At 42.4% G+C, this 144,179-nt stretch overlaps 1 protein-coding gene and 1 non-coding gene across 2 annotated transcripts; both read right to left on the bottom strand.

Annotated features, from left to right (window-relative positions):
- Positions 1-2,929: 2,929 nt before the first annotated feature.
- Positions 2,930-3,004, bottom strand: Trnat-ugu (transfer RNA threonine (anticodon UGU)). Its single transcript has one exon. It is a non-coding gene; the product is annotated as a tRNA-Thr (tRNA).
- A 47,177-nt stretch (positions 3,005-50,181) lies between these two features.
- LOC126210338 (uncharacterized) lies at positions 50,182-108,995 on the bottom strand. The gene is made up of 7 exons (XM_049939554.1): positions 108,851-108,995; positions 100,186-100,450; positions 93,323-93,498; positions 83,132-83,259; positions 77,550-77,725; positions 73,575-73,786; positions 50,182-51,684 (listed from the first exon to the last, which is right to left on the bottom strand). The coding sequence occupies exons 1-7, from the start codon at positions 108,984-108,986 to the stop codon at positions 50,201-50,203; spliced, it is 2,577 nt and encodes an 858-aa protein (XP_049795511.1). The 5' UTR covers positions 108,987-108,995; the 3' UTR covers positions 50,182-50,200.
- Between the last annotated feature and the right edge of the window lie 35,184 nt (positions 108,996-144,179).

Here is a 144,179-nt window from a genome sequence, read left to right on the forward strand (position 1 = left end):
TCCTCCCACCCTGCTTCCACCTATGTAGCCGCTGGCACAATGTCGCCGACCTGTACCTGTGACGTCATTGTTCCGTGTAAGTAGATTGACAATGACGTCTCCGGGGACGCCAGTGTCTATGTACTACCAGCCTGCCAGGGAGCTGCATCCAGCGCTCTCCCTTTCATCGTGGAAGCAATCGCGGTAAGAGTGTCTCGGCCCAGCCCGTAATGTATGCTCCATTGTCCGGACCGGACATATTGTTACGGAGAGAGCAGTGGGCTCCCCGGGGAAATATGTCGGCTCCTCATGTCGTCTGCTCACAGACACTGCCGAAGGAGCCGCCATTGTCGCAGATAACGAGGCCATTTTCCGGCGAGGCACTCACTGTGTGGTTGCATCAAGAGAAATCGCACAATGAAGCTTCACAGAGATCAATTTCGGGAACAAGTTTCCTTACCGTAATCTAACGATTCGTTGAGCACACCTTTCGTGTATCTGTGAAGAGGCACTTCGGCTTTTTTTTACAACTGGTGCAACTACATCGCCATTATCATTAAAAAATATTTTATATTACAAATAATTGACATATACAGGGGATAGGCAAAATAATGTGGACAACGGCGCTCAGGCTGATGCTGTATTCCTTCAGTTCAGTAAGGCATTTGACACCGTCCCGCATTGCCGTTAAATGAAAAAACTACGGAGTATCGGAGCGGACCTGCGATTGGGTTCAAGACTTTCTTGCAGATACAGCTCAACACGTCGCTCTTAAGGGGGGGTAGGACGTGAAACGAGCCGACTTGGAGCAGGAGAGACACCACAGGACATTTTAATTTGCACTGTCTATACTTTTACAAATAAATCCATAAAACTTTGTTAGCCTGACCAGGAAGGATTTAGGATTCCACTCATAGCAGTGGAAGTTCAAAAACATAATAAAACAAATTTTTTTACATGGAAATTTCATCATTTTTTTCACTTAGTATTGGCTGCATTTGTTGCTGTAGGTACACTTTTCTTCATAAGTGAGAGATATTCTTAGTTGAATTTTGCACAGCATACAAACCATACTTACAGGTGTATGAAACTCTAGAATTCCCCAAATCTGTTAAAAACTGTGATAAAAATTTAGATAATTAACTATAAAATTCGACTTTTCTCTAAACACGAAGTTTAAAATGTAACAACCCATTCATTTTTTCATAGATTAAATAAATTCCAGAGTTTCATACACCTATAAGCATGGTTTGTAAGCTGTGCAAAATTCATCGAAGAATCTCTTACTTATAAAGAAAAGTGTACCTATAGCAACAAATGCAGCCAACAGTAGGCCTAAGCGAAAAAAATCATGAAATTTCACTTTTAAAAAATATTATTTTTTGTGTTTTTGAACTTCTACTGCTATGAGTGTGAATCCTGAATCCTTCCTGGTCATGCTGACAAAGTTGTATGAATTTATTTGTAAAATTATAGACAGTGCAAATTAAAATGTCCTGTGGTGCCTCTCATTCTTGAAGACCCCCCCCTTTCCGGAGCTAAATCGACAGATGTGAAGATAACATCCGTAGTACCACAGGGAAGTGTGATAGGACCGTTGCTGTTTACAATATATATAAACGATTTAGTAGAAATCGTCGGATGCTCTTTAGGCTATTCGCAGCCAAAGTAGCAACGCCAGAAGATAGTAAGAATTTTCAGAAGACGTACAGAGAACTGATGAATGGTGCAGAGTCTGGCAGTTGGCCCTGAACATGAATAAATGCAGTGTATTGCGCATACATAGGAAAAGAAATCCACTACTGTACAGCTACAATATTGATGACAAACAGCTGGATACAGCGTCTGCCGTAAAATATCTGCGCGTAACTATGCAGAGCGCCCTTAAGTCGAAAGACCATGTAAGACAGATAGCAGGAAAAGCAGACACAAGACTCAGATTCATCGGAAGAATATTAAGGAAATGTAACTCATACACGAAAGACGTGTCTTATAAGGCGCTTTTCGCCCGATTCTTGAATATTGTTCACCTATCTGGGATCCTTATCAGGTAGGACTGATAGAGGGGATAGAGAAGATCCAACGAAGAGCGGCGCGTTTCGTCACGGGATCTTTTAGCTGGCGAGACAGCGTTACAGAGGTGGTAAACAAACTCCACTGGCAGACGTTACAAGAGAGATGTCGTGCATGTCGGATAGACTTAGTACTGAAATTTCGGGATAGCACTTTTCAGGAGGAGTCAGACAACATATTACTTCCCCCCCTCCGACCAACATCTCGCAAATTGACTACGAGGAGACAATTAATTAGAGCCAATACAGAGGCTTACCGATAATCATTCTTCCCACGTACTATTAGCGTATGGAACAGAGTTGGAGGGATCAGACAGTGGTACCGAAAGTACCCTGCACCACACACTATTAGGTGACTTGCGAAGTACGACGTAGATGTAGATGTAGACCCGTACTTACTTTGGAATGGTTTATTAATAAGGCGTTAGACCCCCATTTTCCCGTTATACGGCTGCGATTCTTCTTGGAATAGTGGCATATAATGAGTGTACTGTCTCCAGTGGAATGTTATGCCACTCTTCGAACAGAACCTCTCCTAACTTCTGTAGTGACGAGGGGGGAGGAAATCTGCTCCGGACTCTCGCTCCAGTACCACCGACAAGGGTAGATACTGATACTGTTGAACTCCAGGGGCTTTGCGGGCCATGGAAGACGCTGCAGTTCAATTACATGCTCCTCATACCGCGATTGTACTGCTCTGGCCGTGTGAATGGGTGCATTATCGTCCTAAAATATGGTATCATTGTTGGGAACAACATGCAAATCATGGGGTGCACATGATTACCTAAAACGTTCACATAATTGAAATGATAATTAAATGGACACCCTAGCTGCAAACAGGCGTTGATGTACTTCATTGGGGACATGTTGAAAATGTGTGCCCCGACCGGGACTCGAACCCGGGATCTCCTGCTTACATGGCAGACGCTCTATCCATCTGAGCCACCGCGGGCACAGAGGGTAGTGCGTCTGCAGGGACTTATCCCTTGCACGCTCCCCGTGACATCCACATTCCCAAATTGTCCACACCACTACATTCGTAGTGCGCCTAATAGATGTTTGCCCATCATACTCATTACTCGTGGCAGATTAATCTACCAAGTCCCGTACGAGTTCGGGCATAGCGTGTGCGTTCGCACAAGAAGGTCAATGGCCAGGAAGCCATATTTTAACTATATATGACGGTAGTATCTGTTCCCGTCATATATAGTTCACATAATTATTCGCTGTAAAATGGCCTTTCAGAGTAATGATGGGACCAGCAGAATACCATGATATGGCTGCCCACACCATCACACTTCCACCTCCATCCTTAACTGTTGGAATCAAGCAATCAGGATTGTAGGCTTCTTTTCGCGTTCTCCAGACGTAAACCTGGCCCGATGATGGAAATAACGAAAACGTTGAATCGTCGGACCATATGACGTGTTTCCACTGATACGCCGTCCAGGATTTATGCTTCTGACACAATGTTTTACGCTTTTTTCCTTTGGTTGTCGTCACTAATAGTTTCGGTATAGCAGCTCGTCCAAGAATATACCGCTCTCGGCGGACAGTGTCGATAGATACGGTGTCTCGAAGATGGCTATTGAGCTCAGCAGTCACTTTAGCCGCCGTAGATTTGTGTTGTTTTGACACAATTCGTGTTAGCGTCGTTTAGTTTTGATTTGCTCCCGTTATTACGTTTACACGATACTGTCTTTCCATGTTTTGTGTTGGCTGTCATGACTGTTGAAACAGTTGCTCTCGAGTAAGTTGGCTGTCTGGGTTACTGATGCTCCAGCTGACTGGGCCCCCACAACCTGCCCTCTTTGGACCTCTGTTACGTCTTTCACCGTACGTGGCCCTCGGTCTCTGAATGCAAATACGAAGTCTGTGCACTACTCGTAAGCAGCCTGCACTGCTGCCCAGTCCGTACTGAACAAGCACATTCCAGTGCGACAAGCGCCTTACTTGCGTTGTTAACCATCAAACAGAACCGTCCCATTACTACCACTATTCCACGGCCGATCGTTCCTTACATTCCGAATAACCCCCATACTTATCTTTTACGCACGTTCTCCTCGACGACAGCAAGTAACACAAGCTGTATCAGAGTTTTGGTTTATGCTCTGTCGATATACAACGTTTGGTACCGACCTAGCTGTCTGACATTTGGGTGTTAGCACAGTGCGGTCCTGAGTCAACTTCGTCAACACTCGTTCTGCAGTCTTTTCATTCCAGCCAGTTGCCTGTGTGATCTCATCTCCTATGATGCTCCCATGTGTCTCATTCCATTAACGAGATGTTTCTTATTGTCCGAAAGACGGCAACACATTCCACCCACATCGTCTGTGTGTGCTGATGAAAATTTCCAATAACGTTGGACTCACTCACCAGCCATCATGTGCTCACTTCATTCTTACTCTCGTAACGGAACAGGTCAACATGTCATCTTTATTTCAACCTAAAAATTTGTTTTATGCTACATTCTCCATGGCCGATGAAATATATCATTTGTGCTGAAGTCGTATTTTTACAATTTCTGAGTCCTGAGAAATTCTTTACTTACATTTGCTTACGATTATTTAGAAGTAGGTAGTTCTTGTAGGACACAAAACAATCAAAATAAGTTTTCAGTTTAAGTATTTTAATGAAAATTGTTTTGTACGTAATGCTGTAATTTCACAGCGTCTGTAACATTTCACATCCATTTAAGACATTTCCAAAGATTTATCGGGGATTGAAACCGAACTGTAGTAGTAATTGTTACAGTTTCCATCTGCATTTTTCAATATCTCTTAATTAAAAATTAGGGTTATGTGAAAATTAGTTTACCATTGCCATTTTATCATAATTATTCAAATCTCATAGTCTGGCAAATTCACGTAAAATATGTTCAAAGAGATGTAAAGACTAATTATAGCCAGTGAAACAGAAAGATTAAAATTTGGTTGTTTCATTATTTTCACATTGGCATCTGTGTGACTATTGTCAAATCATCAGACCTTTCTGTAAATTACTGTGTGTTAAAATTATTACCTACATAAGAATACCTAATTTCAGCAGCACACTTGAGATCTTAAAAAGTTTGGGTATGAAAGCAAAAACCGGGTGACACTGATGAATTCAAAAGCGCTATATTTTAAGATCGCACCATGTGCAAATTTAAATAAATGCTAGGTTCATAGTCTCACAATGGGAAAAAAGTGTACACCTCCGACAAAGCAAAAATCAAGAACGAGAGAAGTCAAATTTCAATCAACTACAAGCACGTCAACAGTATATTTACCTGTATTGTTGAAGAATATGAATGCATGCTCTTTTTAGGAAATCGTCATAGCGCTGTCCTCACAATTCTCAATTAATATGAGATAAGTATATACAGTTTTGGTTATTCATTTCATTTATACGTTTATTCAGGCTTCGCACAGTCACGAGAAGAACACCGCACAATGTGAAGAAGCATAATTTTTGTTCTGGTATGTAAAATTATTATTCCATTCGAACAGATTTCCAAATTAAAAATAGAAGTTTTGGTGGGAGTAGCAAGGGACCTGTTAGACATCTTTAATCTTCTTGAAACTGAAGTAAAGTATTAAATCTTGAAAGCAGTCTGTCACTTTCATATTTTTTCAGTTCCGAAAGTTTCCTTATAGAGGTGTTAGATTCGAGCAAAATTGAAGTCATAGTCTCTTGTTCATCCGGAGATGTTTGCCCTATTGATATATCGGTATTTTTGATTCTTATTACAAGGCTTGAAGAGGTAATATTCACTGGATTATCAGTACTTTTGTGAGATGTTACTTTTATATCTTTGCAGAGTGCGTGATATTCGAAGCACGGAGCAAAATCGCGTTTCCATTAATCGACCTAGATATTAGGGTACTTAAACTCGTCACACTCCTTTTACATGAGCTTCTCTCAAAATTTACTGGGACTGATAGGTTTTCTTTTCTTTCAACATTTCACTTATTGTGGTCTTTTGTACCACGTGCTGTATGCAGTATGCTGTGAGTGCTGTTATGGTTTAATTATATTTTGAAAGCAGTTACAAATTTTGGCTTCTTAAACATTCTAAAATTATCCGAGATTCCATACCAATATCTTCAAATTGTCATGTATTTACAATCGAGAGCCACTATGTTATCGGTGTGTCATTTCTACGCAACATATATTTTGTCTTCAGCACAGACAGTAATTATCCTGAATTTTCGCTGTCATCAGTATTATGCATTTCAGTAATAATGATGAGCAATAAGTTCCTTTGCATAATTTTACAGCGCTGAAGGTATGTTACTTGCGCCATCTGCTGAAGGGAAATCCGAAATTTGTGGTAAGGTCTTATGGGACCAAACGCCAGAGGTCGTCGGTCCCTAAGTTTACGCACTACTTATCTAACTCAATCTAACTTACACTAAGGAGAACACGCATACCAATGCCCGAGGGAGGACTCGAACCTCCGACGGGGGGAGCCGCGCGGACCGTAACAAGACGCCTCAGACCGCACGGCTACTCCGCGTGGCTGTGCTGTAGGAGCTGGCAGTCCATCACTTATATAAAGCGGGACTATTTTACGTCTTCCATGAATTACTTGGAGACGACATCTGATATCACAGAAAACTACACTTGAAGAAATTACCTATTAAATACAACGATTATAAGTTTTAATTTAAGTTGGTGGCAAAGTATTCATGACATTTCACTGGCTGCTCAGCATCAAAAGTGTCTCTATCTCTTATACAGAACTAAATGTTAGTCGTAAGTTTCTAGGGAAGTTCCCCAGCAGCCATCACCTGGGGTGTTTTTCGGGAGTGGAACAGTATACAAACAATCTTTTCCACACATAACCGGTGTAATACTACACTGTGAATGAAATGTTGTTAAGTATTTAATTTATTATTGTTACCATACCTTCCTTCGTATTCTGTTATTTCGTGTAAATGGTACTTAAATCTTTCAAAGCAAGTGAAGCGTTATACTTCATTACTATGTGACTGTAGAAATATTTCCAGACTAGGGTTGGTGCCATTCTGCTGTACAACGTTTGCCCAGCGACAGCGGCGAGAAACTACCGTGTAGACCAGGAGGGGGCAAGTCTTGCATACTGCACACACACCCAACCTTAAGCCCCGACATACGGCATCAAGGGCGTTATTGACTCAGCAATGCTGTAGCAACCCTCATGCCAATGTGTTTGTTGCTCATTCCTGTCGACATCGTAATTAACGTACCATTGATCGCTTTTCACACTTTCTATAGTAACGCAATATTTCAAACCAATGCAAGTTGAGAATAAAAACTACTCCTTCTCTTTGAAAAAGGTTTACGTAGAGACGAAAAATTTCGCACTGTTGCGATGGCTAATCGATATTTCGAATTTTTTCTCGAGTATTACTAAAACATAAAAACACCTGCTATAATCGAGACCAAACAAATACCGAGAAATGCCGATTATTAAGAACTGAGCTGAATGACCGAACATTACCCACTATAATATTTTGTGATCTCTCAAAGTCTTTTGATTGTGTGAATCATGAAATTCTTCTAGATAAGCTTAAGTATTGTGGTATGAGTGGGACAGTGCACTAATGGTTTAATTCACACTTAATTGGAGGAATGCAGATGGTTGAAATTAACGGTAGAGATAGTCTGCAAAAACCAGCAGAGTCCTCTAACTAGGGAGGTATCAAGAATGGTGACCCACAGGGTTCAGCCTTGGGTCACTTATTGTTCTTAATATATATTAACCACTTGTCAGTCTATATTGATGAAGATGCAAAGCTAGTTCCGTTTGCTGATGATACAAGTACAGTAATCACACCCAACAAGCAAGAATCAGCTGAGGAAACTGCAGATAACGTCTTTCAGAAATTTATTACGTGGTTCTCTGCAAATGGACTCCACTAAATTTGAGAAAACATAGTTTTTACAATTCTGTAAGATAAATTGCACGACACTGTTGATAAATATAGACTATGAACAGATGTCAGTTTCTAAGGCAGAATACTCAAAATTTCTGGGTGTGTGCATTGATGAGAAACTGAAACGGTTACGGTCAGCTACTTATGCTATTAGGGTTTTTCAAAATTTTTGTGATAAACATATCAGTAAATTAGCCTACTATGCCTGTTTTCATTCACTGCTTTCATATGGCATCATATTTTGGGACAATTCGTCATTAAGAGAGAAAGTATCCATCGCACAAAAGCGTGTAATCAGAATAGCAGCTGGAGCCCACCCAAGATCACCTTGCAGACATTTAATTAAGGAACTCGGGATATTCACGGTACCTTCGAAATACATATGTTCACTTATGAAATTTGTCATTAATAACCCATCCCAATTCAAAAATAACAGCGAAATGCATAGCTACAACACTAGAAGAAAGGATGATCTTCACTATTCTGGACTAAATCTCACTTTGGCGCAGAAAGGGGTGAATTACGCTGCTACAAAAATCTTTGGTCATTTGCCTAATAGTATTAAGAGTCCGACAGATAGCCAACCAACATTTAAAAGCAAATTAAAAGAATTTCTGAACAACAACGCCTTCTACTCAATATTTCAATTCTTAAATATAATGTAGTAACTGTAAAAAATTAATTATTATTTTGTGTAAAGAAAACTTACGTTGAAGTGACGCTACGGTCGCAGGTGCGAGTTCTGCCTCGGACATGGATGTGTGTGATGTCCTCAGGTTAGTTAGCTTTAAGTAGTTCTAAGTTTTAGGGGACTGATGACCTCAGATGGTAAGTCCCATAGTGCTCAGAGCCATTTGAACCGTTTTTGTGTGACGGAAGCCAGCGCAACCTGGAGCCGTGAGCGAAGGGTCGCCAATTCAGCTCGCATATGTACACAGCAATCACAGTTCCCATGCATTACTGCAGTCGCCCCTGCTCGTAGAAATATATAACGAACGAATGTTGTACTCACCTTATTAGCAGCGGGAACGCGAGGTGCTGTCTCTGACGGTCTATCCGACGCTCCACGACATATGGCAACAGGGACGCCAATGTCTCAGCACTGCTGTACCAATCGTTATGCTGGTTTTTACTGGCTTTCTTATCAAAAAGCACTGGTCACTTTTTCCGTTGTCTATAATAACGCAAAATTTCAATGCAAATTTTGTGAATAAAAGTTACTCCTGTTTAAAGAAATGCTTATGTAAAAGCGAATTATTTTAGCACTGTTAAATAAAAACTAAACATTTTAGAGAGACATGCCGCCGGTTAGAAAACTAAACCTTTCTTTCAGATTCTACGAGCCTGGCAGCCGCTGCAAATAATTTAAGGGGCTCCGGAACGCCCTATACTTGCAATGTTAAAATAACGCTTATAAATTACATCTTTCCTCACAAAGTATTTGAGGTAAGAAGTTGAACTTTTTACAGATTATTTATTGGAATATGGGCTACAACTTAACACAGCGATTTTACAAAATTTTTGTTCAGTTATTAAAGATGATTTTTTTTCAATTGTAATGAAAATTCACAACATTTTTTTGCAATTTTCTATTTATATATTCAAAAATATACAGTTTTTTGGAAAAAGGCTGTGTTAAATTATGCAGAAGGTACTGTATAACATTTACTGAAAGTTTGAAACAAATATGTTTGGAAGATCCTTAGAAAACATGTAATTAGTATGAGAAAATAAAAGTTTTGGGAATCGAGCGACAAAGATTGGATTAACTTTTTAGTGCACTCCAGGTCCATAGGATGGATTATCTTCATCCTCTGCAAACTCCTCCTCCAGCTTCCTCTTGTTCCTCCTCCTGTTTACTCTTGTTTGTATTTCTAGACTCTTTACAGCCCTATCTGCAGCCCGAAGGCGTTCCTTGTCTAAAGCAAGCATCGCTCGTACCATGTTAGAACCTATCTTCATTGCCATATTTCTAAATACCTTGCACCTTACAATGTTGCCATCATTTAAAGTCGCAACAGCATCATACACACCAAAGTGAAGTGTTTCTATTCCAACAAATACAGTCTTGGGGATTCTCGACCATATAACACTATTTACACTTTCATTGGGGTTTTTGAGTTTTTCCGTGAATACACTTTTTCAACAGTTCAGGTGCTGCTAAGTCTCTGAAAATAGGTTTTATCACCTCCATTATTGCAAGAGGCAGACTATGCTTATGAGTGTACACTTCACCAGTTAGCAATCCTTTGTTATATTTACACCGTCTTTTTCTTTGGGACACAAGCTATGTTGGGGATTTTCATCCGTTGAAGAAGTATGAAAAAAAAAGAGCCCAAACAGCCTTCTTCATTTCGTCGACACTTTGTGTATTTTGCCTAATAGCCATTCCATAATAGTTCTGTATTTTGTCAATTACACTGTCAGTTAACCTTCCCTTCCCATCCAACCCTTTACCATCACTGAGTTTTTGTTTTTTGTACGAAGCTTTCAGTCGACGAAGTCTTGTTCCCATTCGCTTCTGTACGTGTCCAATACAGTCAAATTTCTGCACTACAACATCATCACCATAGGGCTTCAGTACCTAATGAACACGGACGTTAATAATAACACCATTTGACATCGTTTTAACAGCGCCACAGTGGGTCACGCCCATGTAGAACACATTTCAAAAAAAAATTAAAAATAGTTGTAGTCTTCGGAATTGAATAAATTATATATCTATTAAAAGGTAATAGTCTGCAGATTCAGGAAACGCAAAAAAGTAAAAATTGAACTTTTCATGATTTTGAGCCTTTCCGGAGCCCCTTAATAAGATTCACATTCAGATTTTCTCAAAGTTGCGAGATAACATCCCAGGCAGGAAGACCTGGTCACAGGATTCTAGTTCTGGTATAAGATTTTATTTGCAAAAGCTATGCTTGTTATACTGGGAATCAAGACGAAACCACGATTTTGAGTTACGGAATTTATTGCTGTACAGTGAACGGACTGGTGAAATACTCTCTGGTGGTATAAGCACAGGACTTTCAACTTGACGTCGGATAGGCATATATAGAGGAATATCTGTAGTGTTTTAATTGCTAAACAAATGGGTATTTACAATTCCATAACCCCTGACAACCGAGCTAGTTTACTGAGTGCTTATACGCGTCTGCCTAAATTAAACAACTTATTACACTGTTAATAATATTCCTACATTAGTTATTCTCTTTTATGCTGAGCCGTTGCATTAATGTATGTTTCTTTTTTATATAAATCACAGCTCATATTCATTCTATTACATTACACTGATAGTAAAGAAAAAGAGTCACAACTATTTTTATTTTATTACATTACAACACTTAAAAATAATGTAGTAGTTCTGTTAAGACGGCTAGGACAGCTAAGGTTCCAAGTTCACGAAGTTTGTTACTGAAAAAATTACACAGGGTACCCGAGCAGGAATGATCAAGAACAACTGTCAACATGAGTAACTTGGTAGTAGATATCATCGGTGTAGCGAAGCAGTTTAAATCACTTAAAAGCGCAAACCTTCCGTGCCAGTAAGGTTGCTTTCAGGGTATGCTGATACAATAATTCCATACCGTACGCAAAGACTGGAAAGTTGTACAAGTCCGACAATACTCAAGACAGGAAATAGAAGTAATCCACTGAATTACAGACTAGTATCACTAAGAGCGATGTACAGTAGCTCGTGATCTCGCGGTTGCGTTCTCGCTTCCCGAGCACGGGGTCCCGGGTTCGATTCCCGGCGGGGTCACGGATTTTCCCTACGTCGAGATGCCTGGGTGTTATTGTGTCCTCTTCATCATCGTCATTCATCTCCATTACGGTCGGAGGAAGGCAACGGCAAACCACCTCCAAAAATGGTTCAAATAGCTCTGAGCACTATGGGACTTAACATTGGTGGTCATCAGTCCCCTAGAACTTAGAACTACTTAAACCTAACTAACCTAAGGACATCACACACATCCATGCCCGAGGCAGGATTCGAACCTGCGACCGTAGCAGTCGCGCGGCTCCAAAACCACCTCCATTAGGACCTTGTCTAGTATATATATATTCTTTCCTGACCGACGAACTTACTAGAAGATAGTTACACTCTTCGTTGTCCTGGAGTGATGCTGAAGGAATGCAGCTCGAACTGCGCTTCCACCAAACTGAAATGCGACGTTATCGGGCAGCTACATGCTGTAATTCCTTCCAATTCGTGTTTGTGGACTGCGCCTTAGTGCGAAAGGAGTTTTGCCCCGTGGAGCCTGTGGAGTCCCTCTTAGCGCTTTACGCTTGGTTACATAATCTCCAAGGGCGCCACGCGCCAGCAGCGGAACTGGCGAGGAGACAGGCGAAGAAGATTAAAATTTTAATTACTTCGCCAACGCGGAGTGTTTGCACTCACTTAGGGGGAAGGAAGGCGCGGCCGCGAAGGGAAGCGAAGAACGCGGCCGAGGAAACGGCGGTCGCCCTTCTGGCGGCCCTTAAGGGTCTGTGGCTTGCGAGGGCAGGTAGACTCAAAGGCCAGAGCTGATCTCACAGTCTGACCTGGTATCCGCTTTATCTTGCGCCAGCTTAAAGATGCGTTGCACACGAAGTTCTGGCGCTAACTGAACTGGTCTTACGCGGCTGCCGTGTGGTGGTAGAACAAGGGCACCTGAGGGAATTAGGAGAGACACATAGTCTCGCAGAAATTATACTTCTAATCAGCCATGAATCCATGCATAAACGGTATACGTAAGGGGATAATCCTGCAGAACAGTCGGCGAAGAAGAATCCTATATAATCCCTTCCTTTCTGTGGTTGTTGCTGCTGTTGTGGTCTTCAGTCCTGAGACTGGTTTGATGCTGCTCTCCATGCTACTCTATCCTGTGCAAGCTTCTTCATCTCCTAGTACCTACTGCAACCTACATCCTTCTGAATCCGCTTAGTGTATTCATATCTTGGTCTCCCTCTACGATTTTTACCCTCCACACTACCCTCCAATACTAAATTGGTGATCCCCTGATGCCTCAGAACATGTCCTACCAACCGATCCCTTCTTCTAGTCAAGTTGTACCACCAACTCCTCTTCTCCCCAATTCTATTCAATACCTCCTCATTAGTTATGTGATCTACCCATCTAATCTTCAGCATTCTTGTGTAGCACCACATTTCGAAATCTTATATTCTCTTGTTCTCTAAACTATTTACCGTCCGCGTTTCACTTCCATACATGGCTTCACTCCATACAAATACTTTCAGAAACGACTTCCTGACACTTAAATCTATACTCGATGTTAACAAATTTCTCTTCTTCAGAAACGCTTTCCTTGCCATTGTCAGTATACATTTTATATTCTCTCTACTTCGACCATCATAAGTTATTTTGTTCCCCAAATAGCAAAACTCCTTTACTACTTTAAGTGTCTCGTTCCCTAATCTAATTCTCTCAGCATCACCCGAGTTAACTCGACTACGTACCATTATCTTCGTTTTGCTTTTGTTGATGTTCATCTTATACCCTCCTTTCAAGACATTGTCCATTCCGTTCAGCTGCTCTTCCAAGTACTTTGCTGTCTCTGACAGAATTACAATGTCATCGACGAACATCAAAGTTTTTATTTCTTCTCCATGGATTTTAATACCTACTCCTTGTTGGCATATCCTTAGGAGGACGTTTTTTGTGTCTTCTTGCATAGTCACGAGAACCTTTCACGGTTTGTCTGTTGTTAAAAAGGCTCATCTACAATAGAATCTGCCAGAAAATACTCAATGCTATACCAATCGAACAAGCAGGTTTCAGACCAAACCGCAGCTGTGTCGATCAAGTTCTCTCACTCACGACGTACATTGAAGCTGGGTTCCAAAGAAAGCTTAAAACCTCTGCAGCATTCATAGACCTGTCAGCTGCCTACGACACAGTCTGGAGAGAAGGCATGATTTATAAGTTCCTCCGCATAATCCCATGTAAACTAACAGCTCGCCTACTAAACAACATGCTGAATGACAGAACGACCCAAGTCACCATGGGTTCAGATATTAGTTCACCGAGGAAATTAAAAAATGGCCTACCTCAAGTATCGGTGCTTGCACCACTCCTCTTCAATCTCTACATTGCAGGCATACCGGAAACAAGATCAAAGAAGTTTGGCTACGCCGATGACTGGGTCCTTGCTCACACTGTACGTGCTTGAGCATTGTCCTGCAAAATGAAGGTCAGCTCCTGCAAAAAGTGTCACCACTTCTGTCTCTATGCTGTTCATTTTTGGAACACAACCTACGACCAGCTTAGAGACAGAAGTGATAACACTTTCTGCAGGACTTGACCATCATTTTGCAGGACAATGCTCAAGGACGTACATTGTAAGCTGTTACTGATTTGTTTGACTGATGGGGCTGCTAAGTGCTATACCACATACTGCACTTCCCTGACTTAAGCCCTTGTGAGTTCAACTCGATTTCTAAACTGAAGGAAACACTTCATGGTATTCGCTTCAGAACTGCTACAAATTCATCAAGCAATAGACGGCGCCGCTCGAACTGTCAACACAACTGGCATTGCTAAGGGTGTCCTACGACTTCCACATCGCTGGCAACGGATTATACACAATGCTGGTGACTACGTCGAAGGTCAGTAAAACTTTGAAACACATATCTATTTCGTACAAGCTGTAAATGAATAGTTGACACTATTAAAGTTCCAACCCTCGTATTTATCTAATCCCGCGCCCACATTTGAATTAAAATTAAAGGTAATATTATAAATGTAATATGAAAATAAGGCGTATCTTTCAAACACTGGTATTGCCAAGGAGCATTTAAGGAAATACTAAATATGTATTTTTCAGTTTTTGAGTCCGTTGGGTAGTTTTTCAGATATTTCGTGAACAAAGTGTAGGCCCATACATTCATACAGTAATCTATGTGACTGCACCATTAACTAAATATGACGTGGAAGTCGGTTAGCTTGCTTTGCATAACGTATTTATAATGGGCATAAGTAAATAGTTAATTGAATTTCTTGAACCTATTAGACTGTAAGAAACATCTAAAGTAACATGAATAACGAGTATATAACTGTGTTGTAACCAAGCAGTGTGCACAGAGGATACTGAATCAGTTTTATAGCTTGAACTTATGACAGCGAAGTCTATAAATGAAAGATGTGAAATAGTCACGCTTTATATAAGTGATGAACTGCCAGGTCCTTCAGCAGATGGACCAACTGACTTACTTTCAGCGCTGTAAAATTATGCAAAGGAATAGATTAAACTTATTGTTCACCATTATTACGGAAATGCATAACACTGATGACAACAAAAATTCAGGGAAATTACTGTCTCTGCTGAAGACAAAATGAATGTTGCGCAGAACTGACTGATAGCGATGACATAGTGGCTCTCGATTGTAAAGTCATGAGAATTTGAAAATATTTGTATGGAATCTGGGATAATTTTAGAAAGTTTAAGCAGACAAAACTTGTAATTGCTTTCAAAATACACTCCTGGAAATGGAAAAAAGAACACATTGACACCGGTGTGTCTGACCCATCATACTTGCTCCGGACACTGCGAGAGGGCTGTACAAGCAATGATCACACGCACGGCACAGCGGACACACCAGGAACCGCGGTGTTGGCCGTCGAATGGCGCTAGCTGCGCAGCATTTGTGCACCGCCGCCGTCAGTGTCAGCCAGTTTGCCGTGGCATACGGACCTCCATCGCAGTCTTTAACACTGGTAGCATGCCGCGACAGCGTGGACGTGAACCGTATGTGCAGTTGACGGACTTTGAGCGAGGGCGTATAGTGGGCATGCGGGAGGCCGGGTGGACGTACCGCCGAATTGCTCAACACGTCGGGCGTGAGGTCTCCACAGTACATCGATGTTGTCGCCAGTGGTCGGCGGAAGGTGCACGTGCCCGTCGACCTGGGACCGGACCGCAGCGACGCACGGATGCACGCCAAGACTGTAGGATCCTACGCAGTGCCGTAGGGGACCGCACCGCCACTTCCCAGCAAATTAGGGACACTGTTGCTCCTGGGGTATCGGCGAGGACCATCCGCAACCGTCTCCATGAAGCTGGGCTACGGTCCCGCACACCGTTAGGCCGTCTTCCGCTCACGCCCCAACATCGTGCAGCCCGCCTCCAGTGGTGTCGCGACAGGCGTGAATGGAGGGACGAATGGAGACGTGTCGTCTTCAGCGATGAGAGTCGCTTCTGCCTTGGTGCCAATGATGGTCGTATGCGTTTTTGGCGCCGTGCAGGTGAGCGCCACAATCAGGACTGCATACGACAGAGGCACACAGGGCCAACACCCGGCATCATGGTGTGGGGAGCGATCTCCTACACTGGCCGTACACCACTGGTGATCGTCGAGGGGACACTGAATAGTGCACGGTACATCCAAACCGTCATCGAACCCATCGTTCTACCATTCCTAGACCGGCAAGGGAACTTGCTGTTCCAACAGGACAATGCACGTCCGCATGTATCCCGTGCCACCCAACATGCTCTAGAAGGTGTAAGTCAACTACCCTGGCCAGCAAGATCTCCGGATCTGTCCCCCATTGAGCATGTTTGGGACTGGATGAAGCGTCGTCTCACGTGGTCTGCACGTCCAGCACGAACGCTGGTCCAACTGAGGCGCCAGGTGGAAATGGCATGGCAAGCCGTTCCACAGGACTACATCCAGCATCTCTACGATCGTCTCCATGGGAGAATAGCAGCCTGCATTGCTGCGAAAGGTGGATATACACTGTACTAGTGCCGACATTGTGCATGCTCTGTTGCCTATGTCTATGTGCCTGTGGTTCTGTCAGTGTGATCATGTGATGTATCTGACCCCAGGAATGTGTCAATAAAGTTTCCCCTTCCTGGGACAATGAATTCACGGTGTTCTTATTTCAATTTCCAGGAGTGTATAATTAAACCATAATAGCACTCACAGCATATCTGCGTATAGCACGTGGTACAGAAGACCACAAGAAGTGAGACGTTGAGAGAAAAGAAAATCTATCGATTCTAGTAAATTTTGAGAGAAGTTCATGTAATAGGAGTGTAACGAGTTTAAGTACCCTAATATTTAGATCGATTAATGGAAACGCGATTTAGTTCCGTGCTTCGAACATCACGCACTCTACAAAGATATAAACGTAAAATCTCAACATGGGAACTACTCACAAAAGTTCCGATAATCCAGTGAATATTACCTCTTCAAGCCTCTTAATAAGAATACAAAATAGCCATATATTAATAGGGAAAGCATCTGGGAATGAACAAGAGACTGTGACTTCAATTTTACTCAAATCTTACACCACTACAAGCGAACAACAAATAATTCCGGAACTGAAAATTATGAAAGTGACAGTCTACTTTCAAGATTTAATTCTTTACTTCAGTTTCAAGAAGATTAAAGATGACTAACAGGTCCCTTGCTGCTCCCTCCAAAATTTCTGTTTTTAATTTGGAGTCGTACTGGACTGGAATAATAATTTTACATACCAGAACCACAATTATGATTCTTCACATTGTGCATTGTTCTGCTTGTGACTGTGCGAAGCCTGAATAAACGTATAAATGACATAAATAACCAAATATGTCTCTACTTATCTCAAATTAGTTGAGAGTTATGGGAACAGCGTTATGACCATTTCCTATGAAAGAGTATAGATTCATATTCTTCAACAATATAGGTGAATAAATTATTGACGTCCTTGCAGTTGATTCAGATTTGGCTTTTCTCATTCTTGATATTTGCTTTGTCCATACTGACAAGTAATATGAATCGAAGGTGTAGATTTTTTTCCTATTGTGAGACTATGAACCTAGCACTTGTTTGAATTTGCACATGGTGCGAGCTTAAAATATGGGGCTCCTTCAATGTTACCCGGTTTTTGCTTTCATACCCAAACTTTTTACGATTTCAAGTGTCCTGCTGAAATTAGGTGTTCTTATTTAAGTAATTTTATCACACACTTAATTTACAGAAAGGTCAGATGATCTGACAATAGACAGATGCAAACGTGAAAATAATGAAATTAACAACTTTTTAATAAATTTGTTTTACTGCATATAATTAGTCTTTGTATGCCTCAGATTACATTTTATGTGTTTTACATTTTTGAACCACGATTCGCATATTTCACAAATTATTCTCAGTTATGAAAAACATGTCTTACTTCAATGAAATATAAAGATCTGTAACTTCAGTTTCCACCCTTTAGCACTGACTATTTGTAATACCCAAATAGTCGTATGATCCCCGATTATGACATGATTTTTTAACAGAGTTTCTAAAAATTGGAATCAAAAGAATACTGGTGAATAAAAATACTGGTGATTTTTTTGTAGTATTGAACCGTTTTATCACTTTCCCAGAAAAGCAGCGAACGGTGCAGGGACTAAATTTTCTTTTATTGCGTATAATATTTTTCAGTGTTTGTTCGATTTCTATATTTGTTACAAGCAATAATACGATCAAAAATTGCAATCAGCTATTTCAGAAGTCGTTTATTTTGAAATATTTGAACAGCCAGGTTAAAATGTCGTGGAAAAAACTATATAACCGAAAACAGGTTGTTTCAACGATAACCGCCATCCCTAGAGATCGGCCGAGTATTGCGTGCGTACCACAAAACAGATTTCACATGTACGTTCCTGAGAAGAGGGAATGCATGAAAGTTATGTTGGCTGCATAGCATCAGGCGAAATCTCTCGCTATGTCCTCATACTTGGCAGGAGACACGATTTTCTTGGCGTCTTTACATGTTCAATGTGCGCTCAGAACTGAAAAGATCGACGTCTCGCGATTGATCGGAATATTAGAGGCACTCCTCAACACGTCTGTAAAAAATTTCATCCGATTTTCACTGTGGTTTCTAGTTCGCACCAAATTGTACCATATTTTTCGAATAGTTCTCGATTTCAACCATTTTCTTGACCAGCGTTTTGTTTTATTATTATCCTTTATACACAATGCTAAAGTCGTTACAAGAAGTACTTTGTCTGCATTGGTAGACTTTCCCACTACAGTTAAAATGCAGGGTGAGGCAAAAGTCTGGATACATCCCTACACAAGTTGAACGCTGTGAGGAATCATAGTGTCATCTGATGTGGGGTGTCTCTAGGTGAGTGTGCACCTTTTGGGAGCTATGGCGATGTCGGTGGTCATCTCTTGAAATCCGCTATATTGGATGCGTTACACGTTTCAAATGGGAAGGGGGTGACGTGGCATATCATTTTGAACTGAATCGTTCTCAGCAACGCACACGTAAATCTGTCTTAAGGTATCTTTATTTGTGTAGGAGCTATGACCTGTTGAAGTCTGAAAATGCAAGGAGATGATCAATTCTGTTTGTTGTTGCAGGTGATCCACAATGGCACCCACACAGCAGGAAAGCATTGGAATTCTGTTAATGGATGGTGGAAGGAGTACCAGAGTGATTGCTGCTGACTTCAATTTCTGGCATCCTTTTAGAGGCTCTGAGCTCTATGCGACTTAACTTCCGAGGTCATCAGTCGCCTAGAACTTAGAACTAATTAAACCTAACTAACCTATCACACACATCCATGCCCGAGGCAGGATTCGAACCTGCGACTGTAGCGGTCGCTCGGCTCCAGACTGTAGCGCCTAGAACCGCACGGCCACTCCGGCCGGCCCCTTTTAGAGAAATGACATTTCGCACATGACAGTATTCAGATATTTTGACGAATTTCGTGCAACAGGTTCTGTGGTGGACAAACCACGCAGTGGACGTCCAAGAACAGCCACCGACAAGGAGACTGCTACAGCAGTTGTGGCATCGTTTGTGAAAAGTCCACATCGCCGCAGACGGTGGTCATCACCAGTACCCGGTGTCAGTCAGTGTTCAGTCCTGTGGGTGTTACATACACACACACACACACACACACACACACACACACACACACACACACACACACACACACCAATGGCACCAGTACAAGTTAAAGTCGCAACATCCCCTCTCGGAGGACGACACTGACAGGTGAGTGGAGTTTGTAGAATGGACTCTGGATCAGTGTAACAGGAATCCAAACTACATACGACAGATGTTGTTCAGTGACGAGGCTAACTTTTGTCTGCAAGGAAAAGTAAATGAACAGAATCATCGTTACTGGTTACATACAAACCCGTCGTGGGTGGATCCCCGTAAAGATGGTGGTGGTGAAAAAGTGCTGGTTTGGCGTGGAATTTCAACACAAGAATCATGGGTCTGGTGTTTAATGATGGAACCTTGAATTGGTTCAAAAATGGTTCAAATGGCTCTGAGCACTATGTGACTTAACTTCTGAGGTCATCAGTCGCCTAGAACTTACACCTAATTAAACCTAACCTAAGGACATCACACACATCCATGCCCGAGGCAGGTTTCGAACCTGCGACCGTAGAGGTCGCTCGGCTCCAGACTGTACCGCCTAGAACCGCACGGCCACTCCGGCCGGCGAACCTTGAATGGGGAGAGGTATCAATGCTGTTGAATCCGCAGGGTGACTCCCCATCCTTCTTCCAACAACACGGTGAACCTCCCCACTATGCTACTGAAGTCAGTTTCTGCATGACCAGTCTGGAGGTAGCTGGATAGGTAGGTGTCCTGTCGAGTGCCACCACGGCCCCACGATCTTACACCTCTTGACTTTTATCTGTGGGGGCACTTGAAATCAGTTGTGTATGAGGTAAAAATCAACACTGTAACCAACCTTTGCCGGTGTACTAGCCGGCCGGGGTGCCGTTCTAGGCGCTACAGTCTGGAACCGTGCGACCGCTACGGTCGCAGGCTCGAATGCTGCCTCGGGCATGGATGTGTGTGATGTCCTTAGGTTAGTTAGGTTTAAGTAGTTCTAAGTTCTAGGGGACTGATGAAGTTAAGTCCCATAGTGCACAGAGCCATTTGAACCGGCGTACTAAGCAGGCGGAAACTTCTTTTGACCCACAGATCTTGCGACATGTGCAGCAGGACTGGCGAAAAAGGCTCCCTTTGTATGTCCAGCGCAGTTGAGATCATATTTAGTAAATGCTGTAATGCCGTCTCTTACAAGTGTTCTATTCATTAACAGGTCAGACCTCCTACAGAAATAAAGATGTCTTAAAACGTATTTCACATGTGTATTACTGACAAACAGGCAGTTCAAAATAATGTGCCACATGACCCTTTTCCCATTTGAAACATGTATCTCAAACCCAAGATGGCGAATTTCAGAATGGCAGCCTCTGTCACCATAGTTGCTCACTCACCTACAGACATCACATTCCTGACGCCATTGTGGTTCCTCAGACCGTTCGATTTATTTAGGAGTGTAGCCAGACTATTACCAACTGGCGACACGAACAGCGTCTGCTTCAAAAGTGAGGTTGAATAATCAAATTTCCCTGGCGCGTCTGACAACTTAATTCACAAACCCGTGGATAGAAAAGAGCGAAATTGTCAAATAAGATTGACCATGTACAGGAACCATAAAATATCACACTGCAGTCAGCGAGAGATCCCCGTCAATTGCAGTGGTCTGATTTGCGTGTCTGCTGCAGCCTATCGCGTAACGAGATATTGCATACGTCTCTACGGCAAAGCCTCAGCGTTGCCACAGACCTATAGACAGCCACTGTTATGTTCCGCAGCGGCATGCGCTTCGCAGCTGAAACCTGGCAACAGTGCTGACAAGCTGTCAGGGATTTCCTTTCGCCAACTGTATTATAGGAGACTTCTTTCAGCCTGGGATGTCGTTGTTGCCTGGTCTGGTCTAATTTTTAATACCTTCTGTCATGCGTTATGTCCTCCTTCACGCGTTATTTTGCTTTCTACGTAGCAGAAATCCTCCTACTCCATATTCACCACTTTTCATAGTTTCTCACTAACCTCATTCCGGCTACTCCTCATAGATTTCGTCCTCCCTACGTTTACGCTCAACCCATAGCGTCTACTGAGTAGAATGTTCATTTCATTCCATAAGTTCTGTAATTTTCACCCGCTGTCAACGAAGATAGCTATGCCTCAGCGAATAGCATCACTGCTACTCTATCACAATGAATTTCAAAGCACTCGTGAACCTCTCTTTTATGTTTGTTATTGTGAATTCGATACAAAGATTAAACAGTACACGAGAAAAAATGCATACTTGTCTCACACCCTCTCTAACCTGAGAACTTAGTTATTGATTTTCCGCTCCTGATATCCTTTTCTCGCACTTATATGTATCGCATATTATCTTTCCCTATGTGTTACACCTCAATCGACAAAAACGGAACCTTGCAGAATCATTCTTTGGTCCGTCTGTCTGACTGTTTAGACGATTTTTTTTTCTCAGAAACGGGTATGGGTATCAACTGGAGATTTATGTCACGCACTAAAGCCTTTGCTCCCTTGGTGTGGTAAAAAATTTAAGTTTCCAAGTCAATGCAATCATTATAATTAAATGTTTCCCTGAGATATTTAAGTCTCTTTATCATCTACGATAATGACCGAAGCTGAAGAAATGAATTAAAATTTCTGCGGTGGCGGGGACTCGAACCCGGATCTTCTTGCTTGCTACCACAGGACAATGGTCAACATTGCTGTACGAACTACCTAAGTGGAGTGCCCTCCGCACCACCAACTTCAATTTATATCTCCTGCTTATTTTCCCTTACATTGTCATTACTGCCAGGGCGCTCCGACATTGGAATATCAGTCCAGCGTTGGACTCAATGTCTCAGGGAAACATTAAATTATAAGATCTGTAAGATCACCTATGGTATAGGACTTTCCCATTACGTCCAACGCTGGATTGCTATTCCAATATCGGAGCGCCCTGGCAGTAGTGACAATGTAAGGGAAAATAACAGAAGATATCAAGTTTGAGAGATGAAGTAGTGAAGGCAGCAGAGGATCTAGTAGGTAAAAAGACGAGAACTAGTACAAATCCTTGGGTAACAGAATAAATATTGAATTTAATTGATGAAAGGAGAAATTATAAAAATTCAGTAAATGAAGCAAGCAAAAAGGAATACGAAAGTCTGAAATCAGATCGACAGGAAGTGCAAAAGAAAAATTCGAAGTAGGTATTAAAATCCACGGAGAAGAAATGAAAACTTTGATGTTCGCCGATGACATCGTAATTCTGTCAGAGATAGCGAAGGACTTGGAAGAGCAGTTGAACGGAATCGACAGTGTCATGAAAGGAGGGTATAAGATGAACATCAACAAAAGCAAAACGAGGATAATGGAATGTAGTCGAATTTAGTTGGGTGATTCTGGCGGAATTAGAATAGGAAATGAGACACTTAAAGTAGTAAATGAGTTTTGCTATTTGGGGAGCAAAATAACTGATGATGGTCAAAGTAGAGAGGATATCAAATGTAGACTGGCAATGGCAAGGAAAGCGTTTCTGAAGAAGAGAAATATGTTAACATCGAGTATAGATTTAAGTGACAGGAAGTCGTTTCTGAAAGTATTTGTATAGAGTGTAGCCATGTATGGAAGTGAAACGTGGACGATAACTAGTTTGGACAAGAAGAGAATAGAAGGTTTCGAAATGTGGTGCTACAGAAGAATGCTGAAGATTAGATGGGTAGATCACATAACTAATGAGGAGGTACTGAATAGAATTGGGGAGAAGAGGAGTTTCTGGCACAACTTGACTAGAAGAGGGGATCGGTTGGTAGGACATGTTCTGAGGCATCAAGGGATCACCAATTTAGTACTGAAGGGCAGCGTGGAGGGTAAAAATCGTAGAGGGAGACCAAGAGATGAATACACTAAGCAGATTCAGAAGGATGTAGGCTGCAGTACGTACTGGGAGATGAAGAAGCTTGCACAGGATAGAGTAGCATGGAGAACTGCATCAAACCAGTGTCAGGACTGAAGACCACAACAACAACATGAAGTTTCTGTTGGGGAGGGCACTAGACTTAGGTAGTTGTGCAGCAATGTTGACAATTGTCCTGTGGTGGTGTAGTGGTTAGCATTTCTGCCTAGCTAGCAAGAGAACCCGCGTTCGACTTCCGGCCACAGTACACATTTTAATTAATTTCTTCTGCTTCGCTCAATGCAATCAGTCATTTGTGTCACATATTTTGGCACTCGCAAACTCACTCATTAAAACCTATGTGGTACGTCTTGTTTACCTAGAATCATGAAATTTGGGAAGACGTAAGGTTCGGTAGTAGAAATGAACGAAAAAATATGAAAATCGCGAAATTTATTTACATCAGATGAAAAAATATTTTTCTGCCTCATTTGTTATCCGTCTGAATGTCTGTCCGTCTATTAAGACCCGTTTTTCTCAGAAAAAGGTAGCGATATAAACTTGATACTTGCATCACATACTAAGGTCTTTGCTCCCTTGGCTCTGTAAAAATCGTGAGTTCCTAACTCAACGCAGTCAAAAGATACGACAGTTACATCACACATTTAATTATTGTAGTTATTAGTGTCAGTTATTGGTATTATTATCGGAAGATTTAGTCATATCTTTGGTATGTGTTACTCCTGGACAGATGTTAGAGAGGGCCTAATGCTGTAAACTGATCAGGTTAAATAAGCAATAAATAAGAAAGTAAATATTTTGATGCTCACGAACTCACACATCAAACCCTACCCATGACCTGGAATGATGCGATTTGACAGTAAGCAAGGTTTCCCACTATAAGTCAAGGAAATTCCGAAAATCGTTTATTCGTAATTATATCACACGTAACAAACGTCTTTTTGTCATGGCAAATGCGAAATTACCTAAAAAGATTAACCTGAAAACATTTCAAAATCCTTAGAATTCTGGGGACCAATATATTGCCGTTACTGATATGGATAACTGGCAAAAATCGTTGAGATTCAGAATTCCCGGGTTGGATGAACTGTCTGCATCCATAATTATGTTTGTACGGAAACCTCAGAACGCGATTCCTACTTCTATTTGGCCATCTATTTTTTACGATAATTTGAAACATTTCGCACAATTTTACACTATCGAACTCTCTTTCTAGGTTGACAGATCATATAATACCTCTCGATTTTTTCAATTCTTGTCTCCATCGTCCAACGCTACTTCAGGACTGCCTCTCTGGTGCCGTTATCTTTCCTAATGTCAAACTGATGGTTGCCTCAGAGATCTTCTGTTTCTCATATTAACAGAATCTTCCCATCGGTTCTTGGTAGAACAACGTTATAATAAATGAAAAGCACCAGTTTGCTTTTGTTCTACAATATTACTTTTATTGTAAACCGGTTTTCGGCTTACAAGGCCATCTTCAGACATTTATGTCTTCTGTTTCTTTTTCCGTTTTCATGTACATTATTCCTACCTACAACTTGGATGCATGATATGTTAAGCTGATTGTGCAATAGTTCCCGCTCTTATCCGCTTTTGCTATCTTCTAAATTGTGTGGATGATATTCTTCCCGAAAGTATAATGGTATGCTATCAGCCTCATAGATTCTACACAACAGCTTGAATAGACGTTTGATTGCCGCTTCCCTCGATTATTTTAAAATTTTCGTAGGAACTTAATCTGCACTTTCTGCCTTACTTGATCTTGAAACTTTCAAATCTCTCTCAGACGAACTGTAGTGGTGGGTATCCTACACCTTCCACATCCATTTACATTCCTTCTTCTGACACGCCAGTAGGCAGTTCGTTCCCCTGGAATTGGGTATTACCAAGCAGAATTTACTCATATATACCTACTGCAAGATCTGCGAACATCTTAATATTTGAACTAATACTATCTCTTTAGACATTAAACCTTTCGTGGGCAAAATTATTGAGCAGTTTTTTTTAATGAATGGCGAGCAGATAGTAGTTAACAGATAGGTATATTTATCATACAGAATATCAAATTTGCTCCAACTGTGAAAGTAGGGTCACACAACAAGGGGGAAGTATTCTTCCCACTGCCCTTCCTTGGAGTTAAATGACAAAAACAACTTTTTCAATGTATGTCATATTTATCTTGTTACAATGATTGTTCACAATTATTTGCCATGAAATTTTCTGAAACATGGGTCTATGCAAAGTGGTATTTGACAATATGTACAAACACAGCGAGTGCTCTTTTCCGCAGCTTTGGTACTATAATGACGGCACGTGCAGTAGGCTTCTCCTAAAATGGGTTGATGCTCCCCTACAGCCACATGACGAAAATCTTCGGGTACTTCACCTCTTTTTGCCAGAAAGACAGGTTTTTGTCCACGCCTTTTTTGGGATGAGAAGTCAGCGATCAATTGTCTGTCTAGATGGATCCTGTATGTGAGCTGATAATGCTGTCCCCTTTCTCTTTTACTTATTTTCCACAGGATAAAAATGTTCACTGCAGCAACGTCCATAAGGAAACAAAATATTCTGTGCCACCATTTTACAGAACGTCTGCCAATAGCATACCTTTCTCGTAATTGATCAAACTTATCGACACCGCCCATTATTTTGTTGTAATCTGCCACAACTTCAGGACAAGAAATCTTTGTACTAGTACCATCCTTGTTTTTTCCTTTTCACAGTGGCTGTTTCTCATGGGTCATGAATTGAGGACAGGAAAGTGACTGGACGGTTATCCATCTATTTTACTACGGAAATGGCTCCTTTTGTTTCAAACTGGAATTCTCCTCGTTCCAATTTTACGATTTCCTTCATAAATTTGGGTAAATCAAAAGTATTTACATTATACTATAGCTTTGAGGAAAAAAAATCACAAAATGTGACGGAAACAGCACTGAAAGGCTCCTCTACAGAGCAATACTCAGCTATACAATGCCTCTGCGCGGAGGTACAGCAAAAAAACGGCGGAAACTTCCGATTGGAAGTAGTACCCTATACTGTTCACTAGGTGGTAGCACCGTACAGAGGTGGGAACTGTGAATCCCACGGGACTAGGAGCGAGCCCATTGTAGTGGGAAGCATGTTTCCCACGGCTCACGAAAGGGTTAAAGCACATCACATGCATCAGACATTACTATAGTATCCAAGGGGCACAGAGGCCCCACGCAGTACAGATAAGTTAGCAGGGTTGTGTGAACAGCAGTCGTTAAGCGGTAAGACGATATACACTCCTGGAAATTGAAATAAGAACACCGTGAATTCATTGTCCCAGGAAGGGGAAACTTTATTGACACATTCCTGGGGTCAGATACATCACATGATCACACTGACAGAACCACAGGCACATAGACACAGGCAACAGAGCATGCACAATGTCGGCACCAGTACAGTGTATATCCACCTTTCGCAGCAATGCAGGCTGCTATTCTCCCATGGAGACGATCGTAGAGATGCTGGATGTAGTCCTGTGGCACGGCTTGCCATGCCATTTCCACCTGGCGCCTCAGTTGGACCAGCGTTCGTGCTGGACGTGCAGACCGCGTGAGACGACGCTTCATCCAGTCCCAAACATGCTCAATGGGGGACAGATCCGGAGATCTTGCTGGCCAGGGTAGTTGACTTACACCTTCTACAGCACGTTGGGTGGCACGGGATACATGCGGACGTGCATTGTCCTGTTGGAACAGCTAGTTCCCTTGCCGGTCTAGGAATGGTAGAACGATGGGTTCGATGACGGTTTGGATGTACCGTGCACTATTCAGTGTCCCCTCGACGATCACCAGTGGTGTACGGCCAGTGTAGGAGATCGCTCCCCACACCATGATGCCGGGTGTTGGCCCTGTGTGCCTCGGTCGTATGCAGTCCTGATTGTGGCGCTCACCTGCACGGCGCCAAACACGCATACGACCAACATTGGCACCAAGGCAGAAGCGACTCTCATCGCTGAAGACGACACGTCTCCATTCGTCCCTCCATTCACGCCTTTCGCGACACCACTGAGGCGGGCTGCACGATGTTGGGGCGTGAGCGGAAGACGGCCTAACGGTGTGCGGGACCGTAGCCCAGCTTCATGGAGACGGTTGCGAATGGTCCTCGCCGATACCCCAGGAGCAACAGTGTCCCTAATTTGCTGGGAAGTGGCGGTGCGGTCCCCTACGGCACTGCGTAGGATCCTACGGTCTTGGCGTGCATCCGTGCGTCGCTGCGGTCCGGTCCCAGGTCGACGGGCACGTGCACCTTCCGCCGACCACTGGCGACAACATCGATGTACTGTGGAGACCTCACGCCCCACGTGTTGAGCAATTCGGCGGTACGTCCACCCGGCCTCCCGCATGCCCACTATACGCCCTCGCTCAAAGTCCGTCAACTGCACATACGGTTCACGTCCACGCTGTCGCGGCATGCTACCAGTGTTAAAGACTGCGATGGAGCTCCGTATGCCACGGCAAACTGGCTGACACTGACGGCGGCGGTGCACAAATGCTGCGCAGCTAGCGCCATTCGACGGCCAACACCGCGGTTCCTGGTGTGTCCGCTGTGCCGTGCGTGTGATCATTGCTTGTACAGCCCTCTCGCAGTGTCCGGAGCAAGTATGGTGGGTCTGACACACCGGTGTCAATGTGTTCTTTTTTCCATTTCCAGGAGTGTAGCAATTCCTGTCATAGAGAGGATCGCTGCCTTTACCGCACTATTTTGCAGCGCCTGTCACGTGGAAGGATGCAGAGAATGGCTCAAAAGGGGGCCTTACGAGTCTTTCCATACATATGTGATCGATACTGACGAGTAGGACTTCAACATATGTAAACTGGAAGACCCAACTGTCAATACTTTTCGAGAAAATCGTGTTTGAAATTATTAGACGTGCTAGTGTACTCGTTTAGATAAAAACTAAAACTAAACTCCACCAGGACAGATCATGAAGGGCCAACTGTACCGAGCGGCATTCAGAAGCACTGATGACGTGCGACTGTACAAAGCTCAGGCACCAGAAGGAAAATTGCAAAAATTAATTTCAAAGCAACTATGGCATTAAATAAAAATCTGTGCCTCGCGCTTTATTAGCCTCTTACGCAGACGTAAACAATGGTAATCAAACTTTCAAATAATTTCCGGGAATTCAGCCAGGTAACACTTTCAGCGACCGCCGATATTTCGGCGGGAGTACACCCCGCCATTTTCAAGGGCAAACTGCAACGGACAAGCGACGTACATGCAAATTTAAAACTTCGGTTCTCGGACGGAAGCAGGAAAAATAACACACACACTGAACACTAGTGCCACCAAAGATGACCACAGTCAGAGCTATAGATAGTGAGACTACGAATTCGCAGGCGAGGTAGCATTGACTCTGTCCCTCTGTTTTTTGACAAGGGAGAGAGCCGGATTCGAAACAGAATTTAAACAAAAAAACCCATCCCTGTTAACGAGGTTGCTCGCTAATTTAACCTCAACTGCCTCCTTAATAACACTGTCCCAATAGCTGGACGTACATGCCAATATCTCGGTGTTATTATATAACATGGGGTGACCAGTATCCAAGCAATGTTCGGCAATATCGGATCTACTTGGCTGCTGTAATCGTGTTTGCCGTTTATGCTCAGTACATCTGTCCTCCACGGTCCTGATAGTTTGACCAATATATGCCATGCCGCAGCTACAAGGAATACGATATACACCCTCCGTTCGCAGACCAAGATCATCCTTAACAGAACTCAAAAGCGCTCTAATTTTAGATGGAGGTCAGCAACCTAGTAGATCTGCTATTGCCGAACATTGCTTTGATACTGGTCACTCCATGTTACATAATAACACCGAGATATTGGCATGCACGTCCAGCTGTTGGGACAGTGTTATTAAGGAGGCAGTTGATATTAAATTAGCGAGCAACCTCGTTAACAGGGATGGAGGTTTCTGTTTAAACTCTGTTGGAATCCGGCTCTCTCCATTGTCAAGAAACAGAGGGACAGAGTCAATGCTACTCTTCGACCATAAATATAATAGACTGGCCCTGACGTCATTTTCGTGGCTCCAACATCTCTGAGCTAAAGTCACGTGAATGTTGGCAAAACATGGTTGTTTCGTGTTGCGCTTATGGCTGTACTCAGCGTTTTGTCGGGGCAAATGGCATTACATTTCACGTGTGTTTCTATGATAGTGCAGATGCGTTTATAGAAATCTGCTGAAGTGACTTTTATATGTTTTTTTTTTTTTACACTTGAAATAGGGTATCACGTAAATTAAAGTGTTGAAAGTGATGCCTGTAAAGTCAGTTGGAAAGTATCTGTGATAGTTCGGTTGCAGAAGTAAGTATAACTGTTTCTCGTTCCTACTCATAGGTTCCCTAAGGATGAAAATCGAAGGCAGCTTTGGATACAGGTCCTGAAACGGAAAAACTTTATGCCATCTGCACATACGCGCCTTTTTGTATATACAAGTGAGATTATAATAAGGTAAGAGCACCTATAGTCGACACATGAAGAGACTCTTTTTTTACTTTCTAATACTATTAAATAAATGTAGGCTCCAAAATTATTTTCTGAAACTTCAAAGTCTCACCTTTCATCTAAAATACCATTTTTTTTAACTGATAGTTTAAACTGTTGTAAAAATAGTAGGAACTGAACCTTTTAAGTGCACGTAAAATCGCTACTCTAAAATGGACCTGCTCCTAAAGTCGACAATTTTGGCACCTATAGTTGACATAATTCCCATATCCCATTTTCTTTTATAAGTGAATAGAGCTCAAAACGCGGCGAATCCAATATTTAATGTTTTGACACGAGCCCACTCTTACTGTTCAAAAGAATTTTAACGATATTTTACTTTAATTGATAGTTCATAGTAATTTCGTCCCGCTGCCCACCAGAGGGGCGTTCGATGTATTTATTAGATTTTATAAATGGTACTGTGAACAAATCCAGGTCAAATGTAGTTCTGACATAATTTTTCGCAAATAAGAAAGTAAGTTTTGTTGGAAGCGTTTGGCAGTCAATTGAGAAATGTGGGTAAAATACGATACAAACACAGGATGGCAGACCGCTGATTTGAAATCCCGCCACATTTTGCCAGCAGTCTCGTTCGTGGTTTATGTTGGAGCCACACCAGCCCTATAGCTTCTGCACAGCAAGGCCAGTCTACTAGTATCCATGGTGGAAGATGCTACCTCACCTGCGAATTCGTACTCTCACTTTCTATAGCTCTGACTGTGGTAATCTTTGGTGGCACGAGTGTTCAGTGTGTGTGTGTTATCTTTCCTGCTTCACTCCGAGAACCGAGGTTTTAAATTCGCATGTACGCCGCCTGTCCGTTGCAGTTTGCCTTGAAAATGGCGGGGTGTTCTGCCGCCGAAATATAGGCGGTCGCTGAAAGTGTTACCTGGCTGAATTACCGGAAGTTATTTGAAAGTAGTATACGCCAGGAGAAACTCAGGCCTCACAATGGTGATTAGAAGTTCAAATCCATATAAAATGTGTGTCGATGGGCATTTTCAAACGAAAATTGCACAGAATATCAAGTATTATGTTGTACATAACAGCCTCAAGTTTTACAATTTTAGCTGTAATATTTTTGGATATGCATGTGTTTGAGTACAAGAATGCAATTTGTCCTATTTCTGTCCTTAAAAAAGCGTGTCTTCTGTAGCCGAACGATGTTGGTAAACAAGACGACAGCAGCGCCGCGAGTGGGGAACAGTTGGAGATACTTCTGCACCGGAGGCGACGGCTCGGAGCAAGTAGTGTCAGCAGCAGCCGGTAGACGGCAGGAGCTGCTGGCAATGGCTGCGGCCAGTCTGCTTTAGCGCAAACGATGGTCAACAGATGGCAGGAGCAGGGTAGCAAACAGCCGTCATCCACGAGCAGACGGCATTCCTTATACAAAACTTTTATTCACATCCATATGAATTACGTTGTAGATGAATTTGACTAGTAACTCTCAGTAGGAAGGAGCGGATTATGTCAACTTGCCGAACAGGATTCGCGTATCGAAACCTAGTATCCAAAATATTTCTCAACAAAATCAAAATCTACAACATATTCTCCTCCTTAAATTGTACAATGCTCCTGCTACTGCTGCTCACTTAATAAGTTTGTGAGTATATTGGATAACGTTCCATAAAATTAACAATATTGCCGTCTGTCCGGAAGTTGCTAGAATAATCATTTTTACAGCACCATGTTGCAGGGCCTTTGTTATTCCGAATTACGATGCAATGTTCCTCCCGACGTCCATGTCTGTGGGCGTTGCTGCAGCGTATACCCAAGACAGCACTCTCCGATCCAGGTACATAGTCATCGAGGTGTAGAAAGGGATTATTGTAGCATTCGCGTCTTTCCGACGTGCTTGTGATCAACGCGGCAACGTGAACTATGGTACTAAAATGCGTCCAAACGGGACCAGAGTGCTGTCATATTTTCTTTGCTACCGAATGATAACGAACATGGATAGTACAATCGCTCTTTCCGTTTGGTAGTAGATATTACAAGCAAAAGACAGAAAGGGCGACTGTAATATATAGCAACAGAAATGGGCGGAGCCTATGTTGTAGGTGTTACGTCTGCCACAGACGGCCCCTGCCAGGCAGACTACAGTCAAGACACCCCTGTGTACCATATAACATACACAAGCACATGCAGGCGCAACCAAGAGAAAAACAATTCTTCAAAATAAACAGAACTTGCTAGAGACTAATGCGAACCTTTTTCTGCAGAGGTCGCCTCACAGACACAGGGAAAGTCGGAGTACTCCGCCGACCTCCGCTGGCTTTATAAGGCCATCGCAGCAGCAGTACAGCCAGTTCCTCGACGAGCTAGGACCAGCTCCGCCGGACCTCACCAATGCTCTTAATGAATAGTCGTCTACATGTTATTTGTTTTCTTTGTGTGTGTATAGTGATATTTCGAGAAGTGTAGTTCAGTTTCAATAATCGACATTATACTGAGTGTTCTACAATACTGAGTATTCTTCAGTAGGCCTATTTTAACGCAAAGATGGATGTATGTGGGAAGAGGTTTAATCAGTTTTGTGTATCAGAATTAACTTTGCAAAAAAATGACACTCATAAATCGGTATTGGAATTCGTTATCGTGCAACCGAATGGAGGTTGGTTTGTTTTCTGATCAGTGCATTGCATCATCGTATTAAGACGACTAACAATGAATATTCGCTGGAAAACGTTAAAAATTATCAGACGAGAACAATGAGAAAATTAAATAATACAAATGAATACAGTAGATATTCATATTAATATTCATATTAGTGTAATTCAGCTTATTTAAAATAACGTTGTAAGACACCACTTTTTATTCCATCCGTTCACCAAGACAGCTACGAGGCAAGAGAGTGTAAGACAGTACTTCATAGGGAAAAAAAGATGATGGGGCATATCTCAGACGTTCGGAAACTGTAATGAGATAATATGTGAGCTATCTGGAAAGTAAGAAATGGATACCACAGCGAAAATCAATTTATTCTTATTTTGCGATAGTTAGCTACATATTCCAGCTACTTCGCTACATAACTGCTGCTACGACTTTTTTCGTAGTGATGTACCAAAGTTCCAACACCCTCGTCATAGAACGCAGCCGCCTGTGCTTTCCGTCACTTCTCTACGCTGGTCCACAGCTCGTTCTCTGTCAGACAGTATTATCTTCATAGTCAGCGGTTCATGTAAGGAGAGACGAACATCAGTGGGAGCCAAATCCAGGGTGTATGGTGGATGATCAAACACTTCCCATCGGAAACGCCACAGAGGCGTCCTCATTTGCCCCTGCATTACGCGGCTGAGATCTGTCACGAAAAACGCAACGCATGACAGGTATGTTATATTGGGTTGCATGAAATCAGGCGAAACTTCAGAGTGGGCACTCGTACTTCGCTGTGGACACTACTGTTACAGGCATCTTTACGTGCTCATCGTCTGCTCAGAACTAAAAAGAACGACCTAACGAGATCGACAGGCTTAGACACAGCCCAACAACTGTCGTTTCCGTTTTGTGACTTGTCGGACATTATTTCCCCAACAGCCCTAGGAATTCTGAGAGTGAAGAGTCCCCTTGCATGGCGTGGCCCAATTTATCACAGCGGGCTGGACAACATCATTCAACAAGTCACTGAATAATGTTGGTTCATTCCTTTTGTTCCTGAACTCACATAATACACTGATATGGTGTAACAGTGCCCGTCTAATTACAATACTGGTCATTAAAATTGCTACACCACGAAGATGACGTGTTACAGACGCGAAATTTAACCTACAGGAAGAAGATGCTGTGATATGCAAATGATTAGTTTTTCAGAGCATTCACACAAGGTTGGCGCCGGTCGCGACACCTACAACGTGCTGACACGAGGAAAGTTTCCAACCGATTTCTCATACACAAACAGCAGTTGACCGGCGTTGCCTGGTGAAACGTTGTTGTGATGCCTCGTGTAAGGAGGAGGAATGCGTTTCTGACTTTGATAAAGGTCGGGTTGTAGCCTATCGCGATTGCGGTTTATCGTATCGCGACATTGATGCTCGCGTTGGTCGAGATCAAATGACTGTTAGCAGAATATGGAATCGGTGGATTCAGGAGGGTAATACGGAACGCCGTGATGGATCCCAACGGCCTCGTATCACTAGCAGTCGAGGTGACAGACATCTTATCCGCATGGCTGTAACGGATCGTGCACCCACGTCTCGATCCCTGAGTCAACAGATGGGGACGTTTGCAAGACAACAACCATCTGCACGGACAGTTCGACGAGGTTTGCAGCAGCATGGACTATCAGCTCGGAGACCATGGCTGCGGTTACCCTTGACTCTGCAACACAGACAGGAGCTCCTGAGATGGTGTAGTCAACGACGAATCTGGGTGCACGAATGGCAAAACCTCATTTTTTCGGATGAATCCGGGTTCTGTTTACAGCATCATGATGGTCGCATCCGTGTTTGACGACATTAGGTGTGAACGCACATTAGAAGCGTGTATTCGTCATCGCCATACTGGCGTATCATCCGGCATAATGGTATTGGATGCCATTGGTTAGACGTCTCGGTCACCTCTTGTTCGCATTGACGGCACTTTGAACAGTGGACGTTACATTTCAGATGTGTTACGACCCGTGGCTCTACTCTTCATTCGATCCCTGCGAAACCGTGCATTTCAGCAGGATAATGCACGACCGCATGTTGCAGGTCCTGTACAGGCTTTTCTGGATACATAAAATGTTCGACTGCTGCCCTGGCCAGCACATTCTCCAGATCTCTGTTCTGGGTACTGATTTCTCAGGATCTATGCACTCAAATTCCGCGAAAATGTAATCACATGTCAGTTGTAGTATAATATATTTGTCCAATGAATACCCGTTTATCATCTCCATTTCTTCTTGGTGTAGCAATTTTAATGGCCAGTAGTGTACTAATTAGGATGCAATGTTCCTTTGGACATGCAGGCTCAGCAATATCGTATTTATTCGCCGACACAGGGCAAGCAAGTTTCAAGTAAAATATTTCCCCTGTACAGAAATATACATAACGAATGTACGAGTGCAGGCTTTAGACACATGGTTGATGACATAGGGAAGTTTGGATCTGGTCGTGAGTTGTGCTTGGATAGCTTAGTGGTAAGGTGACCACACGCGAAAAGCGTGCAATCCGGGTTCGAGTCCCGGTCCGGCTCAAATATTCATTGTCATGATTCCATTGCACAACTGATGGTTGTACACATTCGCAACTGCAAATACATTTCTCGTATAAGGTCTGCAGTCGTCGCAGTGCCTGTTCCTCTGGAGATACATTCATGTCCAAAGGAACATTGCATCGTAATTCGGAATAATACCGTCACTGCAATGTCTTATCTGTACGCCGACACCGGGCAAGTGACTTTTAAGTAAAATTCTCCCCTGTACGGGAATATACTGAATGAAGGTATGAGTGAGGTTATAGGCACATGGCAGACGACATTTAGAATTGTGAGTCTAGCCGTGAGACACATAGCCTAATGGGAAGGCGACCGCTCTCGGAAAGCAGAAAATCCAGGTTCGGGTCTTCGCCCAGCACGAATTTTCATTCTCGTCGTCCCATTACACAGCTGATGGTTGCTCAAGTTCGCAACTGCGAATACATCTCATGTACTTAGTACATTGTATCACAAAAATCAACAAATATATTGATTTCATTTACATAGGAAGACACTATTCATACACACAGGAAAATGTTTTCTTGCTTTCTTTCTTCTGAATAACTAATTTTGCATTCCTGCTTACATTTCAGCATTTAAGAATGTTAGATTAATTGCCTCAGTCTGTTTTTCCAATGGTTGGTGAAAAGGTAGAACACATGCTCAGCGAAGTTAGATGACAGGAGGCGAAAGAGGTTGGCGGACGGTTCCAGAATATAAGTTTATCGTTCGAACTGTTCCTGGGTGTCACGACTCGACAAAAAGATCATTTAGGTGTTCGTGAAATTATTCACATACGCCGGGATCGTGAGACGATTGTACGGCATAATCACCGAATCTTTTTCACAAATCGAGACGGCTTTGTTGAAAGAAACATTTTAAAACCAAAACAATATAAGATTTCCATTTCTAAATCAATACGAAAATTGGTATTACTAAGGGTGGCCCATTGATCACGAAGCAAATACCGTCCGCACTGGCGTAATGTTACGTGATACCACGTACTTAAACGTTTGTGACTATTACAGCGCCATCTATCACAAAGCTAAAAAAGTGGTGCAACTTAAACATTCATATTTATTTACGTACTACACGAATATGTAATAAAAAATGGGAATTCCTGTAGTAAAAACGCAGTTGATATCCGTTCGACGTATGGCAGCACCATCTAGCGGGCCAACCATAGCGCCATCTGCATTCCCCGTTCAAGCTAGACAAATTTCGTTCTTTGTAGTTTTTTCGTTTAATGCTTATTTCGTGAGATATTTGGCCCGGTCACTATCACTGGACCACCCTGTATATATTGATAACTCCTAAGCGATTTTAAGAAATTCTACTATATCCCAGGAATCCGCCCTCTTTCATTCACGGACGCGGGCTTCTTTTAGTCGAACAGCACAAGAACTAAATGAGATTTTCACCCTGCATCGGAGTGTGCCCTGATATGAATCTTCCTGGCAGATTAAAACTGTGTGCCGAACCGAGACTCGGACTCGGGACCTTTGCCTTTCGCGGGCAAGTGCTCTACCAGCTGAGCTACCCAAGCACGACTCACGCACCGTCCTCACAGCTTCACTTCTGCCAGTACCTCGTCTCCTGCCATCCAAACTTTACAGAAGATCTCCTGCGAACCTTGCCAGCGAAAGGCAAAGGTCCCGAGTTCGAGTCTCGGGTCCGGCACACAGTTTTAATCAGCCAGGAAGTTTCATATCAGCGCACACTCCGCTGCAGGGTGAAAATCTCATTCTGGAAACATCCCCCAGGCTGTGGCTAAGCCATGTCTCCGCAATATCCTTTCTCTGAGGAGTGCTAGTTCTGCAAGGTTCGTAGGAGAGCTTCTGTAAAGTTTGGAAGGTAGGAGACGTACTGGCAGAAGTGAAGCTGTGAGGACGGGGCGTGAGTCGTGCTTGGGTAGCTCAGTTGGTAGAGAACTTGCCCGTGAAACGCAAAGGTCCCGAGTTCATGTCTCGGTCCGGCACACAGGTTTAATCTGCCAGGAAGTTTCAGCACAAGAACTGCCAGGAAAATGTAACATGTTACGAAAATTTGCATAAGACACAGCTCGTCTCTGTATTAAGTTTGTATTTGATGTTCGTTTTAATTATATCATTTGGATTTTCATAATTCTGTCGTGTAGGCAACAGTCTGTCCCCCGCTTTCCGCGAGCGGTCAAGTCTGCTTTGTACAAATGAGCCAGTCGTAAGGTTCGCGCCACGCAAGGGCGTAGACAATTCGTCGGTACTGGCGTAGAGTGGATATCCAACATACTCACGTAACCACGTTTATATGGACTGCATTGCAGGACCTTCCGAGAACATCCGTCTTCCACACAAAAAACCGAAGCCAGCCAGATCCTCACAGGATCCAGCCCAGGTAGGCAAAGTGTTCTCCATCTTCTTATGCGTCCCAGTCGGCGAAATATTCAGGTTACACATTGCAGCACTTGCCACATACAGGATTTCACTTACACTTTGTCTTTCCTAGGTTCTCCACATCAATAACACTCACTCAATGGTCCCCCTTTTTTCTTTTTTTTTTTAACACGTTCCAAGTTCACTGTCAAGAGTTCCGAAGTGAGAGTTTTATCACTTATATAAAAAAACTAAACTTCGCCAGAACATGCCATGAAGATTATGAAGGCCCAACGGCACCGACCGGTCACCGTGTCATCCCCAGCCCACAAGCGTCACTGGATGCGGATATGGAAGGGCATGTGGTCAGCACACCGCTCTCCCGGCCGTATGTCAGTTTCCGAGACAGGAGCCGCTACTTCACAATCAACTAGCTCCACAGTTTGCCTCACAAGTGCTGAGCGCAACCCGCTTGCCAACAGCGATCCGCAGACTTGATGGTCACCCTTCCAAGTGCCAGGCAGCACTTACAGCTACGTGATTACTCTGCTATTCACAATAAAGTGCCTGGCAGAGAGTTCAATGAAGCACCTTCAAGCTGTCTGTCTACAGTTCCAATCTCGAACGGCGAGCGGCAAAAACGAGCAATTAAATTTTTCTGTCAGAGACCTGATTTCTCTTATTTTATCGTGATGATCATTTCTCCCTATGTAGGTAGGTGCCAACAGAATATTTTCCCAATTGGAGGAGAAAACTGGTGGTGATTGAAATTTCATGAGAAGATCCCGTCGCAACAAAAACGCCTTTATTTTAATGATTGCCACTCCAGTTCACGTATCATGTCTGTGACACTATCTCCCCTATTTCGCGGTAATACAAAACGAGCCCTACTTTGTACTTTTTCGATGTCATCTGTCACTCCCATCTGATGCGGATCCCACACCGCACAACAATACTCCAGAATAGGGTGGACAAGTGTAGTGTAAGCAGTCTCTTTAATAGATCTGTTGCACCTTCTAAGTGTTTTGCCAATGAATCGCAGTCGTTGGTTTGCTCTGCGTACAACTTTATCTATGTGATCGTTCGGTTTTTTGTAATCGTAATTCCTAAGTATTATTTGAATTTACAGCCTTCAGATTTGTGCGACTTACCACGTAATCGAAATTTAGCGGATTTCTTTTAGAGCTCATGTGAATAACTTCTTTTCTTTATTCAGGGTCAACTTCCACTTTTCGCAACTCACAGATATCTTATCTAAATCATTTTGCAATTCATTTTGGTATGGAAATGAAATGAGCGTTTGGCGTTATTGGCCGGGAGGCTCCTTACGGGGCAGGTCTTATTACATTCGACGCCACATTGGGCGACCTGCGTGCCGGATGGGGATGAAATGATGATGAAGACTACACAACACCCAGTCCCTGAGCAGAGAAAATCCCCGACCCACCCGGGAATCGAACCCGGGCCACATAGGAAGGCAGTCCGTCACTCTGACCATTCAGCTATCGAGGCGGACATTCATTTTGGTCATCTGATGACTTTACAAGACGGTAAGTGATAGCATCACCCGCAAATAATCTAAGAGGGGTTCTCAGATTGTCTTCTATGTCGTTACTACAGGGTGGTCCATTGATAGTGTCCGGGCCAAATATCTCACGAAATAAGCGTCAAATGAAAAAACTACAAAGAACGAAACTTGTCTAGCTTGAAGGGGGAAACCAGATGGCGGTGTGGTTGGCCCGCTACATGGCGCTGCCGTAGGTCAAACGGATATCAACTGCGTTTTTTTTAAAAATAGGAACCCCCATTTTTATTAAATATTCGTGTAGTACGTAAAGAAATATGAATGTTTTAGTTGGACCACTTTTTTTCGCTTTGTGATAGATGGCACACAATGACACCGTGGACTCCCTTTTAGGTGGGTCAGAAACCGTGCAGAACAGACGCCAAAGTACTGGCGTCGTATGTTGTTTGTGGACAAAACTCGCATCTGCTTGTGCCCTGATAATCGGTGACGTATTTTGAGACAACATCTGACGTCATCAGTCTCCTGGAACTTATAACTACTTAAACATAACCAACCTAACGACAGCACACACATCCATGCCCGAGGCAGGATTCGAAACTGCGACCGTATCAGCTACGTGATTCCCGACCACAACGGTCGGCAGTAGTATAGAATACCTCCACATGCAACAATGTGGTGGTGGAGTCATGCTCTGGAGGTGGTATTCCATTGCGCCACCGTACACCTCTCGTAGTTGTTGGTACAGGGACTAGATTCTCCAACCAATAGTGGGTCCATACCGATAACATTTTACTGACAGTGTCATCTTGATGAATAACAACTAGCGTGCTAGCCTCGTGAACACATTCCTCCAGCATGCTAGGATTTCCAGAAAGGTCTGCCTGCTCCCTCGACATGAACTCAGTCGAAAATGTGTGGGATCTATTGAAAGGAGGCGGTTTTCGACGTGACGTCAAAAATGGTTCAAATGGCTCTAAGCATTATGGGACTTAACATCTGAGGTCATCAGTCCCCTAGAACTTAGAACTACTTAAACCCAACTAACCTAAGGACATCACACACACCCATGCCCGAGGCAGGATTCGAACCGACCGTAGCGGTCGCGCGGTTCCAGACTGAAGCAGCTAGAACCGCTCGGCCACAACTGCCGGCCCCAGGAGAATGTCTCCCATAGCATACTACTGCTCTCAGCAGCCTGTGTCCATAGTGTACTGCATGTTTTGAGCCGCCTTTGACCTCGATTAGAGCGTTTGTGCAGACGACCGTGGACCTAGTGCAGCAAAAATGTGATTTAGCTGACACGTTTCCACAGACTGACGATCAAATCTCGATGGTCCCGTGCCCACTGGAATCGTAATTGACGATGTCATCGGGTCAACATGTGAACACGTAGGGCTGGTCTGGTGTAAAACGCCATGCTCTACAGTGTATGGTGAACGGTGTGCTCTCAAATACTTGTGCATGCACCAGCATTGTACTCGTTCAGCACAGATGTCACAAATCACCATCTATCTTACTTTACAAAGCCTCCGAACCCCACATTCTGTGAAGAGTCGTGGACTTCCAACCATTTAGCATCTAGTGATAGTTTCATTGTCCTTCTACCTCTTTCTGTAGATACGAATGAAAAGGGCACAGGTGATCCCCGATTACAAGAAGGGACGTCGAACAGATGTGCAGAACTATAATCTCTAACGCAATGAGTTGTAGAATTTTAGAACGCGTATTATGTTCGAGTATAATGACTTTTCTGGAGACTAGAAACCTACTCTGTAGGAATAAGCATGAGTTTCGAAAAAGACGATCGTGTGAAACCCAGCTTGCGCTATTCGTCCACGAGACTCAGAGGGCCATAGACAAGGGTTCCCAGGAAGATGCCGTGTTTCTTGACTTCCGCAAGGCGTTTGATACAGTTCCCCACAGTCGTTTAATGAACAAAGTAAGAGATATGGACTATCAGACCAGTTGTGGGATTGGATTGAAGAGTTCCTACATAACAGAACGCAGCATGACATTCTGAATGGAGAGTGATTTTAGGTGTGCCGCAGGGAAATGTCGTAGGACCGTTTCTACTCATAATATACATAAATGACCTTGTGGATAACATCAGAAGCTCACCGAGGATTTTTGCGGATGATGCTGTAGTATATCGAGAGGTTGTAACAGTGGAAAATTGTACTGAAATGCAGGAGGATCTGCAACGAATTGACGCATGGTGCAGGGAATGGCAATTGAATCTCAATGTAGACAAGTGTAATGTGCTGCGAATACATAGAAAGAAAGATCCTTTACCATTTAGCTACAAAATAGCAGGTCAGCAACTGGAAGCAGTTAATTCCATAAATTACCTGGGAGTAGGCATTAGGAGTGATTTAAAACGGAATGACCATATAAAATTAATCGTCGGTAAAGCAGATACCGGACTGATATTCATTGGAAGAATCCTAAGGAAATGTAGTCCGAAAACAAAGGAAGTAGTTTACAGTACACTTGTTCGCCCACTGCTTGAATACTGCTCACCAGTGTGGGATCCGTACCAGATAGCGTTGATAGAAGAGATGGAGAAGATCCAACGGAGAGCAGCGCGCTTCGTTACAGGATCATTTAGTAATCGCGAAAGCGTTACGGAGATGATAGATAAACTCCAGTGGAAGACTCTGCAGGAGAGACGCTCAGTAGCTCGGTACGGGCTTTCGTTGAAGTTTCGAGAACATACCTTCACCGAGGATTCAAGCACTATATTGTTTCCTCCTACGTATATCTCGCGAAGAGACCATGAGGATAAAATCAGAGTGATTAGAGCCCACACACATGCATACCGACACTCTTTCTTTCCACGAACAATACGAGACTGGAATAGAAGGGCTCGAGGTACTCAAGGCACACTCCGCCACACACCGTCAGGTGGCTTGTGGAGTATGGATGTAGGTGTAGATGTAGATGAACATTCGACCACCATCGCCGGTTTCGAGATATTCGTCCTTCCCTTTGTCAAAGACGCTTATCTCAATGGATTTGCTCATTTGCAGCCCATATCTTCGCTATGATGATCCCCCATCCGTGTCTACTTCGGTTACATACTTTCGCTATCGCGTCACTTGCCTGAAAGCTCGCCAGCAGCCACGCAACGTCGCAGTGGGCAGTGGTCGTAATGTTTTGGCTTAATCAGTGTATACAGAGAATAAGAGAGGTAGGTACTGACCTGCAGTATGAAATATTCTCCAGCGTTGGTGGATAACACCAGCAAAACCGCTGGGCAGCATTGTTGGTTGGTTGGTTGGTTGGTTTGGGGAAGGAGACCAGACAGTGAGGTCATCGGTCTCATCGGATTAGGGAAGGACGGGGAAGGAAGTCGGCCGTGCCCTTTGAAGGGAACGATCCCGGCATTTGCCTGGAGCGATTTAGGGAAATCACGGAAAACCTAAATCAGGATGGCCGGACGCGGGATTGAACCGTCGTCCTCCCGAATGCGAATCCAGTGTCTAACCACTGCGCCACCTCGCTCTGTCAGCATTGTAGGGAACTACCTGCAGAACAGCAATATTGCCCAATTGTACAATAATACAGCCACCTACTGCCGCCATATTGCAGCAGTGTTGATAGCAAGACTATTGCAGCCAAATACACTCCTGGAAATTGAAATAAGAACACCGTGAATTCATTGTCCCAGGAAGGGGAAACTTTATTGACACATTCCTGGGGTCAGATACATCACATGATCACACTGACAGAACCACAGGCACATAGACACAGGCAACAGAGCATGCACAATGTCGGCACTAGTACAGTGTATATCCACCTTTCACAGCAATGCAGGCTGCTATTCTCCCATGGAGACGATCGTAGAGATGCTGGATGTAGTCCTGTGGAACGGCTTGCCATGCCATTTCCACCTGGCGCCTCAGTTGGACCAGCGTTCGTGCTGGACGTGCAGACCGCGTGAGACGACGCTTCATCCAGTCCCAAACATGCTCAATGGGGGACAGATCCGGAGATCTTGCTGGCCAGGGTAGTTGACTTACACCTTCTAGAGCTCGTTGGGTGGCACGGGATACATGCGGACGTGCATTGTCCTGTTGGAACAGCAAGTTCCCTTGCCGGTCTAGGAATGGTAGAACGATGGGTTCGATGACGGTTTGGATGTACCGTGCACTATTCAGTGTCCCCTCGACGATCACCAGTGGTGTACGGCCAGTGTAGGAGATCGCTCCCCACACCATGATGCCGGGTGTTGGCCCTGTGTGCCTCGGTCGTATGCAGTCCTGATTGTGGCGCTCACCTGCACGGCGCCAAACACGCATACGACCATCATTGGCACCAAGGCAGAAGCGACTCTCATCGCTGAAGACGACACGTCTCCATTCGTCCCTCCATTCACGCCTGTCGCGACACCACTGGAGGCGGGCTGCACGATGTTGGGGCGTGAGCGGAAGACGGCCTAAAGGTGTGCGGGACCGTAGCCCAGCTTCATGGAGACGGTTGCGGATGGTCCTCGCCGATACCCCAGGAGCAACAGTGTCCCTAATTTGCTGGGAAGTGGCGGTGCGGTCCCCTACGGCACTGCGTAGGATCCTACGGTCTTGGCGTGCATCCGTGCGTCGCTGCGGTCCGGTCCCAGGTCGACGGGCACGTGCACCTTCCGCCGACCACTGGCGACAACATCGATGTACTGTGGAGACCTCACGCCCCACGTGTTGAGCAATTCGGCGGTACGTCCACCCGGCCTCCCGCATGCCCACTATACGCCCTCGCTCAAAGTCCGTCAACTGCACATACGGTTCACGTCCACGCTGTCGCGGCATGCTACCAGTGTTAAAGACTGCGATGGAGCTCCGTATGCCACGGCAAACTGGCTGACACTGACGGCGGCGGTGCACAAATGCTGCGCAGCTAGCGCCATTCGACGGCCAACACCGCGGTTCCTGGTGTGTCCGCTGTGCCGTGCGTGTGATCATTGCTTGTACAGCCCTCTCGCAGTGTCCGGAGCAAGTATGGTGGGTCTGACACACCGGTGTCAATGTGTTCTTTTTTCCATTTCCAGGAGTGTATTTCCATCATTTAAGGCCCATCTAAGGGCACCTTTCCTCAGTCATCGTGCAAAACATCCCTCCATCTAAAACTGCAGCGTTTAGTGTCCACATAATGCAGGATGGGGAAAGTAAAAGTGGCCCAGAGAACAGTGTTCCAGGATACAAGGAAAGAGAGAAAAAAAAAGGAAACATAGTAATAACCCGACTATAGCAAATGTTGAAAGTGACCACCATTCATTCATCTCTTGACACTTTTGGGTCCTGGTCAGCATGTTGCTTGAGGCAGAATGAAGTTGGACTCCTGGAATTGCTGCACTCTCAACCGAAATGTTTTGCTGCAGCTCTTGTAGACTATGTAGATTGTTGCGATACAAAAAAAAATGGTTCAAATGGCTCTGAGCACTATGGGACTTAACATATGTGGTCATTAGTCCCCTAGAACTTAGAACTACTTAAACCTAACTAACCTAAGGACATCACACACATCCATGCCCAAGGCAGGATTCGAACCTGCGACCGTAGCGGTCACGCGGTTCCAGACTGAAGCGCCTAGAACCGCACGGCCACACCGGCCGGAGTTGCGATACACCTTAGACTTGAGGGCTCCCCACACAAAGTAATCGCACACTGACACATCAGGTGACCTGGCTGGCCAGCTAGGGCCGCGACCTGACTTACCTCTGCTAACAACTCTGTCAGGCGTGTAGACTGTGTAAATATACTTCAACGTTCGGTCAGCTGTATGGGCAGTTGCTCCATCATGTTGGCAGTAACTGTATGTCTTTTCCTCTTCTTGTTATGCTGCCACAAATAGTTTGAAAATGTTGGCAATGTAAACCGTCAATGTGTAGACCGCTTTTATTTGCCCCACCCTGTAGCTCCACTCGCTGCTTCTTGGGGGTAAACACTACGGTGCTGCCGCCCTGGCCATGTAATTAATTCAGTACGCAGCGAAATATTTTATTGGAAATAAAGAACACACTTCGTACGCCGCTACTGCACTGTGGACGCTTTTATAGCCGGCAGCTGTGGCCGAGCGGTCCTAGGCGCTTCAGTCCGGAACCGCGCTGCTGCTACGGTCACAGGTTCAAATGCTACCTCTGGCATGGATGTGTGTGATATCCTTAGATTAGTTAGGTTTAAGTAAAATGTTGCGTAAAAATGTTTGGAAGGTAGGAGACGAGGTACTGGCAGAAGTAAAGTTGTGAGGAGGGGGCGAGAGTCGTGTTTGGGTAGCTCAGTTGGACGCCGGCACGGTAGCTCAGCGTGTTCGGTCAGAGGGTTAGCTGCCCTCTGTAATAAAAAAAAAAAACTGAGTTAATGGATCAACAACGAACTTAAACGGGTGTCTTAGGACGTCCGCCCCGAGCAGATGCAACGAACAAAAGCGAACAAAATGAGATTAAAAAAAAAAGTTGGTAGAGCATTTGCCCGCGAAAGGCAAAGATCCCGAGTTCGATTCTCGGTCCGGCACAAAAGTTTTAATCTGCCAGGGAGTTTCATATCAGCGCACACTCCGCTGCAGAGTGAAAATCTCATTCTGGTAGGTTTAAATAGTTCTAAGTCTAGGGGACTGATGACCTCAGATGTTAACTCCTATAGTGCTTAGAGCCATTTGAAAGCTTTTATTTTTGCAAAATGACCGGTTTCAACAATCTTATGCTGCCATCATCTGATTTCTTGCGAAAACATGAAGATCATGAGGGGGTGGGGGAGGGAGATTACAATTAATTTCGATAATTATATAAAATACAGAATTCCACATACCTTACAGAACTTGTTATAAAATTGCCATCTGCCATCTTACAAGAAATAAAAACATAAAAGGTACTCCAAACATACACATATCCTGATGACAACCCAGTTGATAAAATACACAAATTTGACAAAATGCACACAGCTGATAAGATTCTCGTATCAAGTGTACATATCGGAGCGAACACGAGTCTCCCAAGATTGTCACACAGCACTGTGCTGCCGGTGGAATGTAAACATAGAGGCTGTAGATTCACTGTAAATTATGGCGTATGTATGACGAATGTAGTCCAAGCTAAATGATCACATGCTGTGGCTGCAAACTGTGAATGGCGGTGCACCAGAAATGAGGGGGGATACTTCAGAGTACCCGATATAACATTTATGATATCATTGACCATACAGACAAAATTACCATGGGCGTATGCTCCATATAAAATATATGTGCTTATCGATAGTGAGAAGAAGACAATAATAAGCAAAAATTTTAAAAATTAGCCTACATCTTTCATTTACGAAGCGACTTGACATAAAAAGAAACCGTACTGGTGGGAATGTGTATGCTGTACCTACCAGACCTGGTGGGGTCATGTAAAGTATCACCCATAATCTCACTGTCAATAAGCACGCAGTATGCAAGTACTACAGACTTTAATTCGACCCTAAGTCTACGATAATTTCATATGTATAGTCAGCTGGCATTTGTAATTGTTATCTTGGCCACTTTTACCACCTTTACTTTTCTAGTGCAACGCCATTCATTGCTTGCACACCATCCAACAGCGAGACGCGTAACTCTGTATCATCTACATCTACATCTACATCTACATCTACATCTACATGGATACTCTGCAAGTCACATTAGAGTGTCTGGCAGAGGGTTCACCAAACAACCTTCACAATTCTCTATTGTTCCAATCTCGTATAGCGCACGGAAAGAATGAACACCTAAATCTTTCCGTACGGGCTCTGATTTCCCTTATTTTATCGTGATGATCGTTCCTCCCTACGTAGGTCGGTGTCAACAAAATATTTTCGCATGCAGAAGAGAAAGTTGGTGATTGGAATTTCGTGAGAAGATTCCGTCGCAACGAAAAACGACTTTCTTTTAATGACGTTTAGCCCAAATCCTGTATCATTTCTGTGACACTGTCTCCCATATTTCGCGATAATACAAAACGTGCTGCCTTCCTTTGAACTTTCTCGATGTACTCCGTCAGTCCTATCAGGTAAGGATCCCACACCACGCACCAGTGGACAAGCGTAGTGTAGGCAGTCTCCTTAGTAAATCTGTCACATTTTCAGTGTCCTGCCAATAAAACGCAGTCTTTGATTAGCCTTCCCCACAACATTTCCTTTGCGTTCCTTCCAATTTAAGTTGATCGTAATTGTAATACCTAGTTATTTAGTTGAATTTACGGCTTCTAGATTAGACTGATTTAACGTGTAACCGAAGTTTGAGTTCATTTTAGCACTTATGTGGATGACCTCACACTTTTCATTATTAGGGTCAACTGCCATCCAGTTATCTTTTTCAAATAGTTTTGCAGTTTGTTTTGATCTTTTGATGACTTCATTAGTCGATAAACGACAGCGTCATCCGCAATCAACAGAAGACGGCTGCTCAGATTGTCTCCAAAATCGTTTATATAGATAAGGACAGCAGAGGGCCTATAAAACTACCTTGGGAAACGCCAGAAATCACTTCTGTTTTACTCGATGACTGTCCGTCAATTACTACGAATTGTGTGACCTCTCTGACAGGAAATCACAAATCCAGTCACATAACTGAGACGATATTCCATATGCACGCAATTTCACTACGTGCCGCTTGTGTGGTACAGTCTCAAAAGCCTTCCGGAAGTCCAGAAATACGGAATCGATCTGAAATCCCTAGCGCCTCTATGTTAACGCTGCGCCGGCACTGTGGTGGTGAAAGGGAAGATTGAAGAGTCTCCGTCTTCGTCATTTCCATGGGTGGTTTGAGGATTTTATCAACTGTGGGCATTTTGTCATCTATATGCATGTTATCAACTGGGTTTCTATCAAGAGGTGGGTGCATGCGGAATGCCTTTTACACTTTGCCTTCATGTAACGTAACATGGCAATTTTATGACAGGTTCCATAAGGTTCGTGGAATTTTGTATTTTATCAAATTAGTGAAATTAACTGTGGCCTACCTCCCTCTCACTCCTCATAATCTTAATTTTCCCCCTTAGACCAGATTATGGCAGCACAGGATTGAAACCTGTCATCGTGGAACAATAAAAGCGTCTACACTTCGATTGTAGCTTACGAAGCAAGTTCTTCATTTCCAACCATACAGTACAGAATGAGTACCTTACAGTGAGAGTTTCCATGCCCTATTTTGCATGTCGCCTCTCATTTTTGTCAATTCTATTAATGTTCTATGTCATTGCACTGTGGTAACTGACCGAATAAGGTTATTGTAACGAGAGTATTTGTACTGAGAGCTCAAAATACTTTTCACTTCATTCCTATGCATGTTGGGTTACTTCCCTTGGTGGCTTGTGCGAGGCGAGCATTGGAGGACGCGGCACACTGCGTTTCCGGTTGGGGGCTGCACTTCTCCGAATACTGAGAGATTAATTTTATACTGAAGTCCTCAGCAGCACGCGCGCTCCCTTTGCCACAAGTCCACCTTGCTTGTTTCTCCATGTGATTCAATGTGAGCTCTTAGTACTAATTTCGATACTGCAATATACGAGAGAGTAATATTTGAGCGATTAGGAGTCCGCAGCTCGTGGTCGTGCGGTAGCCTTCTCGCTTCCCGCACCCGCGTTCCCGGGTTCGACTCCCGGCGAGGTTAGGGATTTTCTCTGCCTCGTGATGACTGGGTGTTGTGTGCTGTCCTTAGGTTAGTTACGTTTAAGTAGTTGTAAGTTCTGGGGGACTGATGACCATAGATGTTAAGTCCCATAGTGCTCAGAGCCATTTGAACCATTTTTGAATTGATTAGGACTGCCAGTCATTATCGTCAAGCTCCTGCGTCACAGAGAGTAGGAGTCCTTGTTCTCGAGCCAACTCTTATTCGTATAATGGTTCAGAATATCCTATCCTTTAACCTACTGTTTGCGTCGATAATCATGTGCCTTTATGTTCTGATGTATAATAAATCTCATTGTAATATTTAAGCTGCATCTCATTTCGTGGATATAAAATGTAGACTGGCAATGGCAAGGAAAGCGTTTCTGAAGAAGAGAAATTTGTTAACATCGAGTATTGATTTAAGTGTCAGGAAGTCGTTTCTGAAAGTATTTGTATGGAGTGTAGCCATGTATGGAAGTGAAACATGAATGATAAATAGTTTAGACACGAAGAGAATAGAAGCTTTCGATATGTGGTGCTACAGAAGAATGCTGAAGATTAGATGGGTAGATTACATAACTAATAAGGAGGTATTGAATAGAATTGGGGAGGAGTTTGTGGCACAACTTGACTAGAAGAAGGGATCGGTTGGTAGGACATGTTCTGAGGCATCAAGGGATCACCAATTTACTACTGGAGGGCAGCGTGGAGGTTAAAAATCGTTGAGGGAGACCAAGAGATGAATACACTAAGCAGATTCAGAAGGATGTAGGCTGCAGTAGGTACTGGGAGATGAAGAAGCTTGCACAGGATAGAGTAGCATGGAGAGCTCCATCAAACCAGCCTCAGGATTGAAGACCACAACAACAACAACTTTCTTTTCGTAGATGTATGCAGAGTCCCATTTCCTGTTGTTTATTGTGATGTTCTCTTTCTTTTTTCTCTGAGTAGATTACGATTGTTATTATTGTGAGTATGCGCTCCTTATATTACCAACTAGCAGGGTCCACCATCATTTCCCTTCGTTACCGTTGTGCGCATAATTAATTAGGTGATAGGTAAGGAGGAGGTCGAGTACATGTCTCGTTCTCATGCAAAATTCTTCAGAATTAAAGAGGTACAAACTCTTCGCCAGCCCGGCACCTCGCAACATAATGCTTTGTTATTAATAATAATTACTTTGCTGAAACATATTTTTATTATCCATTACATTATATAAGAAGTTCTGAAAACGTCTTGTTACTACGACCTGTTATACAATCATAGGCAGTAGATCTAAAGGTGGCAATGAAGACCCATGATACAGACTCACACTGCAGTATTCGCAGCGACAGCCTCCGTTTGTCGCTTGCGCCTCTGCCAGTTCGCCATTGCTGCAGATCCCTGATCTTGGCCCGGTCTCTGGACACCTGGGTTCCACCGCTGTAATAGACTGTTCTTAAGGAGAGGGAGCGTGGTGTCGTTGCAGACAATCAGAACGAAAAAGGCAGGGCCCTGAAGCATGCTCACCAGATGGACATAGTAAATGGCCTGTGGAAGTCCTTCAATCTGGTGGAAGGCCACGCGAATAAAAAAGCCCAGCCCGCTGAAGATACACATCTTGGCTATGAGGAAGGCTAACCGTCTCCTGCTGCCCAACTTCAGTTTCGTAGTAACATCCAGCTGCTTCATAGAAGACCGGTTCCGAAGGTATAGGTCCCATACCATTACGAGTACCACTGAGTTGAAGAGAATCGATAAGCAGATGGCGACGAAGAAAAGTACCCTGCTATGGAATATGTACGTGTCGTCCACACGCTCTAGAACGATCATTGCAGTGGAAACCGTAGTCCAGAGACTGGACACGCACAGGACGTGCTTTCGGAATATTCGACGGGCTTCGCCTGGGCTCAATTGGTCCGGAAGACTGAGCTGTCGAACGCAGTTCAACATCTCGTAACAGAACGAGTTGAGCCAGAGGCAGCTGAGAATGGTGAGCGAGCTGTCGAGCTGTACTGTCGTCTGGAGGTCTAAGGCGTTCGCTAAGCGGTGGACAATCTCGGAGAGGACGATCTGTACCAACCCCGTGATCTGGAAGCACAGCAATAGCTTCCCGGGGACGTTACGTAGTTTGGGGATATAACCGTACACTCCCGCAGTTAAAGCTCGAAAGAAGACATTCAAAGAAATTAGTGTAACCTCTAAAGGCTGCAGGAAGTCAGTCTTGAGACTCAAGTATTTCACTACGTTCCTTCTCCATTTGTAGATACTGGTAAACTCTGAGGGCCGCCAGTACGGTTCGCATTTATATGGACCCGTATCGAAGGTAAACACCATTACGTCGTCTCGACGTGGGAATAGTGACTCGAAGCTGTCTCTGTGGTAGGACGGACACATCAGCCATAAGATCGCTCTCGAAATGGAGCAGATGCCATCTTTGGCATTGAGCTGTGCACAAACTTTCTCGCGTGAGTTTGAAAGTACGCAGTACATATCGTTCACCGATTTGACGATTCCGGTATGGACGTCGTGACAGATGCTCCTTTCATTGGACACTATCCACGAGAGCAGACAGATATCTATGTTCACCCTCTGAGTGTAGGCGAGGTAACTGGTGACTGGAATATGCGAGACCCTGTGGACGAGGTTGCTCGTCAAGCGAGTCCGACATTCTCTGTGTCTGTTGACGGTCCCCTGAGGCAGATCCTCCATCGGACATGTGGGCAGAGCTATCATGTCCACCATCAACTGCACACAGCTAGTATCTACAGACACGACAACATTGCTCTGGTCGCCCAGTATCGACTTTTCACCTGAAAAAAAGAGACATAAGTGATTTAAAAAGAAAGCTAATTCTGCATCTACGTCTACATACATAATCTGCAAGCCACCATATGGTGCCTGGAGGATGGTACCCAGTACCGCTATTGGCCATTTCCTTTCTCGTTTCACTCGAAAACAGAGCAAGGCAGAAAGCGAATGTCTATGTGACTCCATACAAGCAGTAATTTCCCTTATCTTATCTTTCAAATTGCTGTCCTCAGTGAAAGTCAAAAAGAATTACACAACATGTTGAGTGGTATGGTCTAATGAGTACTGACACGGATCGACAGGAAGTCGAAGAAAGACGGAAGTAATGGGAAGTAACAGAAATGAGAACAGTGACAGACTTAACATTATAATTCGTAATCATGAGTAGATAAAGTTAAGGAATTCTGCTGCCTAGTCAGCAAAATAGCCCATGAAGGACGGAGCAAGGAGGACGTCAAGTGCAGAAACAGGTTGTGAGTTTTGATGTCGTGTCCCTTTTTACCCAGGTTCCCCTGGAAGAATCCTTGCAATTAACTGGTGAGAAACTAGATGACGAAACAACTAAGCTTTGTCGCCATGTGCTGACGTAGACGTACTTTTTATTCAATGACAAATACTTTGAACAGACTGACGGAGTGACTATGGGGAGCCCACTGTCCCCAATAGTCGCCAATCTTTTTATTGAGGATTTTGAGGACATGAGGCTGAAGAAGGCGACTTTAAAACCAGCCTGTTTCGAAAGGTACGTCGACAATACGTTTATGGTGTGGTCTCATGGGAAAGAAGCTCTTGACCGCCTCATAGATCATTTTAATTCCCTGATCCTAGCATCAAGTTTATCATGGAGGTGGAAAGTGATGGGAAGCTTCCGTTTCTGGATGTTCTGGTGTACAGAAAGGATGATGGGACACTGGGACACAGTGTTTATCGAAAGCCTACGCACACGGACCGTTACCTGCATGCTTCTAGCTCTCATCCATCGTTCCAGCATACGGGGGTCCTGCGGACGTTGGCGAGAAGAGCTTATGCCATTTCAGACGGAGAAAGCTTGACACAAGAAGTGGACCATCTTAAGGTTGTGTTCAAGCAGAATGGCTATACAGATAAACAGATCCGTCGTGCTTTCCAGTTTGGACCTTCGCCTAAAACACCAGAAGATATCTGCAAATCGGTGGCTTTTCTACCTTTTGCTGGGAGCATTTCCTCGAAAATAGGAAGAATTCTAAGAAGATATCAAAACTATTTTTCGTCCGCCAGCCAAGATTAGAGCTCTTCTTGGCTCAGTTAAGGATGACTTGGGTTTGAGGAAGGCCGGTGTGTACGAGATCCCTTGCCACTGTGGGAAGGCTTATATTGGTCAGACAATCCGGACCATTCAGGACCGATGTGTTGAACACCAGCGGCACACACGGTTGCTTCAGCCTGAGAAATCTGCAGTGGCGGAGCACTGTCTCACCCAGGGACATAGAATGCTGTACGACGAGACACAAATGGTTGCCCCTGCATCTCGCTATTGGGACGGTGTTTTAAAAGAATCCATAGAGATTCGATTATCCGATAATCTTATTGATTGAGATAAGGGTTACCCTTTAAGAAAGACTTCGAACCCGGTGTTATCAGACATTAAAAAACAACGGTCTGTGTTTCAAACGTCGTAATAATTTTTAGTTTTTTGATAGCGATATCTCGATTTCGCCTGTTTCCACCACTGGCGGCGCGGTATGTTTACTTCCGCTAGAGGGCAGTTACTGCACCTTCTCGCGCACACGTTGAGGGCCTTCTGCGGCCTATATAGGGGCCGCCGCTTTCGCTGAGAAGTCAATTCCGACGAGATCGTGTACCAGCACTCTCACCTGAAGATGGCGGCCAGCTGGACCGCTGAAATATTGTGTCAAGATGACGTTATGATCCGGCTGCACACCCGAGAAGAGTATTATCAGTAACTACAATGTACAGAGCATGGGCAGGTGTAAAACTACATAAGCACAAAAACTTTGTTAAATTTTATTGCCGACTGTAAAACCTTTTGCAAAGTATGCATAAACAAAAACTTGGTTGTACTTTAGTACGGCAATGTAAAATTTGCAAAGAAGTCGGCGCTACCAATTGACGATGGGCACAGGCTCGAAACTAGTAATGGTACAAGAAAATCATTTCAAAAATCTTGTGACTCGTTGCAATAATTCCTACAGTGTAATTTACGAAAACAGCTGCGGTGTTCTGTAACCAAAACGAGGAAAAGAACTCTAGAAGTCTTTGAACCATTGACATATCTGGGAACCTATTTCGTAAGCTCGTACCTTTAATATTCTGCAGTATGGCAACGTGTCAAATGCCTTCTGGGAACCTAGGACTATGGAATCTGCCAGTTGCCCTTCATCCATTGTTTCCATATAATTTACAGCTTTATCAATTGATCATCCAGTTTACTCGGATAATCATTCATTCCAGTACTACTCACACTAGTCTTACATCAAAAAGGAAAACTAATGAAATTCAACGAGAATTTTCTATTTTCGTGTGTTGTACTAGTCCGATTCGAGTAATTCTTTTCCTTCGTTGTCTTGGTAAATTGAAGTATGTGAAAAGTGTTAGCCATATAAAAGTGAGTGAAAGAAATTACATCAAATTTTGCTGTAAGAACGGAATAAAGCGAAGCAAACTTTCAGTAATGTTAAATATTGCTTTTGATGTATCTTCTACCACTAAACTAAGGGTTTACAAGTGGTGCAAGCGTTTAGAAGAAGGCTGTAAAGATACTGAAGAAGACGACCGCACCGTACGCTCCAGCACATCACCAGTCGATGGAATCGTTGAAAAAAACTGAAGGAAATGACTATGATCGTCCGCCGAATCACAATCATAGAAGTCGCTGGTGATGCTTTCACATCAATTTGTTCATGCCATGAAAATATTTCGGATGTTATGAGAATCAAATCTCTGACACACATATGTAGAGGAAGGGAATATATGAACACGGGTTTCGAAAAGCTTCATTTCTGTGTTAGAGCTCAATTTCTACAACTTTCCATCACATTAATTGTGGGAAACAGGCAGGAAAAGAACGTATCAGCACAGTATTAAACACTTTCGTTAATTAAATATGAGAAACACCCTCCGTTTGCAAGATTTTTTTTTTTTTTTTTTTTTTTTTTTTTTTTTTTTTTTTTTTTTTTTTGGTCATCAGCCTACTGACTGGTTTGATGCGGCCCGCCACGAATTCCTTTCCTGTGCTAACCTCTTCATCTCAGAGTAGCACTTGCAACCTACGTCCTCAATTATCTGCTTGACGTATTCCAATCTCTGTCTTCCTCTACAGTTTTTGCCCTCTACAGCTCCCTGTAGTACCATGGAACTCATTCCCTCATGTCTTAGCAGATGTCCTATCATCCTGTCCCTTCTCCTTATCAGTGTTTTCCACATATTCCTTTCCTCTCCGATTCTGCATAGAACCTCCTCATTCCCTACCTTATCAGTCTACCTAATTTTCAACATTCGTCTATAGCACCACATCTCAAATGCTTCGATTCTCTTCTGTTCCGGTTTTCCCACAGTCCATGTTTCACTACCATACAATGCTGTACTCCAGACGTACATCCTCAGAAATTTCTTCCTCAAATTGTCGGTATTTGATATTAGTAGACTTCTCTTGGCCAGAAATGCCTTTTTTGCCATAGCGAGTATGCTTTTGATGTCCTCCTTGCTCCGTCCGTCATTGGTTATTTTACTGCCTAGGTAGCTGAATTCTTTAACTTCATTGACTTCGTGACCATCAATCCTGATGTTAAGTTTCTCGCTGTTCTCATTTCTACTACTTCTCATTACCTTCGTCTTTCTCCGATTTACTCTCAAACCATACTGTGTACTCATTAGACTGTTCATTGCAAGAATACATGAATCAAACGTCTCTTATGCGTTGATGCATCCCTGGAGAATTGCCTATTGTTTCACAGCCTTCCATAATACGGGCATGACGACCCAGTTCACCTTGCAGCGGGGTTCCGTACACAAGAGCTTTAAAATCTTCTCACAAGTAAAAGTTTCGTAGGTTTAGGTCCGAAGAGGGTAGAAGCCACCTCTACCTCCCATTCATCACGGAATCGCTTATTTAGAATCCTACGAACATTAACACTGAAACGACGAGAAACTCCATCGTTAAGTACAAGCTTTGTCACGCAAGCAGTGGCACGTGTTGCAGCAGAACAGGTAGAGCATCCTCTAAGAAATCTAGTTTCTCCATTGGGCTTGGGTCAGATAAGAAACACTCGCTAAGGTTCATAGCTCAAATGTTGACAGAAGGTCTTTGTTGATGATATGATTCCACAATTTCTGTTAATCACCTGATTCCAAAATTTCGTGAGGATTCTCGTTAGCTTACAAAAAGGAATAGAAGTGGACCAAAAACGGAACCTTGTGGGACTTCCTTCACAACATTTTACATTCTGTTTGTTAAGTATGAATGAAATCAGTTGTGTTGCCCATGAATAATGTGATTATGAAGAGAAGTAAAAAAATGAATGAAGTAGACCGTTTCTGGATCCATGTCCATCTAACATGCTTTATTCTTGCATGTGTGACGAATTTTTTCTGAAAGTTTCTCCATAGCTATTATTACATCCTGTATACTTCATCTGCTCCCAGATCGTTGCTTGTTTGTGAATTACTGGCCGAAAGCAATACTGTAATGATTCACTAGTCCCTATATTCGGCAGATATAGCCCCATGTGCTCTTCTGTCCCGGAAAGTGAAGGAAACCTTGAAGCACAGTCATTCTACAAACATAGATGAGACTAAAAAAGCATCACCGAGAGAAGTATCCGTCCCAAAGGTCGAGTACCAGGACTGTTTCAGGGATCGGAAAATGTAGTGGCATTAGTGTACAATATCTGTTGGAATCATTTCGAACAGAGAACGTTGAGGATGTATACATATCTACGAGTGAATTGGAGCTAATACCGTTCGTCGCTCTTCAACCTGTTTATAGTCTGTCCTGTCCCCTCTTTGGGTTTCCAGGACCCCACAGATTCCTTGACTAGGCTACCCACCTTCTAGACGGGCGACCCCGTTTCCTTTTTCCCTTTTGTCGTATATTATCACTATTTAGTTCTGAATGGTTATTCCGCAGTAAATTCCTCGTATGGTTAGCTTCATTTATCTTCCCTGCAACTTCCCTAACTTTTCTGATTTCTTCATTTTAGTTGTGGCCCAACACTCCAGCATTTTGTCTCCAGTAATTCATTACCACGATACAGCATTTTATTTATTTTCTCTTTCTTATTTCCCAAAGTTCTGACATATACAGGGTGGTCCATTGATACTGAACGGGCCAAATATCTCATGAAACAAGCATCAAACGAAAAACCTACAAAGAACGAAACTCGTCTAGCTTGAAGGGGGAAACCAGATGGCGCTATGGTTGGCCCGCTATATGGCGCTGCCATAAATCAAACGGATATCAACTGCGTTTTTTTAAATACGAACCCCCATTTTTTATCACATACTCGTGTAGTACGTAAAGAAATATGTATGTTTTTCGCTTTGTGATAGATGGCGTTGTAATAGTCACAAACGTATAAATACGTGGTATCACGTAATATTCCACCAGTACTGACGGTATTTGGTTAGTGATACATTACCCGTGTTAAAATGCACCGTTTACCAATTGCGGAAAACGTCGATATCGTGTTAATGTATGGCTATTGTGATCAAAATGCCCAACGGGAGTGTGTTATGTATGCTGCTCGGTATCCTGGACGTCATTATCCAAGTGTCCGGACCGTTCGCTGGATAGTTACGTTATTTAAGGAAACAGGATTTGTTCAGCCACATGTGAAACGTCAACCAAGACCTGCAACAAATGATGATGCCCAAGTAGGTGTTTTAGTTGCTGTCGCGGCGAATCCGCACATCAGTAGCAGACAAATTGTGCGAGATCGAGAATCTCAAAAACGTCGGTGTTGAGAATGCTACATCAACATCGATTGCACCCGTACCATATTTCTATGCACCAGGAATTGCATGGCGACGACTTTGAACGTCGTGTGCACTTCTGCCACTGAGAAATTACGTGACGATGACAGATTTTTTGCACGCGTTCTATTTAGCGACGAAGCGTCATTCACCAACAGCGGTAACGTAAACTGTCATAATATGCACTATCGAGCAACGGAAAATCTACGATGGCTGCAGCAAGTGGAACATCAGCGACCTTGGCAGGTTAATGTATGGTGCGGAATTATGGGAGGAAGGATAATTGGCCCCCATTTTATCGATGGCAATCTAATTGGTGCAATGTATGCTGATTTCCTTCGTAATGTTCTACAGATGTGTGTGTGAAAACGTATGGGACTTAACTGCTAAGGTCATCAGCCCCTTAGCTTACACACTACTTAACCTAAATTATCCTAAGTACAAAGAAATTTCTGAGAACGTACTTTTGGAGTACAGCATCGTATGATAGTGTATCATGGACAGTGGGGAAACCAGAACAGAATAAAATCGAAGCACTTGAGATGTGTTGCTACAGAAGAATGTTGAAAATTTGGTGGACTGATACGGTAAGGAGTGTGGAGGTTTTCCACAGAATTGGCGAAGAAAGTAACACATGGAAACAGTGACAAGAAGAAAGTACAGAATGATGGGGCATGCATTAAGACATCACGGAACAACCTCCATGGTGTTAGAAGAAGCTGTAAAAGTCGTGGAGAAAAGTGACACTTTGAGATGAAGAGCTTGGCGCAGGAAAGGAATTCGAGACGGCAGCGTCAGAAGACTCGTACCACATTTCAAAATTATTTTCGATGTTAACATATTTCTTTTCTTCAGAAACGCTTTTCTTACAACTGGCAGTCGACATTTTATATCCTCTTTAATTCTGCCATCATCAGTTATTTTACTACTCAGATAGTGAAACTCATCTACTACTGTTAATGTCTCCTCTGCTGATCTAATTTTCTCAATATAATTTGATTTATTCGAGAAAATTCCATTTCTGAAACTTCCTGGCAGATTAAAACTGTGTGCTCTACCATCTAAGCTACCGAAGCACGATTCACGCCCGGTCCTCACAGCTTTACTTCTGCCAGTATCTCGTCTCCATTTCTGTTGTTGATGTTCGTCTTATATCCTACTTTCAAGACGCTGTCCATTTATTCAACTGCTCTTCCAAGTGCCTCGCTGCCTCTGATAGAATTACAGCGTCAGCGTATACTTCAAACTTTTTATTTCTTCTCCCTGAACTTTAATTCATATTCCAAATTTTTATTTAGTTTCCTTTACCGTTTTCTCAGTGCACAGATTGAATAACTTCGGTGATAGGCTGCAGCTTGTCTCGGCCCCTTCTCAAACACTGCTTCCCCTTCATACTCCTCGATTCTTATAAATGCCATCTGGTTTCTGTATCACCTGTTAACAGCATTTCGCTCCCTGTATTTTATCCCTGTTACCTTCAGAATTTCAAAGGAAGTCTCCCATTCAACATCATCAAAAGGTTTCTCTATGTCAACAAATGCTGTAATGGTACGGTTGCCTTTCCTTAACCTAGTTTTTAAGATAAGTCGTACAGTCAGCCTCATGTGTTCCTATATTTCTCCAGCATCCAAACTGATCTTCCTCGAGGTCGGCTTCTGTCAGTTTTTGCATTCTTCTGTAAAAAATTGGTGTTTTATTTTATAACGATGACTTGTTAAGCTGATAATTCGATAATATTCGCACCTGCCACCATCTTATTTCTTTGGAATTGTAGGTATTAGATTCTTCTGGAAGTCTGAGGGTATTCATCTGTCCCATACATCTTGCACTCCAAATGGAAGAGTTTCGTCAAGTCTACTAGTTGTTCTGAGAGAATGTCTTCTACTCCCAGGGCCTTGTTTCGACATAAGCCTTTAAATGTTCTGTCAAATTCTTCCCTCAGTATCATATCTCCCATTTCATCTTCATCTTCGTCCTCTTCCATTTCCATAATATTTCCATCAAGTACATTGCCCTTGTATAGACCCTCTATTTACTCCTTCCACCTTTCAGCTTTCTTTTCTTTGCTCGGGTCTGGTTTTCCAGCTGATCTCTCGATGTTCACACAGCTGCTTCTTTACTTTTCAAAGGCTCATTAATTTTTCTGTAGGCGATATCTTTCTGCTACTGAAATATGCTTCTACATCCTTACATTTGTCGTCTAGCCATTCCTGCTTAACCATTTTGCACTTCCTCATTTTTTACGCGTTTGCATTCCCTTTCACCTACTTCATTTGCTGCATTTTTATATTTTGTCCTTTCATGAGTTAAATTCAATCTTTCCTGTATTATCTAAGGATTTCTAATACACCTTGTCTTTTTAGCTATTTGATAATCAGCTGCCTTGACTATTTCATCCCTCAAAGCTATCCGTTCGTCTTCTACTGTATTCCTTTCCTCTGCTCTTGTCAACTGTTGCCTAATGTTTCCTATGAAACTCTCAGCAACATCCAGTCCTTTTAACTTATCCACGTCACATCTTCTTAATTTCCTACGTGTTTGCAATTTCTTCCGTTTCAAGCTACAGTTCGTAACCAATTAATTGTGGTCAGCGTCCACATCTGCCAATGACAGAGTCTTACAATTTAAAATCTGGTTCCGTCTTACCTTTTAGTCATTCTAGGTCTCTTCCAAGTGTAATGCCTTACTTCAAGATTCTTAAACCAAGTGTTAATGATGATTAAATTATACTCCATGCATAATTCTACCAGGCGGCTTCCTCTTTCATTCCTTACCGCCAATGCATATTGAGCTACCGTTTTTCCTTCCCTTACTTTTCCTATTATCGAATTTCAGTTCCCTGTCACTATTAAATTTTCGTCTCTCTTAACTATCCAACTAATTTCTTTTATCTCATCATACATTTGCTTAACCTCTTTATGATCTGTTGGCCTATGAACTTGTACTATTGTGGTAAATGTGGGATTCATGCCTATCTTGACTACAATAATGCATTCGCTAAGAGCTGCATCAAACCAGTCTCAGGACTGAAGACCACAACAACAACAACAAGATGAACCTAGTAGGCTTACCTGATTCCTATTTCCTTATTCATTATTAAACCCACACCAGCATTCCCCTAACTGATTTTGTATTTATAACCCTGTATTCATCTGTCCAGAAGTCCTGTACTATTTAATTTCAATATATTCATTTCCCTTCTAAAATTTTCCAGCCTACCTTCCACACTCTAGTTCATAGAATACAAGTTTTGTGTCGCCTGATGACATACTCCTGATTAGAGGATGCCATCATCATGCAACCACACAGTACAGCTGTGTGCCCTCTGGAAAAATTACGGCTGTAGTTTCCCGCTTTCAGCCATTCGCAGTACTAGCACAGCAACGCCGTTTTGGTTTATGTTACAAGGGCAGACCAATCAACCATCCAGACTTTTACCCCTGCAATTACTGAAAAGGTTCCTCCCCTTCTTGAGGAACTACACGTTTGTCTGGCCTCCATTTTGGTAGTACCTACAGTACATCTGTATGTGTCGCTGAAGCACGCAATTCATCCCACCAACGGGAAGGTCCATGGTTTACGGGGGATACCATACACATACAGGGCGTATACGTACAGATATTTTTACTGATGGCTGCAAACAGTGTACTGAACAAGATTAGATCAGATTTTACTTCGTTTACAGGCCAATAACTACACCTGTTACAAATCGTATATTTTTAGGTTGGTTAGTACCTCCAAGAACTAGTGCAAGAATGGTTGTTTTGCCCTGGGCAGCAGATCATATGCTGAAGTATGGATGCGTTAATGCAGTAAATTATGTGACCTGTTTGTATTGTAGGAAGACTGTTGTATGCACAGAAAGAACAACCAACACACTGATGTGTGTACATGTTAAGGTACCAAAAGTGAAAATATCTGCACTTATAGTTTCACAGTAGAAGAAGAATGGGTAGCTTTTAGAGATGAAATAGTGAAGGTGGCGGAGGATCAAGTAGGTAAAAGAGTGAGGGTGAACAGAAAACCATGAGTAACAGAAGAGGTATTGACTTTAATTGATTAAAGGAGAAAATAAAAAAATGCAGTAACTGAAGCAGGCAAAAAGGAATACAAACGTCTCGAAAATGAGATCGACAGGAAGTGCAAAATAGCTAAGCAGGGATGGCTAGAGGACACATGTAAGGATGTAGAGGCGTATAGCACTAGGGGTGATAGACACTGCCTACAGGAAAATTAAAGAGACCTTTGGAGAAAAGAGAACCACTTGCATGAATATCAAGAGCTCAGAGGGAAACCCAGTTCTGAGCAAAGAAGGGAAAGCAGAAAGGTGGAACGAGTATATAGAGGGTCTATACAAGGGCGCCGTTCTTGAGGACAATATTATGGAAATGGAAGAGGATGTAGATGAAGATGAAATGGGAGATACAATACTGCGTTAAGAGTTTGACAGAGCACTGAAAGACCTGAGTGGAAACAAGGCCCCGGGAGTAGACAACATTCCATCAGAACTACTGACAGCCTTGGGAGAGACAGTCCTGACAAAACTCTACCATCTGGTGAGCAAAATTTAAGGCGAAATACCCTCAGACTTCAGGAAGAATATAATAATTCCAATCCCAAAGAAAGAACGCGTAGACAGACGTGAAAATTACCGAACTATCAGTTTAATAAGCCATGGCTGCAAAATACTAACGCGAATTCCTTACAGATGGATCGAAAAACTGGTAGAAGTCGACCTCCGGTAAGATCAGTTTGGATTCCGTAGAAATATTCGAACACGTGAGGCAATACTGACCCTACGACTTATCTTAGAAAATAGATTAACGAAAGGCAAAGCTACGTTTCTAGCATTTGTAGACTTAGAGAAATCTTTTGACCGTGTTGACTGAAAAACTCTCTTTCAAAATCTGAAGGTGGCAGGGGTAAAATACAGGGAGCGAAAGGCTATTTACAATTTGTACAGAAACCAGATGGCAGTTATAAGAGTCGAGGGGCATGGAAGGGAAGCAGTGGTTGGGAAGGGAGTAAGACAGGGCTGTAGCCTATCCCCGATGTTATTCAATCTGTATATTGAACAAGCAGTAAAGGAAACAAAAGAAAAATTCAGAGTAGGTATTAAAATCCATGGAGAAGAAATAAAAACTTTGAGGTTCGCCGATGATATTGTAATTCTGTCAGAGACAGCAAAGGACCTGGAAGAGCAATTCAACGGAATGGACAGTTTTAAGTGACAGATTTAAGTGTCAGAAAGTCGTTTCTGGAAGTATTTTTATGGAGTGTGGCCATGAATGGAAGTGAAACGTGGACGATAAATAGTTTGAACAAGAAGAGAATAGATGCTTTCGAAATGTGGTGCTACAGAAGAATGCTGAAGATTAGATGGGTAGATCACGTAACTAATGAGGAGGTATTGAATAGAATTGGGGAGAAGAGAAATTTACAGCACAACTTGACTAGAAGAAGGGATCGGGTGGTAGGGCATATCCTGAGGCATCAAGGGATCACCATTTTAGTATTGGAGGGCAGCGTTGAGGGTAAAAATCGTAGAGGGAGATCAAGAGACGAATACACTAGATTCAGAAAGATCTGGGAGATGAAGAAGCTTGCACAGGATAGAGTAGCATGGAGAGTTCCATCAAACCAGTCTCTGAACTGAAGACTACAACAACAACATAGTAACACACCCTGTATGGAGAAGTTAACTGAAACATACGAATGAAATGGGTTTAGAATGAACGTGAATAATACAGAATAGCTAGTAGCAGGAGGGATGTAGTACCACCACAATCAACTGTTAAATTACTGAAGCAGTTTCAACACTTAGGATCTATACAACAGCAAGCTGCAAAGCAGATGTGGAAGGCAGGATCCAGCAAGGAAAAGGACGAATGTAAGATGCTAAATGGAGTTCTGTGGAGCATGGCAGTATCAAAAGAAAGACAGGAGAGGATTATGCACACAAAACATATTTCGCAGGTGGACGGTCCCTGGAGGAATGGCAGAGAAGTACAGTACAGGCAGCAGAGATGGCTGGAGTAAGGAGGGCGGTTAAGTTACCCAGAAAAGAGGGGATAATAAATTAGGGAGGCAGTGAACTTCGAATGACTGGCCGTGTAAAAAACTGAGAATTGGTCTCTTCAAGAGGCAAATGAAGCAACGGTGGTGGCTGAAAGCAAACCCTGGAGTGGTTGCCATCATAAAGGCGGAAGCACAGTCGGCTGAGAATAACATGGAGCGCAGGAATGATTGGAACGATGAGGAAGAGAACACTCAAAGAGGCAGACTGCGATGATCGTTAGTGTTGGCGAAAGGGAACAGAGAGATATTAATGAACAGCGGAGATGCCCTTAAAAGTAAAAGTAAGCGAAAAGGGGTAACGTTGATGAGCAGCCCGACCTGGGCAGTGATCTTGTTGATTGCAGTCGACTGCTGTATTGGGAACTCTTTTTTAGAGGCGTTGGAAATATCAGTGTCGAGATTTCCAGTTCTGGCGTTCACCTAGTGACCAAAACACTTGTTTGCAACCGAGGTGTTCCAGCTATTTGATTTTATTTTGACATACGGTTGTCCGAAAGTTCCAAACGAAATTTAAAGTTTTATGTATGTACATGTATGGGGTGTTGTGTATTGTATGTGTGCTTGTGTATCAGTGTATTTGTTTGTGGCAATAAGCTGCTGGCGTAGTTTGAAGAGTCTTTGAGAAGAGGAGTATGTATTTGTGTATTTGAACAACGCAATCTTTGAGATTTTCACAACGCTCATTATCTGCTGGCTACCTCACACATGATGTCTATATTGTACTACTGTAGATACCATATAGAACGTTCCTGATGCCAAAGCGAAGAATGCTGTTGCAGAAATTCCTTGGGGCATTTAACCTACGATTGTGTAAATAAAACCACTTGACACATTGTAAATACAGATAATTTTTTTCATATGACTTTTGTATTCGGCACATTGGAGTCCTCAGAACAGGACACTTCGATCCCAAATGGTAGTAGCTACGAACGTACAGATTTCGGACAGTTTGGGTGGATTTGTCATGCGCATTACAGCTGACAAATCTACTAGATCTATGGTGGACTAATAGATCAAGGGAGCCCAAAGCATCATCTTCCTGTACCTCTGTCGCTAACCTGGTCTGTTCATGAATGAGGCATTCCATCATGTCTCCGCCCGCATCTCGTGGTCGTGCGGTAGCGTTCTCGCTTCCCACGCCCGGGTTCCCGGGTTCGATTCCCGGCGGGGTCAGGGATTTTCTCTGCCTCGTGATGGCTGGGTGTTGTGTGCTGTCCTTAGGTTAGTTAGGTTTAAGTAGTTCTAAGTTCTAGGGGACTGATGACCATAGATGTTAAGTCCCAAAGTCTCAGAGCCATTCGAACCATTCCATCATGTCTCCCATTTTACAAGGCTGTGAGTGCTCCGTGACAGGTTTGCCATAGACTTTGTCCATGACCTCTGCCTCCTCCCCCTGTTTGTCCATCACCTTCTCCCCATCTCTTCGTCCATGTCATCCTCACCCATCTCTCGCCGTCTCCTTCTCCACCTCTCTCTGTCATTCTCCTCCTCCCCCCTTTCCCCCACTTTTACGTCCATTACATCGCCCCCACCCCCTCCCGTTATTCTCCTCTTGCCCACTTTCTCTTATCTTGAGCCTTGTTTATTGCTATTGCAAACGAAACCTTGGCTGGGAATTAAAGGCACTGAAAATGAATGGGTTAATCGGTTTGGATCAGTGGTACATGAAAGAGACCTCTCCAGCTGTTGCGTTGTAACAGTGCATGTTAGACCACAGTCTCTTTAACACATTATGACTGAACAAGTGGTCTCTAGCATGCAACTAATAAGGTCTAATGACCTCGTATCGGAAATTGCAGGTTTCAATGGTAGACACCACTTATTCAATCATAATTTATTACAGAGACTGTGGTCTAATACCACGTAGCCACAGTTACAGTATGCATGGTTTCCTCCTAGAGGGTGCATGGAACAGCGCGTATTACGCCGCATTCTCTGGGGCACTGTATGATCGAATAAATGCTCTCTAGCTTAGAAACCATGCATTTCCGGACGTAAGTTCATTACAGCTTTTTTGTTCCGTATCCTCTCATCGATCAACCCCTAGAGTTTGTACACTGTGGAAAAAATCACCCTTTATGTATATTGTTCTTAAAAAATATATATCCTATGTCCATCTGAAAGTTCATTAGAGCACCGTGCAAATATGATAAGTACATCAAAGAACTTGTCTAGCTTTTTGCTAAAAGCGTTTCCAACCACTACTACGAGAGAACGTAGCAGTTTTATTAATACTAAAATTCAGTACCACTGCTATAAAAACAAACGGTCCCTCCACTGCAGTTAAAGAATCAGTACCTCACGACTCCATTTAGTCGTGATAGGCATATTCCCTGTAGTAATTTGCTTTATATACATTAGCGCGTGAGTGCCCGCTCCTCCTACAATGACACACCTGTTGAGTCGTTTCCAGCAGTTGCCTGTGCGGCAGCCCCATCCAGACTGGCAGCGGAAACGGAAGCGGTCAACGCTTATATAGCCGAGCGCCCTTATCTGCACGGGAAACCGGACGCGCTGAAAACTGCGCGAGATTCCCAGTACAACTACAGGCGCTCGCTGCGGGCGGAGACCACAAGTACACAAACTACACTACTGTCCATTAAAATTGCTACACCAAGAAGAAATGCATATGATAAACGGGTATTCATTGGACAAATATATTACACTAGAACTGACATGTGATCACATTTTCACGCAATTTGGGTGCATAGATCCTGAGAAATCAGTACCCAGAACAACCACCTCTGGCCGTAATAACGACCTTGATACGCCTGGGCATTGAGTCAAACAGAACTTGGATGACGTGTACAGGTACAGGTGTCCATGCAGCTTCAACACGATACCACAGTTCATTAAGAGCAGTGACTGGCGTAGTATTATGACAAGCCAATTGCTCGGCCAACATTGACCAGATCTTTTCAGTTGGTGAGAGATCTGGAGAATGTGCTGGCCAGGGCAGCAGTCGAACATTTTCTGTATCCAGAAAAGCCCGTACAGGACCTGCTACATGCGGTCGTGCATTATCCTGCTGAAATGTACGGTTTCGCAGGGATCGAATGAAGGGTAGAGCCACGGGTGGTAACACATCTTAAATGTAACGTCCACTGTTCAAAGTGCCGTCAATGCGAACAAGAGGTGACCGAGACGTGTAACCAATGGCACCCCATACCGTCACGCCGGGTGATACGCCATTACGGCGATGACGAATACACCCTTCCAATGTGCGTTCACCACGATGTCGCCAAACACGGATGCGACCATCATGATGCTGTAAACAGAACCTGGATTCATCCGAAAAAATGACGTTTTGCCATTCGTGCACTCAGGTCGGCGCTGAGTACACCATCGCAGGCGCTCCTGTCTGTAATGCAGCGTCAAGGGTAACCGCAGCCATGGTCTCCGAGCTGATAGTCCATGCTGCTGCAAACGTCGTCGAACTTTTCGTCCAGATGGTTGTTCTCTTGCAAACGTCCCCATCTCTTGACTCAGGGATCGAGACGTGGCTGCACGATCCGTTACAGCCATGCGGATAAGATGCCTGTCATCTCGACTGCTAGTGATACGAGGCCGTTGGGATCCAGCACGGCGTTCCGTATTACCCTCCTGAACCCACCGATTGCATATTCTGCTACCAGTCATTGGATCTCGACCAACGCGAGCAGCAATGTCGTGATACGATAAACCGCAATCGTGATAGGCTACAATCCGACCTTTATCAAAGTCGGAAACGTGATGGTACGCATTTCTCCTCCTTACACGAGGCATCACAACAACGTTTCACCAGGCAACACCGGTCAACTGCTGTTTGTGTATGACAAATCGGTCGGAAACTTTCCTCATGTCAGCACTTTGTAGGTGTCGCCACTGGTGCCAACCTTGTGTGAATGCTTTGATAGCTAATCATTTGCATATCACAGCATCTTCATCCTGTCGGTTAAATTTCGCGTCTGTAGCACGTCATCTTCGTGGTGCAGCAATTTTAATGGCGAGTAGTGCACATTACTATACGGTTCAGCGTCGCGCATGCGCAAATCATGGGCCACGACTCACTCAGATGCCCAGGCATGCGTGTAATCTACGTCCGTCCGATGGTTTATTAGAATATAGTGTAAAAATATTAAGGAAATCGGTCAAAAAGTGTCGTGATATTCGGAAACAATCTGAAACTAAGTCTTGCCTTTGAACCTTTAAACAAATCTCTCCCACTGCAGGCTCTATGAATTTCATCTCTGTAGAGGAGGTAATACGACCGTAACAAGAGAAAAATGTCCGTTGATCATGGGCCCTAATATGAGTACCTTAAAAGCTGAGAACGCTTGCTCGTCTTTGATATTGTGAAACACACCCTTCTTACTGAGGAAATACTCACAGATCTTAAGGTATACGTTTTAGAGTCCATGTTTGCCGAAGTTTTTTTCTTGTTTTCGAGTAATGAACCTGTCATCATAGAGTGTAATAGGAATTTAGCTTCATCATGTATAGTGGTATATACTCTGAAGATGACAAGGTGTACTTGAACACTGCAACGGATGTTAGCTTTAAAAGAAGAACGAATATTGCTTCGATGGATAATTCGGACAATATAAGAAAAATAAGAACGTGAAAGACTGGGAGAAATAATGTATACATTCCTGCGGGGTTGATTTTGGAGTCCACTCTTTCCATTACGTCTACAAATCACCCTCCATGTACTACATGTAACAGTAGGGCTTTTTTCGAGTGACTCACGAATTTCAAATAATCATTAGGAGTGGAACCATAGAAAAAACTGTAAACATTAGTTTCAATTAATTTGTTATTTACAATTTGATTCTTCCTAAATTCCAAGAAAAAGACAGCAATATCGTTCCTATACAACAGATATAATAACACAAACATTAACTATATCATAGAGACAATGTGCAAGGAATAGCACCGTACATACAATGTTTAGGGTGTACGTATCAATGAAAATATCGAATGTATTATGGAACATATGAGACACCTAGTTTATTTACTTCTACTCTTCACATCATATCTCGCAACACAACCAAACATAATCAATAAATAGGTATAAATTTCAGTATTCTACACTTTAATGCGCTTTGGCATGTTAGGGTACCTCATTATGTGGAAATAATTTCGGTGTAATAATAATAATGGTCAACCTACAAAAGTATAAGTAAAAATAAATTCACCAATTATCGCTAAAACTCTGCGTATTTCGGAAACGGATGAAGTATGTGTGGCCTGAAAGAATCTGAAGCCACTTTTACAACACAAAGTATCTGACCAGCAGGAAAGAAATCTATTTACTCTGAAGTTGTTTCTTCTAGATACATTCTTCTACTCTGCAGAAGAACTTGCAATTAGAACACATTAGTATGTATACATTATCTTTGCTGTTGTCTTCAAGTGTGTTCCAATAGTGGCATATGCTCATTAACTTAAATAAATTTTATTATGTACAGTGTATGGAATATTTGACTAGAGAAAGTCGCGATATGTTCTCGCACGAATTATATTCATATAGTGCGCAATTGTACATGACCTCTGTCTGATGTCCCCAGTGGCTGTGCCTGTGTAAACTTCAGAAAAATTTTAATGTCTTCCCCTCTCCTACCCAGTGGCGTAACATTCCCCATTTATTTAAGAAATTCGTAACTAATTTTACTTCCTACGCCCATTACTAAGCTATTCTGTGCATTCAATATGCATAATGCTTTTTCTAGCAATACAACGTTTCCAGAATGAAATTTTCTCTCTGCAGCGGAGTGTGCGCTGATATGAAACTTCGTGTCAGATTAAAACTGAGTGCCGAACCGAGACTCGAACTCAGGACCTTTCCCAGTCGCAGCAAGTGCTCTACCATCTGAGCTACCGAAGCACGACTCACAACCCGTCCTCACAGCTGTACTTCCGATAGTACCTCGTCTCTTACCTTCCAAACTTCACAGAAGCTCTCAAACGAAACTTGCAGAACTAGCACTCCAGGATAAAAACGATATTGCGGAGAAATGGCTTTGCCACGGTCTGGGGGATGTTACCAGAATGAAATTTTCACCCTGCAGCGGAGTTTGCGCTGATATGAAACTTCCTCGCAGATTAAAACAGTGCCTTTGCTTTTCGCGGGTAAATGCTCAAAGGTAGGAGACGAGGTACTGGCGTACGTAGACCTGTGAGGAGGGCTCGTGAGTCGTGCATGAGTAGTATAGACGATGGAGCACTTGCCTGCGAAAGAAAGGTCGTGAGTTCGACACTCGGTCCGGCACACGGTTTTAACACAACGTTTGTCGAGAAAAGATAACCATTGTTGTCCCTGTGATAGTAGCTGGAAGATGAAACCATGTTCTCGCTATGTCACACTTGGTTCTGTTGATTAGTAATATGGTATTTCGCAATTCTGTCATCCCTGCTAATTTTCTGTTCGTGTATAACAGTTGACAATCAACTTTTCTGTTGAAAAAATGTTCAAATATGTGTGAATTCCTAAGGGGCCAAACTGCTTAGGTCATCGGTCCCTAGACTTATCCACTACTTAAACTAACTTATGTTAAGAACAACAAACACACCCATGCCCGAGGGAAGACTCGAACCTCCGGCGGGAGCGGCCGCGCAGTCCGTGACATGACGCCTCAAACCACGTGGCCACTCCGCGCGGCTCTAATGAGAACATGGAGTAAATCCAGCGCTAACCAACTTTCTGGAAATGTGGCTATGGGACCAGTGCTTCCTTTTACTCTGTACTGCTTCCATTTTCCGAATAAATATTTGTTCGTTGGTCTCATCTACCTGGCTGGAAAATTGCTCCACTTGTTATATCTGCTATGGACGTCTTTTCGTTCTGAGACCAATAACTTTTCCGCTAAGGTCATGTTTTTGTTCCGAGGCCAGTAACTTTTCCTGAGCCTTTACTTTTACCCATTTATTGATGGTGTCCCACTTAAACGGATATGCATGGATCGTGTTGTTGTTGTTGTGGTCTTCGGTCCTGAGACTGATTTGATGCAGCTCTCCATGCTACTCTATCCTGTGCAAGCTTCTTCATCTCCAAGTACTTACTGCAACCTACATCCTTCTGAATCTGCTTAGTGTATTCGTCTCCCTCCACAATTTTTACCCTCCACGCTGCCCTCCAATACTAAATTGGTGATACCTTAATGCCTCAGAACATGTCTTACCAACCGATCTCTTCTTCTAGTCAAGTTGTGCCACAAAATCCTCTTCTCCCCAATTCTATTCAATACCTCCTCCTTAGTTACGCGATCTAACCATCTAATATTCAGCATTCTTCCATTCTGTTCTTGTCCAAACTATTTATCGTCCACGTTTCACTTCCACACATGGCTACACTCCATACAAATACTTTCAGAAACGACTCCCTGACACTTAAATCTATACTCGAAGTTAACAAATTTCTCTTCTTCAAAAACGCTTTCCTTGCCATTGCCAGTCTATATTTTATATCCTCTATACTTCGACCATCATCAGTTATTTTGCTCCCCAAATAGCAAAACTCATTTACTACTTTAAGCGTCTCATTTCCTAATCTAATTCCCTCAGCATCACCCGACTTAATTCGACTACATTCCATTATCCTAATTTTGCATTTGTTGATGTTCATCTTATATCCTCCGTCCAAGACACTGTCCATGCCGTTCAACTGCTCTTACAAGTCTTTTGCTGTCTCTGACAGAATTACAATGTCATCGGCGAACCTCGAAGTTTTTATTTCTTCTCCATGGATGTTAATACCTACTCCGAATTTTTCTTTTGTTTCCTTTACTGCTTGCTCAATATACAGATTGAATAACATCGGGGATAGGCTACAAACCTGTCTCACTCCCTTCCCAACCACTGCTTCCCTTTCATGTCCCTCGACTCTTGTAACTGCCATCTGCTTTATGTACAAATTGTAAATAGCCTTTCGGTCCCTGTATTTTACTCCTGCCACCTTCAGAATTTGAATGAGAGTATTCCAGTCAACATTGTCAAAATCTTTCTCTAAGTCTACAAATGCTAGAAACGTAGGTTTGTGTTTCCTTAATCTTTTTTCTAAGATAAGTCGTATGGCCACTATTGCCTCCCGTGTTCCATTATTTCTACGGAATCCAAACTGATCTTCCCCTAGGTCAGCTTCTACCAGTTTTTCCATTGGTCTGTAAAGAATTCGTGTTAGTATTTTCCAGCCGTCACTTATTAAACTGATAGTTCGGTAATTTTCACATCTGTCAACACCTGCTTTCCTTGGGGTTGAAATTATTATATTCTTCTTGAAGTCTGAAGGTATTTCGCCTCTCTGATCACCAGATGATAGAGTTTTGTCAGGAATGGCTCTGCCAAGGCTGTCAGTAGTTCTAATGGAATGTTCTCTACTCCCGGGGCCTAGTTTCGACTCAGGTCTTTCAGTGCTCTGTCAAACTCTTCACGCAGTATCATATTTCCCATTTCATCTCCATCTATATCCTCTTCCATTTCCATAATATTGTCCTCAAGCACATCGCCCTTGTATAGACCCTCTATATATTCCTTCCACCTTTCGGCTTTCCCTTCTTTGCTTAGAAATGTGTTTCCATCTGAGCTCTTGATATTCGTACAAATGGTTCTCTTTTTTCCAAACGTCTCTTTAATTTTCCTGTAGGCAGTATCTATCTTCTCCCTAGTGAGATAAACCTCTACATCCTTACATTTGTCCTCTAGCTATCCCTGCTTAGACATTTTGCACTTCCTGTCGATCTCATTTTTGAGACGTTTGTATTCCTTTTTGCCTGCTTCATTTACTGCATTTTTATATTTTCTCCTTTCATCAATTAAATTCAATACTTCTTCTGTTACCCAAGGATTTCTTCTAGCCCTCGTCTTTTTACCTACTTGATCCTCTGCTGCCTTCAGTACTTCACCCTTCAAAGCTACCCATTCTTCTTCTACTGTATTTCTTTCCCCCATTCCTGTTAATTGATCCCTTATGCATAGATCGTAAAAATCGATATAGTTCATTTATGCCTACTACCCAAAATTATATGATGATATATAAACTAGCTTTGTCAGTACTAACTTTAACAAAAGATGTGTGATGAAACAAGATTATATTTTTCTGTTACAGATACGACGTAGCACAATATTGTGGGAAAGTCGCTTTGTGCTTGTTGTAATCCTGTCGCAAGTTGCTCTCAGTTGTACATCGATGGCAACGCCACAATTTCAATCCTTGCATCAAAAATTGTTCAAATGGCTCTGAGCACTATGGGACTTAACTTCTGAGGTCATCAGTCCCCTAGAACTTAGACCTACTTAAACCTAACTAACCTAAGGACATCACACACATCCATGCCCGAGGCAGGATTCGAACCTGCGACCATAGCGGTCGCGCGGTTCCAAACTGCATCCCCCGAACAGTCTGCTAATGACCTCAGTAACTTCGCTACTACCATTCTCTCATCAACCGCGCTTTGGTGACTTTGCACCTCTTTTCAGCCTCTATTTAGGGTATCTACGGTACTCTGTGTGTACTGTTCTAATTCTGTTGTTAGTTTCCCCACTGTTTTGGTAACATTCATTATCCCCTGTTCCATCATTGCTCTTTGTGTCATCTCCTATACGATTCCTGTCTTGTCGTCCAAGCTTAGTACAACCACGTTGTCTGCTGTTCCAAACACAGCTCTTAATAACCACCCACCTGCGTCTAACCATCTTCTTCTCTTCCGTACTAGTGAACGCAGGACTACTTCCGTCAGTTGCCACAATTGAGCTCTTAACTTTTCATAGTAAAGGTTCAACACTTGATACTCGGTATTGGTAGCTTAACAGATACTGTCAAGTAAAAGAGCACTTGAAGGTAAAGGAATTCATTCCACACTATGCTCACCTTTAATTGTAAAATCTCTGGATAAGGTTAATCCTCGATTGTAAGGTATTAGCTGGAACCAGTTAATAATGAGATACATGTGCAGTGTCTCAATCAGCTGCAACATTTCAGGCCCCTCGGGTATCTGCTTTCCGCATTGCTTTCCAAACGCCTCTTGAAGAGGAAGTGGCCGTCTATGATAAGACAGTAATCGCTCACTGAGCAGCGCTACCCTGCAAAATAAAACACGATACCATCCTCAAGAGTGTCTCTAATTGAATGAGAAATAACTAGTTTTTGAATACACTCGACTCAGACTCTTATATAGAGCTTGTACCTTGTATGGAATATCTGACAAGGGAAAGTCACAATGTGTTTTTGCACAAATTATATTCGTACAATGTGCAGTTAGCAACAAAATATACATACAGCGTAAAAACCGCAGCTGCTATGGACTATTAGAACAGGAGATATCAGTCGTCAAATTTAAGAACAGAAAAGAATAAGTGCAAATTATTTATTGCACAATTGTATTATTTGAGACGAACAGTCGATAATATGATATGATACACTCTTTAACAGAGATTACTTACTTGACTGCACTATCGAAGGCAAACAGTATTTAACTGAGCAATAACAGCACGCCCAGCTCATAGACAGTTTTCGCAGTGCGCACGTTTGATGGAAGCAGGTTAGTCACACTTCTCGTGAAAAGGCTCTTCCGTTAATCTATCTTCGAAGCAGTTCTGTACAGGTGTATTGAATACAGCTGGAGGGTCTTTGGTAGAGTCGCACCGAAAACACGCAAATCTGATTAAGTTGGAGAATCGTGCCGCCGAGGAGTAGAATTACAGTAACGACTGGGGACTGAAGAAGTGGTCTCTATGCCATATATTATTGTCATACTATAACTGTATCTGTAATAAATTTCAGAAAATTTTTGTGTGGACGGAAGAGTTGTCTAGTTCGTCATCTCTGTTGGCTGTCCAGGTGTCAGCGAAATAAAAAGACTTTAGTTTTTTCTTGTACACCTGCGAGCATCACTTGTTCTGGGAAGACTTTTAAATCCCTCTTCATCATATAAGCAGATTTGCTACAAAACGCCCTGACGTTGTATAAATTTATATTCATTTTTGCAGGAAATGGCCAATGGGCTCCGATGCAGGGATGTACAGGGTGGAGCAGAGGAAACGCATGTTTTTCACTATTGAATGACCGGGACACGGTTTGATAAAAATAATAAAAACAAGCATTAAGTGATAGATATTTTAATGCAGTTTTGAAATATACGTACTTTAATTATCTTCGAAAAATAATGTCTTGGAGATGACGTCCTTCTTGCTGGATACACATTTGGATCCTCTCCAGAAAGTTACGCATGGCTCTCTCCTACATTTCATTCGGCACGGCTTCTATTTCCTGACGATTGGAATTCTTCAGGTCATCGATTGGGAGAGGCTTTTTGATGTAGACTGATTTTAAATATCCCCACAAAAAGAAGTCGCATATCGACAAATCGGGTGAGCGAGGGGGCCAGTAAACATCAGCACATCTCGAAATAACATGTCCTGCCAACATTTGTCGAACCACTTCCACGGATGCTCTCGCCGTTTGAGCTGTGGCACCGTCCAGATGAAACCATATTTCTCTCATGTTCACTAGACGCTTTTCAAGTTCTGGACGAAGAAAGTTGTTTAACATTTTAACGAAGCGCGCTGATGTCACAGTAACTGCAGTTCCTTCCTCTTCAAAAAAATAGGGTCCAACAATCCCCATCTTTGAAATGCAGCACCACACAGTTACTTTTAAACTGTGGAGTGGTCTTTGGTGTAGTTCATGTGGATTCTCCAGCGCCCAATACCGACAATTCGGAACATTTCCTAATCTAATTCCCTCAGCATCACCCGACTTCGACTACATTCCATTATTCTCGTGTTGATTTTGTTGATGTTCGTCTTATATCCTCCTTTCAAGACACTGTCCATTCCGTTCAACTGCTCTTCCAAGTCCTTTGCTGTCTCTGACAGTGCTTCATCACTCATGAAGACTGTAGCACCCATTACGCGACAAAACTCTCTGCGCTGCACAAAATCCCCTTCACTAAGCTTCTGGACTATCATTATCTTGTACGGGTGAAACTAAAGGTCATCATGTAAGATGCGGTGAAGCGAAAGACGTGACATACCTAGCGCTATAGCCGTCCAGCCGATCGTTTCGGACCAGCAAGAACTTCCGTTCTGACTCGGTCTATAGTTTCCGGAGTACAAACTGAACGGGAAAGATCAGGGGGTTTCTTTCTCATCCCAGATCCAGTACTTCTAAAAGCTGCAACCCATCGGATTACAGTATTTCGATCAAGCACTGCACCTCGACATCCAAATCTAACATTTCGACGGAAAGGACGTTGCACTGTGAATATGGAATCATTGTTTCTGAAGTACTGCTCGACAATAGTGCTCGACAACGAACACACGATGCTGTACGCTCCAACACTCTATAGCGACTGAAACCGCATTGTATGGGCAGCCTGCCAACATTCACTCAAGGTCAATACTCCCTCTCGTCGCCGTGTACTAGCACTGTGCAGAAGCCGTTCAAAAAACATGCGTTTCCTTTGCTCCACCGTGTAGAAATGGGGTAGCAGCGTACCGTGCATCGCAATCCCAGGCATTATCAAAGAAGAGCGTATGGTTGTGTGGTTTGCACGATGGAGCCGACATCGGGGCAATGTTAATACAGTGGAGTCGCATTCGGAAGGACGATGGTTCAAAACCGCATCTGGTCAAACACATCTGCCATCTGCTGTGTCGCAGTACTTCCGTCGCACTCGCCATTTAATAAATTTTTCACATCTCTTACTCAAGGAAAACAAAATTTTGAGTTTTCCATCACGTGACCAAATCTTTAAACGTAATGATTTTTAAGGTTTAATTATATAAAAATTACAGATACTTTGTGAGAACATTCATCGAAAATACTATTAGAATGGTGTAATCATTCAGAATAACAACAATCCCGACGATATTTTTAACACAGAAAAGTAACTTGTTGATTTGTAATGTAGATGTGTTAAGGGGGTTAGGACGTCAAACGGGCCGACTTGGAGCAGGAGAGGCACCATAGGACATTTTATTTTCCACTGTCTATACTTTTACAAATAAATTCATAAAACTTTGTCAGCATAACCAGGAAGGATTCAGAATTTACACTCATAGCAGTGGAAGTTCGAAAACATAACGAAGTAATTTTTTTTACATGTGAAATTTCATCATTTTTTCACTTACTAATGGCAGCATTTGTTGCTATAGGTACAATTCTCATCATAAGTATGATTGAGGGTTCGATGAATTTTGCACAGCATACAAACCATTCTTAAAGGTGTATGAAACTCTAGAATTTTCCAGAACTATTAAAAACTGTGGTAAAAATTGACGTAATTAACTACAAAATTTGTGTTTTCTCTAAACATGTAGTTTAAAATACAACAGATCATTGGTTTTTTCATAAATTAAATAAATTCTAGAGTTTCATACACCTGTGAGTATGGTATGTATGCTGTGCAAAATTCATCGAAGAATCTCTCTAACTTATGAAGAAAAGTGTACCTATAGAAACAAATGCAGCCATTAGTAAGTGAAAAAATGATGAACTTTCAAACGTAAAAAAATATTATTTTGTTATGTTTCCGAACTTCCAATGCAATGAGTGTAAATTCTGAATCCTTCCTGGTCATGCTGACAAAGTTTTATGAATTTATTTCTAAAAGTATAGACACTGGAAATTAAAATGTCCTGTGATGCCTCTCCTGCTCCAAGTCGGCCCGTTTGACGTCCTACCCCCCCCCCCCCCCCTTAAACAAAGACACTAACTCCATCCATACGGGAGATCTTCCGAAATTATCTCTAAGAAAAAAGTAATCAGAAAGAAAATAAATATAACACACTCGTTGCTATTTTGGGAAAGAGAATGTAAACCTCGAAGACTTTTCATACTCACGGAAATGCGTAACGCCCCGGATTTGGGTCGACTGCGTCCAGTTTCATTCTGTCCATTTCCTCATTTATAGCAACGATGTCTTCCACCACTGCATTCAGTCTCATACGAAACCAGTCTGCGAGCTTTCCCATCTGCCTCACCCAAACCTGCAGCCGCTCTTTAGGCAGTGTTCTACCCTGCAGACAGAAATACAGATCTTACTGTGTCCGTTTAACATTTAGTGAAGCAGGCATTGAAATTTGTGTCATTAGAGCGCTGCGACTAATATGAGCAAGAGTAAAACAGTTTATCAGATTGTCAAATTTTTTGGTGAAATAGGAAATGTTTCCAGTATATCAAAAATTTTATGAAAAAGTAGATACTTGTGCACATTGAGAAAGATTGAATGCGACCCACTGGTAAATATCGTTATTGGCAATCAAACGTACACACGTAATAAAATGTTGCAATACAAGGAAAAAATTCACACACACATTTTAAAAACAGCTTAACAAACTTTGTTCCACTGATGATAACAACGAAGCCAGATTACATTGTATCGAAGTAAATACAATATTTAAGAAACAGTTTTCTGATGTCTTGCAACGATTCAAGTTAATTGTTTCGAAAAGTTTGCATCTAATTGGATATTAATTTGAACCACTTAAACAGTGGGCTGCCTAATACTGTACAAGTAGCAATAGGAAACAATGTTCGATTGCGCAACATGAACCAAGATTTCTTACAAACAATACCACAAAAGAAACTAATAAAGAATTCGCATGCTACTCCAAAATACACTTAAATACACTTAAAATACACTTAAAACGTTAGGTACCTAACATGACTCTTTAAGAAAATAGACAGGGTAGCGTAGGGAAACGTGGCATCAGAAAGATAATTCCGCACCGAAAGAAAGCTGCAGGCTTCATAAATGGACTCTTGGTACCACATATTGACTTTTAATTGAAGCTGACTAATCTGAAATTGGCTGTCTTAGGTCAAAGCATTCTACTATAGTTTAACATGGTAGACTTAAAAGTAGCCTGCTGGATTCAACAACAGATATTGTAGAGAGGAAGCTAAACCGGACAAAGTATGAAACGGAAAGGTACATGAAGAAATAGGGGAGGAGGAAACCACTGGCATATGTACTAAAGCACCCAGAGATAGTCATTATAAGACTGGTCAGAGTGTCAGACTAAAATTAGGTAATGGAAATTTTGTGCAAGAAGTCACTAATAAAGCTATATTGTTTCTTTTCTAAGTTAATGGACAGGCGCTAACAGGAAACGATATATGTGTACTAAAACTTGTATTACTGACTGAAAGAAACATTTCGTGTTCTGCGCAAGGCTAATGGCCAAAATCTGTATTAATGAAAGAGATTTGTTATTGGCGACGTGCTTGTTTAATCAGGTCAAATTGTGTGCTAAAATGGAAACAACACATATGTTAATTTCAGTTATCCTCTAGGTACGCATATCTAGAGCTCTTGTGCCTTGCTTTTATGGTGTTATTCAACCATGTTCACTATGGAGGCGTAGTATGGGGAAGTTTTACCACGACAAAAATGAAAAGAAGACTCATACTACAAAGAAAAACCATTTTGATAGTACTGAAAAAGAAGAATGCCCCAGAGCTCTTTTTAAATCTTCTCTTTTCCATGTCTATATAGAAAAGATCATTGTGACCACATTAACAGATCTCGCAACCATAACTCTTGAAACAGAAAACAACTGTTGTGCCTTTCATTTCAACAGGCTTCAGATTTTTGAAACAGGGTGTCAGTATGTCAGTATCAAATTATTACAAGAACTCCCAATAAACATACGAAACCTCAAAACAGAGGAGACGTTTCTAGAACTCTGAATGTGGTGGGGCTACATGAGCAAACAGTGGGCTGAAGCCACTTGTTGACCCTGTGAGTAATGACTTTTATATATGTTGTAGGTACCTCTTCAATGGGTTCGGTACTTTAACTGCATCTACGCAGTATAATTCGCAAATGGAATTCCTCATAAATAAATCAGAATCTGAGAAGACTAACGCTATCGATATGAAAACCACTAGAAGAAAATGTGACTTTTGTTACACGTTATAAATCTGTCACTGACTCGTATAGACTATTGCCCATCAACATAAATATTTGATCCTTTGCGCGATAACATAAAATGTTTAACAGGTAGTATTGCTAGTTTCAAAATTAGAAGCATTTCTCCTAGGCAACTCCTTCTATTCCATACATGAATAGTGAAGTATGATGAGATTCTCAAAAAGACTCGAAAAGATCACTTTCTGTATGACAAGATTTTTGATTGCCTTTATTCACAAAAGCGCCGGTGGCTTAATGTATAGCGTCAATGTTTGATGATTCAAATCTCGCTACTGACAATTCTTTTTTATTTTCATTTCAATTCTGTATCTACTATCATTATTTTTTAACGGGGGTAGCATCTTTCTATTTTCAATTAGTGGTTGCATGAAAATAAATTAAAAATTAGCTCATACCTGCGAAATGCCTTACTCTAAACTGAAAAAAATTAAGTACACCAATCTCACTCTTCCATCCCTAGAATTAATAAATGTATTTTTTGCTCATACATCCCCCGATTAAAGGAAAAAGGAGTCAGTGAACATTTGGAGTAGAGATATGAAACATACATGAAAAATGTTTATGCAGGTGACTACTGGATCACATACTGTCCTCCTTTTTCACTCTCCTTTACGGATGAAAAATCTGTTAGATCACTCCTGTGACTCTCAATGTTTCAGGTGTCTGTTTTAGTTTGTTCCGTTAACCACCATTCCGTCAAGATATGTTGTAAAGTACTGATTTTCAGACGCTCTACATTGGTTTCAAATTTCACGTAAAAGTTGACAGAATTTATGGAGCTTGTATTTGCCTGTCCCTGCTGGTAAAGAAAAATTTCAAACTCAGTTTTATTACGATCCAGAAAACCAGACATTTTGTCTGTTTCGCTATCACCGTCGGCTATTGCCGCATTACTTTTTTAATTTTTCTATTTTTTATTTGTAGTTGGTTGCCTGAGCACTGTTCTCTATAAATAAGCGCCCATTTTAAACCATTTTGGTTAAAAAATCGCCTTTGCAATGTTTTATAATCTCATGACATACCACACATGCAGATTTACATTTTACATTAAGGCACCGATTTTTTTTATTGTCGGCTAGTTACAGTCTTCTTGTTACACTGGTTCTTTTATTTGCTTATTGCAACGTAGTTTAACATTATGTCATCCCAGACGTGTTTGTTATTCATTTAGTACCCTATTAACAGCGTTACAGGATGATTACGTGAAATATTCTGAAAATACAGCGCATGATTACTTTTTATTACATATTCAAACACTCGCTTAGTGTTTACGATAAATAGTGCTAAACACTGAGTAGTACCGTTGAGCGACACCAGGCAAGTATAAATAGTTATAATTTTCCATTGTAGATTTTATATCAATTGAAGTTTTAGGAATGTTTGTTTGTTATTTGTTTAATGATCCACGATCGAGTTCAAAATGGTTTTCTAATGGTTTTCTGGCTACTCAGCAGAAGGTATAGCGAGCGCTACTGGAAACCAATCTCCGGCTTTTGGGCGGCAGACGACCTGAAAGGCATTGTCGGGACTAAATTTTACTTACTAAAAATGTCTTGATATAAAATGAATTGATGAACTGTACTCGCTATTGTATCTGATGTCTAATGGTGAAGGTTACAAATTTATGTTTTGCGCCATATGTGTCAGTTGGTAACTGAATGTAAGTAAGAATTTCACACAGGAAGTATAACTATATTTGGGATACGAAATATGAGGGTACATAATTTTTAAGGTTTGTAGGTACAGGAAAAATCGTCAAGCAACTTTAATGGAAATTCTCATATCTCTTATGAAGTCTTCACGAGGCCAAATGGAAGTTTGACGACAGTAAATGTTACCACCATTGTGTATGCTCAGAAGTAAAAATAATATTTCAGGCGTAAATAGCGAAAAGACTTGATTATTATTTAGCGTGACAGCATACAATCATGTAATGAACTTCAAAAGAGGTTTCCTGTATTGCAGAGGCTGTTTTAGCTATCAATAATAGTCAATTAATAGTTAAAGTGTGCCAAATAACTACTTCACAGAATTAGGATTTCCGTGCATGTGAGCTATCCTGAGTGATTTGAATTGACTTTTAACGGCATTTAGACTTTGGTAAAATGGTTCAAATGGCTCTGAGCACTATGGGACTCAACTGCTGTGGTCATAAGTCCCCTAGAACTTAGAACTACTTAAACCTAACTAACCTAAGGACAGCACACAACACCCAGCCATCACGAGGCAGAGAAAATGCCTGACCCCGCGGGGAATCGAACCCGGGAACCCGGGAACCCGGGCGTGGGAAGCGAGAACGCTACCGCACGACCACGAGATGCGGGCATACTTTGGTAAAGAACTTATAGTAGCGAACGGCACATGCTATACATTTGCTGTTGTTGTTCAAGCCCATTACAACAAATATCGAGCGATATTTTAGCATTCATTATCCCGATTGTTAATTAGAATGTTACCTCTGTCTGGAACTAATTCAGAATTTCTATTTCTGTCTTTTTTTATACGAGCTTGATTTTTTGGTCCAGACAAATACGTAATAATATTACAAGATCTGCTTCTAACATTTGTAGGATATTAATTTTTCTTCCGTTTAGTTATTCCATCTTTCCCTAAAAAAAAAATGCATCCCTTTGAGTTACTTCTTCCTGTGATTCATATTAATCATTTTCTGACACTTCTTTGTTTGTTCCTGAATCATGACCGATTTCATGAACACAATCAGTCTTTGAGTCAGCGCTATCACCATTCCAGCCATACATTAGGATCTCTACTAAACTCTGTCCGAGGTTATTTTGCCTTTGACATCTCTTCTACAATCTAAATATAAAGAGAATACTAGGTAACACGAAAGTTAACTGCAATCAGCTTCAATACGTCTAAATTTACGCACGTAAAAGATCGATTGATTCTAGGAAAGCAACAAAGTAATACAGACTTTGTTTCAGATTGTGGCAGCAGATCTCGCTCGGATGACACGTGTCCTCCAGACTACAATAATGTTTCATAAACAATGTATCTTTCGTAACTGAAAGCCCACAATGATTGGAGCTAACACCTGGAGAGTCAACAGAAAGGTACTGAAAATGGCGCGAACTCAAACCAGCCCTGTCAGACAAAATTGAGCGGGAAAGTCACGTGGATGTCGAGTGTCAGCCGCGCGAGCAACGGAGGGTTAAGGAAGGAGGAGAGGGAACTTTATTTTAACAGGTTATTGCGGAGGAGGGAGAACGTAACTGCTGCTGTCTATTGGCCCTTGTGCCATGTGCCATGATTGGTGGTCACCGTCGAAAGAGAAGTTGGCTGCTGTTTACCAAATGCTGGACGTCTGTCGTGCGGTGGCAGTTACTTAATATTAGCAATCGGAATAAATATATGCCTAAATCTAAATTATTAAACAAATAAACATTGTTATTGCTTAATATTAAAGGTTCAAGTGCCACAGTAACAAAAGACTTGGCATAGAGTGGAATATTCCACTTATACTTACAATCCCTTCGAGGGCGAGCGGGACAAAATTGTGCATGGTGTTGTTTATTCCGAATGATATTAACTCAGCGCGGTGCTGAACCAGTGTGGTCATGTACTGATGATAGCCGTCGGACAATATCTTCAACTCTGAAACAAAGATACCTGTTGTGCAGACCAAACTGCGAGCAGTTGGAGTAAATTTAGGCATACATGCACACTAAGCAATTCATTGTGAAGTTGGTACTTCACACTGCTCCATAGTAATTGATACAGTCTTCCACTCGTCGTCCGTATAAGAGCAATTCGTGACCTGTCGTGGTTCATGCCGTAGTGCGACTAGGGATCTTCATTCCACAATATTGCTGCTTGTGTTGGTCGTGAACACACAGCATTCATGCGAATCCTTGCTAATGCTATAAATGCAAAAGTATTAGAACAACACATTTGTTTATTTGAAGAACATAACCCGAAATAAAGAACAATAATTACTGTTCAAGAAAGCTAGATAGTTTTCAGCTTTTGAACTTTGTTTTTGTTTTGTTTTTGAATATCCCTTCATTGTTTGATATGGTCTGTGAGCCAGATCGCTGGTCGATCATCAGCGATCGGCTTGTTATCTTTGGCGCGTCCCCGGGCATGAGCATCTTTGCGTTTCTGGCTGGGGCGCGCGGGACGGCGAGAGGCAGTCGCTTTGGGGCGGCCGGTCAGACTGGCGGAGTTGTGGCTCGGGCGTAAGCACACGGGTAATGTCTGTTACGTTGGGGCTGTTTGCTTATCGTGAAACTCCTGCGGCGGTTACTGGTTGCCTGGAAGACATTTCATATAAACTGTGCCAAGCCTCGCATTGAGAGGGGAGTCCGGAGTTGGTGTTGGCCGAGATGTTTGTAGAAATTGAGGTGCCTGTGTGAGAAGCACGGCGTGGGCCCGTCGGTTGCTTCGTCCTTCTGGCAGCCACCGCAAGCGGATGTTCGGCCGGAATGTCTACAGTTTGTGGTGAGCATAGTGTGAACAAGTTCTCGTAGGATGTGCTCCCAGCCTGACTCTTAGCCTGTGTTATTTGTGGGTGCCGACCCCTTGTCTTTTACTGCTTCCGGGTGTCCTGTAAGATTTCACAGCAAAACTGTGTTTTTGTGGCGTTCTGTGTTTCTGGCTCAGCCTCCGCCTAGAAAAGGGAAAGATTTGTGCCTCAACTGAAAAGGGGGGGGGGGGTTCGATTGGACATCTTTTGGAATTCCTTAATGCTGTAATTTAAACACATAAAAACAATTGTTCTTTCAGAATAAGCGCCTGTTTCTTAGGGACACTGGAGTTCAAACAGGAGTGGCGTGATGTTAATGAGTATTTGTTATTCGTCAGATTAAGTGTATTTAATGTCTTGCAGTTTTCTGGGGCACGCAGCTGTGTTATTGATCTCATTTTGAAGTGTTCTGTCGGGTGAATGACTGCTCCCCACTTCAGTATATTCTTTTGAGTGGTATTGTTTTCTGGATATTTGTCAGTGGGGTGTATTGATTCAATTTTGTTCAAAAATGGTTCAAATGGCTCTGAGCACTATGGGACTTAACAGCTATGGTCATCAGTCCCCTAGAACTTAGAACTACTTAAACCTAACTAACCTAAGGACATCACACACATCCATGCCCGAGGCAGGATTCGAACCTGCGACCGTAGCAATCGCGCGGTTCCGGACTGAGCGCCTGAACCGCTAGACCACCGCGGCCGGCGATTCAATTTTGTTTTTCTCTTTCTTTTCAATTACGGAGAATTGTTTAGTCTATCTGGCTATTGGCTTGAATCGCGCATCACGCACTAAATCAACTGACATTGAAATTGTTTTGTTTATTCCTGTTTAATGTCAGACAGATTCAAATGTAACTTCATTTATGTTATTTGGAATAAACGTGTTGGATTGACTTTAATGAATTATGTGCAATCGAAGTAAGGGACCCGGTCCTTCATTAGTGCTTAACAGTGGCGTGTGGTTCGGGTTGCGAGCCCCGTGCTCGGAACAGTCTGTACAATACGATTGAATGTAATGAATACAATGCTTATAAAGTCGTCCATGTGTTTAACCAGTACGTCCATACTAATATCAGCAGGAAACCCACTGCATTTTAGCCACTTTGTGTCACGTGTCACTTTAGTTTCTAAGACGCGTGATCAGAAGCGTCAACTGTTGGTGATCATGCGGTTAGCGTTCTTCTGTCTATGGAGTCCTGGGTTCTATTCCCGGCCGGCTCGAACTTCTTCCGTTCGCGCTTGGGTATGCAAGTGTTGTCCTCATCATAATTTTACCATCGTCGACGCTCAAGTCACCGAAGTGGCACCAGATAAAAAGGCTTGCACCAATCGCCAGAACTTCCCGAACGGGGGCTTCTGGCCAGTAAAGAAGGCTATACACACTTTTCATTTCATTTTACTAATATGTGAGGGCAGCCGCGGATAATAGCTAGTATGGTATATATGTGTTCAGGAGGGCTACACAGAAACTAACCTCAACGTGACCACCACCAGAGAATACATTGCCCACTCTGCTGTACAGAATCGTACAGCCACATCACGCACCTCATGTCAGTATAAGCGCTTGTTTACAGTCCCATCTACATCTACATCTACGTCATTACTCTGCTATTCAGAATAAAGTGCCTGGCAGAGGGTTCAATGAACCACCTTCTAACAACCCTACCACAACAAAGGTCAAAAATTAATTATGATTGTAGTGTTGCTCACGTTGCTAAATATTGCATTTTCGGGCAACAACAAAGTTATATTATGTGGCAGGTGTCATTAGAGCACAGTTAATAAAGTCATTTTTTTGAAATAATGGATAAACTAGGCACTCATCTTTTCATGTTTCCCACCCTTGTCTCGTTGTGAACTCATGGCCCAATCGTCGAAAATCTAGGTAGTGATGATTCCAAGCTCGGATACAAAGAGGCCTAGGTGTTATTCTACGATATTCAAAAGTTTTATAGATGTGTTTCATTAACCATTCTTGAAGATTAAACGTTTGCAAGTGAGGACAATGGTGATGTAAAAAAGTAATCAGCACTCCGAATTTAAGTTACACTTCTTTTTTATTACTTTTGTTGCAGTATCACGTAACTCGTTCCAAAACATCACTTCACAATATAAAACATACTTGCAAATATCTTCCTCACTCTTAAAGTTCACATTTCGGGAAGTGACTGTCTTTTTAACATGACGACCAAAGCTTGACTCTCCAATAACCGCACGCGCCCAAAAATCAGAGTTACGTCAAAGATCATAGTGACAAAAGAAAGAATACACATAAGAATAACATCATTGCAGTATATACAGGATGTTACAAAAACGTACGGCCAAAATTTCAGGAAACATTCCTCACACACAAATAAAGAAAAGATGTTATGTGGACATGTGTCTGGAAACGCTTAATTTCCATGTTAGAGCTCATTTTAGTTTCGTCAGTATGCACTGTACTTCCTCGATTCACCGCCAGTTGGCCCAATTGAAGGAAGGTAATGTTGACTTCGGTGCTTGTGTTGACATGCGACTCATTGCTCTACAGTACTAGCATCAAGCACATCAGTACGTAGCATCAACAGGTTAGTGTTCATCACGAACGTTGTTTTGCAGTCAGTGCAATGTTTACAAATGCGGAGTTGGCAGATGCCCATTTGATATATGGATTAGCACGGGGCAATAGCCGTGGCGCGGTACGTTTGTATCGAGACAGATTTCCAGAACGAAGGTGTCCCGACAGGAAGACGTTCGAAGCAATTGATCGGCGTCTCAGGGAGCACGGAACATTCCAGCCTATGACTCGCGACTGGGGAAGACCTAGAACGACGAGGACACCTGCAATGGACGAGGCAATTGGTCGTGCAGTTGACGATAACCCTAATGTCAGCGTCAGAGACGTTGCTGCTGTACAAGGTAACGTTGACCACGTCACTTTATGGAGGGTGCTACGGGAGAACCAATTGTTTCCGTACCATGTACAGCGTGTGCAGGCACTATCAGCAGCTGATTGGCCTCCACGGGTACACTTCTGCGAATAGTTCACCCAACAATGTGTCAATCCTCATTTCAGTGCAAATGTTCTCTTTACGGATGAGGCTTCTTTCCAATGTGATTAAATTGTAAATTTTCACAACCAACATGTGTGGGCTGACGAGAATCCGCACGCAATTGTGCAATCACGTCATGAACACAGATTTTCTGTGAACGTTTGGGCAGGCATTGTTGGTGATGTCTTGATTGGGCCCCATGTTCTTCCACCTACGCTCAATGGAGCACGTTATCATGATTTCATGTTGGATACTCTACCTGTGCTGCTAGAACATGTACATTTGCAAGTACAACACAACATGTGGTTCATGCACGATGGAGCTCCTGCACAATTCAGTCGAAGTGTTCATACGCTTCTCAACAACAGATCCGGTGACCGATGGATTGGTAGAGGTGGACTAATTCCATGGCCTCCACGCTCTCCTTATGTTATGTGAGTCTAGAACCTGGCAGGATGCTTCGAGGTGCATTGGGAACACAACACCATCACCGCGTCCGCCTCAATAGCTGGGTGATCAGCGCGACGGAATGTCCCGATAAAGGGTCGTAGTTCGATTCCCGGTTGATTCGGAGATTTTCTCCTCTCAGGCACTGGGTATTGTGTTGTCTTCATGATCATCACCTCATGCCCATCGAGCGCAAGTCCCCGAATGGCGTCAACTTAAAAGGCATGCAACAGGTGACCGGTCGAACTGACGGGAGGCATCTCTACTTCTCGTACCTGGTTATTTGGACAGCAGCAGTTCCATTGGTGAAGTTTAATTCCAAGGACGATGGGCGCCTACGGTGTCCCCATGACGTTCATATTCGACAAAAATACGCAAGGCCACTTCCGACTTACCCCACAGAGTGTTCGACTGTTGCCCAGATCAGCATATTCTTCAGATTTTTACCCACGGAAAACACTTGGTTATGGACAGACAGACTGGCACACAACAATGCCAGCCACTATGACTGATGTACTCTGGCAGAGAGATGTGCCTGTATAGAATGACATACCTGTATACAGGGTGGTCCATTGAACATGACCTGGCCAAATATCTCACGAAATAAGCGTCAAACGAAAAAACTACAAAGAACGAAACTTGTCTAGCTTGAAGTGGGAAACCAGACGGCGCTATGGTTGCCCCGCTAGATGGCGCTACTATAGGTCAAACGGACATCAACTGTGTTTTTTAAAATAGGAACTCCCATGTTTATTACATATTAGTGTAGTACGTAAGGAAATATGAATGTTTTAGTTGGACCATTTTTTTCGCTTTGTGATAGATGGCGCTGTAATAGTCACAAACATACGGCTCACAATTTTAGACGAACACTTGGTAACAGGTAGGTTTTTTAAATTAAAATACGAAACGAGGGTACGTTTCAACATTTTATTTCGGTTGTTCCAATGTGATACATGTACCTTTGTGAACTTATCATTTCTGAGAACGCATGCTGTTACAGCGTGATTACCAGTAAATACAACATTAATGCAATAAATGTTCAAAATGATGTTCGTCAACATCCATACATTTGGCAATGCGTTTAATGACATTCCTCTCAACACAGAGTAGTTCGCCTTCCATAATGTTCGCACATGGATTGACAATGCGCTGACGCACGTTGTCAGGCGTTGTCAGTGGATCACGATAGCAAATATCCTTCAACTTTCCCCACAGAAAGAAATCCGGGTACGTCAGATCCGGTGAACGTGCGGGCCATCGTATGGGGCTTCGACGACCAATCCACCTGTCATGAATATGCTATTCAGTACCGTTTCAACCGCACGCGATCTATGTGCCACACATCCATCATGTTGGAAGCCTAAGGCTGTTGCCGCGCCCCACGTATCAGTAGCCATCGTTTCCTACAGCCCTATTGTTCCTCTTGGATTTCTAATTTTTTTCATGGCCTCCTTTACACTATCTAACCAGGCAGCCTTCGATATCCTTCCTCTCTTTCCTCCCCAGGTTTTCGTTGGCCATCTGTCATCTGTCAGTCGCATTACATGTCCAAACCAGCTAATCTGACATTCTTGTATTCTATCTGCGATGCTTCGCTTTAGATTTTCGTATGTGGCCACGCCGAGACTTTCTACACGATTTTCTGTGACAGTTCATTAGTAAAACTCTCGGTTTGTTTTTGTTTTATCCAGTCACCTCCCAGTAATCGCATCCGTAAGTTGTTATATGCCCTGCAGTACTTATACGATCTTCTTGAGTTTAAGTTTATCTTGTAAGACCATAACAAAGAGTTTAGCTTTTGGATTGCTGTTTAGCCGTGGACTACATGTTGCTGTATTTTCCAATTACTTGTTCCATCTTCCGATAAGAAGCTGCCCAAATACTTAAATATTTCATGTGCCTTGATGTGCTAGCCATGCACTACTACGCTTCTACATTTTCTCCACTGCGCATGTGTGTTGTCATTTGAAAATTTAGTCTGAAAATTCGAAGGGGAAATAGATAAAGAAGAGTTGTTCGAGTTAGATTACGGTGAACAGAAGATAACTTCAAAGTTATTTTGAAGAAAATATGACGTTAAACACACAGTTGTAAGCAAGAGTGGGCAGTTAAATAGCTCATCAACTGGTTGATATTGCCATAGTGTCCTTGTGATGCCGGTTTCCATACATTATTTAACGTGTCAGAATATGACAGTAGTTGGATTCAGATGATATCTAAATAGACAGAGTTCTGAAAGGGCATTTTGCAGCGGATACTGTTTTCCATTTCTCGATTAACACTGACCACAGTCAAAGGAGATGGCTTAATCTGCATTCTTCGATCATTTCCTTGAATTCTACAGGTGTTTCCATCAGCGGCTTTTCGCTCTGTAATCCAGAATTTTTATGGGACTGTAAATGCGAATGGCCTCGCATAGGAATGTAATTTTTGTCTTATTCAGCCCAGTAAATTGATGGAGAGTTGTATAATGAGTGACAGGAAAGACAAAGATTTTATTTTGAGCACCAACAGATTCACAGAATATACAGGATGTCTCAGGAGGAATGACCAGTATTCAGTGATATGCCAGGAATGATTATTTGAAGCAAAACAGGGCTCTAAACTGCATACCTTAAGAGCTTTGAGCACTTGTACGTATTTCCTACGTGAAAGGCATCTCTGGTACGAAACTAGTGTCCGTACCTGTTAAGTATGCATTTTAGAGCCCATGTTTACTAGATTGTTTTTGCTTTGAATGATCGTTCCTATCCTATCCTTGAATACTGACCATTCCTCCTGGAACACCCTAGTGTTTAACCTAAGGCATGACTTATGAAGGGAAGAAGAAATTATGTCACTTCATTTGTGATCTTTGTCGCAGTGCATTCGGAATATATTCGCTCGGTACGAGATCATGGATAGTGAAGGAATACTTCGAAAGTTGCTGCTTAAAGTAGGCGCCATTGGTTACTATATTTGAAGGGATACATTTTTAGCAAATTCATTACAGATAGACACCTATTTGCTTTTCCCTGTCTCCAGTTTACTAGGTGTAGTATCACAAACAGCTCCAATTTCGTAACCCGTGGTCTAGAGGTAGCGTCTTTCATTAGTAATCAGAACATCATAAATCCAGGTTTCCAACCCTTCCGTTTCTTAAATTTTAATAAATATCAACAGCATTGGCGGCCGAAGACTTCCGGCATAAAAAATCACCCTCATTCTGCCAGCTCCTTCGAGAGGAGCGGACAGAGGTTTAGCGCATTCTCTTATCTTTGGGGTGGGAAACTGCCCTTAAAAGTCAGAAGAAGCATCAATGATCCAAGTCATGAGGATGCAGAAGCCATTGCATTAAAGACACTTAATGTGTATCCACAGGATATGTGGCCTGTAATTGGAGAACTGTCATGATGAGCTCTCCGTTCGCAAAAAATTCCGTGTTAGTACCCCATTCGGATCTTCGATTGCACCCTGCCAAGGGGGAGGTGACCATGAGAAAAAGATGAAATAATCAAAGACGGGATAACACTCTACGAGACGGAGCGTGGAGTTAGAAGTCTGAACGTGAGAGATAACCTAAAAAAAATCTGGAAATGGAAATGCAAAGGCTCAATCTAGATTTAGTGGGAGTCATTGAAGGGAAATGGAAAGAAGACAGGGATATCTGGCCAGACAAGAGTTTTTCAGTCTCACAGTACCTGCCAGCGTTAATTGTGGTCCCTGCGATTCAGCTCCGTCGACGAGGTGAAAAAAGAGGTTCATAACTTTCTGAACAGCATGGCGGCGAGCTGGTATGACATGGGCATACAATAACTGCCACAGCGTATACAAAAATGCATCGACAGAAATGGTGATTATGTCGAAAAATAGTTAAATGTTCAAGCTGTAAACTGATGTAAACCATTGTAAAAATGAACAGGTCTACGTACTTATACAAAAATAGGATACCTTACTTTTGGGATTACCCTCGTATACATATACACTACTGGCCATTAAAATTGCTGCACCACAAAGATGACGCGCTACAGAAGCGAGATTTAACCGACAGGAATAAGATGCTGTGTTATGCAAATGATTAGCTTTTCAGAGCATTCACACAAGGTTGGCGCCGGTAGCGACACCTACAACGTGCTGACATGAGGAAAGTTTCCAACCGATTTCTCATACACAAACAGCAGTTGACCAGCATTGCCTGGTGAAAAGCTGTTGTGATGCCTCGTGCAAGGAGGAGAAATGCGTACCGTCACGTTTCCGACGTCGGATTGTAGACCATCGCAATTACGGTTTATCGTATCACGACATTGCTGTTAGCGTTGGTCGAGATCAAATGACTGTTAGCAGAATATGAAATCGGTGGGTTCAGGACGGTAATACGGAACGCCGTTCTGGATCCCAACGGCCTCGTATCACTAGCAGTCGAAATGACAGGCATGTTATCCGCATGGCTGTAGCGGATCGTGCAGCCACGTCTTTATCCCTGAGTCAACAGATCGGGATGTTTGCAAGACAACAGCCATCTGCACGAACAGTTCGATGAGGTTTGCAGCAGCTCGGAGACTATGGCTGCGGTTACCCTTGACACTGCATCACAGACAGGAGCGCCTGTGATGGTGTACTCAACGACGAACCTGGGTGCACGAATGGCAAAACGTCATTTTTACGGATGAATCCAGGTTCTGTTTACAGCTTCATGATGGTCGCATCCGTGTTTGGCGACATCGCGGTGAACGCACATTGAAAGCGTGTATTTTTCATCGCCATACTGGCGTATCACCCGGCGTGATGGTATGGGGTGCCACTGGTTACACGTCTGGGTCACCTCTTGTTCCCATTGACGGCACTTTGAACAGTGGACGTTAAATTTCAGATGTGTTACGACCTGTAGCTCTACCCTTCATTCGATCCCTGCAAAACCCTACATTTCAGCACGACAATGCACGACCGCATGTTGCAGGTCCTGTATGGGCCTTTTTGGATACAGAAAATGTTCGACTTCTGCCCTGGCCAGCACATTCTCCAGATCTCTCACCAATTGAAAACATATGGTCAATGGTGGCCTAGCACAATACGCCAGTCACTACTCTTGATGAATTGTGGTATCGTGTTGAAGCTGCATGGGCAGCTGTATCTGTACACGCCATCCAAGCTCTGTTTGACTCAATGCCCAGGCGTATCAAGGCCATTATTACGGCCAGAGGTAGTTGTTCTGGGTCCTGATTTCTTAGGATCTATGCAGTCAAATTGCGTGTGTAGAAGACACACATTTTATTTTGGCGAATGCCACTCTGACATGGAACATAACGGTGAAGGAGAAAGGAAGGGATGAAAGAAAGGGAAGAATCTCAATGACAGGACAAAAAACCACAAATGTGTCAAAAGCGTGTCAGTTTACAGATCCATATGTACACCAGTTCCTGCTCTTTCCGATGATTTTTCGTGTTTCTTGTCACTTCTTACTCATCTGGCCATTAATTCTAAATGAGATAATGGCGTGTTGGACCGTGGTTCTGGGCCCCTGTCGAAGAGAAAATTTCCACTTTAAATGACTGGGCACGTCAGTTCAGAATTTGAAGGAATGCACTGACGTACCGGCTCCCACGGATCATGCCTAGTGAAGCACTCTGATGTCCAGAGGAAACATTGGCTTCAGAACAGCTTTGTTCAGTTAAACAATAAGACATCAGTCCACACATTTAGAAAGTTTTATCTTGTAACAATATACTCACGAGCGGCGATCGTGCTTTCGCCCAGGTCGAACTCCGCCTTGTTCAGATAGTAACACATGACGTTGTTTGTAATGGCTTCTGAAATGCGACTGTTGATATCCAGCACTCGCTCGACGAGACAATTCCTTTGGTCATCATTTGTAAGGTCCTGCTCGTTCCATTCCGTCTTGTTCGTCCTTAAAAACAAAAAGAAGAAAATAGTTCCTGGCATGACGCTACTAGTATTCTAGTCAAAAGTGGCTCGGGTGAGAAAAGCCTTGGCAGAACTACTGATGTCTATGCTGGCCCCTGCAAGCAGAGGCTAACAAGCAATGAGAGGAAGTTAGATGAAAATGTGGCAATCATTTTAAGTTTTGTAATACGATTTAGTACCCAGGAGTGCGAGGACTGAACTTAAAAATGATATCACGAACAATAAAGTTTATTACAGACATTATTAATGCCTTTAGCCATGTATGGAAGTGAAACATGGACAATAAATAGTTTGGACAAGAAGAGAATAGAAGGTTTTGAAATGTAGTGCTACAGAAGAATGCTGAAGATTAGGTGGGTAGATCACATAACTAATGAGGAGGTACTGAATAGGATTGGGGAGAAGAGAAGTTTGTGGCACAACTTGACTAGAAGAAGGGATCGGTTGGTAGGACATGTCCTGAGGCATCAAGGGATCACAAATTTAGCATTGGAGGGCAGTATGGAGGGTAAAAATCGTAGAGGGAGACCAAGAGATGAATACACTAAGCAGATTCAGAAGGATGTAGGTTGCCGGAGGTACTGGGAGATGAAGGAGCTTGCACAGGATAGATTAGCATGGAGAGCTGCATCAAACCAGTCTCAGGACTGAAGACCACAACAACAACATTAATGCCTTTAGCTATGCATCAACGTGCAATCCCAAATGTCAGCACCTCTAATACGTTGCTGGTTTTAACACATAACCTGTAGCAATACATCCGTAAGTATTACACTGTTGTAACAGGAAAATAAATGTGTCTTAATTTCTGCTGGCATAAACAAGCTTCAGCACTTGAAAAACGTCGTGATTTGACGCCAAGAGTTGCTGGTATTTTTTTTTTTTTTGACAATAAGTTTGAGTGCATCGACCATCTTCAGGTCCCAATATACAATTGAAGGAAAACATGAAGAATATTCACACCGTTATAAGCTAGCAAGATGGATGGAATCCCATTTCGGTTTTCCAGAGAGTACTGTACGCCATTGGTCCCGAACTTAGCTTCCATTTACCGCGAGTATTTCACCCAATGCGATGTCCCATGCGGCTGGAAAAAAGCTCAGTTGACTCCTATATATGGGAAGGATAAAACAACGCATCCCTAAAATTGCTGACCAACATCCTTTCTAATGATTCACTGCAGAATTCTTGAATACATTGAGTTCGAATATCTTCTCCACAGAAATCATAAATAGCACCGCTCATGCGAAACTCAGCTTGCCGTTTTCTCGCTTGATATCCTGCGAACGGTGGATGGAGAGCAACAGGCAGTTTCTGTATTCCTAGATTTCCGAAAATCGTTTGGCACGATGGCCAATTACATAGTGTTAACAAGGGTCTGAGCATACGGAATAACGTTACGCCTAGATATTTCATCAAGACAACTATGTCACGCAGCACACTACTAATCATGTAGTCGAGCATTATGAGAAAGTTTTCCCTCCTCATTTGCTACAACGGACCTTTTTTTCATATTTAGAAGAATCTGTTATCCACTCCAAACAGCTATAAATTCCGTCTGGTCATCTTGTATCCTTCTGCAGTCACTCGATGCTGACACTTTCCCGTACACCACAGCGTCATCAGAAAACTGTCGCAGATTGCTGGTCAACCCACTCACCAGATCATTTATGTATACGGAGAGTCCTGACGATAACTCACCGTCGAGGACAACGTATTTTATTATTTAGAAGTCTTCGAGCCACTGACGTGTTTTAGAATCCTAAGAAACATCTTCGAAGACTGCACTATGATAGTGATGGAGCTATGCAAGCTATGGCTCCGTCAACAGCTTCAAACATTCTACAGTGATGGTATCAACAAACTGGTATCTAAGTTGGGAGAAATGTGATCATCGCCACGGTGACTATGTTGAGAAATAAATATGAAGACATGAGGCACAAAAATGTCAGTAACGTTTGTTTTATTTGAAAAGCTTTAAGAGTTTTCACATCAAAATTTGGAAGGCATTGCCTTGCAGCACGCCCCCGCACTTCCCTTATGCCACTAGGTGGCATTCAGTTCCATGGTGGTATGTGACGATAACGTTTTGGATCATTGATGTAACTAAGAACACTTAACTTACAACTTTCTCAAAAATGTACCAAACGCTATTGTATAGGTCTTGTTATTGAACTAAACCATTACATATTTTAAAATACGAATTGTCTAATAAAGGGAAGCACGATATTTTAATGTGTGTAATGGAAAGGCACAAAGAAAACTATTGACCATGTCGACTCGACTACATGCCTTTGTGCTGGTACTAAGTAGCTGATGATCTTTACAAGTAAATGAAAAAAGTAAAAGAAAAAGTATAGCGTAGTGGTACAGTGTGTCGTAAGCTACTGGTACCACGGCGTGCTATCAACTTCAACAAGTTGACCATAACTTATGCCGGCCGGAGTGGCCGAGCGGTTCTAGGCGCTACAGTCTGGAACCGCGCGACCGCTACGGTTGCAGGTTCGAATCCTGCCTCGGGCATGGATGTGTGTGATGTCCTTAGGTTAGTTAGGTTTAAGTAGTTCTAAGTTCTAGGGGACTGATGACCTCAGCAGTTAAGTCCCATAGTGCTCAGAGCAATTTGAACCATAACTTATGGGACTGGGCTGCCAACCTATAGCCAGCTCCAAGACATACCCTTTGCAGCATGCGCAGCTAGCATCACAACGAAACTGATTTAATCCAACAAATTTGTTACTGCGGTGTCATAAACGATTGATACCACACCAGGCAGTCTACATAGAGAAGTTGGCAGTAGCTCGTGTGACTGTCCAGCCAATCGATGGCCAGCTCCAAGATATACCTTGTGCAGCACACACAGCTAGTGTCACCATGCAACCGGCATAATCCAATAATATTACTGTCGTTTCTTACACTATCGATACCATGTTAGGTAGCCCACATAGAGAAGATGGCAGTTACGTATGTGACTTCCCCACCATTCCATGGCCAGCCCTGAGTCACACTCTCTGTAGCTTGTGGGGCTAGCACCAAAGCCGACTTAATCTAACAAACTCGTTAGTGTGATGATGTGCACTATCGATACCACACCACTGTCAATACCATACCAGGAATTCCACATGCAGACGTTGGCAGTAACTCATGACTGCCCAACCAAGCCACAGCCAACTCTGAGACACATCCTGCGTACCACACACAGCTAGTACCACCGTGCAGCCAACTTAGTCCAACAGATATGTTACTCATGTTTTCATGCGCTTTCGATACCACACCAGATAGATTACACTGAGAAGTTGGCAGTAATCGATGTGACAGCCCCACCAATCTGAGGCCAGCTTTTAAACACACCCTCTGCAGCATGTGCAGTAAGTGCCGTAATGCAGCTGACTTAATTCAACAGATACTGTGGTGTCATACATTAGGGATACCTTGCAAAAAAATGGTTCAAAGGGTTCTGAGCACTATGGGACTTAACATCTATGGTCATCAGTCCCCTAGAACTACTTAAACCTAACTAACCTAAGGACATCACACAACACCCAGCCATCACGAGGCAGAGAAAATCCCTGACCTCGCCGGGAATCGAACCCGGGAACCCGGGCGTGGGAAGCGAGAACGCTACCGCACGACCACGAGATGCGGGCCGATACCTTGCAAGGTAACATAGAGAAGTTAGCAGTAGGCCTTGTGACTGATCACCAATTGACTAACTAACATAAGGACATCACACACATCCATGCCCGAGGCAGGATTCGAACCTGCGACTGTACAAGCTGAAATTTACTGCAGAACTGATTTAGTTTCTCTCCTCTCTTATTTCTACTACCAGCCCAAAATTCTCCCTTCTCCTACAACACTGCCCCAGTGCCCCACGACTATTTGAATATCATCTCCTTTCACGTACATTACCCGTTAAATGTCCTCGTATACTTTCTCTCTGTCTCATGATCTTCTGCTTGTGGTTCTGGCATATATCACTGTATTATTGTTGTTGTCGGTGTGCTGTCGGCTGTGGTGAGGACAAACCTATTACTGAACTGTTCACAGTAACTCACTCTCTTCCCCTCCTTCCTATTCATAACGAATCCTACTCCCGTTATAACATTTTCTACAGCTGTTGATATTACCCACCATTTGTCTGACCAGAAATTCTCATATTCTTTCCACCTCTTGATTACTGATTCCCTCTACATTTTGACTGAGCCTTAGCAGTTCCCTTTTCGGATTTTCTAGCTTCCCTAGCACGATCAAATTTCTGACGTTCGACGCCCCGGCTCGTAGAACTTTTTTTTTCGTTATTCGATGTTTCCTTCAGGGTCATTTCCCCTTCTTAATCCCATGCCAGAAATCCGAACTGGTGATTAATCCAGAATCTTTTGGCAGTGGAGAGTTAACAATGACTCCCTTTCCATCACAGACCACATTTCCTGTGACTACATAAAGTGTGTCTTTAATGCCTTCTACATCATCATTCCATTGATTATCGCTAATTCTTCCGCATTTTAGGGGCATCTTCTCACCCCAAGCCAAGAGGTTGTCCTTCAGTTCTGTCGACTCCTACAGCCTTCTTTACAAGACCGTTGGTAGTTCGAAGATGACTCCATATATGGGAACTATTCGGCCGTCATTGCTGATGAATTTTATTAAAAGTTTAATCATTGGCTCAGTTCGAATCCGAGACTCAGAAGTTTTGATTATTAGTCAAAGACGCTACTTCTAGAGCCGAATCTAGAGGCCTAGGGTGTACAGACCTCTAAAAATGAGTCTTAGAAACAGTAATATGACACTGTGTAATCGCTAGGTGTGGGGCAAAGCTTGAAATAGTAATAACTGCAGAGATTGATCAAGGCTTGACTATGCTAAGTAAGTTCAGTGGTATCTTGTAGCAGTTTCACTGACATGGAGAGACTTGCATACCATATATTACTTGCTCTGGGCTCTGCAATTAGGTTTGAAACGTAACCCATCTAAAACACAAGCAATCTTAGTCGCTCATAAAAGACTGAGTACCCCTCAATACAGAAACCTCTTCCACCATTAATCCTAAACGGCAGAGTAATAACCTTCTCTTCTTCTGCAAAAAACTTGAATAATTCTGGACCATGTCCCCTAGACTGGAGTGAATACGCAATTGCAGTCTATGAGAAGGTGCCAGCGTCACTTCACTCTCTAGAGAAATATAAGAAATTGATTTCTCTCGAGTTTAAAAAGAAGCTTGTAGAGCACTTATACTCACTATACTCGACTATGGTGATGCTGTTCTCCAAGGACTTTCATACGAAAATTAACGCTGCAACTGGCGATGAACGCTTGTGCACGATACATTTGTCACATTCTCTTTCTCGACCATATCACTCCTGCCTACAAACAGTTATCTTGGCTATGTTCCAATAAGACTAGAGACTATCACACCCTATGCTTGCTCTATCATCTTGTCAATCACTGCACTCCCTCTTATTTATCGACAACTTTTACGCTACCATCTGAACAGCAGAGCAGAAACATCCGCTCTCAACACAGTAAAATCCTCTATGTACCAGCACATAACACTGCCATATTCTTTAAATCATTCTTTGTATCATGAACCCGACCCGTAAGCCATCTTCCACAAAATATCAGAGAAACCAAATACCTTCCCCTTCAAAAGACAGCTAATAGTCCACCTTCTATCACAACAGCTTCTTATCGCATACTCAGATGGGCAACTTATTCTCACAAATTCTCTCTACCCCACAACTCCCACCCCTTCTTCCCCTTTTGTTAGCAGAGTTCTCTATTTGTATTTTATTGTTTCCTATTTTCACTGTCATTTCAATCTTCTACATCTACATCTACATCTATACTCCGCGAGCCACCTTACGGTGTGTGGCGGAGGGTACTTATTGTACCACTATCTGATCCCCCCTTCCCTGTTCCATTCACGAATTGTGCGTGGGAAGAACGACTGCTTGTAAGTCTCCGTATTTGCTCTAATTTCTCGGATCTTTTCGTTGTGATCATTACGCGAGATATATGTGGGCGGTAGTAATATGTTGCCCATCTCTTCCCGGAATGTGCTCTCTCGTAATTTCGATAATAAACCTCTCCGTATTGCGTAACGCCTTTCTTGAAGTGTCCGCCACTGAAGCTTGTTCAGCATCTCCGTAACGCTCTCGCGCTGACTAAATGTCCACATGACGAATCGCGCTGCTTTTCGCTGGATCATGTCTATCTCTTCTATTAATCCAACCTGGTAAGGGTCCCATACTGATGAGCAATCTTCTCCATCTATACTCTTTTCACTCGTGATAAATCTAATCATGGACTCAAATGTACTAAAATAATCTAAATTATTCCTTTTGCCATTCACTGTTATTATTATTACTATCATTATCATTATTATTGATAATTATTACTGATAGTGTCAACTATTGCTATTATCGTTATTAATATTATGTATATTATTACTGAAAACTGTTTTTATGAAGTCTTTAGTATGTGTTATTCCTGGTCATATGTAAGAGGGTGCCTTAAGGCCCTAATCTGATCAGGATAATTAAGCATTAAATAATTATATTAGCCTAGAGAGCAGTGCCAAAAGTCTTAGGACTGAAGACCACAACAACAGGTAATCTAAAAGTAATAAATAAACAATGATTTGTTTTTAAAGAATTGTACAAACACTTACCAGTGGACGAAGGGAACTATTTGTTCGGTAGTCGCAGCTTCGCACAGCAACGTTCTGACTTTAGGTTTCGAAACAGGTTTCATCTTCGATAGCAGAGCATGACAGACGTCACGACCTGGGACCGACGCGTCCTTCTGAGGCTTCCTGGTGCCTTTCTGCACGATTCTTCTCACCAGCTCTCCGGCAGTGGTGTTGAAAGTTCTGTTGCGCATGACGTCATCACATGTCGTGTTGCGATTCAAGCTGATGATCATGCCGGCAGCAGCTAGAAACAAGAGTCACACTGAAAATCCCGTGGGCGATTTCTGTGCTAGAGGGTGACACGCATTTCTGGGCATTGAAATCTACATCAAGTTTGGTTTTTGGCAAGCAGATGAACACCAACGAAGAACTATGTCTATGTGGTCGAGGGTACGTCATACTAATATACTACTGGCAATTAAGATTGCTACACCAACAAGAAATGCAGATGATAAACGGTTATTCATTGGACAAATATGTTATACTAGAACTGACATGTGATTACATTTTCACGCAATTTGGATGCATAGATCCTGAGAAATCAGTGCCCAGAACAACCACCTCTGGCCCTAATAACTGCCTTGATACGCCTGGGCATTGAGTCAAACAGAGCTTGGATGGCGTGTACAGGTACAGCTGCCCATGCAACTGCAACACGATACCACAGTTCATCAAGAGTAGTGACCGGCGTATTGTGACGAGCCAGATGCTCGGCCACAATTGACCAGACGTTTTCAGTTGGTGAGAGATCTGGAGAATGTGCTGGCCAGGGCAGCAGTCGAACATTTTCTGTATCCAGAAATGCCCGTACAGGACCTGCAACACGTGGTCGTGCACTATCCTGCTGAAATGTAGGGTTTCGCAGGGATCGAATGAAGGGTAGAGCCACTGGTCATAATTCGTCTGAAATGTAACGTCCACTGTACAAAGTGCTGTCAATCTGAACAAGAGGTGACTGAGATGTGTAACCAATGGCACCCCATACCATCACGCCGGGTGATACGCCACCATGGAGATGACGAATACACGCTTCTAATGTGCGTTACCGCGATGATGCCAAACACGGATGCGACCATCATGTTCCTGTAAACAGAATTTGGATTCAACCGAAAAATGAGGTTTTGCCATTCGTGAACCCAGGTTCGTCGTTGAGTACACCATCGCAGGCGCTCCTGGCTGTGATGCAGCGTCAAGGGTAACCGCAGCCATGGTCTCCGAGCTGATAGTCCATGCTGCTGCAAACGTCGTCGAACTGTTCGTGCAGATGGTTGTTGTCTTGCAAACGTCCCCATCTGGTGACTCAGTGATCGAGACGGGGCTGCACGATCCGTTACAGCCATGCGGATAAGATGCCTGTCATCTCGACTGCTAGTGATACGAGGCCGTTGGGATCCAGCACGGCGTTCCTTATTAAACTCCTGAACCCACCGATTCCATATTCTGCTAACAGTCATTGGATCTCGACCAACGCGAGCAGCAATGTCGCGATACGATAAACCGCAATCGCGATATGCTACAATCTGACCTTTATCAAAGTCGGAAACGTGATGATACGCATTTCTCCTCCTTACACGAGGCATCACAAGAACGTTTCGCAAGGCAACGCCGGTCAGCTGCTGTTTGTGTATGAGAAATCGGTTGGAAACTTTCCTCTTGTCAGCACGTTGTAGGTATCGCCACCGGCGTCAACCTTGTGTGAATGCTCTGAAAAGCTAATCATTTGTATATCACAGCATCTTCTTCCTGTCGGTTAAATTTCGTGTCTGTAGCACGTCATCCTCGTGGTGTTGCGATTTTAATGGCCAGTAGTGTATTACCAGTTCCCTTTCCTATTCCATTCCTGTATAGATAGAGTGAAAAATGCCTCTCTGTATGTCGTTGTATGTTTCCAAATCTGTCTTCTCTTTTTCTCTTGTTCCCGTTAGGATATGCTATGATGGTAACATAATGGTTACACTGTCTCTTTCAAATAAAAGTTCTTTAAATGTACCTGACAACGTATGACGAGAACGTACAGAAGTAGACTTCGTGGTATGTTGTAAAATTACCAATCAGTTCCACCTTATTGTCGCTGTAACTGGAAGAATGCTTTTCTTCAATTAAAATTTAAATCTGAGACGCCTTCAATAGTTTCCACAAAGAAACTCTCAGCCAACAAACTTTCCCAAATGCCAGAGAGACTCTGTTCGTATGTAAAGTAAACCAGTGGCATTTCGTGATACCAATTGTGACGTTATTGATGACGCTTCCAGTAAAGCAGAGTTACTAAACACGGTTTTTCCGAAATACCTTCACCAAAGAAAACGAAGTAAATATTCCATAATTTGAATAATGAAGAACTACAAAGCCGAGTAACATAGAAGTAGATATCCTCGGTGTAGCGAAGCAGCTTAAACCAATAAAGGCACGGTGTCCGGCCCAGACCGTACACCAGTTGTGTAATAATGTGGAACACCTACAGACATCTTTATGATGTCATTTATTGTATGGCTACCAGTTTCGGTGCTTCAGTGCACTATCTTCAGACCTGTATGCGTAAACAGTGCCGATAGGATCATGAACTTACCAACCACGCAATACTGCGACAGATTAAAAACAGAAACACCCAATACCACACAAACATGCAGCTTCCATTCTATGGTGCATCGCCTCACATCCATACCAATGTCAAAACAGAATTTCCAAACAGAAGAAGAAATCATTAAATATATTGCGTATAACAATGCCTATAACCCCGAATTAGTTCACAAAATTCTGCACCATAAACAAAGAAGAAAAATTTTGCCCTACATTTATGCCCCCTTTGCAATAACAATCACACCAAAAACCAACTGGTGTACTATTCCATATGTAGATAAGGTATCAGACAAACTAGCCAAAACACTGAAATCCCATAACTGTAGAACATCATTTAATGTAAGAGACACTACCGCTAATCTCCTATTCAACGGCAAGGACAAAACAGATAAACTAAGCAACAGTAGGGTCTACAAAATAACCTGCACTGGCTGCAATCAACTGTACACTGGCCAAAAGGGCCGGGCCATATCAACAAGGCTGACTGAACATAAAGGCAGAAAACTCAGGCTACTAGAAGCACTTGAAACTAACAAACACTTAGCCCTAAATCCCCAGATGGTTCTAAATGACCAATTGCAACTGAGCACATCACCACTCTTAAGCTTCACACAATAGAATAAACCTGCTACTAACCACAAAGTGTCCCAATAGTAAACAAATTCACACCACAAGGTAATGTAATATCCCTTTTGTGTTTACATTCCTAACTAACACAACTGTAACAATGTAATCTTTGCTATTTATTAATACACTAATGTGAAAAAAAATTTCTATTGACAAAATGTAATATCGCTATTGTACAACCAACAATTAGTGTCCAGTTCAACTATTTACAACAAATACCAAAAAACTGTAATTTTGTAATAATGTGTATTCTAAATAATTCTAATTGTTGTCATGCATGGTACTCACAAACCATAAAATGTGATTTATTATGTTAAAGAATAGTTTTACAGAACAAAAAGTCAAACGACCCATTTGACAATTCAAAAGACAATACCACAACTAAAGGTTGTATGCAAGTGCGTTATATCTTAGTCCAGAATGTTTGGTTCGTAAGAACTCAAACTCCTTATAAACAATAGCCTAATAAGCCGAAAACTAGTTCATACAAATAAAAATCAGCAGAACAAAAAACCGCCTAAGTGTTATTCAACCCTCAATATGGAATTGTTCTGCCAAGAAGTGACCGAAGAATCCACATACAGGAAAAAGAATCAAAGATAAAACTCAACAAGTGAATTTACTGTAATCATTTGACAAAAGCAACAGATACATTCATTGTCACATACTTAAAATATGCCATACTAAAAATAATAACGACATCATAAGGACGGCTCTAGGTGTCCCATTTTAATATATAAGCGAACGGCTGACGTTCCTCAGACATCCAGTCACAAGGATGGCCACACAAAAATATTTGTATACCAATTAGCGACAATATACAACCGCTCTCTCGACGAAAAACTGTAGCTAAACAAATGAAAGTTGCACAAGTCACACCAGTACCCAAGAAGGGAAAAAGGAGTAGCCTGCTGATTTACAGTCCCGTATAATTGACGTTGATGTGGTGTAGGATTTTGGAACATGTACTGTTTCAAAGCATTGTGAATTACATCGAAGAAAAAGATTATTAACACATAGTCAACTCAGACTTCAAGAAGAATATAATAATTCCAATCCCAAAGAAAGCAGGTGTTGACAGATGTGAAAATTACCGAACTATCAGTTTAATAAGTCACAGCTGGAAAATACTAACACGAATTCTTTACAGACGACTGGAAAAACTAAGAGAATCCAACCTTGGGGAAGATCAGTTTGGATTCCGTAGAAACACTGGAACACGTGAGGCAATACTGACCTTACGACTTATCTTAGAAGAAAGATTAAGGAAAGGCAAACCTACGTTTCTAGCATTTGTAGACTTAGAGAAAGCTTTTGACAATGTTGACTGGAATACTCTCTTTCAAATTCTAATGGTGGCAGGGGTAAAATACAGAGAGCGAAAGGCTATTTACAATTTGTACAGAAACCAGATGGCAGTTATAAGAGTTGAGGGACATGAAAGGGAAGCAGTGGTTGAGAAGGGAGTAAGACAGGGTTGAAGCCTCTCCCCGATGTTATTCAATCTGTATATTGAGCAAGCAGTAAAGGAAACAAAAGAAAAATTCGGAGTAGGTATTAAAATCCATGGAGAAGAAATAAAAACTTTGAGGTTCGCCGATGACATTGTAATTCTGTCAGAGACAGCAAAGGACTTGGAAGAGCAGTTGAACGGAATGGACAGTGTCTTGAAAGGAGGTTATAAGATGAACATCAACAAAAGCAAAACGAGGATAATGGAATGTAGTAGAATTAAGTCAGGTGATGCTGTGGGAATTAGATTAGGAAATGAGACACTTAAAGTAGTAAAAGAGTTTTGCTATTTGGGGAGGAAAATAACTGATGATGGTCGAAGTAGAGAGGATATAAAATGTAGACTGGCAATGGCAAGGAAAGCGTTTCTGAAGAAGAGAAATTTGTTAACATCGAGTATAGATTTAAGTGTCAGGAAGTCGTTTCTGAAAGTATTTGTATGGAGTGTAGCCATGTATGGAAGTGAAACGTGGACGATAAATAGTTTAGACGAGAAGAGGATAGAAGCTTTCGAAATGTGGTGCTACAGAAGAATGCTGAAGATAAGGTGGGTAGATCACATAACTAATGAGGAAGTACTGAATAGGATTGGGGAGAAGAGAAGTTTGTGGCACAGCTTGACCAAAAGACGGGATCGGTTGGTAGGACATGTTCTGAGGCATCAAGGGATCACCAATTTAGTATTGGAGGGCAACGTGGAGGGTAAAAATCGTAGAAGGAGACCAAGAGATGAATACACTAAGCAGATTCAGAAGGATGTAGGTTGCAGTAGGTAATGGGAGATGAAGAAGCTTGCACAGGATAGAGTAGCATGGAGAGCTGCATCAAACCAGTCTCAGGACTGAAGACGACAACAACAACAAGTCAACACGGATTCAGAAATTGTTGTTCTTGTGCAGCTCAACCAGCCCTTTATTCACGTGAAGTAAATGAGTGTTGTCGACAAAGTCTCTCTGTTTCATCTCATGTTTCTAGATTTCCAGACGGCATTAGATACCGTTCCGAACAAGCGGCTTTTAATAAAAATTGCGTGCCTATGAAATATCGTCTTAGTTATGACTGAATTCATGATTTCCTGTCAGAAATATAATGCTTTGTAGTAACCGACGGAGAGCCGTTGAGTAAAATAGAGCCGCGCGGGATTAGCCGAGCGGTCTGGGGGGACTGCAGTCATTTACTGTGCGGCTGGTCCCAGCGGAGGTTCGAGTCCTCCTGCCGGCATGGGTGTGTGTGTTTGTCCTTAGGATAATTTAGGTTGGGTAGTGTGTAAGCTTAGGGACTGATGAACTTAGCAGTTAAGTCCCATAACATTTCATACACACACACACACACACACACACACACACACACACACACACAGTAAAATGGAGACGATATCCGGCAGCTGGTTCATCTTCGCTACTGTGAAACGTAGCTCTTAAGACGTGCATTTTAAAACTTATGTTTACTAGACTTTTTCCTTGTTTTGGTCCTTACAGCCTCGTCCTGAAATGTGGAAACCAAGGAGCTTCCAATGGAAGGGATTGGCTTCATAATACTGAAGATGAAGTAGCGGTCATAGCTATTAAGGTAGAACTTCTTTTGCTTCGAGTGCTCGTTCCTATGGCATCTCTGAATATTGACCACTGCTCGTTGAACTCACTGTAAAATCTCAAAGGACAAAAAATTAATCACCCGAGTGCGCACGCGCAGATGAATGGTTAAGGCTTCGCAGATGGCGCAGAGATTTGCTTAATCGCGCGTTCATTGGTTCTACGGGAGCATAAGACAGACATACATGGTTCAAACGGACATTGTACGTAGGCGTGCGTAAATGTAAGGATGTGACAGATTGGAGGAAAGGGGCATTCGTGTTTGGCCGTGCCCGTGATCATACGGCGTGTGAAGTTGCTGCGCTTGTTGGCTTTTCGCGGCAGACTCTTCAACGTGTCTCCGAACAATGGTATAACACACGTGACCGGGAAATAGTAACCGAATCCAGGCGTTTATCAAGCCTTTGGGCGGAATTACACGATATTAAATGATTCTTGTAATTATTTCTTTACGGGTGCCTTATTTTTTATTTAGTGATCGTATCGGCGCCACTAACGCTGCTGCAGTCCACACAAAAGTCTTTAAACGTTTCTATGTCATGACATGACTTGCGTTTCTTCTTGTCATAAAAAGGGTGATAATTCCACAGCGTACAAAGTCTAGGGATTGATCGGTGAGAGGATACTGAACAAAAATGATCTAGTGAACTTACGTCCGGAAATGCATGGTTTCAGTCACACACTGTTACAGAGACTGCGATCTAACATTAGCTCTACCATGCAGCTACAGTTACAGCGAGTGCTGAAGATACTTTCCACGTGTCTCAATGCATGCATGTTGGCACCGTAACACACATCGGCCAGTTTCCATTGGAACAGTGTCAAAGGCAGCATGAATACGCTGCTACAGTGTCTCCACGTCTGGAATGGGCTCTGCATACACGAAACTTTGGATATGGCCCCATAACCAGAAATCGCAGAGGTTGAGATCTGATGAACGACCAGGCCATGCAAGTGGACTTCCTCGTCCGATCCATCGACCAGGGAAGGCAAACTTGAGATGCGTCCGCACGTTTACGGCGATGTGGGTTGGAGCACCATCATGTAGCAGCCACAAAACGCTTTGAACAATCAACGGAACTTCTCCCAGCAGGGGAGGCAAAGTCACCCACAAGGAACGCCGATAGTTCCGGCCTGTTAGGCGACGTGTAAGGAAGACTGGCCCCAAAATACTTACACCAATTATCCCTCCCCACACGTGCCGGCTGTACCGACGCTGATGATTCGTGTCACCATACCGTAGTGGTTTTGCATGCTGCCCCAAAGATGACTGTTACGAAAATTGAAGATACCACTCCACGTAAAGGTGACCTCATCTTTGAATAGGCTGGATGATACAAATCCCTGAATCGTGGTTGCCTGGTGAAGAAGCCAGTGACAAAACTACGCTCGATGTGGAAAGTCTGTCGCTAGTAAGCCCTGCACACGCTGTAAGTGATGAGGGTATTTACAATTGTCATGGAGAATGTTCCACACGGTCGTCTGGTTCACCCCGTAATAGCCGGCCAACTGCCTAGCACTGAAACGGCGGTCGCCTTCCAAAGTGTTAATCACATTTTCGTCTAGGTCTGGTGTCCGAACATTTCGGGTACGTTCTTCATGATTTCCTGCTTTTTAAAACGACCTCGTCTCAGACAAATGGCGAAACACTGTTGCAAACATTGAATGCTGTGGTGGTTGTAGGCGGGGATAGGTCTTGCTACACAGCTTTGCTGCCCGCCACCCCTTGCCATTTGCCTTTCCGTAAGCAAAAACACCATGTCGGCAAGCTCTCTATTCGAATACGGACCCACTGTGTAGAACGCTGTATCACATCCACCACAAGGTGAGTCAACAAGAGAAGTGAATCGGACACAACATTACCAATGACTATGGCAGGAGAGGGCGCTAGGGCATGATGCATGAGGAGCAGTACCACCCTCTAGGAGGAAAGCATGCATACTGCAACTGTGGCTGCGTGCTAGAGCGCGTATTAGACAGCAGACTCTGTAACAAAGTACTCGTATAATTAAATAAATGGCCTCTAGCACGGGAACCATGCATTTCCGGACATAACTTCAGTAAACCATTTTTGGTTCGTATCCTTTCATCGATCAGTCCCTAGAGTTTGTACACGGTGAAAAAAATTACCCTTAGTACTTCATAAAGCGATAACGTAGTCCCGATGCCTGTGTTAAATACATCACTCATATTGGGCAATTGGTGCGTAGTAAGCTTCGAAGAAGTTGTACGTACCGCATTAAATCAGTCAGAGGGAACATGCCCCCCGAAAAATAGTAGTGCAGAGAGTTGTTTAGAGTGGGAACACGGCACCTACAGAAACAGAGGGTACTTACCGTCACAGTAGCTCCTCACGTCAGAGTCCGCTTCCGCACTGATAAAGCCGCGGTCGTTCAGTAGTTCGGGATGGTGGCAGAAACACTGGAGGACCAAACTGCTGCCTATCGAAGCTTGCAGCACCAGCAACAGCATACCAACCTGACCCGACAGGAGCATCCACACAGGCATTATACGTCGAAAGAACGAACGGCTTAAATGTGGGACACAGGCGAGCCGTGGCGGAACGAGGAGTGGAATTCGACACCAGGAAGCGACGGAATGTTTGACAATCGTGACCACAGCAGGAAGCTTCACTCAAGGAAAGCCACAGTATCTATTTTGGACCGTGCGGCTTCTCACTTAAGTCTTCCAGCTATTTATTCAGGAGGAAACTCCGACCACACTGCCTAACTGAATAGATTTCGGAAAGACATTTCCTCACGCATCTTACTCACAGTCCCCTGTCGAAAAAATTTTTCCGGCACTGTTTTCATAGCCATTAAGTGAAAAATGTAAAGGATGCGTAAAAGAAGTAAAAAGCTTCTTTTACAGTCATTCTGCATATGTATAGGAGTACAGCAAGCGTTTTACACGTTTACCTCATTTGACTACGCTGATGTGGTTCTATACTAATAATACGTGTATTACATTTCAGACAAACAGTGTCACAGTATCCAACACTAGCCGATCCCTCTCTCATCCTCGGTAAAAAGACTAACGTTATGCACGTTTTATATTATAGACATGCTATGTCGCTCTTGTAACCATTCGTACTTATAGTCACATACGTACATGGAGACCATCTGACAGTATGTTTGAAAATTGATTTACAATGTACATTTTATGTATAATACTTGCCGTTGTAGCACATATTTCCTTAATATACGCTACGGTCGCAGGTTCGAATCCTGCCTCGGGCATGGATGTGTGTGATGTCCTTAGGTTAGTTAGGTTTAACTAGTTCTAAGTTCTAGGGGACTAATAACCTCAGCAGTTGAGTCCCATAGTGCTCAGAGCCATTTGAACCTTAATATACGAGGGTAATACCAAAAGTAAGGTCTTCTACTTTTTATAAGTACAGAGACCTGTTTATTTCTACAATGGCTTACATCAGTTTACAGCTTCAGCATTCAGCTATTTTTCGACATAATCACCATTTATGTCGATGCATTTTTGTAGACGCTGTGGCAGTTTTTGTATGCCCATGTCATACCAGCTCGCCGCCATGTTCTTCAGAAAGTCATGAACCTCTTTTTTCGCCTCGTCGTCGGAGCTGAATCGCTTTCCGGCCGAATGTTTTTTTTAACCTAGGGAAGAGGTGATAGTCACAGGGTGCCAAGTCAGGACTATAGGGTGGGTGGGTGATTATGTTCCACTGAAACTGTTGCAGGAGAGCAACGGTCTGCCGAGCGATGTGTGGGCGAGCGTTGTCATGGAGAACGTGTACGCCCTTGATCAACATTCCTCTTCCCCAGTTCTGAATTGCCCGTTTGAGTTTTTTCAGAGTCTCACAGTACCTGTCAGCGTTAATTGTGGTCCCAGCGATTCAGCTCCGACGACGAGGTGAAAGAAGAGGTACGTAATTTTCTAAACAGCATGGCAGCGAGCTGGTATGACATGGGCACACAAAAATTGCCACAGCGTCTACAAAAATGCATCGATAGAAATGGTGATTATGTCGAAAAATAGCTAAATGTTCAAGCTGTAAACTGACGTAAACCATTGTAGAAATAAACAGGTCTATGTACTTATAAAAAAATAGGAGACCTTATATTTGGGATTATCCTTGTATTTTGACGTTGCAACATACGTTTCATATACTCTGTTTTTGTATGCAAGATTAATTTGCAGTTATTGTAGAAATAAACAGGTCTATGTACTTATAAAAAAATAGGAGACCTTACATTTGGTATTACCCTCGTATTTTAACATTGCAATATACGTTTCATATATTCTTTTTGTATGCAAGAGTAATTTGCTGTTATTGAAACGCAAGCAAAGCATGTACTACACAAAGATGTATGATATCGATAATTATCCGTGTTATCTTCGAATACATCCACGCTAGAAACCAGTCTTGTCACTGGTTTGACGCGGCTCACCACGAATTCCTCTCCTATGCCAACCTCTTCATCTTAGAGTAGCACTTGCAACGTACGTCTTCCATTATTTTCTGGATATACTCACATCTCTGTCTTCCTCTACAGTTTTACCCTCTAAAGCTCCCTTTACTACCACGGAAGTCATTCCCTAATGACCTAACATATGTCCTATCATCGTGTCACTTCTTCTTGTCTATGTTCTCCGAGCGGTTCTATGCGCTTCAGTCTGGAACCGCGTGACCGCTACGATCGCAGATGTTATGTCCCATAGTGCTCAGAGCCACTTGAACCATTTGGCTATGTTCTCCACATGTTCCTTTCTTTTCTGATTCTTCAGATGCCTCCTCATTCCGTATCTAATCACTCCACCGAATTTTCAACAAGGGTCAGTAGCACCACATCTCAAATGCTTCGATTCTCCTCTGTTCCGGTTTTCCCGCAGTCCATGTTTCACTGACGTACAATGCTGACCTCCAAACACGTTATCAGAGATTTCTTCTTCAAATTAGACCTTTATTTGATACTAGTAGACTTCTCACTGCCAGTAACGTAATTTTTTCCAATGTTAGTTTGCTTTCTATGTCTTCCTTGTCAGCTGATAATAGGTTATTTTGCTGCCTAGGAATCAGAATTCCTAAACTACGTCTACTTCCTGATCCTTGATTCTGATGTTAAGTTTCTCGCTGTTCTCATTTCTGGTACTTCTCATTACATTCGTCTTTCTTCGGTTTACTCTCAGTCCATATTCTGAACTCATTAGACCATTCCATTCAACACATCCTGTTATTCTTCTTGTAACCTTCCCGCTTCTTCCTTGTGCCAGCTATTGTCCACATTCAAAATGCCCAGTCCAAGTAATTAATGAGCAAAGTCTTTATGAAGATTTTGAGAGGAGCGAACATTGCAATAAACTTTCAAGTTTACTTAGCCTCTCATGTTGAGATGGCTCCTGTTCTTCTTGTCTAGGGGTCTCATTCTTGATGTTTTTCAGCTTCATCCGGTCCTCACGGTTGGTTTGAACTAAATAAATTTGAAGACTGTTGCTGCAGAATTTATTTACGTAAATATATTTTTTCACATTTTAGTAGATAATACAGTCTTTTGATTTTCCGCTTTAACAAAGCCGAAATTACAATGTTCGCGCCTACTATACAAAAATACATCCGATCACATCAGAGGCAAGCTTCCGACTCTCAACAATATTCCGAAGAGTTTACAATTTTTCATAGCAAATGAATTCCTGCTAGCTTTCGTTACATTATTAATTTCGGATATTATTTCGTAAATGAATCCAAAAATAATCATAGTTATAAACATAGTAAACTGTACGAGCTTGGGTAATTAATAATAGAAATTTTACGTGTGCAAATATTTCGTAATTTCAAATTGTTGCCAAAACAACTTTAACAGTACTCCTATATTCTGAAGTAGTACTTATCGATTACAACATCAAAACTAAAATATTTTGTATAGTAATTCCTTTTCATAAATTTTAGCTTGAACATGACATACTGTGTATAAGATTATATGAAAGTTTTCAGAAAATCAACGGAGATGATACTGACTTGTCCAAAATTCGAAAAATAATACTGGTATCGACAACTGCTTTTGAGGAAAAGTAATGCTAGAGGAGTATGCCCCACTACATTCTTCACTCTCACAGAGGAAAGAAACATCAGCGAATCTTATCTCCGATATCCTTTCAGCTTGAATTTTAATTCCACTCATGAATCTTGATTCGTCTCCGTCACTGCTTCTTTGATGAATAGTTGTAAGGTAGGTAAGGAAAGCTACGTCCCTGTCTTACACCGTTTTTCTATCCTAGCACTTTCTCCTTCGCCTGTCAATCTTATCGTTTCCTCTAGATTCATTTACATATTGTATATTACCCGTACTTTCCTATTGTATGTCGGTATTTTTCGCAGAATTCTGAATTTCTTGCACTATTTTACGCTGTCGAACGCTTTTTCCAGGTCGAGAAATCCTATGAACGTGTCTTGACTTTTCCTCAGCCTTGCTACCATTACATCAACCGCAGTGTCAGAGTTGACTCTTTGGTGCCTTTACGTTTCCTAATGTCGAACCGATCGTCATCTAAAAGACCCTCAGTTTTCTTCTGCATTTGTAGAAATCAGAACAGCTGATTTCAGCCTGAGACCATTGTGGAAGTGTTGTAGTTCTCGCATGATAAGACGCGGTTATGTGCGTCTACAAGGATGCTTTGGTTCTTTAGATTGTTTTTAGTGCAATATTTCACGTATGGCTTCGTATAATTTTTGATTGTATGCCACATCACTTACGACAAGTTGCATAAGTAAGACCTATAGATTTAAACACAGTTCTGGTTTTGTTTAATTGTTTTTAATAGTGTACATACAGGGTGTTTCCGTAAGAGCGTGCAAAAATATAACAGTGCATAGAGAATGCACCACTGGACAATCTCAGGTAGGGAACCTGGGGTCGGAGGAGACAACTTAAGGAGATGTTGTTGTTGTTGTGGTCTTCAGTCCTGAGACTGGTTTGATGCAGCTCTCCATGCTACTCTATCCTGTGCTAGCTTCATCATCTCCCAGTACCTACTGCAGCCTACATCCTTCTTAATCTGCCTATTGTATTCGTCTCTTGGTCTCCCTCTACGATTTTTACCCTCCATGCTGCCCTCCAATACTAAATTGGTGATCCCTTGATGTCGCAAAACATGTCCTACCAACCGATCCCTTCTTATAGTCAAGTTGTGCCACAAGCTCCTCTTCTCCCCAATTCTATTCAATACCTCCTCATTAGTTATGTGATCTACCCATCTAATCTTCAGCATTCTTCTGTAGCACTGTAACGCCGGAAATGCATACCCTCCTATTTCCATCTATTGTACTATAATTTTTTTTCCTTTTTTTGTTACCTCAAGATATGACATTTCTGTGTCTTTATATATTGTAATTGTTTTACTATTTGTATATATATATTTATGCATTTATGTCGTATAATTATTTGTATTTTTGCGCTGGGTCTTGCCTAGGGAAAACTATGCTATCGAACGAATACATCGATAGGTCGTGTGGAGAACCAAAGTGTTTAGGATCTTTGGTAGTGTTAACTCTGCCGCGTGGAGCGCGGGCAGAGCAGTGTGTGTCTGGCTGGAGTAGTGCAGTGGAGCAGGTGTGTTGTGTGACGCTCCCGCGAGTTGCCGCGCTTTCGGGGTTTGGCAGCATGTAATTGCGCTCGAATTGCTATGATAGTTTCTGACACGGTGTCGCGGACGGGAAGCATTAGCTGGCGCACATCAAGAGCCCGTTTCGCGTGGTGACCGTGTCGAGAAGGAGGCGCGCCAACATCCAGCTTCTGAAACAGCGACGGCCGACAATGAGTGAGTGTTGCCACCTCCTCGACCGACGATTTCAAACGTTCAATCAACCAACAAGGAAGACTGGAAGCACGTAAAGTTTTAGAACTGTATGGCAGACCTCAGCTTTTAAAATTGTTGCATCACAAAATTACAGCAACTTAGCATGAACCTTTGTTGCTCATTGTCCCAATTGCATTACCAAGCAGGGTCCCTTCCTTTTCCGAAATGAACCCGAGTGTCGTTGAAATTCAGACGCCAGCGTTGAAGTAATATCATTCCATTTCACTGCTTTAATTTCAAAGTTCAGTTAATGTATTCGTAGCTGGCTACAGTATTTAGATTACGCAAGCACAAATTAAGAGTGCGAGTTTCGTTACCATATTTTAGCTTACCTGTGACTGCAGCTCGGCTTGGTACGTACTATATGTTACTATTGTTAATTGTTCAGAATCATTTAATTCAAGTTCAAAGTTAAATCTCTTATTTCTAAATTGCGTAGATTCAAGTAGCTTTTGAAATGGTTGTTGAGGTAGCCCAAGACTAACCTTATTTTACTGAATTTCGTAGTGCTTCAGAAACTAATCTCACTATTAATTTAAGTCACTAAATTAACTTTCAGTTTTCCGGTTTTATTAATTCTTTTGCTAAATTAAGTCAGAGTGTAGCGAAATTTATTACTTCTGACAAACATTCAGTTTTCACACTACACGTGTCAACCTTCAGTGGCCACGCTTCTAGTGCTAATTATATGTGTAATAACCTTTCTTTTTCAGTTACTATAGTAATTGTCCATAGGACTGGCGACCGAAATTTCCCCCAAATCTCAAATATCTAATTACCGCTAGTTAATTGTTAACGTAACGGCCGCACATTTACTTTCTTTATTAACTTTACCCCTTTTCAAAATTAATTTCCACCAGTTTCATTTGCATTTTTCCTTTCATTTAGATGTAACCCTTTCCTCTCTCTTTACCGACAGATTAACTTCGGTGACGATTGCTTTTCCCAAATTTCCATTAGGTGCACGCGGTTTAATTTTTCACTGTCGTTAAGGTCGATAAGTGAGGGGGAGGTTACAGCACCACATTTCAAAAGCTTCTATTCTCTTTTTGTCTAAACTATTTATCGTCCAAGTTTCACCTTCATACATGGCCACACTCCATACAAATACTTTCAGAAACGACTTCCTGACATTTAAATCTATACTCGATGTTAACAAATTTTTCTTCTTCAGAAACGCTTTCCTTGCCATTGCCAGTCTACATTTTATATCCTCTCTACTTCGACCATCATCAGTTATTTTGCTCCCCAAATAGCAAAACTCCTTTACTACTTTAAGTGTCTCATTTCCTAATCTAATTCCCTCAGCATCACCCGACTTCATTCGTCTACATTCCATTATCCTCGTTTTGCTTTTGTTGTTGTTCATCTTATACCCTTCTTTCAATACAATGTCCATTCCGTTCAAGTGCTCTTCCAAGTCCTTTGCTGTCTCTGACAGAATTACAATGTCATAGGCGAACCTCAAAGTTTTTATTTCTTCTCCGTGGATTTTCATACCTACTCCGAACTTTTCTTTTCTTTCCTTTATTGCTTGCTCAATATACAGATTGAATAACATCGGGGATAGGGTACAACCCTTAAGGAGATAATAGGATTAAAATCACATTACTGTGCAGTTTTTATTTACATTAGTTACAGTTGCCTGCCGGCCGCTGTGGCCGAGCGGTTCTAGATGCTTCAGTCCTGAACCGCGCTGCTGCTACGGTGACAGGTTCGAATCCTGCCTCGGGCATGGATCTGTGTGATGTCCTTAGGTTAGTTAGGTTTAAATAGTTCTAAGTCTAGGGGACTGATGACAGATGTTAAGTGCCATACTGCTTAAAGCCATTCGAATACAGTTGACTGCAAATACCATCACTCATAGAATGAACTTACCATTTGTACTTTATTTAACAAAATGTGCTGAAACTGACGGCCATCAACCACACTGCAAGACTGCCATTGGCGAACAAGATTCTGACGCTCCCTTACAAATATCCATACCGTGTTTCGAATCAAATCACAGGCACCTACAATTCTGGCAACTAATTCCATCTCCTTATCCACTGGGATCTCAGACACAAGTGACTTTAGGTGTCCCCTTAGAAAATAATCGAGGGGATTCAGGTTAAGTGACCAGGAAATACAGCATTGAGATGGTTGCAGACATCAATACTGAAGTGAGGAGGTGCACCGTCATGTTGTATCGACAAACTCCCACGAAAAAGCCAAGGCTAAGTTCTCCAACAACTCAGGTAGAATTTGCACGAATCTCAAGTACAGGTGGCCATTCAGACGGCCATGTAGAAGATACGGCTCGTCCTCCTTGTTTCCTTGCACGAAATAAATAATACATGTAAATAAACAGGAAAGTACCTGTAAACTTGTACACATTTTAGTTGTAAATAAGCTGGAAAGCAGTCATGCTAGACAAAGGTACACAAATTTACTTCCATATCTCCTTAAGCTGGCTTCTTCAACCCCAGGTTCCGTACCTCAAATTGTGCAGTGGAGCATCCTCTATGTCCAGCTAAATTTTTGCACGCTCTTACGGAAGTGCCCTGTAGGGGAACTCGGAGCGGAACGGGATACTTAATGTTTAACAATTTATAAAGGAGCACAAGGAAACACTTCTTAAAGTGATAAATAAACACCTTGTAGTGTAACCTAATGTACCTTATTTTAAAATCACTTAAAACAATATATTTTGCATTTTTTTACAATTTTTCAAAGGAAGTCTTCCACATTTCCCGTTCCGCCCCACCCATGGGGCAGAATGGGATAAGGGTATTTTTTGTTAAATTATTGCGTAAACGTTGAATTTGAATTACGAACATCGTATTAAAGTATGACAAAATGTTGTATAACAGGCAATTCAGACTAAGAAATGTGTAATTTAAACAATTAAAAGGTCATTCTTCAAAATAAGAAAATATTTTAATGTCATTCGGAAAAATGTACATTGCTTAATAACCACCAAACCATTAACTACTAGCCCTTTCGACAATAGTCACAAATCAGTATTTCATCTTCACTGTCTATGCCAGCACGTGAATTGTGTGCCCACCTGAAACACCCCTGGCTTGCCACCCAGCCCTCATTAGAAACGGAGTAGAAGTACCCACAGTAGAGACACTCAGCATCCTCTCTCTACGATTCTCTCTTCTCCATCTTCTTCCTTTTATTTTTTTTATTTTTTTTATTTTTTATTTTATTTTATTTTATTTTTTTTTTTTTTTTTTTTGTGTACAGTTTGATATTTTTGTCTTAAGTTGCATTGCACCTGACGTCTCTGTCCTGACATTGTTCATATTTGTGCACCCTCCTCCTTTCTTTAGGCCTACTTTACGTGCGACAGCATTCTGCAGTTCCTTCTTATAAGAAGAATCTGTTAATACGACGGTTTTTCCTTTCCGTCTTGTTGTCCGCAGAGTATTTTGACAGATTAGTGGGATTGGAATGACAGCCTCGGGCGATATCTGGAAAGCTGAGTTGTTCGGCGAACATAGGTGGTTGGGAGAGTCTGGCATCCATGAACATCCAGGCTGGGTTTGCTTTCTACTTGCAGCAGAATGTGACGGGGCAGAACGGGACACTATCGCATTCTGCCCCGTCCCGTCCCGTTCCACCCCAAGAGCACTTTTGAGGTTAACAACTTTTATGGAGTCTAATAACTGACGTATTTAAACGCATTAAATAACTGAAGTATAACAAACGCCATGCGCTTTAAGGGAATGTGGCATTTTAGGATATACAATTAACAATTAACAGCTTACCTGGCATTGAAATTCACCAAACGTTAGGACAACGCAAGTGGTAACGTAACGGACAATAATTCACTTAGATCTCGCACTTCAAACTAAATCAGAATGGCTGCCCTCACTTCCCTTCCATTCGGAGTAATAGTTACATGCCCATACAGCAGGTTGCAACACTGTCCAGTCTAGAAAAGAGCAATTTCACATTGTGCCCCGCTATCCCGTTCTGCCCCGAGTTCCCCTATATCTATACTGTAATATTCGTCCACCTTGATGTATTCTGTTTTAGGTGCTTGAAAGTAACTTAGTGTCGAAATAGGCTAATCGTACGATGAACATATGAAAATAGCATACTGCGCATAATACTCTCTTTCTCAAAACTTCTGAAGTCAGTGGGCGCACATATGAACAAAAAATTTAAAAAAAAAAGAAATTCCTGTACGTACTGAAGTGGATTCAGAATGAAGGGACGAGGATGGGTGGTATCATAACTAGAAATTAGAAATCTAGCAAGTAGGAATCTAATGTTGAGAGTTGCATACATCAGAAATCGACGTCAATTCTATACTGGATTCTTCCTTCTCGCTATAGTTTTGTGGACGCAATTACTCTGAGAATGTTGATTCGTCCCTCTCGTCGTCCTCTCTTAGTGAAGCATGCTGGAATGAGGCAAGCCGTGACACTATGGAAGTTGAGAACACGATCACTCTGCTGTAAAGTGGCACCGGCAGGGCGAAATGAACGATTGTGGGGATCAGATGGCTTCTAGCGAAGCTGTGTTTTCTGAGACTGTGCAGGCTGTAAGACGAAAATTAATTGCAGCACAGTCTGCAATTAAAGTGTGTTCCATTGTAGGAAGAATCGATGTTATAGTCCACCCTTCAGGCAGAAAATGTACAAAGCTTGCACAGTGAAAACAAAACGGTTCTTGAATGAGATTTTCACTCTGCAGCGGAGTGTGCGCTGATATGAAACTTCCTGGCAGATTAAAACTGTGTGCCCGACCGAGACTCGAACTCGGGGCCTTTGCCTTTCGCGGGCAAGTGCTCTACCAACTGAGCTACCGAAGCACGACTCACGCCCGGTACTCACAGCTTTACTTCTACCAGTCACCTACCTCCCAAAGGTCCCGAGTTCGAGTCTCGGTCGGGCACACAGTTTTAATCTGCCAGGAAGTTTCATATCAGCGCACACTCCGCTGCAGAGTGAAAATCTCATTCTGGAAACATCCCCCAGACTGTGGCTAAGCCATGTCTCCGCAGTATCCTTTCTTTCAGGAGTGCTAGTTCTGCAAGGTTCGCAGGAGAGCTTCTGTAAAGTTTGGAAGGTAGGAGACGACGTACTGCCAGAAGTAAAGCTGTGAGTACCGGGCGTGAGTCGTGTTTTGGTAGCTCAGTTGGTAGACCACTTGCCCGCGAAAGGCAAAGGTCCCGAGTTCGAGTCTCGGTCGAGCACACAGTTTTAATCTGCCAGGAAGTTTCAAAACGGTTCTTGTTTATTCCAACTCCATCACGAGAAAACTTGTGCACTGAGTCCAAAGAAAACTGGGTGGGCACAGAGCAACGTCACTGTTAGGCCTCTGGGACAGAAAGTGAGTTTATTTTGTGTACTCTTTTTGGTCATCGCCACCTTGGTCCATGAGCTAATTGCGAGCTGTGTTGTTTATCATTTATTTTCATTAACTCTTTAGAAGACCGCTGTAAATTATTTTAATAATTAATCCCCACTTAAGGAATACATTTCATACTCGTGTCTTTTTCTTGTACTGTCGTCACAGACTTGATATCGTGTCGATATGGCGGGTATGTGAATGTAATTGTTAGACATTCTCGAAATATTAAAAGAGATGTACAGCTGTGTTCGAATAAGTTCCACACTACTGGCCATTAAAATTGGTTCACAAAGAAGAAATGCACATGATAAACGGGTATTCATTGCACAAATATATTATACTAGAACTGACATGTGATTACATTTTCACGCAATTTGGGTGCATAGATCCCGATAAACCAGTACCCAGAACAACCACCTCTGGCCGTAATAACGGCCTTGAATGCCTGCGCATTGAGTCAAACAGAGCTCGGATGGAGTGTACAAGTACAGCTGCCCATGCAGCTTCAACACGATACCACAGTTCATCAAGAGTAATGACTGGCGTATTGTGACGAACCAGTTGCTCGGCCACCATTGACCAGACGTTTTCAATTGGTGAGAGATCTGGAGAATGTGCTGGCCAGGGCAGCAGTCGAACATTTTCTGTATCCAGAAAGGCCCGTACAAGACCTGCAACATGCGGTCGTGCATTATCCTGCTGAAATGTAAGTTTTCGCAGTGATCGAATGAATGGTAGAGCCACGGGTTGTAACACATCTGAAATGTAACGTCCACTGTTCAAAGTGCCGTCATTGCGAACAAGAGGTGACCGAGACGTGTAACCAATGGCACCCCATACCATCACGCTGGGTGATACACCCTTCCAATGTGCGTTCACCGCGATGACGCCAAACACGGATGCAACCATCATGATGCTGTAAACAGACCCTGAATTCATCCTAAAAATGACTTTTTGCCATTCGTGCACCCAGGTTCATCGTTGAGTACACCATCGCAGGCGCTCCTGTCAAGGGTAACCGCAGCCATGGTCTCCGAGCTGATAGTCCATGCAGCTGCAAACGTCGTCGAACTGTTCGTGCAGATGGTTGTCTTGCAAACATCCCCATCTGTTGACTCAGGGATCAAGACGTGACTGCACGATCCGTTACAGCCATGCGGATAGGAAGTCTTTCATCTCGACTGCTAGTGATACGAGGCCGTATTACCCTCCTGAACCCACCGATTGCATATTCTGCTAACAGTCATTGGATCTCGACCAACGCGAGCAGCAATGTCGCGATACGATAAACCGCAATCGCGATAGGCTACAATCCGACCTTTATCGAAGTCGGAAACGTGATGGTACGCATTTCCCCTCCTTACACGAGGCATCACAATATCGTTTCACCAGGCAACGCTGGTCAACTGCTGTTTGTGTATGAGAAATCGGTTGGAAACTTTCCTCATGTCAGCACGTTGTAGGTGTCGCCACCGTCGCCAACATTGTGCGAATGCTCTGAAATGCTTATCATTTGCATATCACAGCATCTTCTTCCCTTCGGTTAAATTTCGCCTCTGTAGCACGTCGTGGTGTGTAAATTTTATTGGCCAGTAGTGTACATACGTGTATACGGACTGGGGCAAATAAAAGTGGCCTGGAGAACAGAGTTGCAGAATACGAAGAACCACAGCAGAGGATAGGAGATACAGTAGCAAACAGACGTTTTCAGGTGTTGAAAATGATGACCATTCATCTCGTGGCTCTTTTGGGCCCTGGTCAGCAAGTTGGTGAAGGCGGATCGAAGCTAGACTGCAGTATCATTCGAAATGTTCTGCTGCGATTCTTGAAGACTATGACGTTGGTCGAGATACGCCTTAGGTTTGAGGGCTCCCCACACAAGGTAATCGCACACTGACAGCTCAGGTGACCTGGCTGACGAGCTAGGGCCGCGACCAGATCGCCCTCTGCTAACAACTCTGTCAGCCGTTAAGACTGTGTGAACGCACTCGAAGGAACCGGTGTGGATCACGTGACGGGCGTACACGTGGTGTGCTCGTCAAGGGATGTGGTTATATGCATACCTTTACGTCCGATCATATCCACTCATCTGGGTCACATTTATTTGCCCAACTCTCTACATATAAACATATACATACATACTTGCAATATATAGGGGAAAGGTCCAAATATGGGCAATGGTGTAAATATAGGCTAAGAGGGCTGAGCGTGCAGAAGGTTCTAGCCGTGGCGCGTATAAGCCTGCCCCCACCGCCTCCGAGATCGACTGTAAACAGTTGGTTGTGCAATGCATATTGTTTGGTTACAGTGACATTTTGCTCGTGAAAATCTCGATTTTGTGACTACAATGTATTGACAGGTATGTGCTTAACCATTTTCTGTAGAATTTGACTTAGCTCTGCACGCAGTTCGTTCGAAGAACTGTATTACTGGCATATTAAAGTATCTGCTTCCCAATTTTCATTGTTCTGTCTGTATTTCGTAATGATCGTTAGGGCCATTTTGCGGAAACCACGGTTTGTCCCAGATATGGGCTACCATGAAGGATCTAATTATGGGCTAGCCCATATTTGGGCCAATTTAGATTCCTATAATTTTTGTTGAAATCTAGCCAAGATTTGTTTTTTGGGACGCCCCGTAACAAGCCTAAATACCTAGCCAAGGGCAAAAGGTACACGTGGGACCCTTTGAAGATATCTAACTGTGTGTGTGTGTGTGTGTGTGTGTGTGTGTGTGTGTGTGTGTTGTAGCATTATGTGATTGCCTTATCATTTTAAATCATTCACTAATCGAGCAGTCGCTCGGCAACAGCTACAGTTAGCAAATAATATTGCGAGAATGTAGAAGGTGAACGTCCTGTAACGTAACGTGTTTATTGTCGAAGCGCCGTCAGAGATGCAGTGAGTTAATGACTTTGAAAACCACAGCGCGAAAAACGGACGGAAGAAGAACACTTTTACACATTTTATTTGATGTACGAGATATTCTCGATGAACAGTTACTCATTTTTCTCTTGTCTCTTGTAACTTGTGTCGGACGCGCATGTCTTGCCGCCGTATTATTATCGTTAAAAATAATATTATTTTAGTGTAAAGTAAAAGGGCAATACTGAAAGTGCAATACTGCATAGAAGTAGATTTATTGTGCAGCGTGTATGTGAAAACGTCAAAGGAATTATTTTCATTACGAGAAGAGAAGTGCCAGTCAAAACAGCATCCATGTTAAATGTCCATCGCAGTGTAAGTGCATCTATTAATTGCCATAAATTCAGATTTAAATGGAACTGGTGTATGGACTATTTATTTAGTATAGAATCTATGTCTCACTCCTTCATGAAGTTATTTAATTTTCTTTATGTTTCTGCCAAATAGAGAGTTCACAGTCACGAATTCTTTCGTCGAAATCGGACGCAAGTTGCATGCGGCGAAATATTTTCTCCGCGCCATATTCTACTGGTAAATGCATGATAAACTACGGTTCCTTAGGAAATTCGTGTAGAGCTATCCAAAAATAATTATATTTTGAATAGCCATTTACTCTCCTCTGCAATGCAACTTCCGACTGATCAGACGATCCAACAAGAAACAGCCGCACACGGTCGCCGTTCGCAAATATATTTCCACCGCTGATTATAGCTAGATGTTACAGCACAAAAGTAAACATATTGTTATAAGTAGCGACTACTAACGGGGACATTTATAACTGTATGTTTATATATACACATTACGTAAACATATCGTTATAGTGTGTGTGTGTGTGTGTAGTCCGCAGCTCGTGGTCGTGCGGTAGCGTTCTCGCTTCCCGCGCCAGAGTTCCCGGGTTCGATTCCCGGCGGGGTCAGGGATTTTCTCTGCCTCGTGATGACTGGGTGTTGTGTGATGTCCTTAGGTTAGTTAGGTTTAAGTAGTTCTAAGTTCTAGGGGACTGATGACCATAGATGTTAAGTCCCATAGTGCTCAGAGCCATTTGAACCATTTGTGTGTGTGTGTGTGTGTGTGTGTGTGTGTGTGTGTGTGTTGGGGGTTATGGGCGCTCAACGTCGAGGTCATCAGCGCACCCCTTTGAAGACGGCTGAAACCATCATTGCTGTGGGGGCGAAGAAAATGTGAACACTAAAGGTTGCAAAAGAATATGATGTACTTCGCTCTATGCTGCAGCCATCAAGTAAAAAAAAAAAAAAAAAAAAAACAGATCTTTCTCCAACTGCTGCTGCCGGTGCTAAGTTAGGTAGCCCTTGTGTTTCAGGACCACGTCTAGACGAAAAACTTGTTTCTTACTTGTTGACTATGGGACAAAGGTTTTTTGTTGTACTTTATCCGATTTGAAACGAATGGCGTTTGTTTTAGCAAAGAGGAATAGCATCAATGCACCTTTCACGACCAATGCTGCTGGTAGAGTTTGGAAGACGTTTTTTTGAATCACCAGTCACCTCGCCTATCGTTCGATCCTCAGCCGGGATCGTCACTACAGGATAACACAGGATCTCCGATGGTAAACCTACCAACAAATTCAGGTTATCCTCTCCTCGGCCAGAAACGTTTTCTGAATTTTCTCTGCTCATTCCTTCCTCATCACATGCACAACCAGAAACTTCGACTCCTGTTAGCACTTTTGACATTTCCCCACCACCAACGATTGCAAAGAAGAAAAGCAATAGAGGTCGCAAATTTGTAAAATCTTGCGTGATTAAAGGATCACCGTACAAGGAAGAGCTCACAAGGTCCGAGGACAGGTCACTGAAGAGGAAGTGACAACTAACGTTTCCTGATCAGAAACTGAAGCAGATTCAAAAATCAAATAAAGAAGGCAAGAGAAACAAAAGAAAATCTACGGAAGAAAAATAAAGTACACTTGTCTTCGCCTGACGAATTATCTAGTCAGGATGAGCCTGCCCTAGACGGCGAGGAAAGTGATTTCGAGCTTTCTGAAGGCCGCTCACCTCGCGGCACAGACGTATAGTGCATACTCTGCGACAGCCCATTTTCAGCGGAAACCAACGGCGAAATTAGGATTCAATGCATCCAGTGCAGTATGTGGGCGCCGTACTGAATGTGCAGAGATAGGCAATGAAGTTTTTATTTGTGATTATTGCAAATTAACTTACACTTCAACCTCGTTTTTAAATATTTTTCCTTCATGATAAAATTAGCCTATATTAGGACCAAAGAAAAAAAAGGTGGCATCGTATTGGTTTCTTAAATAAATTATTTAAAATAAGAAGAATGTTTTTAATTCCTTAATATCCCATAACTTTGAAGGGCACATGCTATTGTACCACCCCAGAGTTTCTTCAATAATTTAATCATTAAGGGGAGGTTTACTATCCTTTTGTTCAAAACATCGATTTTTTTAAAATTGCATTTTTGGATCCATAAAAGTGCTTAGAATCCACCACTGAAACGGTTTTTCCGAATACGGAACAAAAACGTTTGTTATTTGCGGTTGAACAAAAAAATGCACCTGCGTGAAATCGGCCTCTTTCAAGCACCAGTTTTTTTCTTCCGGAGGACGAGTTATTGTACGTGCTTGGGAGCAAACAAACAAAATTCAAATGAATGTTTGAACGCGTGTATTTGGAAGTTAGCCCCCAAGCATTTGCATTCTGGTGCGAAGACTGTGGAGTTTGCGACTTTCCTGGCAGTGACCAGCTTCAACGAAGGATATTCAGCAATTCTGAAGACAATGACAACGATAGACGTCACCCCGGGAATCTATTCGACGCAGTTCGCCAAGCATTCGGACGACCACCGGATTCAGGCGGCCGAAAACCGCTTGTCACCGGCCGTGCGAGCGGCTCTGGAGCAGCGCAGGATGGCCCAGGTCGAGCAGAACGCCCTCTGAGGAAGAGGAACGGCTAATTTATGGACCCCGAATAGCAGATTCAACGTACGTGGCATAGTATTTCATTTATATGTAGTTAAAACTTCAAACGCGTTTATCTCGAAATTATATATACACTCCTGGAAATTGAAATAAGAACACCGTGAATTCATTGTCCCAGGAAGGGGAAACTTTATTGACGCATTCCTGGGGTCAGATACATCACATGATCACACTGACAGAACCACAAGCACATAGACACAGGCAACAGAGCATGCACAATGTCGGCACTAGTACAGCGTATATCCACCTTTCGCAGCAATGCAGGCTGCTATTCTCCCATGGAGACGATCGTAGAGATGCTGGATGTAGTCCTGTGGAACGGCTTGCCATGCCATTTCCACCTGGCGCCTCAGCTGGACCAGCGTTCGTGCTGGACGTGCAGACCGCGTGAGACGACGCTTCATCCAGTCCCAAACATGCTCAATGGGGGACAGATCCGGAGATCTTGCTGGCCAGGGTAGTTGACTTACACCTTCTAGAGCACGTTGGGTGGCACGGGATACATGCGGACGTGCATTGTCCTGTTGGAACAGCAGGTTCCCTTGCCGGTCTAGGAATGGTAGAACGATGGGTTCGATGACGGTTTTGATGTACCGTGCACTATTCAGTGTCCCCTCGACGATCACCAGTGGTGTACGGCCAGTGCAGGAGATCGCTCCCCACACCATGATGCCGGGTGTTGGCCCTGTGTGCCTCGGTCGTATGCAGTCCTGATTGTGGCGCTCACCTGCACGGCGCCAAACACGCATACGACCATCACTGGCACCAAGGCAGAAGCGACTCTCATCGCTGAAGACGACACGTCTCCATTCGTCCCTCCATTCACGCCTGTCGCGACACCACTGGAGGCGGGCTGCACGATGTTGGGGCGTGAGCGGAAGACGGCCTAACGGTGTGCGGGACCGTAGCCCAGCTTCATGGAGACGGTTGCGAATGGTCCTCGCCGATACCCCAGGAGCAACAGTGTCCTTAATTTGCTGGGAAGTGGCGGTGCGGTCCCCTACGGCACTGCGTAGGATTCTACGGTCTTGGCGTGCATCCGTGCGTCGCTGCGGTCCGGTCCCAGGTCGACGGGCACGTGCACCTTCCGCCGACCACTGGCGACAACATCGATGTACTGTGGAGACCTCACGCCCCACGTGTTGAGCAATTCGGCGGTACGTCCACCCGGCCTCCCGCATGCCCACTATACGCCCTCGCTCAAAGTCCGTCAACTGCACATACGGTTCACGTCCACGCTGTCGCGGCATGCTACCAGTGTTAAAGACTGCGATGGAGCTCCGTATGCCACGGCAAACTGGCTGACACTGACGGCGGCGGTGCACAAATGCTGCGCAGCTAGCGCCATTCGACGGCCAACACCGCGGTTCCTGGTGTGTCCGCTGTGCCGTGCGTGTGATCATTGCTTGTACAGCCCTCTCGCAGTGTCCGGAGCAAGTATGGTGGGTCTGAGACACCGGTGTCAATGTGTTCTTTTTTCCATTTCCAGGAGTATATATATATATATATATATATATATATATATATATATATATATATATATATATATATTATCGCGCGGTATGGTAACATTAAATCTACTGAACCGAACCGATTGGCATGATTCTTTGTTTCCGACAATGTTAACTAAATTGTCTAGGAGTTGTACCACTTTTATTCCGATCCATCAACTATAAATATATTTACTTCGCCAACCAAGTAGACAAAATGATGAAAAAAACCCTCTCTTTAAAATGGCACCCATTTTGTTTCCTATGGTCCAAGTAAGTTAAGCGAGGTACAACTCCTAAGGAATCTTAAATACTTCGCTAACGTCAACTCAATTTTGATTTCAGGCAAGCCGGCTGACCTATGACATACCGCGCGTGGAGGTCTACATCGAAATTTTGTTTCGTTGCGACGGCACATCCGCCTTTGCTCTTCGACATTTACGGTCGAGAATATTCCAGTTTGTAGACGGAGTATCAATAACCATTTTGACCAAATTTGACATTGATATCTATAACACATCCCGAGAAAAAAACGAGCTTTTTTCGGGCCGAAGATAGTAAACCTCCCCTTAACAGAAAAATGTTATTGTGTAAAAATTTTAGCTGGCCTATATTTGGATCTTCTCCTCTACATGCATACATATACACTAATGCCCATTAAAATTGCTACACCACGAAGATGACCTGCTACAGTCGCGAAAATTAACCGACAGGAAGAAGATGCTGTGATATGCAAATGATTAGCTTTTCAGAGCATTTACATAAGGTTGGCGCCGATGGCGACACCTACAACGTGCTGACATGAGGAAAGTTTCCAACCGATTTGTCATACAGAAACAGCAGTTGACCGGCGTTACCTGGTGAAACGTTGTTGTGATGTCTCGTGTAAGGAGGAGAAATGCGTACCATCACGTTTCCGACTTTGATAAAGGTCGGAATGTAGCCTAACCCGATTGCGGTTTTATCGTATCGCGACATTGCTGCTCGCGTTGGTTGAGATCCAATGAATGTTAGCAGAATATGGAATCGGTGGGTTCAGGAGGGTAATACGGCACGCCGTGCTGGATCCCAACGGCTTCGTATCACTAGCAGTCGAGATGACAGGCATCTTATCCGCATGGCTGTAACGGATCGTGCAGCCCCGTCTCGATCCCTGAGTCACCAGATGGGGACGTTTGCAAGACAACAACCATCTGCACGAACAGTTCGACAACGTTTGCAGCTGCATGGACTATCAGATCGAACACCATGGCTGCGGTTACCCTTGACATTGCATCACAGACAGGAGCGCCTGCGATCGTGTACTCAGTGACGAACCTGTGTGCAGAAATGGCAAAACGTCATTTTTCGGATGAATTCAGGTTCTGTTTAGAGCATCATGATGGTCGCATGCGTGTTTGGCGTCATCTCGGTGAACGCACATTGGAAGCGTGTATGCGTCATCGCCATACTGGCGTATCACCCAGCGTGATGATATGGGGTGCCATTGGTTACACGTCTCGGTCACCTCTTGTTTGCATTGACGGCACTTTGAACAGTGGACGTTACATTACAGATGTGTTACCACCCGTGCCTCTACCCTTCATTCGATCCCTGCGAAACCCTACATTTCAGCAGGATAATGCACGACCGCATGTTGCAGGTCCTGTACGGGCCTTTCTGGATACAGAAAATGTTCCACTGCTGCCCTGGCCAGCACATTCTCCAGATCTCTCACCAATTGAAAACATCTGGTCAATGGTGGCCGAGCACCCCATCCAAGCTCAGTTTGACTCAATGCCCCGGGCGTGTCACGGCCGTTATTACGGCCAGAGGTGGTTGTTATGGATACTGATTTCTCAGGATCTATGCACCCAAATTGCTTGAAAATGTAATCACATGTTAGTTCTAGTATAATATACTTGTGCAATGAATACCCGTTTATCATCTGCATTTCTTCTTGGTGTAGCAATTTCAATGGCCAGTAGTGTATGTATGCATGTATGCACAGTCATACTCAAAAGTATCCGAACGACCTGAATTGCATTTCGCCTGATTCGCATGCAATCCACATAACGCAGCTCTCTAGCAGGTCCTCTAATCGGTCCTTGGTACAGTCGTTTGACTGTTGAAAATGGTTCCAACAAGTCACCACGAGAAAACACTGCTCTGTATCTCAATAACGCAAGATGTAAAGTAATACCACGATACTAGAAATATCAGGGAACACCTTATCACAGATAAGACTGTCCTTAAGGCTTGTAAGCTCACATTTATTGCATTAAATGACATACCGGAAATGTTACCACTCCCATCATTACGTCAGATAGTGTAAGTAGGCTGTTTAGGTTTTTTTATTGGTAACGCCACCTCTGTATGAAAATCACTGGCTGTGCTGTGTGCAGTCTGTGGCTGCTTTGCATTGTTGTAATACTCGCCATTGTAGTGTTAGGACTGTGAACAGCGCGTAGCGTTGCGCAGTTGGAGGTGAGCCGCCAGCAGTGGTGGATGTGGGGAGAGAGATGGCGGAGTTTTGAAATTTGTCATGAACTGCTATATTTATATATGATGATATCAAGGTAAATACATTGTTTGTTCTCTATTAATATCTTTCATTTGCTAACTATCCCTATCAGTAGTTAGTGCCTTCCATAGTTTGAATCTTTTATTTAGCTGGCAGTAGTGGCGCTTGCTGTATTGCAGTAGTGGGAGAAACGAAGATTATTGTGAGGTAAGTGATTTAGTGATTTGTGAAAGGTATAGTTTAATGTTAGCCAGGGCCATTCTTTTGTAGGGATTTTGTGAAAGTCAGATTGCGTTGCGCTAAAAAATATTGTGTGTCAGGTTAAAGCACAGTCTCGTATATAATTGTTCAAAAAAAAAAAAAGGGGACGTTTCATATGTCGACCCTTAGCCTAGGATACCTCACTGGAATCTTCTGATTTTTTCCTTGTAGTTTGTGTAATTAGTGTAGCTATTGTTTATTGCTAGCGCGTAATTATAGAGAGAATTTCCTTTGTAGTTGTAGTTTTTCATTGTTGTACAGTAAAACAGTTGTGGCATGCATGTAGATTTGCACCAAGTATTTAGCAGCTGCAATTAACTAGATATTATTTTCAGTGTTATGTTAATGTGTTCTCTTATTTTTGCTCTTCAAATTGTGTTTTTCTGTGTTGTCGTGTGAAATACTGTGACAATAATGGCGTGTGAAAAACGTAATACTAGGCTCCAAAGTAAACTGAGAAATGACAGTGAAAACGAAAGCAGTGTGTTAGCGCCACCGAGTAATGAATTAACTGATGTTCAAAGTAATAATTTGGTAATTGTGCATAGGGAAATGGAGCGGGCGGCAAACAATGGCGTAGACAGTGAAACAATTAGTGAGCAGGGAAGCATTATCGATCGGTCGGTCGGCAACAGCTCGCCTCAGGAATCCGAAATGATAGGACATAATTTTGCAAATACTGTAGATTCAGGTTTTGCGTCCTCACCGTTTTTTCAAATGAGTCAAGACACATTTTCCGCTTGTCAAAATGTGAATGTTGCCGGTGCAAATTCACTGCCGAAAAGCGTAGAGAAACAGATTCCAGACACTAACACATTATTATTGCAATTAATGCAGCAAATGAAACAAAATCAGAGACAAACACAGCAACAGTTAGACACAATGGAACAAAATCTTCAAAAGTTAGACACAGTGGAACAAAATCTTAAAAAGTTAGACACGACGCTTGAACAAACACGTGAAGATTTAACTAGTGAGTTACATAACATCGAATCGAAATGTCAAAAAGTCTGTAATGATGTAAAAACACAAATTTGTGAGCATTTTCAACCTATTTTTTCGCGGCATGAAAATGCATTACAGAATCACGAAGCAGCCATAAAAGAACTGCAAACTGCTGTTCACGAAAATCATGAGACCTTGCAAGCTAAATTTGACTCAGTTGCATCTACCGATTCGGTTACGCAACTTGCAAAAACTCAGGAAAACTTAAAGGACACAGTAGATACTCTGAAACTTGGTTCAGGAAAACACACTGAGGAAATGTGTTCACTATCGGAGAAAGTAGCCGAACTTTCGGATCAGTTCACTAACTTATCTACGAAGGTAGATGATAATCTGAATGACACAAAACCGGCAGTCTTTAATGACACAGAAGAGAGCGAACAAATTAGGAAACTGAAACAAAATCTGAATCAAATTAATACGCAACACCAAAGAGAAATCCGCGAAGTACAAGATCAGCTGACACAGGTAATAAAACAATTACGTATTTCAGAGGACACTCGCGCCCCAATACGGGAAGAGGGACATAGAAATACGGAACAGCCACAAAATAATAACACAGGGCATTTCAGAAATTATGAAAGAAATTGGCAAGGTGCACCGAATTTTGAAATGGAACCGCCGAGACGACATATCAGTGACCGATATGCGACTCGCCGACATGATGACTTTGACTATAAGCTGTTCATTACTACACGTAAATTCAAACATTTAAGAATTCTGGCAGCGACATTCATCCACAAGCATGGCTCCATCAATTCTCTCATTGTTTTCCTCCCAACTGGTCATTAGAACACAGATTAGAATTTATGTGTGGCTATTTAGAGAATGAACCAGCTGTAAGAATGCGATCGGTCATTCACGATTGTCACAGTGAAGGAGAATTTTATCATGCCTTCCTCTCAGCGTATTGGTCTCAAGCTACACAAGACCGAGTAAAACATAGCATCATAATGATGAAACGTTTCGAGCAATCTGAATTTTCCAGTCTTGTCAAATATTTTGAAGACATGTTGCACAAGAATCAATATCTTTCAAACCCATACAGCCCTTCAGAACTCATCCGCATTTGCTTAATGAAATTGCCTGAACATTTAAGAAATATTATTTTAGCAGGACGTTGCAAAGACGACATTGAAGCTTTTCAGGGACTCTTACAAGAATTAGAAATTGACACAGACAGTCGCGGGATGCGAAAACAGGAACATAACAATTACAGGTCACATCCGTCGCAATTCCGCGATGAAAGAAATAATAACTGGACGCGACAAGGCTATTCTCACAACACAAATCGTGACCAAAACAGACACCACCCGTATGACAACCACTGGCAGAGTAATAACTACAGAGAAAGTTCGCATTTCCGTAGTAATGAATATGACAGAGACAATCATAGAAACAGACAATATGGTAACCAGAACTATTATTATCTGGGGAGACAGAATAACTTCAGACGCAACAGATCAGCGCGCAGTTACGATTCAGGGAGAAATTCTCCACCACATGACCGACAAGAAAGAAACTATGGCATCTACCGACATGACGACAGACGATATGATCGTGACGACAGACCTGAATTGCATCAGAACTGGCGTGATTCAAACAGAGCAGGGCCCTCTCAAGGAGGTGAATTTGTAGAAGTTAGGTCTCCAAATCCCAATAACGACGCGCGACAACAAAGAGACAGACAATGACTCGCACCGCAGGCTGCCACGTGCGCCGGCTGGCTCAGAGAAAAATAACATAGACGCTAACCTTGAGTAAAATTTTAGCATTCTTTACCGATGTATACAACATAATAATTGCTTTAAAGTTGAAACTCTGTGCACTAGGAAGAGTAAAGGGTTACACCACATTTGACATGTAAAACCGTTTATTGAGAGATAATCTGCTTTTTAACTTTGTCTTTGCTATAAAATTTATCACATGCAACAATGTTTGAAGTTAAATATCCAGTCTAGAACCTAGGGAACATTTTTAAACAGAAATTACGAATGCATTGTTATTGTGAACAGACGACACAGTGTTGTTATTTGTACATTCTTGCTTGTTAGTTACACGATTACGTAACGACTATCAGGCTTACATACTTCGAACATGTACTGGTACTGCTAATGAGATTTTAATGCAACATTTTGGTTTACTTGAAAATACATTCTGGATTCAAGGTGCTTTCTGAGAGATACCAGATGACACAGTGGTTAGTTTATTTGACAGCTACACGACTATATCACGACGCTACTAATGTGTGACACAATTTACCTTGTTGCTTTTGCGGTGTATCTGTTTTATATCTGCATAATTTTTCTGAATTCTTCTGGAAAGTAAAACATGTTTTAGTAGTAACTTTTGTGGTATAGCTACAATGAGACAGCCTTTTCTGTAGCACAACAATACGTTACAGCACAGTACTTTCTTCATCACGGCAATAAGCGTAATAACTAAGATATCTATTCGCAAAGCATTTCATTTTTGTGTATCATGAGGTAAGTACATTGACTTCTGCAGAACTTAGCTTTCGGAGGACGATAACTACGACACTTCCACAGAGATTATGTTGCAACATGACGCACAGTTCAGCGCTACAGGACACGTATTTGAGTGATTAATTTTGTACTTAAAACATTTATTTTTAAAGATTTTTGAATTGCAAAGAAAGTTTTCCGTGATACATTTCATTCCATTGCTGTAATCTGTAACACCTGAGGGTATAATTACATTAATCCTCAGGGGGGTACACGCTTACTTTGTGTACCATGTGTTTGGCAAGCACAAGGAACCCTAGCTAATGTGGTATTTGCTTATACAACTTTACACATCGGTACCATATTTCTCTAACACACAAATTACACAGCTATCTGATTATTTACCTGAGAGAAACAAACATTTTTTTTACTATATTAGTGACAGATGGTTACGTAATTACACAGTTGGGTAATTTCACACTCATGAAATTGTATTTTGTCTGTACTTTGTGAACTGTTCATATTTTTTCGGAACCTTTGTGATACTATGAGAGCTTTGAATGATGTATTTGGTAAGGGAGCATGATTTTAAAGTACATTTGAGGTAGATGACACTTTTGACATGAGCAGAGAATTTTTTTAGGTTTTGAAATTATTGGAGGAAGCTACGACGTTTTTGAGATTTGACTGAGGTTTTATGATGTTATTATTACGGCGACGATGTGTATTATGTTGTTGAGGTATGTTTATTATCAATGAGATGATGCTATATGAGGAATCTGATTATGCTACGTATGTTACGATGAAATATTGAAGTGTCGACGAATATGTATATGTATAATAAGGTAAGGAGTAATGAATAGTGTTTAGGGACTGTGGTTTGTGAAAAAGGATGTTGGAAACCGAGAAATCGTACTTTAAAGTTATGAAATGTATGTAAATGGGTTAATGTATCACAATGCCGACGAAAATTTTTTTGAACACTATTATATTCATAGGATTTTTGTTTCTACAGATTTGTAACCCAATTCTTGACCTGTGAAATATTTTTATATGAGACTGTCACTGTAGCGGAAACTGGTGTCGTAAATATTTCGGTAAGAAAGTTCAGTGACCACCTGCACGTAATGCGTCGTGGGCACCCAGTGGAGCGGCCAGGTGTGTCAGACGCCTGGAGAAAAAGCCATTATTGCGAGCCCTTTTCAGCGGGACAGGTAGAAAAAAAAGGGAGGCCATTATCCTCACTATTGACGTTCCTTTGTAGAGAGCATCGCAAAAACGACACGGTCGAACTTGAAAACATATGTTGACACTGTAGAGCTCTTAATTTATGATATTTACAGAAATGCCTAATGAAATGACGAGAAATATTTTTACATCTGCACACCTGATTATGACAAGCGTCTTTCTACAAGAATTGAGAGAATTTCTACTAACTTATGAAACGCCTCATGACTACTGAATGATTATTTTATGCTTTACTTTGTGCATAGTTGCTTATTTCATTTGATATCTGGTTTCCAGCTGTCTTGCAGCATTGGTTTCATAAAGTAAAATTAAATGCATTTACTAATGTGAACACTTTCTGTCAACAGATCTATTAAATAATAATTTTGTGATCCACATTCTTCGAAAAAGGAGCTCTTGGAATGGAAAGAACAATAAGAAGGGACTAGTAACACGAACTGCATACATAATTTTCTTTTCAACTACTTGGTAATTTTTTTGGTAGAGTAAGTTATCGTGATGCATCACTCTAGTGTTAAGATGTGACATAGGTATTAGACATGGCCATTTTTAGTGTAATACTTTTTCTGCTTGAACTTTGTCATGTTTAGGTATAAGTTATGCTGTTTGCCAGGCATAGTGTTACTGAATTTTAATTTGTGTTACTCTGCTAAGCCAGATTTATTTTTCTTGTTTGCTGCACATTGCCTTATATTAGTCGTAATATTGCAATTGCTTCGCTAATTTCTAAAATGCTGCTTCCTTTGCAAATCTGCACCTTTTTGTCATTGCTGTTTGCGTTAATTGTTTTATGTGCTGCTGCATTGCCTCGTCCCTTAGTTTAGCATCTGAGCTCAGTAGATTTAAGTTAGCTTAAGAGGGGGTAGACTATATGAGAGACTGTGTTGCGATGAATTGGAAGAAATGCATTGAGAAGTCATACGAGAAAAGTACAGAAAACAGGTATAGATAGGACTTTTTGGAAATAGTGAGGAATGAAGGGAGGTCTCCAAGAAGTAAAGAAAGTTTTGTTTGCAAAATACTGCAGTAAAACAAACCCTGTCCTTTCCCCCTGTGTTATTCTGGTATGTGTTTGTGTACTCTCGTATATTTGTGTTTTTCCTGTCTTTATGTGTTTAGCTAATAAGATTTATGTTGTAGAATTTTTCAAATACTATGTTATTTTCTTCGTAAAGATGTTTAGACATTATTTATTCTGTTTTGTTTCAATGCTCATGTGTGAAATTAATGTTTCGAAAACTATTCTCATTATTTTATTTATTTACTTATGTCATAATTCCTGTAACACTGATGTATATGTCTATTTCTATTCTGTTGTAAAGCCTGTACTACAAATGTTCTCTGTATTGTTATGTTCTTGAATGATGTATTTTGTACCTTGTTATTGTATTCTCATGTTATAAAATTGTAATTGTCACCAGTTCATCATATTATTAACTTGTAAGTTACATTTCACTGCACACGTTTCTGTTGGTCATAGTATATGGACAATATGTGAGAAGTAGGGACTGTTAGTGTTTGCACGTGTGTTAATAATTCAGCAAGGGACTGGTTAACAGCATTGCTGGTTCTAAGGACAATTCCAAAAACTTTGTGAGTGCACAAGTGGTGGTTATGGACTTGCTATATTATCCGCAAGACTCTTCAATGGTGATTGTGCACCTGCACAGTCACAACAGATGGCTGCTGGCCATCTCTACAAGGACTGCAGTGGGTCTGCACCTCTGGTGGCCCACCAGTACCATTATCTCTACAAGGACTACAGTGGGTCTGCGTCTTTGCTGACTCACCAGTACCATTATTTCTACATGGACTGCAGTGGGTCTGCACCTCTGGTGGCCCACCAATACCGTAATCTCTACCAGGACTACAGTGGGTCTGCTCTGTGATGACCTACCCACCAATACTCTTCAAAACTTCGACTGACTCCGCTGTGGGTTTGCTCTGTTGTGGCCCATTACCTGTCAGCATGTCAAGAGTCAGCACTGTCTTTCCGTTGGAAGGACAACGCTACTTCTTCAAGACTGCATGGAAATCCACTAATTCCGTGTGCATTTTATTTTACTGCTCAGACTTTGAGAAAAACACTGCAATGTGATGAATGATCAGGACTGTTTTTATGGACTGTGAGAAAATTTTAGCTTTTGACCAACATTGTATCAATAAGTGTGTGCATTTGATTTCTTGTTATTGTAATTACGATTATGAAAAATTTTAACAAATATGTATTGGCCAGTGCCCAAAAAAATTTGTAAAATTTTTTGTGGGTAGCATGGGGGCTATGTAAGTAGGCTGTTTAGGTTTTTTTATTGGTAACGCCACCTCTGTATGAAAATCACTGGCTGTGCTGTGTGCAGTCTGTGGCTGCTTTGCATTGTTGTAATACTCGCCATTGTAGTGTTAGGACTGTGAACAGCGCGTAGCGTTGCGCAGTTGGAGGTGAGCCGCCAGCAGTGGTGGATGTGGGGAGAGAGATGGCGGAGTTTTGAAATTTGTCATGAACTGCTATATTTATATATGATGATATCAAGGTAAATACATTGTTTGTTCTCTATTAATATCTTTCATTTGCTAACTATCCCTATCAGTAGTTAGTGCCTTCCATAGTTTGAATCTTTTATTTAGCTGGCAGTAGTGGCGCTTGCTGTATTGCAGTAGTGGGAGAAACGAAGATTATTGTGAGGTAAGTGATTTAGTGATTTGTGAAAAGTATAGTTTAATGTTAGTCAGGGCCATTCTTTTGTAGGGATTTCAATAGGTAATACTGTCGTCGTATTCATGATTTCCTCTTCAAAGTAACGTACCATACTAGTTATGTGACACAAAATGACATTAAAAATTTAAGTTATTCACGAGCAGCTAGTTAAAAAGATGTATGAACTTCAAATGACACGACGAGACGCCTCGTTCTGCATATGGATTCAAACCCAGGTTATGCAGACAAAGCAAAAATTTCGTGACTGACGGAAACTAAAAGTCATTCTTGACTAGGAATACAGAGAGTGATATACCTCGATTTTGGACAGTATCAGTTAACAAATATCAACTTTAAAATACATAACGTAGACATTTTTAACGGACGCGAATTCCTACCCAGCATCTATTGTCCCTGTTCACTCATTGGGCTCCATAAGTACACTGTAACAGTAATTTCTATGTGTATGCAATGCATACGGATTGTAGAAATTGGTGGTGCTCTGTCTTCCACTTCTGTATACAATATGCCTAACCTAAACGGGCCCTTTATCATTACAGGCCCTGGGCGGTGCAACATCATACTGACAACAGTAATGTGCTTATACTGACAACCTCACTATTCGTTTTACCTGATTTTGTAATCGTTTAAATAAAACAACATGATCTTCCAGTGGGAGACATTTGGTCCCCCTTTTCCTGCTGTGAAATTTGTCAGTAAGCTTTTTGTCTTCCAACCAGCGAAATGCAGCAGAGTACGGCTGGTAAACGATTCACAAACCACGATTTAGTGCCGTTAAGACGATTTCTTTAAACACTGGCGTAGCTGAAGGAATTTAGTTTCTTCTTAAATCGTCTTCACAGATATCTCAAATAGGGAAAGCTCTTCATCCAGGAACGAAGGTTTAAAACAAACTTCCCACCGTTTGTGTCAGGTTGATCTTTTCGTCTGATAGTACTGCATAAGTATTTTGTGTAAGAGGCGTCACAAGTTGTATTCCTGTAGCTGTGGGAATCATGGGTGAAAACGAGTTTAACACCAATGGGTACAGCACTGCTAAATATTCAAAATGATTATGAACCTAACTCTGAGTTCATCCACAAACTGAGGCGTATTTATAATATTGAAGCTAGACTGTGTATCCTTGTCTTCCTTGAGTGGTCGTTGAATGGCGTTGACACAGGCGTATACAATACAACGAACACTTCGAACGCTATAGTTAACGTTGCTCTCATAAACTAAATTTTTGTTTTTAATTTTTCTGGTTCTTAAGCGTGCAATATGTGCTGTAGATACAGTCTTAGAGAAAAAAACTGACCGCCGAGTCGTTCACGTAATGTGGACAATACAGTTGTGCTCCCCTCTTAATTCTATGTTGGGCAATATGGTCGGTCTGGCAACATTGTAGACTGCTATACTTCTCGGAGGAATTCTTGACTGCAGTCTGAGTACATCACTCTTGTCTACGACTGTAGACTTGAAGTAAAACGCGAGACTAGCTAATACGATATCTGGTAACCAAAAGCAAACGTCCAAAAAATTTTTATTGCCTCTTTCCTCTCGGTGCTGTAGCTATGAGTTTACTCGTAATTCAGTGAATCTACAATATATTTCGCTTTCTGTCACATTGGTAATAACAGATTGGTTCAACAATATTTTAGCTAGAGATTTCTTGGCTGACCATCTGCCTCTGAACACCGCATGCGTCTGAGTTCTTTGGGACCCGTTTGCTGCCTATCGGCGGGGGCTGAAGCACTTCATTGCCTCGCCTTCTGCCGACAACGTCTGCTCCACTCCTCACTCTCAACGGTATAAAAGCTTTAATGTTGCTGAGTGGTGACCCATAAAATCTGACTAAGATTTGTGTTTCACACTTGATAGCAATGGAGGCACAAAACTGTTTTTATTTGATGAGTATTTTATTACACTAGTATCCAATACATAATGTTGCACAGAATTAATTTCATTGTTTCTGATCTAGTGTGCTATAATTAAAGCGTCACATCCTGTTTTTTTTTTCCTTTCACAGGAGATTCTTCAAATAATTTATTTTTGTCATGGATTCATATGTGTTAGTCAGGGCACAAAGAGTAAATGCAATGTAATGTGTTCGGTTTCTTTCTTTGATTCCCTATTGTAAATGGATGCAAAACATTGTTTCAATACCTTTCAGGACCTGCTCTATAGCTACTAAGGCAAACTGCTTGTTTTGAGGTCCATACATTAAATAATAGAGAACTGAAAGCTGTTCAAAAGTGATATTTAAAATCTTCAATAAGATTTAAGGCGACAAAATTGCCCATATTTTCAGCTACCCAGAGAAAAAGTAAGTTGCTAGAGCCGCTGTTAGCAAATGTCTGCAGAGAGATCCGAATTACTACTGTGGTAATTTAGCATAGAGGCCCTGTAGTAACCAAGAGGTTCCTTTCCTTCATACTCACTGCCCTGGCATGTGAGTCTTAAGCGAAGAACAATATTGAATTTCGTATTGTTGACGATCGGTTCGAATTTCTTCAGAGACACTTGTATTGTGAAGCAGCTTGGCCGTCAGAAAACCGAGATCTATGGTCATTAACACAACTTACTGTGTCGAGCCACCAAGAGGATTTGATGTATAAAGGTTTTCTCCTGATTTCGTTACAGAATTTTTTCTGGAAATTCGCAGCTCTATAAAATAAATCAGAAAAAAACTCGCAAACGCTGACCCCTACCACGGTTAGAACTGACGACTCCTTGAACCTGTGTGACACGAAGCATGGGCAGTACCACGGGGCTACGAACACACTGCTGCCAGCACCCTACTCTCATCATATTGTTGCATCGTGAAGATAGTAAAAGTTGTCACTTATGTGAAGAATAGCATTTCTTTAGCCAAAAAATTGAATTTTCTGTCTCAGCGTCTTAGTTTACATGAGGATTATACAACACGAGTTATTCAAATGGGAAGGGAATATCAAGTAAATTTAGCGAGTCAATTCAGTACCATACGCAGAAGTGATTGCATTGTCACAGCGTTGCCAAATGTTTGTGACGATGTTGCCAATTCTCAACTGTGCTAGGAATAGCTCTGTAGCATTATGGGAGGAGAATCCCGTGCTCGTGTCATAGGAGAATACGGAGAGGAGGTGCGGGGTTTGATTAATATGCAGTGTTTTCTCCTACCAGTTGTGTCAAACATTCAGGTGTGTAATCTTCTATCACGATTACAGTTTCCCATACAATATATATGAATAAAACACTTACCTTGTTACTTTGTGACAAAAGATTATTTCAGTACAATAAAAAGTCTTTGGAAATCAACTTTGCCCACCTGTCACGAAACGTAAGATAACAATCACTTTGCACCTCGAATCGATTGCATGTAAGTGCAGTACTGTGATCATACAAGTAGAATTTCATGAACTGTACGAGAATATAGAAAAATGTTGGTGCAAATGGAAGCTGTAAGAAACACAGTTAACTAATTATTCTGTACCACATAATAATCAATTCATCTGAAAATTCAGAAGAGAAGAAACTAAAAATTATGCCCATTAAAACAAAAACTAAAGTGCAGACGCGGGCACTGTGCAGATCTGCGCTTTTTCGTCTTCAGATTTATACAAATAATGTATACTAACCAGCGTATTCATTGCTTTCATAATGTTTCCCTCTTGTTTAATCTTCTAGTGATGAACTGGATCCACACCCATGAGTCTGATTTTTTCTTTGTATCCTTCCATCTACTATCTTTGTGTGTTACTGTTCGGTGTTCAAAAAGCAAAATATTATGCTTGCTCCCAAGAGGTATTAAAACGAGGTCGCAAGAAGGGTAACGAATTATAATCAAAATACAGTGAAACACCGATTTGTCTGTCGTCGTGGTGTTAAGTCGACAGAAATAGTTGGGTGTTATTGCCTGCATCACCGGCATCCCATTCTCGTCTTCCCATATTGAGATTTTCATATTACCCTGAACACAAGACGCCGAGATAAATGTGTATATTATCCGTGTCGAAACATCCCACATTCCATTCACCCTGATCCATTAATTACGCGCGTCGGCAGCAATGAGTGATAGGAAAGCTGTTGTGAGTTGACGAATAACACTAAAAATGGTAGTAATAACAAATCAGTAATCAAGGATGTTTACTGCATTACAGACGATTAACAAAATAACCAATAAAGGCTGAGTGTTTAATTGGCTCACTGCATATGTGTTCTTACCACTTTGTTACTGAATTCTGTTCTGGTTGTTTGCAGCGAGAAAAGAAAGAACCCTGTAGCCATACATACCGCTAGTACAACGAGATATTACCTATCAACTATCCTTGCTTTATATCACGAGACGAACATGGCGTCACCGAGCTGATATTTGAAATTCATTTCTGTTTTCTCTGTCTATGTCTCTCTTTTTATTTTTTGAGGAAATCATCCAGAAGCGCGAATAATAAGCAAGTAGGCATATAACCTGTTTACAGTTATTTTCATTACGATACATAATGCAAAAATACAACTTTTAAGTGTATTATTGCGTAATTCCAGTTATTGACAGTCTATTCGTGAGCTTGCTCGCATACAGCGGGGTGAAACCTATCACAGAAGCAAGCAAAACAAATATTTCTTGCACCATGCGCAACACACAAACGAAATCTCGCTGCACTGACGTGTTGTCCGATATATTGCACGGAAAACATATGTGATTTATGTGGCTAAATACAGCTCTATCAGATATCAATTTGGATGCGTACCAAGTGTATAAAAGTATATCTTGAAATACGCAGAAAGTCACATAGAGGTATTCGACTAAAACATAGCCATGACGAAGATTGTAACTGGGGTCGACAGCATCGTCGTCCACCACCTTGACAACTCGAACGGTGACAGTGCTCGGCCGGTTACTTACGTTTACTGGTATCAAAGCTACAGCATGAAAGCACAAAAATGTTAATACCCCGAATATCATTAACTTTGAAACCCACAGAAAGTAAAGCAGTCATCAGACGGAAGAGTGGTTTGAACACCACAGTGCTTTAATAGGCACTGTCTTGTTGGAGGTGGTATGCCGTTGCTTTCCTCCGACCGTTGAGTTGACCTACCTAGTCAGTTAATAGGAGAGCCTACAGTTTAACGTGGCTTTCGGACCACAGTGGAAATCGGCACTTATCACATCAACAAACACTGCCCGAAGGGAAATAAGTGTAAAATGACACATAAATATCGTGGGCCTGACGAGGCATTGAACCTGAGACCTTTATATCCGTAGTCTTGCTCTTTATCACTTTGCCACCACGCAGCGACTACTGTGGATCCTGCTTGGCATTAAAATTAGGATCTCTCGTTTGTGCCTGCGTTGGCACTTACGCGTCCCGTAAGACCTTACCTTTCGGATTACCCTCGTCTACGTGTGTGTAAACGCCTTCCAATGCCCACTCAAGGAAGACAAGGATACACAGTCTAGCTTCAGTATTACAAATAATCCTCAGTTTGTGGATGAACGCAGACTTAGATTGATAATCATTTTGAATATTTAGCAGTACTGTTCCCATTGGTGTTAAACGCGTTTTCAACCAACGATTCCCACAGCTACAGGAACACTACTTGTGATACCTCTTACACAAAATACTTATGCAGTGCTATCAGACGAAAAGATCAACCTGACACAAACTGTGGGCAGTTTGTTTTACAACCTTCGTTCCTGGATAAAGAGCTTTCCCTATTTGAGATATCTGTGAAGACGATTTAAGAAGTAACTAAATTCCTTCAGCTACGCCAGTGTTTAAAGAAATCGTCTTAACGGCACTAAATCGTGGTTTGTGAATCGTTTACCGGCCGTACTCTGCTGCATTTCGCTGGTTGGAAGACAAAAAGCTTACTGACAAATTTCACACAAGGAAACGGGGGACCAAATGTCTCCCACTGGAAGATCATGTTGTTTTATTTAAATGATTACAAAATCAGGTAAAACGAATAGTGAGGTTGTCAGTATAAGCACATTACTGTTGTCAGTATGACGTTGCACCGCCCAGGGCCTGTAATGATAAAGGACCCGTTTAGGTTAGGCATGTTGTATACGGAAGTGGAAGACAGAGCACCACCAATTTCTACAATCCGTATGCATTGCATACACATAGAAATTACTGTTACAGTGTACTTATGGAGCCCAATGAGTGAACTGCATATTTTCCGGTGAGAAAGAGCACTGGCAAACAGTCTTCGCTTCATTAGGTTACTTAAACTGGTGTCATTCTGAGCTAGAATTTATGGTCAGCGACTAAGTGTAATGACAATGACTCGGATGCGGGTTTTGCGACTGTGAAATACTTTCCTACAGTATAGAAGCAAATATTAAATTTGAACTAATGTTGCGAAACTTTTGAATTTGGTTAGCTTAGAATGAAAATCTTTCTGTTTATTGCAAAGGAAAACAATTGATTTTCTAAAACATTCTCTGTCATACACAACTTGAAACAGGTCACGTCGACCAAATCATATGGAAGAACTGACAGCGACATATATCGAAAGGCAGTAAGATCCCTTGGATTTTGGTTTGGCAGTATTCGACAGCCATTACTAGGCGCAAGTAAATGAAGAAAGGAAGCGCGTTTTTGTTATCAACTAACGTCTTCATCAATTACTTTAGTTTTAATGTAATCTACGAGTAATGGCTGATGTTTGATATTAACTTGAAAAGGATTCAGTAGACAGGGACAGAGCCTGTTCTTGGGCAACTACTTCTATAATGACCAGAAGGGCCGGCTGGTGGGGCCGAGCGGTTCAAGGCGCTTCAGTCTGGAACCGCGCGGCACTACGGTCACAGGTTCGAATCCTGCCTCGGGCATGGATGTGTGTGATGGGGACTGATGACCTCAGACGTTAAGTCCCATAGTGCTCAGAGCCATCTGAACCATTTTTGAAGCGTGTATTCGTCATCGCCATACTGCCGTATCACCTGGCGCG

The sequence above is a fragment of the Schistocerca nitens genome, chromosome 10 (assembly GCF_023898315.1).
Source record: "Schistocerca nitens isolate TAMUIC-IGC-003100 chromosome 10, iqSchNite1.1, whole genome shotgun sequence".
NCBI classification, from domain to species: Eukaryota; Metazoa; Arthropoda; class Insecta; order Orthoptera; family Acrididae; genus Schistocerca; species Schistocerca nitens.

What these genes read in the sequence shown, in the direction of transcription:
- LOC126210338 (XM_049939554.1), bottom strand. Translation starts at nt 108,986, where the DNA reads ATGCTGTTGCTGGTGCTGCAAGCTTCGATAGGCAGCAGTTTGGTCCTC. An exon ending in CGTGAGGAGCTACTGTGACG is followed by an intron (nt 100,451 to 108,850) that starts GTAAGTACCCTC and finishes TCTTGTTTCTAG; the next exon opens with CTGCTGCCGGCATGATCATC. An exon ending in CAGAGATTTTACAATTAAAG is followed by an intron (nt 51,685 to 73,574) that starts GTGAGCATAGTG and finishes TCTTTTTTTCAG; the next exon opens with GTGAAAAGTCGATACTGGGC.